Here is a 121,896-nt window from a genome sequence, read left to right on the forward strand (position 1 = left end):
ACACTCACACACACACACACACACATTTTCTCTGACTAGACAACTATATTGTCAAATTAGAGTTGCTCTAGTTTAGAGCAAAAGGAGTTTGTGTACCATTAGGCCTTGTGCACCATTAGGCCATGCCTAAAGAATCTTTGTAGTGGAACATTGCTGAAAGTTTCCAGGTCATTCTTACTCAAGATGCAGTTTAAGCCATCAATGACAAGCCTACTGTTTTATAACCATAAGCCATTTTCATCTCCAATTTACTCCTAACGCACTTCGCTGATGCACTACAATCAAGTCAATCATTAAATCAGCAATTAAGTACACACGGTCATGCTATACTGTAAAAAAATAAATAAATAAATAAAATAGTCACAGCTAAATTACTTTGTTGGCATAATGTGAACAAAACAGTAGAGCCCAGAGTGCTTTTTTACTTTATAAAATGGTTACTACATAAAAATATTAAGAACTAAAATACATAATTTCCAATAGATTTAGACCTAGTCACTGACATGTACATTGCATAGGTGGGTGAGCATGGCAGGGTTGCACTCTCCATAAAGCCTCACATTAATTGGAACATAAGACTTGCACTTGCGGCTTTAAATCTACTACTTAGTTTGCAACTACTTCAAAACATTGGCTGCACTATTTATTCTCAACACAAAAATTGTAGTTGTAAACAAACTGCTAACATAAGATTTCAGTATTTTGTAAAAATGATAACTGAAAACATTTGCCTGCAACATTTATTCTTAACAGACATTTTTTTTAGATTTAGTACTTTATTTAGTGTCTAGAATTTTCACTCAGTATAAGGGGTGTAACGATACGCTCAGGTCACGATACGATACGTATCTCGATACGGAGTTCACGATACGATACATATCACGATATTTTGAACAAAATGAAACTGAAATTCAAACAAGATTTATTAAAAAAATTGTCCTTGTACACACAAGATCACATTTCAATAAAATAAATAAATATAAAATTTTAATAAAAACCTTCTGTATTCAAATTAACAGTTGAATAGGGCTGTCTGTCACTAAATTTTTTTTTTTTAATTTAACATGAACTTAGAATTATGAATAGGGGCCGTTCACATATCGCGTCTAAAAACGCGTGGAAGGCGCGGCCGCACCGCTTCTTCTCCTTTCCAAAGCGCTTGCGCTCCCGTGGCTTCGGTCGTTGCTATGCAACCTTGAACTGGGCTCTCCAAGAGGATCAGGATGTTTCTGCAAAGGATAAATGATTTCTAGCCCTTGCATTAGTTTTACTACGAGATATATTGATGGAGATAAGATATAAAAACCACCATGTACAGCTATGATCAGCTGTTCGGCTGAGCTTTTGATGTTTTGTTACGGAAAGGCCATAACTGATCGGTTGATTCTTGTCACACGACCTGCGGTGCGCTTGCGGCATTCTGAGAAGATGAGAATTGCATGCGCGTCGCGACCGCGTTGATCCCATTATGAGCGCGCCTGCCGCGCGGCTACATTTGAAAATAATAACTGACTTGCATGCGGAAAAGACGCAATATGTGAACGGCGCCACAGAACTTAAAGCAAAGCATCGCAAGCGTCTTTTGCTTTTCTGTGAGCACAGCTGTTGCTGTGCACTGCGGTGAAAGAAAGCCACGACTTTTCTCACGCGACCATGCAAGAGACTGACATGAGAAACGTTTAAACCTGCTTGCAAGATTCAATGTGTGCCCGAAACACTTACTGAACTAGAGATCTGATTGAGACACACCATCTACGATAAATCGTTACACCCCTAATACTTATAGTAATTTAAAAATGTGGTAGCATTGGATCTGGACAGGAAGGATAACTCTGGGAGTTGGAAGGGGTGTGTCGCGATTCTTCCTTCTCACATCGCGATACAGGTTCGTGGACCTGCGTATCGCAATTTCGATTTCATATCGCATATCGTTACAGCCCTAGTATAAATACACAAGAATGGGAAATACTGTAAATAAATGATCATGAAATGTAATAATTTAGATATGTAAACTACCATTTAAGTATCCTTTTTTACTTTGATTCAGCAAGGACACATTAAATTGATCAAAAGTAACAGTAAATACATTAATAATGTACTAAATATTTCTATTTAAAATAGTTGCTGCTATCACACTAAAGGTTTTAACAGTCGTGTAAACGATAAAAATGAACGAACAGTAAGTAAATGAATCTGGGGCAGTAAATAGCCAAAATACAAATAGTATTTGAAATGGAAATTTTATTTTTTTGTGTTGAAACCAGGAACAACCGGTAGTTAATGTAAAGACACAGGGCTTGTGAAACCTCTCATACAATCAACATACAGTGTATTGGTGAATTTCTGTCACTAATTACATTTTGCATGGAGCCAGTGGCAGACCAACGCACACTTGGAGGCCTGGAGAAAGTTCACCGCTTAAATGGGCTTCATGCTGAAGCCATTAACAACTGAAGTTATTCTCATAATGCCCTTTCTCTGAATATGTAAATGAGTATAAATGTCAACATCATCCTCATGTATGTCTAAAGAATTGAAATCTGTCACACAAAACACAAACTCATTGATGTAATTCAACCAGTATGCCATTTTAGTCAAACCATTATTCCTGATCGAAGGCTTCTGTAAATATTTAGCTTATGTGGGAATAAAAATTTGTGGTGCAACATACTTAATATTATTATAATAATGCTTTCATATTATCTTATATTAATTTAGCAAAAATGCAACAAATTCACCAATTAGCAAGAAAAAAGGAACAAACCATTTTATAAAATAGCATTGTAAGGGAGATTATAACAATTTCAGTAAAATTCCTTTAAATATCATGTAACAATTTAATTCAGTAAGAGAAAAAAAATATACACATTGCTAAATTGGTAGAGTTTATGTGATGCAGGTAGCACGGTGAGCATTTTTATTCTCAGAATTGTAGGCAAACTGGCATATTTAACATTATTAATAACATGTATATAACAGTGTTGGAGAAGCAAGTCTGAAACTGTAGTTTGACAAGCTAAAAATTACTCATAGGTTGAAGTTGTTAAGATACACACTGCATCCGAAAACAAATACTACCTTACTATATAGTATGCAAAAAACAGTACGCCAATGTAGTATGTTCTTATACACAGTAGGTGAAAAGTCCCCGGATGACCTACTACTTCTACCGAGATTCTGAAGTGCGCATTCGATGGACATGGGAGGAGATTTATGAATTAAATTAAAGTGATGCAGCTAACACTGTAGGTCATGTGATAGTAACAATATGGCAGATGGAGTACATCCAAATTTCATTCATACTACCTATATTTATACTATAAAACATACTTTAACTGTTGTGTAGTACCTACTCAGACAGTACGCAATTTTGGACACATCGACAGTCAAACTATACCCTTCTGAGAAAGTAGTTATATACACTACAAGTTACTATCAAAAAAATGTAGCCAGCTACATTGAATCTACTTTTCTTTTCCTTTTTTACAATGAAATTGATTATTACAAATAACTGAATAATTGTTAAGGAAGAATGTTTTCAGTAAAAGATTTGGGGTGTAAAACAATGTAATGCAATACAATTGTGATTTGTGAGCATTCATGCAACTTAAATAAGATACACATGAGTAGTCAAAAATGTACGTTAAACTCACAGCACATGCAGTGGTGGAGCTTGCAGTGTTTACTGTGTATGGAGCCGCTCTGAGAAACAAATCATGAGCTGCTTGCGTGAACACAGTGCGCTTCACTCTAAAACCCGCCACAACAAACTAATCTATATTCCTTGTTTAAATAAATCTTAACCTTTGCTGCGTGATAAGTGCAGCTATAAGCTATATCGTAAATTTGCTTTCTGTTCGATTGACAGATGCTTTGCCAAAGCAATGGTGCAAAAAAAATAAACACTATGTTTGTGATCTTTTAGGTTCATTATAAAATTTTGGCGGGACAGATTATTCTATGTAATTAATCATTAATCAAAGTCACAGTGTTTCAAGTTCGATTTTAGTGATAATGATTAATCATTGTAATATAAAGGGAAATAGATATTTGATATAAAAATTACTCCATTTAAAATGGCTTTTACCCACCTGTATGTGTGTCTTTAACTTTATGCTTGAAGTCTTCGACACAAACAGCATTTTGGTTTGCATTGATTACATACAAGTATAACCTTTACTAGTCGATTCATGTGAAATATTAACCCACCCGTCCTTTACATAATCATCAGACGATCTCTTCTCAGTGCACCGTAAAGCTGCAAGAGGCGTTATATAAAAACAGATGGTGGTAATGCACAATTTTAGTTTGCGATATAGTAAGACGAGGACACTCCACTACTTTAATAGATTGCATGTTTGTCAAAACGCAAAACGGAATGTAGCTTTTGGTCACGCTACACCACTACTTGCTGGAAAAATAGTTAGCTACTGAAAAAGCTACACATTTTTAAAAGCAACTAGCTGAGCTACTGTCAAGCTAAAAATCTAGTTAAGTTAGTAGCGTCGCTACTTGTAGCTAGCTACTCCCCAACACTGGTTATTAACATATTTCATTAACCTTTATTCAAAGTGTATAATTTTCCAAAGTAGATCCAAAATGCTCTCAGGATGTTGTACAAAATTGGTCACGAATGAATGGAAGGCGTGAGTGCTATCATGTGTCTTGGCATCTCTTCCAATCATGTTGCCTGGGAAGGCCTTGGGATTACCCTGGGCAATCCAGCACAAATGTTCTTCATGTGCCACTATGAAAGCATGGCTAATCTGCATGTGTGAAGGTCAGGACTGCTCATCCATACAGAGAGGGGCCCGCGGCCAAAAAGCATCAGATCGCATAAGATGCAGAACTAGAGAACTGAAAGCAGGCAGCTTTTGCCGCTTGCTTATGATAAACTATATGAGGAAAAAGAAGAACTTGAGTGTTTGACCACTGTCTTTTGTCTACAAATACAGATAACTCAAAAGAAACAATACACTTCACTTATTGGTTATAAACAGCTAGCCAAAAAAATAAACAGATTAAATTATTACATTTACACAAAACAAAACATTACCAGCATTTCTTGTTTAACAAAGACAAAACCTACAGCATTTAGCAGGGTGAATATTAATATATGCTAAACTATTCCAATGGATTCATCAGCGTTCCCTTTAGACCTCCATTAAACATATTAAGCAGCAAAGTCAATTTATCACTAAAATTGAACTTGAAAAACTGTAACTCGGCCAGCTGGACTGTGAAATCCAAGGCTGTCTCTCAAAACCAAGTTAGTTGCCTACCTAGACAGTATTTTTTAACATTATAGTCTCAAAACTCAGTGAGCTGCCAACCAAGACAGGATTTTCGAACATTACATATTCTCAAAACGTAGTGAGCTTCCTACTTATAAAGCAATTTCGAGTATCACGGCCTCAAAACCTAATTAAGCAGCCTAGATAGACAGCATTTTGGGTATTATAATGCCAAAACCTAGTGAGCCACCAACCTAGACAAATACTTAGACGGTATAGTCTCAAAACCTAAAGAGCTGCCTAGGTTGAGATACAGCTTTAGTCACTATCCTACCGTATAATATCTTTACACTTAAATGGTTTGCGTTTAAGAAAACCAGTACAGATAATATTTGAAAAAAAAAAAATTAACTAGTGAATGTGAGGTGAATATGAAAACATAACTCCTGCATAATGATGTGAAGACAGACGGGCGCAATGGCGCTAACACCAGCTAACAATGCTAATCAGTAGCGCTGTGCACGGAAAACACCGTCTAGCCCTTCGTTTCAGACAGACAGTGCTTAATGGTAACCATACGTTGAAAACGAAAACGAAATTGTATTCGGGGAGAATAATTAAATCGCACAATAGCTTTATTTCACTTGAAGAAAACGCGCTAGCAGCGAATTTTTATTTAGCAGCGGCGCAATGCTAGAATGTTCCATCATTTGAATGGCACCGAACGAGCTCTTTATCGAAACCATGGCCGATAATTTATTCAATACCATGACATTCATTTCTCAGTAATGCTTCTGTAATATTATACGGTGTATACGAATACAAGCAGCCCAGCATATCTGATCGCAGTGTCTACTACAATCTCTTGTAGCACAAATAAAGTCTCAGCGCAGGCTAACTCATGCTAACACCGTTAGCACAGTCACCTTGGACAGAACTTGACATGTTCTGTTGCCTGTCAATCCACATACAAACCCAAACCCCGGAATAATCTTGACTACAATAGAAGAACGCGAACCCTTCATGCTATTTCACCATTCATATAGACCGAGCGCATTCAATAAATAGAAAAGCAGAACACTGTAAGCTAATATTGTGGGTAGCATCAGGCCACGGCTAGACCTGATGCAAAACTTGACACACACATACATAAAAACGCTAAAACGTTCACCTGAGCTCTGCTGTTCCCGTTATTCCCAGGGCTCATGGCTGGGTGGTTTCTTTGTTGTGCTCCCCAGCTGTGGCTGGCAGCGGGGCTGTACGGGGAGCTCATGTCTTTGCCCAGACCCATGCCGGACTGTTGCTGCTGCGGCGGCGGGTTACTGTAATCTTGATAACCGCTGCCATATCCCCGCATCATCGGACTCGGAGATGTCAGAAGCTGGTTTAGCGTGGGTGTAGCTCCAGAAGGGTGCTGTTGGTTTTGTCCGGGAAACCTCTGAAAGCCCCCAACATTGGCACCGGGAGCTGGGGTAGTTGAGGCCATAGCAGCCTTGCCATGACTAGCAGCAGCAGCAGTGGGCGAATTGGTACCTGGGCCCATCATGTTCCCCTGCCGCGATGGGCTCATCATACCGTATCCAGCGCCACCGTACCCCGGCCGGTAGTTGGGATAGTGGTTGTATGGATTATTATGGTACCCTTCGTGGGAGTTTTGCACTTGATCCATGTTGCTCTGTGCCTGATGCATTAAAGCCGTCCTAGGGCTTTGTTGTCCGCCATGTTGATCAAAGCAAGGCCCTCCTCTTCCATTCCCGTAATAATGATTAAACTCAGAAACTGAGCTGTTCCCGCTTTGGGACGCGTTGCCGCCGCCGCTGTTGTTGTTGTTATTGTTGCTCGTTGGTCCAAAGTTGGAGTGCTCGTACCTGCTGCCCATCCGATCCCCCCCGGTTTTGGACGAGCGATCCTCCTCGTCACTTGTATTCAGCAAACGCGGATGGCGATCGACCTGCGTCTCCAGAGCGTTTTCTTTCCCTCCATCCTGTCGATTCCCCAAATCTCCGCGCACGGGAGTCGGTTTGATGCTGCTGCTGTTGTTGTTGTTGTTGTTGTGGACGGCTCGCTGCTGGTGCTGTGGCTGCTGATGGAATGCTTGCGACTGTTGCTGTGGAGGTGTGCGATGATGAGGCGAAGGAGGGGGATCTCCGCTTCCAACATTTTTCACTTGATGATTCGCAACCAGACCCGTTTCCATGCTCAAAGTCGCGGTTAAATGAGCAGAAAATGTTGTAGGTTGATTTCCAGCGTCCGTGTTTTCGTAGAGACTATAGACGCATGGTGATGCCCATCTACATTATTCATTGAGGTAGCGCTGTACCCATCCACTGCCACACATCACACCGATTCCTCCTCATTCACACCGTTAGATTTGGGCTTGCGATTCGTGGATGAAGCTCTTGCCACCCCTGTCCTGTCATGTCAGTGGACGGCTGTGCGCTGGGCAGTTGGCACGAGCTGCGAAAACAATTAGGCTACTGAGGCGTTAAAAAGAAAGGAATATGACGACAGTGTGTTTTTAACTGGTGATGTTTAGTGACCAGAGACAGGAATATACTTTAACTTATTTAAAAGTTTATTTGTTATACCAAAGTTCCAATTCCCACAGAGGCAAATGTGAACGTGCACAAATGTGCATAAGACCCCTGCCGGAGCCCCCTTGCTCCAGCATGGCATTATCAAGCATCTCCTCCAGTTCTCCACTGCTCTGCGCTGAGTCTGCTGGAAAACACGGACTGGATGATTTAGAAATTTTGGTTTAGAAATAGGGTTTTATTCCATCCTTCTTTTATTAGTTAATAGGTTAACTTAATAGATTAAACTGTAGCCAGTAATCCTATGCATCTGCTACAATGCAAAGGTGGCACAGAAGATCTGACATACCTTATATTCCACAAAAGGTGCATGCTATTTTACTGCAGAGGCATCATACAACAACATTATAGAAATAATATTGGGGAATTCATGTTGTAAATATCAAATTATGAATATAGAAACATATTTTTTTTCCTGCAAATATGAAATTAAATAAGTACAATTATGTCATTTTAAAATATATGCTACATTTATGTCATAAAAGTTTAATGCTGCACAGATTCTTAATTTGTAAATGAATAAGTGCTGGATCAAAAAAACAAACAAACAAAAAACAATTAAAAGGCGAAACTACATGAATATAGTTACGTTACGACCAAATATGGGTATGGAAAATGAAAATATGCTGTCTTTGACATTTTAGCAATATTAAGTTATTAACTTATTACTTTATTAGAATAATTCGTCAGGTATGCACTCTCTCCAAACTTTACACTTTACTGCGAGCAAGACAATAATCAGTATCAGTAAGCACCAACCAATAGACCTTATCCCAGCAGAATTGATTATCGAAAGTGCTCATCGAAGCTGTGCATCGATTTTTCCGGTTATGTATATTTCAATGTGATATTAACAACTAGTTAAATAAACGCCTCTTTAAATAAACATCCGGGGGATTATTTCAAAATCCGGACATTTTCAGAGACAGAAGGGATATTTTGATGATTGCTGTGTACAGAAATTATCTGAGAAAGCCGTGGCCCGTAAACATACGTGATTATTTTACCACATGGTGTCAGTGCTCGTCTAAACTAGTAATGGCAACGCTGCAGTGTGTGAGAGACTTGACGAATGAGATCAGAATGAGCATATTTATTTATTTGAAATATCTTAGTTATCATTCTGCGTCATTTTTCATTGAAAATCATTTCACTGTATGTGTACCCCCTCACCCAGGTCCTACTCGCCCCGCTCTGCGCGGGCCTCAAACCTGGGTCTCCTGCGTGGGAATCGGATGCTTTAACAAGGAGGCTGCAACCTATAGCGTCAGTGGCTAGAGCATCTCGTTTTTAGTGAGGTTTACTTGCACATCAACTACTAGCTGACCTCCGTTACATATGCAATTCACAACATTTTTCAAAATTCATAATGTTGTTCATAAAGCAGTCGCACTATCAACACATTTCTGATTAAGATTAGCTACTTAACGCATCACACGCCGTGTATTATTTTAAAAGAATGATCTTCATCCCGCCGTATCAGTCTCACCCATGCTTTTCTCTATTCTTGTTGTGTCGGGAAATCGTGAAAACTGAGGTAAGGGTGTCATTGTTTAGAATTACAGCCGCAGGATCGCTGCAGTAACACCGGTGAGAGAATTCAGTCATTAGTTTTGATTGCATTGCGATGGGACCGGAAATAGCGATACACTGCTTTGCTTACCGGAAATAGGAAGTGTGATAAAGGTCTGAGAGTGATTAACTTAAGGAAGCTGATTGGTCAAAAATGCTGTATGCTGAGGGCCAATAGCAAAACATAACCTCCAAATACATCTGCATAAACCTGTGCTCGCTCTGTCTCTCACACGCACACTGGCTGCATCTGAAAACTGAAAAATGCTGCCTTCGGAGGACACATTCCAAGGTAGGAAGGCATCAAGGCATGTCCAAATCCAAAGTCGGCTTTACTTCCTGTCTCATGAGATGCCTTCATCTGATCAATTTTTGAAGGCAGCATAGATGTATCCTTCGCTTCCTTTGATATCCCACAATCCTGTGCTTTCCATTCTGTGACAGTTGAGCTAAAACATAAAGATGGCATCCGAAAGTCGTGGTTGGTGGTCAGTTTGTGTGTAAATACCTTTTAGATCATTGTTTTCCACTTTCGATTTCATTTAAGGCGAGAAATTGTAATACTTAAATATTCACTTTTTTCAACAAATCTTGCGCTATTTTGCTGTAGATCATTAAACCGTTGCACTGCCTCAGAAGTCAGTTCGAAATGAGTTTCATGAGGTACCTTTGTGCGCAAATGCTGCCTGCAAAGTCTTTGCCTTGCTAACAAGTCAGCTGCCAAAGTTATCGGATGAAGCCACTGTCACCATGCCAGGCACTTGTTAATGTTGGATAGTTTAAAAACAAATGCTGGAATGTATATAATTAAAAATCAGACATTTTCCAGAGCAGAATCCAGCTCAAATTAAGCACTGCATACAAGGATTTGAACTCACTGTTTTGGGGTTGCCAGCGCTGCTGAGCTATAGGAACACATTTGCAGGAACTTCATTCTTGCCTTATGATCTAGAAGAGGGGTGGACAAACATGGTCCTGGAGAGCCAATTTCCTGCAGAGTTTTGGTCGAACCCTAATCAAACATAACTGAACCAGCTAATCAGTGTCTTCAGCATTACTTTGCCCATCCCTGATCTAGGGGTACATTTACATGACAACTATGTACTAAAAAACTTTTTTCATTTTTGAAAAGTTTGACATATAGACGACAAAGCTGTCAAAACAATCCCCGTTCACACAGGTCCATGAAAACGACTAAAAACACTGTATTATGATGCCAAGCCAGTAGTTGGCGATGTCACTTTGTAAAGAACCACTATAATAAGTATGCGCATAACGTCACCGTTTTCAAAAAATTGCATTTCTGTAGTTTACACGCATTTAAAAAAAAAGGTTTTCAAAAGGCCCTCAAAATGCTATTTATGTAAATGAACGACCAAAACACATAAAAATTTCTGTTTTAAGTTGAAAATGGTGTAGTGTAAACACCCCCTAAAACAAATACAAGTAAGTGTTAGAGATAAACACTTGACTGAAATGCTTAATAAAACTATAAAAGAGGCATAAAATAAAAAAAAACTGACATTTATGACTTAATTGTCTTCTTTCAACATTATTATTCTTTCTATACCAACCACTGATCTATATGCAGGAATGAAGGATATTATAGGGTTACAAAGTAAGGGTACACATTGCCATCAAAAAACAAATATTTTACATAGACATTGGATTCTGACATTCATTGCTGCCCTTCTACATCGTATACTGCTTGAAAGATTTCTGACACAGACATCAACATTAATTCAACAATCAGCTATACCCTATTCTAGATAGCAGCAATTCCATGCCAGATTTTGTGAAGCACAGTGGAATTGGTCTCAATCCATTTCTCTGCAGCCCAACACATCACACAGATATGGACTGAATCACAGGATATAGCATTCCGTGCTCTAGACAAGTCACAGAAAAAAATATATATTATATTGTGCTATCACTAATTTATATGGCTGTTAATAACGTTTTATGGTGTTCTATTTAAACTGCACCAGCAGCTAGTTTCTGTTACTTGCATATTTGTATCTCACCATTAACAATACATACTTGAGGTGTCTCCCTCAAGCAACAAATTGTTGGAATATTGCTTAAACTGCTATATCTCTAAAATGACACCTCTTAATGGGGTGATATGTGTATGGTGGAGAGGTAGGCCTACTCTGGGGATGGCTCGGCCTGTTCAGCATGAGCAGGATGTGAAAGGACCTCCCCCAGCAGCAGTGGCAGCAGCTCAAGCACAGAAACTGGGTCAGACAAAAAAAAAAACCCACTCAGGCAGTCAGGCTTAGCTCCAGAGTGATGCTGTGACACTGCAAGCATTTTCTCCACAATAGAAATGCAACACATTCTAATACAAAGTAGTAAACAACAGAAATTCTTATGCTTTCAAGGTCAAGCAAATGATGGACTGAATTATTTTAAATGAACTGGAAATAGCCATGCTATAGCAATTAGTTTTACTATTACTATTTATGATCAAAATTGTGTATTTTTTGATAAAAAATTATGAATGCAAACAGACACTCCAGGTTTCAAAATGAGATCTTGTCATGGCAGTTTAAATTGAAGAAGTCGTATTTAAATGGTTATGACTCCATAAATAGATCTTAAACTCCTATCTTAGGAGCTATTTACACGACACCGTTTTCAACTAAAACTTTTTTGCATTTTGGCCATTCATTTACATGACAACAGTGTTTTGGGGGCCTGAAAAAGTGCAAGTTTTGGAAAATGATACTATAGGTGCATAGTGTTTCTCTACAAAGTGACATCGCCAACTACTGGCCTGGCATGAATAATACAGCATTTTTGTTTGTTTGTTTGTTTGTTTGTTTGATGATTTATTTTTTGGCGTTTTTGCGATAGGACAGTATTCAGACAGGAAGCGAAGTGGAAGAGAGAGGGGGGACGGGATCAGGAAAGGGCCGCGTGCGTTTTTAGTTGTTTTTCACAGATCTGTGTGAATGGGGGTCACTTTGACACTGGTGTCGTCAGTATGCGAAAAATGCAAAGGAAAAATCTTTCCATTTTACTACATCATTGTCATGTAACATACCCTTAAAAATACACTCCATAGGACGTTATTTTACACTAAACCATTAAAGATGAAGTATGCACTGTAGAGGATGAAGGGTATTTAGTCTACCTAAAAAAGTTATTTTTCCTTTTTTTACATGCAATACAAAATGTCAATTTTGAGCAATATCTTGACCACTCTTTTTCCAAATAACAAAAGTGAATTGGGAGCTTTCAAGCTCAAAAATGTTCAGAGTTCAGAGTTCACTTTATTAGCCATTTGCAGTATAAAACCACATTGGAAAAGATGTGCAAGAAGCTCAGAGTACAATGTCAAACACATAAAAGACATAACATAAAAACAGACAAGCAGATGTCTAAAATGTCTAAAAAGCACTATAAAAGCACCATATCGTCCAAGCAAAAGTCCACTCATGTGCTGTTATTCAAGTCTTGAACCCTTTTGATAGCTTTGTGTATGGAACTATCGAAATTCTTCCAAAGTCGTGCCTTCTCTCTCAAATGAAACATGGCAGGGTTGATGTTAATAATGTTTGGTCAGGAGAAACACCAGTGGTGTTTAATGCTAATAAGGATGCTTCAAACTTGACGTGACTACGTTCGCAAAACAATTCTGTGAAATTTGGGTCTGTTTCTCACATAAATTGAGAGACGTTGCAGCGAAATGGGCTGATGTCGCAAGAAGTGGCTCTGTGTTGTTAAAGCTGCAGTCCATAAGTTTTGCCTTTTTGTCGCCATCTCTGTTTGAAGCCTGCATTTGCAGTTATTTGAGAAATTATCATTTTTACGTGGGTTGTGCATCAGCATGGCTCCTCAGCATAGATGTATCTAATGTTTGCTGTCACTTGGAAGGATGACCAAAATAAGAATTTTCACCTGAAAATGTCATCTGAACAAGTAATATGTCTGCCATTTTTGTTCTGACCAACTGATAAAAAAAGTATTACAATAAATCGGGCTGCCAATGGTGATCAAATCTAAGAATTGCTTAAGGCAGGTGCACACTGTGCAATTTTGGCTATGATTTGGTTGTCTGAGACAAATTTTGAGGATCCTGAAAGATTCCTATTATCCTAAGCAAAAATTTGTAGTCTGGTCGCTAGTTTGACATGTTCACCAACAGCCGATCAATGACCGTTGTGATCAAATTTTACTTCAGACGAAATTCTGGCAGTGTCAGAAGATTTGGAGCATAGTCCTGCGGTGTGACTTCTCCTACGACAAACATCAAATTGTCTTTGTTTTTCAAGATAAGCCGTGATCAAAATTAACGCCAGAGATTTCTAACCACCATTTCAGTCCTGCGTGTAATGCAGCTCACTTTGTCACCGAATGTGTGTGGGTTGATGATGTAAAACTCCGGACAAGTTTTCAAGCGCGCATCTGTTTTTAATGCTTCTTGATTGTCGTACAGTCTGACATACGTTGGTGCTCAGAATTATTGGCACCCTTGGTAAATATGATCAAAAATGACTGTAAAAATAAATCTGCATTGTTTATCCTTTTGATCTTTAATTCATAAAATGAGTAAAAATCGAACCTTTCATTGATGGAAAAGAATTGAAAGTGGGGGGGAAATCACATTATGAAATAAATGTTTTTCTCCAAAACATGTTGGCCATAATTATTGGCACCGCTAGAATTTTTTATGAGTAAAATATCTCTGAAGTATATTCCCAGTCATATTTACATTTTTGTAGCATTTTTTTAGCTTCACAACATAGAAAGTAGCTGTAAGAAAATAGCTAAAGCATTGAAAATCCCCATTTCCACTATCAGGGCAAGAAGTTCCAATTAACTAAAGATGTTACAAATCTGCCTGGAAGAGGACATGTGCCTAAATCGTCCTAATGCATGGTGAGGAGGAAAGTTTGAGTGGCCAAAGACTCTCCAAGGATCACAGTTGGAGAATTGCAGAGATTAGTTGAGTCTTGAGTCTCAGAAAGCGATAAAAAAATATCAAACAGCACCTACATCCCCACAAGTTGTTCAGGAGGTTTTCAAGAAAAATCCTCTGCTCTCATCCAGAAACAATCTCCAGTATATTAAGTTGTCAGACATGATTGGAACTTTAAATGGGACCGGCCTCTATTGTCAGATGAAACTAAAAAAAGAGCTTTTTGGCAACAAACCCACCAGATGGGTTTGGTGCACACATGGATAAAAAGTACCCCATGTCCACGATTAAATATACTGCTGGGTCTTTAATGTTGTGGGCCTATTTTTCTGCTGGAGATCCTGGACATCTTGTTCAGATATATGGTATCATGGATTCTACCAAATATCAACAGATAAAAAATCAAAACCTGACGTACTCTTGTCAGTCGTTCTCCAAACTCATCAGGCATTATAGAAGACGAATCAGAACTGTTTTCTTGGCAAAAGGAGGTTGCAAAAACTATTGAATAAAAGGGTGCCAATAATTGTGGCCAACATGTTTTGGATATAAACATTTATTTCATAATGTGACTTCCCCCCATTTTCAATTCTTTTTCTTCAATGAAAGGTTAGATTTTTGCTAAGTTTATGAATTAAAGATCAAAAGGATAAACAATGCAGATTTATTTTTACAGTCATCTTTGATCATATTTACCAAGGGTGCCAATAATACTGAGCACCACTGTATAGGACAGCTGAGATCCCACAGTGTGACACGAGGATCATGTTCATACAGTATGACAAGCAACAATCGTAAAGGACTATTATAAATCGCTCAATGTGCACCCAGCTTTAACTTGGAGTACGTCAAACCCTGCAAATTATTATTATTGTTATATTTTGTTCTCAAATGGTTAATGTTAACAACATCAGCATTGTGTGACTATGTGTATTTAGTGTGTCTAACCTGTAGATTTCAATTTCTGTAGCCACTCCACAGTTTGAAGACTTTTGCTTTTGACTACGGGTGAATCTCCAGTTGTTACTGAGGACTGTCATGTGGATCTTTCTGGAATACAATCCACCATCAAAATGATAAATTTAATTATTCCAGCTGCTGTGAGAAAAGGCTATGAATGATCCGCTTCCTGCAGAATCCTCACATGCAATATAGCCTACTAGCTGTGACTCCTTCTTTATGTAAACAGAAGTGACGTAATGACGCAAAGATGAACGGCTGCATGCTCAAATTTCCTGCGGAAACCCACCAGTACCGATTTTATTATAAAACATTATTACAAGCTTAACGTTGTGAATTGGGCTAAGGTAAGGAGTTAGTTTTGAACACTGGCTGGTTATGTACTTGCTCAAAATTTGATTTTGGATCATTTTTAACCAAAAAAAGTTATGGACTGCAGCTCAGATCAGAGACGCTGGCCAATTGCGTTCACACAACATTTGCTGGCTAATTGTTTCTCTGTGCCATTATTGCTATTATTTCATATTTAGGACAATTTTTATAACTATATATTATCATTATCATTCTAGTTATCGTGCTTGCTGTGAACAGACCTTTAGTTTGAGCAAACTCTTTTATGGGGCGGGGGGAAGATGGAAGATTTTTAGCAGTTAATTTCCATAGTAACTCATGTTACATGGCTAACCTGGTCCAGAGCTGGTTTTAGGTGCTGACTCTCATGAAAACCGATGCTCTCCATGTTTTTGTGTGGTTGTTTGCTGCAGATGTCCCACTTTTCCCACATTTTCTTTCTTTTGTATTTTGTGTTTTATATTTGTGTGAATGACACTGTGTGCACCCTCGTTTTGGCTTTCTTATTACCACCCATGATTTTTGGTGGTTATCAGAGTATTAGGTACAAAACAGATTTTTAGTACTTCAGTATATTTAACTTTATATCAGTTATTGTTGTTTTAATGTAAATTCAATCCGTAAAGCCTAAAAGTTTTTTACCATATTTGCCAGTTTTTTATATCAAGCATTGTGAACCTGCTGAACATGATCTACTGGGTTTTATATACATATATACTGTATATAGGTTTTATAAGACAAATTTTGGGGTAGTAATGTGAGAGGCTGATGTATTTTCTGTAATGCTTTCTGGTGTGGCTTCATTTCGACCAGCAACACAAGATGGCAACCGTCCTTTATGAACGAACATGTCTTGAGCTGAAGCTGGCACAAGCCCAAACTGCATTTAGAACAAGGCACGGTGTCGCTGATTGCATTTTTCCTAATTAAGCCTCCCCTGACCTTGGCAGAGGCAAATCATTAGATTCTCATTTTAATAATCACACCGCAGCGGTTATATTCCACTGGGTCTCTGACGGCACTGGAGCAGTCTTTAAGCTCTTCTTAATTTTCTTGTTTACAAGAGGACCCAACTTTATAGCGAGCGTAAGTAATTGTGTTGGCGGATATGATGACATAAATGACTCTCTAATTTAGGCCCACAGTGTATGTTTGAAGAACAGAAATGTATAAAAGCTACTTATGTTTTTTTAATTTTGTGTTTGATGTAGCTCATGTTTTAATGAACATTATAGAGGTATATTTTGGTTGTTTTTGTTCAATTGCTTCAGAGGACAGCGCTTAATGATAACATAATCACTAAATTACCTGATCATTATTAATTACTTAAGTAAAAACTTGCTTTAGTTGTGCTAATGAATGGTTGCCTAGCAGCCAATGTTACACATTCAAGTCACCATTCAATGTCTATTTTAATCTTAATTGAAATTCAAAGCTTAAATCTTGGACTGTTTTCTGATAGTGTGGAAATTCTTACAAAAGAAAAGTGTTTTCCCCCTTTTGCAAGTATGAACATTAAAATTAAAGAGATTTTTGTGGGACTAAAACATAATTTTTGACCGTTAAAAACAAATAGAAAATGAGAATTGGCCACCCTAATAATAACAAGAACCAATGTTACTCTAAATCTAATCTTGTAACGAATGGAGACTCAGGCAGGGGATCCAAATGCAGCGTTTTATTAGAAGTGAGCGTGGTCGTACAGGCAGGGTCAAACAGGAACAAACAGGAGCAATAAGGAACAGGCAGAGTCGTAGTCAGGGTACAGGCAAGGATCGAGGCAGGCAGCAATGGGTCGTAAAACAGGAATAGGCAGGAACGATAACAGACAGGCAGACAGGAATGGTAATGCTCGGAAATGACACACGGTGTAATCAAGACTTCGCAAACTGGTGGTGAGAGTATGAGTCCTTTATAGTCCTGTTAATGTACTGCAGCTGGGTGTGGTGATTAGTGATAGTGATTGATGGAGTGAGTGCAGGTGATAGGCAGAGAGGATTATGGGAAATGGAGTCCGGGGTGAACAGGAACAGACTGTGATCGTGACAAATCTATTCTGCAACACCATTACCTTACAATTAAAGTTTGATGGTTATTCAGTTCAAAATGCTTGTGTATTTAAGTCGACAATTTTTTTTTTTAAATATATGTGTTTACAAATTTACTTTGTCTTCCAGAAAAACAGACCAAAAAAATATTGAAAATTCATCTGGCATTTACAGGTGTATTTTTGTCAAATAACATTTTCCACAATGAGAATCCATCCATGGTATGAATTTATGCAAAAATTCATTTCCATTCAATTTTTTCATGTAAAAAAAATACTTACTTCCAAGGAAATTGTCTCACAATAGTAATAGTAATAGAAGTTGTATACAGGGGAAGCCACTGGTGCTCTTTTATTAAATGTAATAAAATATATCATTTCACTCAGAGAAGAGTGAGAATAGAATCCAACATAAAATGTTGAATAACAAAAATAAAAGTAAATTCAGACCCCTGCAAGCATAGGCAAAAACATAGTTATGACAATACACACGAAACATAGAAGGACAACACCAGACACCAAACTGAGCAGATGACAAGAAATAAATACACTAGGGAACACAAACAAGGTAATCAGGCACAGGTGAGAGTCATGAGGGTTAATGACAGAGATTAGAAAATCTACAAACTAACTACAAAACAGAACTGCAAAACTAAACAGGAAACAGAAAATGAACCAATATACAATAAAAGTCCAGAAACACAAAGGGGAACCTGTGACACAAAGACTGCATCCGAAATATCATACTTCCATAGCAGGCGAAAAATAGTATGTGACAAAAGAAGTATGTCTGAATTTAAAGTACTCAAAAAAGAGTAGGCAAAAAGTAACCGGGTGACCTACTACTTCCAGCGAGATTCTGAAGTGCGCATTCAATGGACACTTTACTCCATGAGGCCATGAGAGTTGATTTGTGAATAGAATACCTCAGGGATGACGTGTTTTTGTAGGCCAACCCGGAAGTTAGCGGCGCACGGGTTCCCTTGATCGAAAACCTATTCATTTTTCCCATAGACTTTTGGAAAATCACAGAAAATAAGCTCTGTGTTTAACAAAGGGTTATGACACTTACACATTTTGTCTATCAAGACAATCTTTACAAGTTAACACAACATTTATACATTTTGAAGCCTAAATAAAGTTGTCAGATATAAAAGGCTAACAGTAGGCTATAAACGGACTACAGCACACCATGGTCGCGGATCAACGTTGTCACCACCAAGCTTCCTCAAACTGCATTTAAAAACCAACTCTATTTAAAGACATGCTCACTGATTATGATCTGTGCTGTTATGAATACTTATCCACTTTTTCATGAGCAATACTGTCCAAATGTCCTGTCTGTCATGATGACGTCTAAAGTCCCCGCCAAAGAAAGCAGTCCGTTTTAGCACTTTGTTAGCAACCGCCGTTTTTAAGACACAGTAAAGGTTTAAAAAAATCACAAGCAGGTTATAACTGGTGTGTTTTATGTCATAGATCAAAACGTTAAAATATTTAGAGGCTTTGTTAACCGCAGACCTTATTTCAGGCGATTTAGCAAAAACCCATTCAAAAATCTCATTGACTTCGGAGCGATGGAACCAGAACCCCTAAAATGCTTACTCGCTTCCGGGTTTTGCCTACAAAAATGCGTCATCCCTGAGGTACTCTATGGCAGTGAAGCGATGCTGCTGACGCTGGTAGGTCTCATGATAATAACATTGTACTTACACTTCGTTTCATCCGGAAGGCCTCATCCCAATGCCCTAATCCCTCCAAAGGGTTTACCCTCCGGAGTGAGAGCTTTGAAGGGATGAAGGGTGTTGGGGTCAAAAAAACCTCTTCTTTTGGAATGCACTTCTGCGTCATCTTAACGAGACAATCAAGGAAGTGCCTTTGTCGCATTTTGTACACTGGTTAACCCCCCAAAAAACACGCATTTTGTTTAACGTTAGTTACTTGTTTATTTACATTAAATATAATGTATATTGTGTCTATGTATTTGAAACATTTGAATGGACTTATAAAGGTAGCTGTTAGGTTTTTTTGTTGAAGTTTAATGTCGTTTTTGACCATAATAATGTACCAAATCTAACTCGTATAAATATTACAGTAGTATAGAAAAATACATACATATATTTATAGGTAAAATCGAACTCCGAGCCTCCTGTACCCATTCTGTGACATCAAACAACTTTCCTGTGCAAAGGATCATGGGGGCCCGAAGTGTCAGTTGTACCCTTTGAAATCCTTCATTCCGAAGGGCCCTTTGAAGTGGCTAGTTTTGAGCACTTCAGTTTGGAACAACCCTTCAATATGGCAGCCATGATTGTTTTCACTCCGAAGTGCCCTTCAGAGGGCGATATATCCCGTTTGGAACGCACCGTATGTCCAACTTATATTCATAGACACATTCATACTATCTAGAATGTACTTTTTAGCATCCATGAAGTAATTTCTTATTAAAAATAAGTGCCTACTCAAGAGAGTATGCTATTTTGGACACAGCCAATGGGTGCGTCTCAATCAGCTCCTTAGCTTCCTGGTTTGTGAATATATATTGAATTCAGGCACTGGTAAGGACCCTGGCTCAATATACATTGGGACACTTGGACACTATTTCCAGCGACATGACAAAGTCCTCATTGTACAACATCTGGTATTTATGAACAACAGCAGAACTGATATCTTTCCAGCATTAATATTTAATGTTATTTAAAATACATTATATACTTTTACATATACATGCAACATTTCAGCTGTACATAAGCTATTAATGTCAGCTAGATTATGCTCATTGCCTGCCTAGTGATGTATGTATATGCTGAAATAAAATTAAATAATGGCTTGTTGGCCTATTTTTTAAAAAACCTCTATTGTGTGTCATTAGTGAGTGAGTTGGCTCATTCTGATTTATATTTATGTTTTGCAATTTCAGAACAACCATAAAGGGAACATAGTGAGCTTTGATTCTCCATAGTTTCACAGTGTATTGTGGGACTTTTTAGGGAGTGAACGTTTTAGTGTGCTGGAAGGATTTTGCAATAGAAACAGTCCTTAAAATGGCCGACTCTCTGATCAGTGCCCTGAGGAGAGATAGGGAGCTGATTGAGAAGCACCCAAAGCATATGTGTGCTTTATTCTTAGCAAATAAAAATGTATCTATCTAAAGTTAGCATACTCATTTTTAATGTATATTTTTGAGATTTTATTTAGTCCAAACTTCCTATTTCAATAGGAAATGCATCAACACAGGAAAGAAAACTTTGCCTTTATAGTCATTTATGGTCATGTCTTTAATTGTGACAGACAGGCAGTTGATTAGCATTTGCTGAGCACCAACAAAATGACATGTAAAATATTGTTGGATGTGCCATTTCAATAATCAGATATAATCTTCCAATCTCAACAAAACGCTAACATGGTAACTACTTAGAATAAGTTCAGTGTGACTCTGTGAATAAGGTAACTAACCAAAACCTAAATGATTTAACTGAATAAATCTGTCACACTGGCCACACACTTGAGCTTTCAAATGCCCACATTGATGTTATTAATTTCATAAAGACAAACAATGAAAAATGTCTTAGTATTAATCAGTAGGGTCCAGAACAGTTTAAACATTCTTCATGTTATCTTATTTTGTGTTCCACAGAAGAAATAAAGTCAGGTCTGATAATATAAATGATAGATTACTACTGCAATATACAATATTCCAAGTTTTCTGCCTAAGGAAAAACCAAGCCACCAGGCAATTGTAGGAAATAAGAATAGTTGATAAAACATCTGGTAGTGCAATTTTCTAACAACATCTTTTTTTAGGCCTAATAACATCTGGCAAAGAGACTACCACAGATAACCTTTCGTCTAATTTGGGTAGATTTACATTCATGCAAAAAAATATCTTGGAGGTGTGTATTGTGGGGTTCATATTAAACTATTTGTTCTTTCGCTGATCAAAAGTGGTCAGATACGTGATATGAATATCAGTCAGCAGTTGTAAGGGCAGACCATGGCACAATGCGCACTGTTAAACTGTACTGCCCTCTGCTGACAGCTATGAGAGCAGACATGCTGTACAATGTCCTTAAATGGGATTTTGTTGCATGCATTTAAATTAGAGGATCAGTAGCCCATATGACACACAACATTAGTAAAATCTGTAATATTGGTGTAATATTTGTATCTCAGTTGTAGTGTGGAGGTTATAAAACACTACTGTCATATTCTGTCGAACTCTTAAAGGTGCCCTAGAATAAAAAATTTAATTTACCTTGGCATAGTTGAATAACAAGAGTTCAGTACATGGAAAAGACATACATTGAGTTTCAAACTCCATTGCTTCCTCCTTCTTATGTAAATCTCATTTGTTTAAAAGACCTCCGGAAAACAGGTGAATCTCAACATAACACCGACTGTTACGTAACTGTCGGGATCATCAATATGTATGACCCCAATATTTGCATATGCCAGCTCATGTTCAAGGCATTAGACAAGCCAGTATTAACATCTGGAGCTGCACAGCTGAATCATCAGACTAGGTAAGCAAGAAAAAACAATAGCGAAAAATGGCAGATGGAGAGATAATAACTGACATGATCCATGATATCATGATTTTTAGTGATATTTGTAAATTGTCTTTCTAAATGTTTCATTAGCATGTTGCTAATGTACTGTTAAAATGTTTAAAGTTACCATCGTTTCTTACTGTATTCATGGAGACAAGAGCCGTCGCTATTTTCATTTTTAAACACTTGCAGTCTGTATAATGCATAAACACATCTTCATTCTTTATAAATCTCTCCAACAGTGTGTAATGTCGCAGGGAGCGTAAGATTTAAAGGGGCTGCAGCCTGAATCGGTGCATAGTTAATGATGCCTCAAAATAGGCAGTTAAAAAAATTAATAAAAAAAAAAATGTATGGGGTATTTTGAGCTGAAACTTCACAGACACATTCAGGGGACACCTTAGACTTATATTACATCTTGTGAAAGAACGTTCTAGGGCACCTTTAAAGCATCTAATAATCTATTCAAATAATTATATATTAGAATAAAATTCAGGTATGAAATTAATTCAATGCACTTTTTTTGATGAACATGTTCATTTCTCGAACCATAAAATGTTGGTACACCTATCCTGATATTATAATGAAGGAAAAAAAAGCCTTCTATAAAAGGAATGAAATTCTTGGAAAGTAAACCTTATTGAATATAGTTTTGAGTAATCTTTTATTATATTATCTTTTATTTTTTTCAGTGAAAGTGTTCTGATAAAATATTATAAGCATTTGATTTTTTCCCCCAAATCAAAGTCATGTAGTGCAAATAAATGTGCATAAACATGCAGATGAAAAAAAAAAATAATAATAATAATAGCAGCACTGAAGACCCTCATGACTGTGCTGCAGTAAAAAGGTCTCCTAAAATATCAGATAATTTGAATGTTTTATGACATGGTTAGTTCAAATTGTCACATGGCACCACACCCCCAAAAATGTATGAATCAATTTATCAAAAATATTAGGAATTATAAAAAAAAGTCATTATGTCTGTGGAGAGTCTCATAAAAAAATATGACTTTTTGTGACTGAAATTTTCCATGTAGTGCCATTAAAAAACAAAACAAAACAAAAACATTTTTAAAGATTTTTCCTTTTCGTATCTTTGTCACTCTTTTAGGGGGCTTTCACACTGAGCATGTTTGCTACGCTCTGAGCACGATTGTTCCTGGTGTGCTTGGTGTGTTAGTCTGGTTTCACACTCAACTTGATTCTATCGAACCTTGCCTAGTGAATATGCGTTTGTATTATGTCATCACAAATGTGCACGGTGCATGATAGGAAACAGGACACGGGTCAATATATTGTATTTTTTTATTATTAATTTGGTGCTATTTTGTGCAGCAGAGTGAGCGACACTTGGTTTTTTCTATACAGTGTATGTGCGTCACATGAAGGTGGATTTTGTGTCATTCATTTGCCACTCTGATTGCACACTATGTGCAATTACACTGCAGGCTCACTCTCACTCATATCCAAGATCGTATCCAAGACTTGTATCAAAATCATCAACACAATCCCCTACATTTGTTTTATGGAACTAGTGACATCGCCATCAGCTAAAATGCATGCACAGTTTACTTTACTTCCTGAACAAGTGGGCACCTGTCAGCCAGAGTTGCTTTCACATTCAACCGAATCGTGCCACAGTTCCAGTGCAACTAAACTCAGACCACCTCTTACAGGTAGTCTCTGGTTTGGTACTGAGTCAGTATGACAGTTTTCTCATTCAGTTTTTCATGTAACTGTTCCCCATTTCGAGATAAACTGCCAGTGTATAAGCACCCTTACTTATTGACCCCTATGCTCCTACTGCCCAACAATACATTAAAAGCTTTAATAACCAATAGTATTTTCTCAGTGTTGAGCATTATTTGGGCTGCTGTATGCTTCATGTGTTGATATGTCGCCATGGGTCCAACCACAGAACCATCAGAGTGTGATGTAAGGGTTGAGAATAAACTCACATGATGAGGAATACTTTGAAGGAACAAACTTTAATAACATTAAATCAGGAAATAACCAATTGCATATAGATTACACTGATAAAGACAGACAGAGAATGGGAGATAACTCAGTTCTTAAGTAGACTGCGCAAACAAAGGGAGCTAATGTGTTAATGAACACCAGGTGAATACAATGATCAAAAGAACTAACTAGAAACTAGGTCACAGGGAAACACAATGAAACAGAACATACATGTTACAGTATGCCCCCTCCTGAAAAGGCATGTCCTCATGCTGTAACTAGTCCAACTGAGAAGGGAGTGAGGGGGCTCTACAGGATTTCCTTCAAAAAGAGTAGGGGTGTAACCCCGACATCCTGGCCAAATTTGCCCATTGGCCTCTGTCCATCATGGCCTCCTAATCATCCCCATGCACTGATTGGCTTCATCACTCTGTCTCCTCTCCACTAATAAGCTGGTGTGTGGTTGGCATTCTGGCGCAATATGACTGCTGTTGCATCATCCAGGTGGATGCTGCACATTGGTGGTGGCTGAGGAAATTCCCCTTTCTATATGTAAAGTGCTTTGAGTACCCTAGAGGATGGTGAGAAACTGAAGAAAAACAAAAAAAGTCCAGGGCTAACAACTCAGTCCATGGGGGAGTGGAGAGTGGGAGGAGCCAAAGGAAAAGGCAGGAACAGGGGGAGCCTTGATGGAGTCAAGGGAGTGAGGAGCCATGGTGGTGGATTCAACGCCATGGGGACGATGGATGGAGAAGGAGCCCAGAGTGCAGACGGAGAGCCAATGGACAGGCACGAGACTGCAGGCTTCGGAGGCCACAACAGAGTAGTGGCAACAACTGAGCTGGTCCACACAAGAAAAAATACTCATCCTTCCTGCGAGGCTAGAGTACTCTCCTCAGTTCGTTCTTTTGTGTGAAATCCCCAAAACAACTTCAGAGAGAAAAATTCCCACTCCAAGCATTGCCAATTCCAATGGTTGCAATACTTCCAGTGAGGTGTCATGTCAACACATCATTCCAGGGTATGAAATCTCAAAGTCTGTTCCAGTGTGTGAAATCTTTGAGCCCATTCCAGTGTGAGAAATCCCAGACCCAGTTCCAGTTCTTGAGTAGGCTCTTGAGAATGCAGCACTTAACATTGTGGCCGTGACTATATTGTGTGTTTGGGCTGCACAAATATTAGCTCCAGTCCCTGACCAGAGTCCAGTGATGGATCCAGCCCCTGACCAGAGTACAGTGAGAAATCCAGCCCCTGACCAGAGTTAGTGCTGTAGTACTCGAGTCCGGACTCGAGACGTTTTTCTGTTGTCTCAGACTCGGTGATATTTGCACTCGGACTTGTCTCGGACTTGGTCATTGGTCTCGCCACAAGTCCTAATTGGTCTCGACCGAGTCCAGTTTTTCAGTCTCACTTCTTACCGATTTCGAGCCGATCTTTTTTGTTACCAGCGGCACAGGCAGTAACGTCAGCTGCGCATTCTCGCTTTCTTCTCTTATGGTGAAGTGACACACACTCGCGCGGGCGCCTCCTCTCTCTCACTCGTCTCATTCGCTCCGGTTCCTGCAGGTTTCGTGCTCACACCGAAAGCGCGCGCACCACTGATCACGCGAATAAGCCACGCTTAGTCTCAAACAGAGACAGAAGTCAAACAGAGTCACAATTACCAAAATGAGTGGCTTAATGCACTTAAAATATTAAATACATACAAAATTATGTCAAAATGCTCGTCTTGGCAATTATTCAGATAAACAGTCAGTTTTGGATCATTGAATAGCTAAGAGAACGCAACTCTTAAAGGGACAGCAGTCCAATATTCCTGCTGCTGTCTGACATGTTATTTAAAGAACAAAAGACAAAGAAAATCACTTTCTGCTCTTGACTGAATACGTTTTTAACTTTAATGGTAAGAATAAGTCTGTATTTAATATTTACAATAAAAAATACAGAAATTAAGGTAACCAACGTGGATGTGTTATTTTACATTTGATTACTTTAATTTCTGTAGTATTTCTTATCTAAATAAAAACCTACTTAACCTGAAAAACTTAGTTTCATTGCTCTCTATTCTATTGCATTTATTTGCTGTTTGGAATTTTTTTATTTTTTCTTATTTTATTACTGAGTTTTACTTTTTTTATGAAAATAAAACTTTGTGTTGAAAAAAGGTAGATTTTTGTTTGTATATGCTGTCAATTATAGTTCTTAGAAAGAAAATCAGAATCGGCAAAAATAGGTATCGGCAGATCACACTATCCAAAAATCGGAAATCGGAATCAGCCAAGAAAATTGAAATGTCTCTGTCTTGACTGTCTCATTTGGACTCAGACTTGACTTGGACTCGAACCTTTTGGACTTGGACTTGACTTGGACTTGAACCTCTTTGGACTCGGTCTTGACTTGGACTCGAACCTTTTGGACTTGGACTTGACTTGGACTTGACAAAGGTGGACTTGACTACAGCCCTAACCAGAGTATAGTGATGGCTCCAGCCCCTGACCAGAGTCCAGTACCTGCTCTCATCCTCAAGCTCAGTCCAGTGCCAGCTCTTGCCCCAGACCAGAGCTCTGCCAGAAGCCTGCTCTAATGCTAGAAATCCCCAAGAAAATTTTGGATAACATGTCCTTGAGTCTCTGACGCCCCCTGTGCCTCCCTGGCTCTCTGAATCTCCAGTGCAGTGTTCTCTTACCCCCTTTCCACCAGCACGAACCAGGTGCTAGTTCAGAGCTAGTGCTAGTGCCAGTTTGGAGTTGGTTCAACTGACGAGCCTTCTAAGAACCGGTTTGCCTTTCCACGGGCTTGAGAGCCAGCACAGAGCCAGGTCTTACGTCACTGTATACGTCTCATATTTCACAGCAAAGCTAGCGCTGCAGCGCCAAACACAAACACACCAAGCTTGTTCGAGATGCATCGGCTTCTCGCATAGCGATCGCCGCATGACATCAAAGCTTCACGAGAACGATCCAAAAGCACAAGGAGTCGTATGCTCTACAAACACTCCCGCGGATCCGCGGCACCCACCGAATCGGTCCGCGCTGCTCCGATGCATCTCGAACAAGCCTTCTATCAACAATCGCGGATGTTTCACTACTGTTGATGCTCATGGCTTTGCAAATCTACATCAGCATCCAAACATGGCTCGCCATAATTTGTATATAGATGGAGATTACAATTGATCTGCTATTAGCTCGATTAGCTGCTATTTCAAAAATGGTGGTCACAAGTTTCTTGTTGGTCACGGTAACCCCGCCCCTAGCTCCTGACGCAAGCGGTTCTTACTTCTAGCCCAGCAATGTTTTGGTGCTACTTACGAACCACTTTTCCTGGTTCGGAGCTGGTGCTTTGTGTGTCGAAAGACAAAGAACTGATTTGAAACTAGGCTCTGGCTCCGAACTAGCACTCAAACTGCCTTGGTGGAAAAGGGGTATCTGAGTCTCCAGCGCCACCTGTACCGCCATAGTCCCCTGAACTGCCAGTGCTGCCTTGGTCCCCTAAACTGCTGGTGCAACCCTGGTGGCCCCCTGAGCTACCAGCACGTCCCTGGCTACCTGAACTGCCTGCTCCTCCCTGGATCCCGGTACTGTGGATATCGCCCTGGAGGCTTCCCGTCCTGCCTAAGACACTCCTAGCCAGCCTCCAGGGCACCCACCCCACTTGACTGTTTATGGCACAAGGACATGCCTTCCAGGAGCGGAGGGTAGTGTCACGGTCACCAGCTCTGTCACCAGTCACCACATCTCACCTGCACCTGCCAGTGATCACCATCAGCAGCAGCAGCATATGAACACTTACCTTATCTTCTCTCAGGGTCCAGTCTCGTTAAACATTTGTATTATGAGTATTTTCAGCGTCTTCCTCTCCCTTGTGTCTCCTGTGTTCACCTGCCTGTTTTTTTGTGCTGTAAATAAACACCCTGTTACCCATTACTCTATCTCTGAGTCTTTAACACTCAGACACCAATTAGCAATTTTAATCTGTCTTTGGTATGAAAATGGATGGGGGACTCAGGCAGAGTTATACGACCAACATGCCAGAGACATATATAGAGTATATTACTAGAATACTGGATTTTTTTGAGTATACAGAATATTTTACAGTGGTCAAATATCCAGTGCAGTGGTTATTATACAAAAGTACCCTTATCCAGGAATATGGTTTTTTTTTTTACTGGTAAATTGACGTAATTGCTTGTTCTCTCAGCGTTCTATTTTATAAAATACATCTAACTATTGACTTGAAATGTGATTTTCAAGTTCAGCAGTGAAGAGGCTGTTTTCAGTGATACTTACTGAACAGATCTGGATTCTTTAATTACAGGCATCATCCCTCAAGAACTTTCTGTGTTTCATCTTTATTGTTTCCTCTAACATATTTATTAAAATGAAACTCATCCAGCTCTTTCTCTGAAGTCAACACAAAGACTCCAGCTGATCACTGAGACAAAGAGATTTTGACTTTACTTATTGTTTTAGACGTCAAATAACTTTGTATTTCCTGAACTAGTGATCACAGTTCATTCAGACAGTGGAACAGATTGATGGATTTCTCTGGAGAGTAAGTGGTTCTGATTTTCTTCTTGATGTACTCAAGTGTTTTCTCATTGCTGTCAGAGCTGCTACTTGTCTGTGTCATAAGAGAATCTTCTGAGACTCCACTGAGAGGCCCAGAAGGACATACAAGTAAAGGTCCAGATGTCCATTTTTACTCTGGAAAGCCTTATCCACAGCTCTCTGTTGCAGCTCAGATAATGAAATGTATTTTGATGAATTGAATTATTCATCTGAAAAACGTTCTACACTTAGAGACAATATGTCCCAGGTGAAAAAAGTACATTTCTATAATGTACTTAAAGTGCTCTATTTTCGTGCACTAATTTTGTACTTAATATACTAAAAATTAAGATAATCTTAAGAACATCTAAGTGTACTCAACTGTGCTATTTTGAGACACCATGAAATATGAACTAAAATTTGCTTTTAATATATCTCTGCATTTAAAAAAATGTATTTAGATAGTACATTTGAACCCATAGTGTACAAGTGGTAACTAAATATATTTTTTAAATACATTTTTTAAATATTGTTATTTAAATATTGTTATTATTATTTAAATATGTTTGTACAGCAACAGAATACGGTTTTCAGTCCTGTTAGTCTTTAATACAGTTGCGTTCACTTCACACATAGCTATATTCCTAAAACATGACTGACAGGAATTACATGTTTGGATTTCTAAGTTATTTTTTAAATAATCTCAACAAAATGCATAGGCTACATACTCAGTCAGAGGTAAAATGAAGCCACATTTTCAATAAGATCTATTTAGAGTAGCCTATGCCGTTCCCCAGAGAAACTGCATTCTAACAAAAGTAATGTGCGTGTTCCCCTGAAAAAAATCTGCGTTAATTTGCTTGCAAAACCATTTTGTTTCGTCAAGAAACTTTGCCTTTACTCGCACAACTTTTGTAAAAAACAACATTTTTGTTTGTTGGTTGGTTTTTGGTACTTCATGGCATGTCAGTATAAGTAACTGCAACTTATTCCATGAGTTTAGTGTAATAAAGTATAGTCGTGCAGTCAGTGTAGATAATGGTATTATTTATTACATATTTTATTGCTCAAATGCCAGTTTTAAGAATTCCAGGAGCAACGTAATGAGCTTTGGATTATGTTATTTGTTTTGTTGTGTCTGTAGCATATTTGAGCTTTGTCCTCCAGGCCTGCAGGAGGCACAAATTCTGCTCCAGTTGGGTTAATGACGCACTGGTGCCGCTGAGAAGTGTCAGAAGAAGACGCGCTGTAAATGGCCGCCTCCATGTCGTGAATGTGAGATTGGCAAAAATTAAAGTATTTAACGTTACCCAACTGCCCAATCTCATCGAGATCATAATTGTGTTATATATTGCAACGGTAAGATTAATGATTTTTTCTTTGTTATGTATGATTTATAAAATGAAGTATAAGTAATTAATCTGATCTTGCTCAAGCGCTTTTAGAAGCGATGTGCTCCTACTGTCTATTAATGTCATAAGTAATTTAGGGATAAAAGATCAAACAGCTATTTCCACATAAAACTCACATTTACATGGATAATTCGGCTACATTAGGAACATAATATACGTGATCAGCGATATCTGAAAGGTTTGGTATTTAATGGATTTCAATGTGCTCTGTATCTGTGATGTCGCTTGAGCTTACGAAACAAAAGTGTTTTAAACTTTAAATACGTTACAAACGACACAGTTGATCTTATTTACTGTGTATTTCCTTTTAATAATCATGGTCAGTAATGATATCTGATTGTAATACTGTCAAGAGTATGTCCAGGTCATAATTCACACCAAAATTAAAATAAGTAAGAAAGAAATTGTTTTGTTTAGAATAAAGGAGATTTTAGAATGTTAAGAGTTTAAGAAGCACATTTTCTGTTAATTCTTACGATTTTTAACAGAAAAAAATGCAAATTGAATTGTGTATAGTATTATACATGTTAGTAGTGTAATTCCTCATTAATATATTGTTGCTGTACTACTACATTATTACTGTATGAAAAATTAAATTATTACTTTACTGACAATACTGAGTACTGCATTTGTTTAAAAATTTAAAAAGTTAAAAATATTGAATTGAATAATAATATCCTTATTACTGAATATTTAATAATCTAATCAGAATCTTTATAGAGTATAATGGAAATTGGAACAAAATTAGTTTTTAACCTGAAATTTTAACCTGTTACTTTACCCTTATAATACCATGTTATGATAATGATTATTGTGCTTTGTACCTTGGTCTTTACATGATATTATATGAAACATCTTGTCATACAATGTCCAGTGATAACCATGTCCAAAAAATAATGGTAATGCATTTGGTAATACTTTTGTGATCGTTTTGAAATCCAAAATCTTTATTTCCAGTGAAAAGTCACGTCACATGTATTTATTATATAGCACTTTAATGCAATACAGATAGTTTCAAAACAGCTTCACAGTAATAAACAAGACAATTATAACCGTGTTAATGTTGCAAAATTGATAAATTATAAAACAACTTTCAGCTGTCAAGCAGCTCTACAGGAGCCAATAATGTGATCATTGTTAATTTCAGTTCAATGTTGATTCAAAAACTAACTAACTGATATCTTCAGTCTTTTGCAGTACAGATCTGCACGGCTATTGCTGTCCAACAGCGGACTGATAGTCCAGTTTGGCATCAGCCTTCAATTCCTTCCAAATGAAGGACGGAAAGGAGAACTCTAACGCCACTTCTGGAAGTTTTGCCACAAATCTGGACCACACAAAGCCATGCTGGTACTGGGACAAGAAGGATCTGGCTCACACCCCGTCCCAGTCCGATGGCCTGGACCCAGCCACAGAAGCCAGGTACAGACGAGAGGGAGCCAGGTTCATATTCGACGTCGGGACACGTCTGGGACTGTATCCTTTCATTGCTGCCATTTCTACCTATTTAATGCAGTTTAGTGCAAGTACATCTTGTTCTGTTGACATCTGTGTAGGTAGGTCTAAGTTTTAAATACTGAGAGGATTTTGATATTATCCTTAACCAATTTTTAAGACATTATGACACTCTGGCGACTGGAATAACATACTTTCATCGTTTTTACATGTTTCATTCTTTCAAACAGTTCCCCAGATATGTAAGTACAACATGCTCTTGAAAATCTGGTCATTGCTGTTTGTTTATAGTTTACCCTTTTTTTTTTAATTTTATGATTTTGGCAAGTGCTACAGGAATCTAGGATTATCTGTTCTATTTGTAGTGATAAAGCAAAAAGGCACTTGAGATTCCTATTCCTTTGCAATGTAACGTAGCTATAGACTAAAATTATCAAAAGGAGGGTTGGGCGATGTCTGTCAAACTGGCATTTGACGATGTCTACAGTGAAACATCGCAATGGACGATGACATCATTATAATGTAATTAAAAACGCTCTCTCTGTTCTGCTCCAGTGGACACACACATGTTGTGCACATCTGGAGAAAGAGAAGAGCGCGCATGGAGCTGGAAGGGCTTAAATGCATTTGGCTTTAGATAAAACTACTAGAGCAGGGCTTTTCAAGTAGTTAAATTAAAAAATAAAAAGTTTGACTTAAAAAGGTTAACTGTCTTACCAATAAGAATGATTTACGGTGAGGTGATTTGGGGATTTAAAAGTCTTCTGACTTTGTTCATGGCGCATTTCTCCTGTTTTCCACATCAGTCTTATTGGGAATGTTAAGGCTGTTTCATCCAATTTAAAACTAGTTTAATTATCGAGTGATTTGTGGTTTGTAACCAAGAAGTGTGTCGAATTGAAATGCTTCTCACTGGATGTCGCAACTCTGTTTAATAATGGCGACCAGGAATAAATGCAGCTCCTTTAAAGGGATAGTTTACCCAAAAATGAAAGTTTGATGTTTATCTGCTTACGCCCAGGGCATCCAAGATGTAGGTGACTCTCTTCAGTAGAACACAAATGATAATTTTTAACTTCAACCGTTGTGGTCTGTCAGTGGTATAATGCATGTCAATGGGAATTCCATCTATAAGTGTCAAAAAAACATGCACAGATGAAAAACATTTCTCAGGTCAGACGGAGGAGTGGGCATGGTAAACAGTGCGTATAGCCAATAGACGTAGATCTGCAGGCGCCACTTCGGCCATGTATCTAACCAAATTTAGCCACACCACTAGGAGAAGAGGAGGGAGGGAGGTTGGGGTGCCCTTGAGCTGGATGAAGATGATTGGTGGGCCAGATTTGGCCCATTGGCTGCCAGTTGAAGAGCCCTGTTCTACAGGATAAAGCCTGAAATATCATTACCACGAACGATTCTGAGTGCTTGTGGTGTGATCCACACCGCTGTTTTGATGCGCTGCTCACTTCCACTAGAAACAGTTAAATGGTGCTACCGCGGTCTCGCGGTCCAGAGGAAAACATGCTGGGGTCCGGATGTGGACCGCAGTCCGCCATTTCAATATCAGTGGTTTAGTTCAAATCATGTGGAATCGTGATGCTGGCTCAATATTGTGATGTCTGTCAGCATCAGTGATGGATGATGGCATCGTCTATCGGCCCATCCCTATTCAAAAGTACCGACTTCAGTACCAAGTCGGTACTGAAATATTAAAAATGTGACCAACATTTCCCCATAGCATTTTGAGTGGTTTCTTAAACACCTCTGATTGGACAACGTACTCAACAGATATGTCTGTGATTGGCTACAATGATCAAGCTTCAAAAACATGTTGTAAATAGACATCTTTCATGCTCTTCACCAAGCGCTTACACAGATACACACAGAAGAGTTTGAAAGCAGGCCTCTATTAGCGAATATATTAGTGATCCGCTGATAGACACCTGCTTTCAAACACTCCTGTGTTTATCTATGTAAGTGCTGGGTGAACAGCGCTAACAGAGATTCAAATTATGGTTGTTCAATTTATGATTATTTAAAGTTGTTTGGAGTCAGAACTAATATGTTTTAATTTTGATGGCCTTTAAAGTCCCCCTGCTCTATAGTCAATAATTGTACCTCTTAAAATTATCTTATTAATTATCTTTTATAAATTATCAAAACATATTTAAACATTTTCCTGTGAAATTATTTTACTTAAAACGGTTTTAATGTAAGTGTACACCCTTCCTTCATTTAGTATATGCAAATCAATGAATATGCAAATTAGTTACCGCCTCCACTCAATCACACCAGCTTGGACCACCTGATCCATTCGGTCAACTGTAGTAAATGCTACACAGTGGCAGATGGAAATACTGGTTTAATTCAGCCATATATTTTTGAACCAGAATCTGATTCAGGAGAAGAAGAGGAAGAGCGAATTATACAGGCTCGTATACAAGTCGGTGTGTCAGAATGGTGTTTTATGTATTGATCTTGATTTCTGTTGTGCTTGGAGGGAACTAAAAGGATCTTGGTTGAAAAACAGGGATTGAATAAACGGTGTGTATGTTAAAAGGTGATCAGTAGCCTGTAGCACACTCTAAATTGAAACACGTTTATTAATTTATGTTTCCCTCAGGTGACCGGGGCTTGTTGTCTTTTCTTGGCTGGTAAAGTGGAAGAAACCCCCAAGAAATGTAAAGACATCATTAAAACAGCTCGCAGTCTGCTCAACGATGTGCAGTTTGCACAGTTTGGAGATGATCCAAAGGTTTGTAACCCAATCATCACATAAATTCTCTCTTGTGATGTCACTGTATTAAACGTCACTGATTTCCATGGGATGTCTCCACAGGAAGAGGTTATGGTCTTGGAAAGAATTTTACTCCAGACAATCAAGTTTGATTTACAAGTTGAACACCCCTACCAGTTTCTGCTGCGCTATGCTAAACAGCTGAAAGGTATTATTTCAATTTGAATTTAAGAAGTCAATTAAAGTTGTTTTTGTATAGTGCTGCTTTGTTGTGATGTTGCTCATTGGATGGTGTGTTTTCTTTGTTTTGTTTTTTTTCCTGTCAGGTGATAAGAACAAAGTTCAGAAGCTTGTGCAGATGGCATGGACCTTTGTCAATGACAGGTTGGATTGACTTTATTTATTACCAGCAATGAAACTGTGTTTTCATTATTTGTAACATTATACTTTTTATCTCCATAATTCTGTTATCATTCAGCTATTGCCATATATTCAGATCAGGGTTATTATAGTTAACTCAATTTATTGGTAACACTTTATTTTTTAAGTGATGAAGTTACATGTTACTACATGTAGTTACTGTAGTTACTATAGTAACTATTAATTATGCTTAATTACAAGTTATTAACCCTAAACCAAACCGTAACTCTATAGTACATGTACATGTTGTTAATCAATATTACATTGTCCTTTCTCAAATAAGTACTGAGTATCTAAAATAAAGTTTAACCAAAATAAAATGTAACCATATTATCACTAAAACCATAAACATGTTTTACCTGAAATAAAAATATTGTAAAATATTTTAAAGCTTAAACTTATTTTATTTCAGCTAGTTGCCAAAGGAACATTTCTCATTTTTGTTTAGTTTAAATAGATGTACTAAAATAACTAAAATTAAAAATTAAAGGATTAGTTCATTTTGAAATAAAATTTTCCTGATAATTAACTCACCCCCATGTCATCCAAGATGTTCATGTCTTTCTTTCTTCAGTCGAAAAGAAATTAAGGTTTTTAATGAAAACATTCCAGGATTATTCTCCTTATAATGGACTGAAGGTCAAAATTACAGTTTCAATGCGGCTTCAAAGGGCTTTAAACGATACCAGACAAAGAATAATGGTCTTATCTAGTGAAACAATCAGTCATTTTCAGAAAAAATGTAAATGTATATGCTTTATATAAACAAATGATCGCCTTCCAAGTGCTTCCGCCAAAACTGCACTTTTGTATTCTTTAAAAAGCTTGCTCTGTATGTCCTACGCCTTCCCTATTCTACTAACGGAAAAAATGGAACTGCCGCTGCATTCGTTCCGTAAATAGAAATAGGGAAGGCGTAGGAAGTACAGCGTAAGCTTTTTGAAGAATACAAAAATGCGGTTTTGGTGGAACCACTTGGAAGGCGATCATTTGTTTATATAAAGCATATACATTTACATTTTTTCCGAAAATGACTGATCATTTCACTAGAAAAGACGTTTAAAGCCTTTGAAGCTACACTGAAACTGTAATTTTGACCTTCAACCATTTGGAGGCCATTGAAATCCATTATAAGGAGAATAATCCTGGAATGTTTTCATCAAAAACCTTCATTTCTTTTCGACTGAAGAAAGAAGGACATGGACATCTTGGATGACATGGGGGTGAGTAAATTACCAGGAAAATTTTATTTGAAAGTGAACTAATCCTTTAATAAAAATGCTGTGATTTGTGACATCGCGGCTTTCTTTTTATGACTTGATCACCTTCAATGTTGTATGTCTTGATCACCTCTATGATCACCTCAGTTGCTTCATTTACAACAGTGAGGCAATTATTATCAATGACATTTAAACCTAATTATTTTTGAACATTGTTCTTTTGCACCAAAAAGCAACCAAAGAATGTGAAAGGCCTCTTTTTACAAGCAAAATGTTTAATGTATCATCTTTGACTCTTTCTTTAGCAGTGTTAACAATGTTTTTGTGTGTATTTCCAGTCTCTGCACAATGTTGTCCCTCCAGTGGGAGCCAGAGATCATAGCAGTGGCAGTCATGTACCTTGCCGGCCGGCTGTGTAAGTTTGACATTCAGGAGTGGACGTCAAAGCAGTCATCTCGCCGCTGGTGGGAGCAGTTTGTACAGGATGTGCCGGTGGAGCTCCTGGAGGGTAAGAGACTGCAGTAGAGCACATGAATGTGTTTGACATTATGCATTTCAAACTCTATGTCCCTCTGTCATAATGATTAATTAGATATAGGAACATTAACCCTAGTAGTCTAGTTTGTCATCATAATGTACTGCTCGCTTCCAGCTTTTATTGATCTCCATACCCATTTCTTGTGTTCTACAGACATCTGCCACCAGATTTTGGATTTGTACTCGCAGGGTAAGCAGCCGATACCCCAGCAGCCTCAGATGCAGGACAAAGAGAAACCGCCGCCCCCTCCTGCTGCCCAGCCTGGTCAGTCAGGAGGGCAGAACCCACCTGCTCAACCTCCCTCCAAGAAAAACTCGCCCCAGGCCAGCCCACCCGCTAAGATTAAACGGCAACATGTAAGTAAAGCATTTTTAGTCAGGTGATTTATTTTGGAGAACACAAATTTGTGTCCCAGATTCTTTCCAGTCACTTCCATGGCACATAGCCATTCGATCCTGACTCTAGGTATTGCCTCCTTCAGGATTATGGGTAGTATAGTTCTTGAAAGGGATAGTTGCCCCAAAAATGGAAAATTATTCCATGATTTACTCACCCTAAAACCATCCTAGGTGTATATGATTGCTCTATTAGACGAACAAAATCGGAGATATATTTAAAAATATCCTTAAACCTCCAAGGTTTATATTGGTTGTGAATGGCTGCCCAAATTCTGAAGACAAAAATAATGCATCCAAAAATGAATCTGTATAACGCCAAGGGGTTAATAAAGGCCATCTGAAACGAAATCGATGTGTAAGACAAGTATCCTTATTTAAAACTTTATAAAGTAAAATAACGAGGTCCCGGCACGACAGCCATACGCATTCGGCGTACGTCCAAAAAGCGTTAACTTCACAATGCTGTGACGTTTTATACTACGCCATGACATCAATCAATCAGTGTTTCAACCACGGAAAGATGTCAATAAAACAGCTTGTAAACAATGTTATATAACGTCACATTTACCACAGAAAAGCCGTTCAATGTCCAAAAACTTTAGTCAGCTAGAAAAATGAACTTCGAAAGCAGCATTTAGCTAAATATATGCACTATATTTCATATTCATTCTATTTTTACTTAACCTTTTCTTCTATATTTTATGTTTTAATAAATCCGTTTTATGACAGCGACCATTTAAATGTTTAGTTAAAAAAAATTTAGTATAAACATACTTAAAGGTATTATGGAGGATGTTTTGTTTTATACATTTTTGCAATATTACTTGAAACTGTCTTTTACTAACTGATAAAAGTAGGGATGCACCGATCCGATATTCAGATCGGTATCGGATACTGCCATTTTTGCCGGATCGGGTATCGGCCGAAGTGGACTGATCCAAATCCGATACTGTGCGTGTACTATTCTGTTATTGTTAAGCTCCACAAAAGGCACAAAAACATTTAAAAAAGCACCATAAAGTTTCTGTGCACTATATTCCAAGTGTTCTGAAGCCATTCCATAGTTTAATTTGCGGTACAGATAAATATTTAAGTCGTTAAATGAAAGTTCACGTAAATGCCTCCCTCCGCTGCGGCAGTCAGTCATTCTCCATTCAGCATTCAGACTGCGTGTCGCGTTCGGTTATGACAGTCAACACAATGAAACACTCTCCAAGATGAATCAATGTTTCTATTATTATACTTCATCAAGATACCGGTAATACAATACCCATCAATATATCTTCTCTTTGTGCTTTGAACTTTTGAATGCGGAGCGCTGTGACTCCATGATGCTTCAAGCGCATCATTCTGCACTCGGGATGCGCATAAGCGCTTTGTGCCGCTCTGAGAGCCGTTCATATTATAATACTTTTGCACAATGAATGATTGTTAATATAATTTTTTTGTTGTTCTGTCCTATCTATCATATGTTGCTGCATCATTTTAATTTTTATATTTTAATGTTAAGACATTTAATGGCTTCGCATTTTCATATTTATTCACAAACTTATAGGATAAACAAATAGGCGTAAGCTATGCATTTATTTATATTATGAAAAGAAGATAAAGACTGCGTCACTTCTCAGTTTTCATCTTGAACACTTTTTGAGGATCGTGAGTGAACGCGATGATCTCTTCCTCTTTACTACTTTACAGAAGGAAATAAATATGAATGAAAATCAAAGAATATGTTGAAAATTGCAGTAGCTTACCGAAATCTGTATCACGTCAGTTCAATCAGTGTTGTAAACAATGTCATGTATACCTCAGAAAAGCCATTCGTTGACCATAAACTTATAGTCAGCAACAAAAAAAAATAGAATAAAAAAAATAAAATAAAAAAAAATTATTTAAAACAAAAAGGATTAGAAACTTAATTATGCAAGCATAAGTATTATAATACATAATAAAATGGACAAACTGGGTGCGTGTAATCAAACGCATCGTTCTCATGTTTCTGGAGACTGAACTCACGCTGCCACACTGGAGCGCACTCACCACCAACTGGACAGAGGTGGGAATTACAATTACAAGCAACATCAGCCCCAGTAATCAGTCAAAATGACGGACAGGGTGTAGATTTTTTTCCGTCACTGCTAAAAAAAAATTATCAATGATGGAAAATTTTCGGTTAACGCGACCTTTGAGATTATATATTATATACACGCCACACTACCGCCGGTGACACTCCACGACCGCTGTGGCGCGGTTGTCATGCCGACCGTCACAGCTCTATGTGAGGCATACAGTTTATTAGGTAATTTGGCACTTTTCTTATTACTTGAAGATCGGATCGTTATCGGCCAATACTGAATCCCAGGTATCGGAATCGGTATCGGAAGCGAAAAAGGCGGATCTGTGCATCATATCGGTGCATAATATCAATATACATCATCTGTGCACGAGGTAGGGCCTTAAAAACATCAGCCAATCGTTTACGTGTCATCGCGTAAACGATTGGCCCTCTGGCTTGTCAATCACTGCCATGACGTTCCTTGTGAGAGACGTGCGCGCTCCAGTAACTTTTTTTGTCAGGAGTAACAACTGCAGATTATGAGTTACCTGCGGTGAGTCCGACATAATGAATCCACTAACAAGACACAGCGAATGCCGGTGGTAAACACTTGTGTTCCAATACAAGTATTTATGAGTTTTGGAAGGTGTTCCCTCGAAATGAGCTGTGAAGGAGGGGGGTTGTTCTTACGCATGCGCTCATTTCAAAAACTCACTAACAGTCTTTGGTTTCTCGGTCATCGAAAACATCCTCTATAACACCTTTAAATCATTACAAATTTATTTGAACATTATTGATTAATTTTTTAATCTTTTAATATTATACTTGTGTTTATTATACTTATGTAACTGGGGTTAAATATATTTTACAGCATTAGTTGAGTGAGATTTGTTTTTTTCTTTAAGGAAATTTGCTGTGTACTGTAGCCTACTTGATAGGCCCCAAATTAATTAGTATTAAATTGAAGTTAATCTAGTCAAAATCAATAAGCAAGGTTGTTAATCGAAATCTAATCCAATTGTGTCAATGCCCAACACTTGTCAATAAATCTTTTTTTTTTTTTTTTTTTTAATATATAAGTAATATAGTACCAGCTGAATCCCATGTATAGGTTACATTAGTTCAGAGATAGTTTTTTCCTTGAGAAAATTTGTCATATACTGTATCTGATAAATATCTAAAATATCGAATTGTGAAATTTGTGTCAATACCCAGGCCTAAATTTTGGAACTCATGGTAGATCTGTCAAAAAAAAAAAAATGGCTGAAAATGAAATGTAGTGCTTTGCGATTTGTTACTTTTTAATATGAAACAAAGTCTCATAATTGTAATGCAATGTAAATGTTCTCTTATACCTATAATAACTTTTTTTTTTTCTTTTATACAACTCTTAGTTTTTACAACTAAGTTTTTATTTGAGTGTTGATTTAATTAATACATTTGATTAATTGGTTATTAAATAATATTTATTTTAGTTTTGGTTTAGAGCTGAATGAAAACTTTAATTTTGATGTTTCGGTTAAAAAAAATGCACTTTTCATTAAGGAGAAAATTAATGGAATTGTTACATTCCTATGGTAATTGTTAGAGTTTTTAAGACTGTAATATAAAATGTTTTATTTTATTTTGTAGGTCTCTCCTAAAGATGAACCTAAAGCCCCAGCAGGTAAATAACTGCATTCAGTGGACATTTTATAGTGTCATGATAATGAATGTCTATTGTGAGATGATGAATTACCTGTTGTATTAAGTGTTCATTTCTCTTTGTCTTTGTTTCAGAGCAAGTTGGGTCTAAGATACCACGGCTGGAGAGTCCTATGCCCCCTCTTCCTGTGTCCCAACCCCCAGGTAATGTATGACCTTTACATGCAGTCTGCAAGCAATCTCATGCTCACAGCAGCTTGTCTGTATATCTATTAGCAGTAAATATATGTGCTGCGTGTTTCACAGTGAAGCGCAGCGCTGTGATCTTACATGTGAACAGCTCATGATCTGCTGCTGTTTGTGGCATCTCAGACTGGCTCAATTTGCAGTAAATGCTGTTCCAAACGAACTACATCTCTTCATCTGCTCTGAGTTTGGGTTGCTTGTTTGTGTTTGGGAATGCAGCATGCACCAACTATCTTCCCATACTTGTAATTAGAAGCACCTATCAACAAAAGAGAATCTTTAAGGGCTCCCCTGTGCTTTCTGTCAAAATTAGAATTCATGGTTTAACATTTAAAAATGAAGCGCTTAAGACAGCCATAAATATTAGTATACTAATATTTATGGCTGTCTTGTCAAGTAAAACAATAATAATAATAATAATAATAATAATTTTTAATACTGTTTTAAAAAAATCACAATTGTAATTTTTATTAAAATTTGGTATTTGATGTTTTTTTTTTTTAAATTAGTGACTATTTATTAGATAGTGTATCAATGATACTAAAAACTGTTGACATCTGCCCACACATAGATCGCAAGGCTCCATCTGCCATCCCAGCGCCTCCTGCTGAAGCGGAACCAGCCACATCAGCTGAAATGGACCCAGCACAAGGGCCGGCTCCTCCTCTGCCACATGGGGCCCCGCCGCCTCTACCTCACCGCCCTCCACCCCCTCCTCCCTCAAGCTATATCATGGGAATGTCCACGTCCAGTTCGTACATGTCTGGGGAGGGATTTCAGAGTCTGCAGTCCATGATGAAGACCGAAGGGCCCTCTTACGCACCCATGCCCCCTTCGTATGGACTACCTTACCACCCGCACGTCTACCCAAATCCCCCACCTCCAGGTCCTCCTCCCCCAGCCACTTACCCTCCTCCCAATCTGCCGCCACCCACCCCATCTTATCCCCCTCCAGGCTACAACCCCAGCTACCCCCCTCCACCTCCACGCATGCCACCAGGGCACAATGTGCCCCCTCCGGTCATGGGTTTACCTCCCACTGGGTACCCACCTCCTCCCGGCCCGCCCGGCCAACCTCAGGTGCCGATGCCGCCCCACGCCATGCCGCCTGTGGCAGGAATGAACAGAGGGGCATGGATGAGATGAGAGGTGATGAAATCTGTTCTACACACCTTGGTTTAGGCCCATGATACATGTGCCTGTAAACAATATACACTGTCTATACCAGGTTAATATGTATTCTGATGCAGGATTCACAGAAAGGTACAGATTCAGCTGCCAAGTTGAACACTGGTGGAATTTGAGTGTCAGGGAGGCCATGAATTACCACAGACTTCCGCTTGGGTTCAGGGTTTCACCATTCAGGAGACTTCCTCTTCACTTATTCGAATTAAAGGGATAGTTCACCTCAAAATCACCCTCATGTTGTTCTAAAATGTCTGAAAGATAATTTTGTAAAATCTTCATGAATCTATTTTTCATACAGTGGTTTACAGTGACCATGGGTGGCCATTCTCCAAAAAGGACAAAAAAAAAAAAAAAATTATAAAAGTCAATATGACATTAAGTCTTCTGAAGTCCTTTAAGACAGAATTTAAATCTGATTTTAGAGCTGATTTCAGCTTTAAAGCTCCTCACACTAAGCAATTGTTTGGTTTCAGAAGACATGAAATATAGTGCACTTGTAGTATGATTTATCTTTTTTTTTTTATTCTCATATCTTCTGGTCAACATAAATGGTTTTTGTATGAAAAGATCTGACAAGAGGTGAAGATTCATCAAAATCTCGGTGTGTTCTTTGGAAACAAAAATCATACAGGTTTTGGATGACATGAGAGTGAATGAGAGAATTTTCAGTTTGGAGGAACCATCCCTTTAAATTCATTCACATCACCACTTACATTCCAAACATCTTTCTGAATTATGAATTCTTGAGTGTACATATGATTTATTCTGTAATATCTTTAGGGAACTTTTTTTTCTTCAGTGTTATGTCTTCACTTCCCTCTGGCTTTGCTTTTTAGTTGGTGTATTGCAGAATTCATATTATTTTCTTATCAACATGCGGAAAATATCCCAAAAATCATCCTTAGCAGTCCTTTTATTCAGATGCGTTTCTGGCATCTTTGACTGACTTGAGGTCAAGTGCATTGATTGATGGACATTGGTAGTTTCATAGTTTCCCGTATGTGCCTTAGTTTGGTTAATAGTTGATCGGCAAAGGACTTGCTGTGCTCAACCACCTTGTGTTTGCTTTGTTTTTTTTAGGCAGATAATAAAAGTCTTTTTTCCCCTTGTGTATTTATTGAATTGTCTTGTGTTAAACTGCACCACTGCCATGCTGTCAATTACCAGAAAATCTAATTTTGTATTGGGATAAACATTAAAATACACACAAACTTTGCCTGTGCCGTTTCCTGGCGGAATGAACTAGTCATGCTTAGAATGACAGAAGAAAAAGCAACCCAAGATGTGTGACAGTATACACTGATCAGTCACAACATTAAAACCACTGACAGGTGAAGTGAGTAACATCAATTATATTGTTACAAGGGGATATATTAGCAAGTGAACAGTCAGAATTTCATGGGTTTTAGAAGCAGGGAAAAAAAGACAAGCAAAGAGATCTGAGTGACTTTTACAAGGCCCAAATAGTGGATCAGAGCATTTCCAAAGGGGCAGTTGTGGCCAAATGGTTAGAGCAGGGGTAGGCAAGTTCAGTCCTAGAGAGCTGCTGTCCAGCAGAGTTTAGCTCCAACCCTGAAAAAAAAAAACCCTTCAGCTGCCTATAGCCTTAGTAATCCTGAAGAGCTTGATTAGCTTGTTCAGGTGTGTTTGATTAAGATTGGAGCTAAACTCAATAGGACAGCAGCTCTCTAGGACCGAACTTGCCTACCCCTGGGTTAGAGAGTAAGACTGGTAACCCAAAGGTTGTTGGGTTCGATTCTCAATACCAGCAGTAAGTGACTGAGTTGCCCTTGAGCATGGCACCTAACCCACAATCGTTCCCCGAGCGCTGTAGCAAAATGGCTCTGTCCAAACTCTGTCAGGTGACAGAATGGAGAAAAAAAACCTTGGGAGAAACCAGGCTCAGCTGGGGGCCTTGTCTTGTAGTCAAGTTCCCAGTATGCAGTGGTTAGTACTTACCAAATGTTGTGCAAGGAAGGCGCCATAGATGCCCAAGGCTCAGTGTCAAGTTTATATAGCGCTTTTTACAATGCAGATTGTGTCAAAGCTGCTTTACGGTGATTACTGGTATATAATTTTGGCTACACAGCAACTCTTAAAGAAAATGGTGCCAATGCAGGTAGATAAAAGCACTGTTGAATATCAAAAATCAAGTCAAATGTTAAGTGTCCCCAACTAAACAAGCCAAAGGCGACAGCTGCAAGGAACCCAAACTCCAACAGGTGACATCAGGTGGCAAACAGGTGTTAAAATGGAGAAAAAAACCTTGGGAGAAACCAGGCTTAGTCAGGGGAGCCAGTTCTCCTCTGGTGAACAGTGCTTTGTTACAATGCAGGTAGCTATTATAAGTCCGATGGGATCGCAAAATTCAAAGTATTTATTCCAGTTCCATCCAGTTGAGGATCGTATTCATCACGCCAATATGGACAGTTTGTTGAAGAACTGTGGCACTGGCTCTCGTGTTGATGAGGCCTTCACAATGGATGATCTAGTTAACTCGATCTCTGCTGACACTTCAGGGCTGCGTTGTGGTCATGTCAAGGCGCAGGTCCTTGATCTCACCTTGATACGGCCCAGATCCAGTTGATTACGGTAAACCTCGGGATAAACAGAGACTAATAGTAATATTAGGTGCCATTCTTCTTCTGATGTAACGAGTACATCTAGTGTTATAGGAAGTGTTCCTAGTTCCAGCTGACCTAATTTATGCAGCCTAACAATCCTTTAATGGATTTGAAAATATAAATTGATAATGTGTTATGTGTATGCCAGGTTAAAGAGATGCGTCTTTAGCCTATATTTAAACTGACAGTGTGTCTGCTTCCCGAACAATGCTAGGAAGATTGTTCCAGAGTTTAGGTGCCAAATAGGAGAAGGATCTACTGCCTGCGGTTGTTTTTGTTATTCTAGGTATTATCAGCTGGCCTGAATTCTGAGATCGCAATAGACGTGAAGGACTATAATGGTTTAAGAGCTCACTCAGGTACTGGGGAGCTAAACCATTTAGTGTTTTGTAAGTAATTAGCAAGATTTTAAAATCTATATGATGTTTATCAGGAAGACAATGCAGTGTTGACAGAACTGGGCTAATATGGTCATACTTCCTAGTTCTAGTAAGAACTCTAGCTGCTGCATTTTGTACGAGCTGTAGTTTATTTACCAGACGAGCAGAACAACCACCCAGTAGAGCGTTACAGTAATCTAGCCTTGAGGTCATGAACGCAGGAACTAACTGTTCTACATCTGCATTGAGAGCATATGTCGTAGTTTAGATATATTTTTAAGATGGAAGAATGCGGTTTTACAGATGCTAGAAACATGGCCTTCAAATGAAAGACTGTCATCAGTTAGGAACCTGGGTGTGCTCTTTGAAACCAAAGACTTAACAGAGCAGCCATCAAGCGTTAGACAGTATTCTAGGTTATTACTTGAATAAGTTTTTGGTCCAAAAATTAGAATCTCTGTTTTTTCTGAATTTAGTAGTAGGAAATTACTGGTCATACAATTTTTTATATCAGCTATGCATTCCATTAATTTTGTGAATTGGTAAGTTTTGTCAGGGCCCGAAGAAATGTAGAGCTGAGCATCATCAGTGTAACTGTGAAAACAGTGATGCATGTGGGGAGTGAAGGCCTGGTCTAATCAGTCAGAGTGCCCAATGCCCAAGATGACCCCTGTCCACTGCTGAAAGTGCCCAAAATGGATGCTGCCATTCATGTGGATGTTACTTAGAGTATTCATCACTGAAGGGCTGATGAGCTGATGTTTGATTGGGGAGACATCTAAAATGTAGGTAGGTAGGTGATATGTGTCTAAGACCTCAGATGGCCACGTCAGATAAGAGACATCAAAATTGTGCAGGGTTGGGGGAACCTCTGGGATAATGCACCCTGCATTAAAAAATGTTCAAGAATGGCTTGAAGAACAAGACAAAGAGGTTTTACCTTGGCCTCTAAATCTCAATTCGATTGAACATCTGTGGGATGTGCTGGACCAACAGAGTCCATGCCTCAATGCATATCAGAGCTGTTTTGGTGTCATGAGGGGGACCTACATGATATTAGGCAGGTGGTTTTAATATTGTGGGCGATCAGTGTATATTTCTAAAGTGAACAACTCCTTTATTATAACTGAGTACATTAGAATAGCATTACACAAATATAATAGTGTCATTAGTTAAAATACATTAACCAAGAAAGTTTATTATTAATACATTTCCATTTATATTTGAATGCTTGTGAACTGCTGATCTATTCATGACTAATGAAGTTAATTGTTCAGTCAGACTTACTATTTGGTTAACTGAAAACTTGAAAAATGTATTAGAAATGATTGTCCTGTCACATATATATCCATTTTTGTTTTATTTTGCAAAGGCAACTACCAAACTTTTAAGCTCTTTGGATACTTTATATCATGGTGCACTCAGGTTTATATTAAATTGTAATTACAGCACTCACCATTGTCAGCTGTACAATTGAGTCAGTTGGTCGTCATTATCAACTCGCAGACGTAAACACGGGTACCTGTTTATCTATAAATCCATCTTGGGTCAGTTGCCTCCATATCTTTCCTCCCTTACCCAACACAAACCTTTTGGAGCTTATTCTTTGCACTCACAGGATTTGTACATCCTCTCAGTTCCACATACAGGAACTGAATTTGGAAAACAAGCCTTTCGGTACGCGGCACCCGATGACTGGAACTTTTTACAAAATTACCTGAAATTGCAGATCCCAGTGTTGATGAATACTTTTAAATTTTTTATTAGTGAACTGTTAAAGGAAGGAATAATTTGTAATTTTTTTTTTTTTTTGTTTCTTAAATGCTGTGCTGCCCATCATGGCCAGGTCACTTCTGTAAAAGAGATTTTGGTAACACTTTCTATGAAGACCATGCTTATATAATAAATTATAGCCACATTTATACATTTTATTAATACTCACATTATAAGTGAGTATTACTATTCTATAAATATATAATTATAAAGACTCATTAAGATCTATACTGCATTATAAGAACAGTTATAGATACATTTATAAGCCACACATTTGCTTTTTCAATGTGAATGTTCATAAGCCATTATACACCGATTTATAAATGATCAAATATAAAATAGTTAAAGAGGCACTTGTTTGCTGTATCAACTAGTTATTATGTCTTGAATGGATAAAGTTTCCATTAGAGGTAATGAATGGTAATTTTGATTTGTTAAAATCTATATCTCCTCAGCCATTTGCATGGTATTGCTTATAGCAGTTTGGAATTACTTTAAAAATATTGTTGCAGTGTTTTGCTAGTATGTAACATTTAAAAAAGATACTTTTTTTTTTAACTGTTTGTATTAATGATTTCTGTTTATTATTATTATTACAGGAATTGTTGTTCATTAGTTACATTTACAAGTAAGCAACTTAAAGTGTAAAATGAGCACATATTCGTGATTTCTTAACATTTGATTTAGGAAAATTGCATCCTATGTTTTCACTTTACTTAATGCCAACAATGATACATTTATAAAGATTAGTAACTATTATTTCTCACAATAGGTATTTATAAGAACACAACACAGCTATTTATAGCAATATATTGACTAATTTGACAGAAATAAATCTGAATAAAAGGTCATTGTAACCATAATATAATAACATTATAGCAATGCAAGCTGCATTTTTATAAATACATTCATGAAACCATACGACGGAGTAATTAATACTGAACGTGCATTGAAAAGGAAAATGCATGACTTATAAGTAATTATAAAATAATATAAATGTAATAATTATAATAATATAAATATAACTGTTCTCATAATGTGGTATAGGTCTTAATAAGTCTTTATAAATATGTTTATAAAATAGTAATATTTGCTTATAAATAAGTATAAATGGAGCAGTAATTCATTTTATATGAAGATCATGCGTATAGTGTTACCGAGATTTTTAATCTCAGAGTTTTATCTGGTTAAATAGTGGGAAATCACTAGCAAAAAAAAAAAAGTGTTTACTGAGCATTTTGCAAAGCATTCATATGATTAAAAATTTGTGGTCTTAATACAGCGATGACCACAAGCTACCAACATTCAAATGTTTGGTTTGAATTTTGAGAGGTTGTCTATGAGATTAAATGATTGTGAAAATGGGTAATTTACCCTTTTTACCATTAGGGGGCACAATACTAAAAGATTTATTTTATTATTTTGCATTGGCATGTGAACTGGAACCAGGTTTCACATTGGACATCAAGCAGCGACCCACAGTACCAAAATACTTCTACAGCCAAATTCACCACAGATATGTGGTAAACACAAACCATGTCACAAACCAATGTTTAATGTGTTTATTCTAATCCTAATTTAGCAAGTGACATTTGCATTTAAATCACTTTTGACATCAACAAAACATAAAAGTTGATAACTTTGCACAATTACTTGCTGCATTTGGCAGCCCTATCAGATCAGCCTTGTGACCCATTTTCAGGGTCACAATCCACCATTTTAGAACCACTGAACTAAATATGCTTCATAAAGTATGTTTAGTAGTAGCCTATAGTTGATTATCAATTTATTGCATCAAGTTCTTGACACTTGTTACTAAACAAAGTGTAATGCAAGGTATTTTCACATTAGTGAAGTTAACAGCTACATTAGTTCATGATATACCATGTTTTAATCATGTTTGAAAACAGATGCACACTTGAAATTCTGTTTTACAACGACATTGCGATTGAATTGAATCAACACAACAACACTGCTTTACAGCTGCAATTGAAGTTGTTTTAATTCACAATTGATATTTTTTTTCCAGCATTTTATTACTGTGAAGCTGCTTTGAAACAATCTGTATGGTAAAGCGCTATATAAATAAATGTGACGACTCAAAGCAATAGTTTGCTTTTTATTGACAAAATCGGCTTGGTTCACTTTGTACAACTTTTTTCTTTACATCTCCGTCATAAAACACCCCGACGTCTCCAGCAGTCATGCTTGCACTGAAGACAGGATAAACCTCAGAGGTTGTACACAATAAAACAACACAGGGTATAGGTGCATAGGTTTCAAACAAAACCTCATGCACAAAAGAGGCAGCACAAAAATAAAATCATCAAAAAAAGAAAAAAAAAAAAAAGAAAAAAAGAAAAGAAAATCATGGCTTTGTGTTCAGACCATTTCCCAAGAGAATCTGTATAGGATCTGTTTGCAACTCCTTTCATTAACAACAGCAACTTCTCATGTTTGTGACAGGTGGGTCAAACCCCAGCCAATCAAACACACTCTTCCATAAAGAGAAAACACCTCCGATTAATTCGTTAAAACTCTTCAAACTCTTTCTTTAGCCATTTCTGGCAATGTTCAGAATAGCTTACTAACATATTACTCATAGTTTTTTGCGATATATTTTACCAAAATCCGGTATACAACAAAGAACACTTTTAACAACATTGTATCCCACAATGCTGTTTATTCAACCTTCCATTTCCAGAGTGAAGATCGAACTGGAATTAGCTGATATTTATTTGAATATGAAATAATTTACTTTTCCATATGACAGTACTACTGTTTATGGTTGTATAATGTGTATTGTTTTACATACTATTTGTTTTTTATGTTAGTATTCAGCATATATTGCACAATAATCAGTATGTTAAAACTGCATTCTGAACACAGCCTTAGTATTTCATTTATAAGCATGCCTGTTTTAGAACTTGGCCAAGAAGTTTATCTGACATTGAAAGAAAATAGCAGAAAAAAGAGACTCACATACATTAAACAGTTGCTGACATGCATTTAAATTAGCTAAATATCACTTGCTATATCCTTGATCACTACTTAAGGGATTGATGCTTGTTCTGTCGAATAGCAGGCCCTGCAGGCTTTTGAGGGAAAATGTGTGGAATTTAAACATAAAATTCGTTATATAGTGATGAAAGTACTACACTACACAATGAGAACTGAAAACATTATCAAATTAGCCAAAATACTGAATAAGCCAACAAGCAATGGGTGGGAAACATGAATAACTTTGTGAATGGTGGTCGTTCTACATGTAACTCCATATTCTAAATTGGAAATTGGAGGGCGTTCATTTGCAATTTTTACCTACGAAACTTGTATTTACGATAATTCCAAGAGCACATGAAGGCAGCAACTTCTGATTTCTCTCAACATGGGGACAGGAGAGTTGTCGGTCAATAAAAGATAAAACAAAGTAATTTGCGTTACTTATTTGAAAAAGTAGCTAACTGATATTTTGTAGTAAATTTAAATGCAATGTTACTTTAGTTACTTGAAAAAAGTAATGCATTACCGCCAACTCTGGTGGTGTGTTATGCCTTGACCTGCATGACATGAAAGGGCCTTAGAGAAGTCTTAGATTTGAAGGTCACCCCTACTTAGGGTTGAACTGGACAGCTTAGATCTTTAAACATTAGGTTACCACAATGATTTCTGTCAATATATTAGTCTTGACTGTTAAAGGGTCAGTTCAAATGGATTCAGTGCCATTCTCAACGAACTGTAATCATGGATATAAACAAAAAGGCTGGAAAAAGGACAAATCTATTGTTTCAGCCACATGATTTTGATGTACACTTGTAATTTCCCCAGACCTGAGAGACGTGATTGTCAAGCATGCACAGCACACTGTTTTGAAATTTGACATCTTAAACATACAAAAACAATGGATTTCAGTTGTGACCACCAGCTGTTTTTTATACAAGAACAGGGAAAATCATATTTAGCATGTATTGTGCTGTTATTGTGTCTCAGCTGCATTGTTTAAAAAGTGTTGCGCTGTTAGGAAAACCCCATACGCTGTTGAGTTAAAAACAGCCACTAGAAAAAGTAAAAAGACTTAAAAAGACAACATAATAATAAAGTGATTTAAAGCTTTTGTACATATCTTACATTGTCTTTCAGAGTCATTTCTGTACGTTACTGATGCACAGAAAGGGTACCAGAACACAGTGGAGTGGAGGGAGCCTTATCTGGTATCGCCCATTTTGCTCTGGAAGTTTGATGGACCCAACATTGTATAGAAGATTGTAAAGAATCAATAATGAGTTTTCTGACATCACTGTTAAGTAAAAAAGAAAAAAAAGAAGCAAAAAAAAAAAGAGAAAAAATACAAATGAGGCAAACTGACTGAACATGACTAGCTGCCAGTTGTAAACACTTCATGGGCCTTGTCCCAAATGGCACCGTCCTTTATGGATCTTTGTGGAGTCTACATTTGACCACATTGACTGTTGGGTAACTGTCAATGACTGCTGGTTCATAGAAGATGTGCCATTTGGGCCAAGGCCATGAATTCAAACAAGATCCATAGTAAAACAAATATAATTAATAGTCAAACAATGTTATTTCCATGCAGATTATTGCTTATAATGTTCACCTATTGACAATATAAAACATGGCTACTATCTGAAAACTGGTGTGGAGTGATCCAACGTCAATGGCAAGTTCGACTCCAAATGACTTGACATGGAAGATGGTTGTGGACAGGAGTGTTCATGTTGCCTGTTGTTGCTGTGAGTGGTTTCTCAGTTTGGCCCTGTTGGAGTTTCAAGGTGGATGAACAGAAGGAGGAATGTTCCTCATATGCTATAGAGGACCTTTGAACTGATTCCCAGAGAGCTGCTGTCGGATGGACGGCTTTGATCCTGCTGCATCACCCAGCTTTCGCCACACCACCTGAACACAAATCAGTTGTTGTATGTCAGTCCAAAACCTGCATCTTAAAAGCTGTAGTCATTCTTCACTACTTTCTATGTAAATTAGGCTCATATATAATTTACAGCCTATAATTAGGGATTCACCAATTACTATTTTTGCTATGGGCAATAACTAAAAAAACAGCAGATATTCTATAATATTTTGCCTAAAAAAACACTAAAAACTAAAATCAATCATTTTAAATGCTACAAGTGAATTTAGGCATCACAATGTTATAATGTACAGTATCTCACAGAAGTGAGTACACCCCTCACATTTTTGTAAATTTTTTATTATATCTTTTCATGTGACAACACTGAAGAAATTACACTTTACTACAATGTAAAGTAGTGTGTACAGCTTGTATAACAGTGAAAATTTGCTGTCCACTCAAAATAACTCAACACACAGCCATTAATGTCTAAACCGCTGGCCACAAAAGTGAATATGACTCGTTAGTGTTACAAGGTCTCAGGTGTGAATGGGGAGCAGGTGTGTTAAATTTGGTGTTATCGCTCATACTGGTCACTGGAAGTTCAACATGACACCTCATGGCAAAGAACTCTCTAAGGATCTGAAAAAAAAAATTGTTGCTCTACATAAAGATGGCGTAGGCTATAAGAAGATTGCCAAGACCCTGAAACTGAGCTGCAGCACGGTGGTCAAGACCATACAATGGTTTAACAGGACAGGTTCCACTCAGAACAGGCCTCGCCATGGTCGACCAAAGAAGTTGAGTGCACATGCTCAGCGTCATATCCAGAGGTTGTGTTTGGGAAATAGACGTATGAGTGCTGCCAGCATTGTTGAAGGTTGAAGGGGTGGGGGGTCAGACTATACGTCTTACACTGCATCAAATTAGTTTGTGTGGCTGTCATCCTAGAAGAAAGCCCCTTCTAAAGATGTTGCACAAGAAAGCCCACAAACAGTTTGCTGAAGACAAGCAGACTAAGGACATGGATTACTGGAACCATGTCCAGTGGTCTGAGGAGACCAAGATAAACTTATTTGGTTCAGATGGTGTCGAGCGTGTGTGGCGGCAACCAGGTGAGGAGTACAAAGACAAGTGTGTCTTGCCTACAGTCAATCATGGTGATGGGAGTATCATGGTCTGGGGCTGCATGATTGCTGCCGGCACTGGGGAGCTAGAGTTCACTGAGGGAACCATGAATGAGCAGAGCATGATCCCCTCCCTTTAGAGACTGGGCCGCAGGGAAGTATTCCAACCTGATAACGACCCCAAACACACCTCCAAGACGACCACTGCCTTGCTTAAGAAGCTGAGGGTAAAGGTGATGGACTGGCCAATCTGTGGGGCATCCTCAAACGGAAGGTGGAGATTGCAAGGTCTCTAACATCCACCAGCTCTGTGATGTCATCATACAGGAGTGGAAAAGGACTCCTGTGGCAACCTGTGAAGCTCTGGTAAACTCCATGCCCAAGAGGGTTAAGGCAGTGCCGGAAAGAAATGGTGGCCACACAAAAAATATTGACACTTTGGGCCCAATTTGGACATTTTCACTTAGGGGTGTACTCACTTTTGTGGCCAGCGGTTTAGACATTAATGGCTGTGTGTTATTTTGAGGGGACAGCAAATTTTCACTGTTATACAAGCTGTACACTTACTACTTTACATTGTAGCAAAGTGTAATTTCTTCAGTGTTGTCACATGAAAAGATATAATAAAATATTTACAAAAATGTGAGGGGTGTACTCACTTCTGTGAGATATGATATATAATGTATTTTCATTCTGAGATTTGAATTGAAACATTACATTGAACAATGTTATTAAAGTGAGCATTCGATGGTAAAAAAGAATATCTAAAGGGGCATTTTCAACAAAAAACAGAAAAGTTTTTATGCATTTTTTTATGCCATTTATTTAAATCACAATGGCATTTTGGGGGGCTGAAAACGCAAACTTTTGAAAACGATATTGTCTCCGTGTAAACTACAAAAATGTGAATTTGTGAAAATGGTGACATCATGCACATGTGTATAGAGTGCCCCAGGGATGACGCGTTTTTGTAGGCAAAACCCGGAAGCGAGTTAGCATTTTAGGACTTTCGGTTCCAACGTCGTAAAGTCTATGGGTTTTTTGAATGGGTTTTTGTTAAATCGCCTGAAATAAGGTCTGTGGTTAACAAAGCCTCTAAATATTTTCACGTTTTGATCTATGACATAAAACACGCCAGTTATAACCCACTTGTGATTTTTTAAACTTTTACTGTGTCTTAAAATCGGCGGTTGCTAACAAATTGCTAAAAGGGACTACTTCCTTTGGCAGGGACTTTAGACGTCATCATGACAAACAGGACATTTGGACAGCATTTCTCATGAAAAAGTGGATAAGTATTCATACACAGTGCAGATCATAACCAGTGAGCATGTTTTTAAATAGAGTTGTTTTCTAAATAAAGTTTGAGGACGCTTGGTGGTGACGACGTTGATCCGCGACCATGGTGTGCTGTAGTCCGTTTATAGCCTACTGTTAGCCTTTTATATCTGACGACTTTATTTAGGCTTCAAAATCTATAAATGTTGTGTTAAATTGTAAAGATTATCTTGATAGACAAAACGTGTAAGTGTCATAACCCTCTGTTAAACACAGAGCTTATTTTCTGCGATTTTCCAAAAGTCTATGGGAAAAATTAATAGGCTTTCAGCCGAAGGAACCCGTGCGCCGCTAACTTCCGGGTGGCCTACAAAAACGCGTCATCCCTGGGGCACTCTTTTACATGTTCAGTCTATAGGCGCATAGTGTTTGTTTACAAAGTGACAACGCCAACTACTGGCCTGGTATGAATAATACAAAGTTTTTAATAATTTTTGCAGATCTGTGTAAACGGGGATCGTTTTGACAACATTGTCATCTGTACGCAAAAAAAAAAAACGTTTGTAAAGGGTATGTTATTTTACACTACAACATGTAATAAAAAAAGGGGAAATGAGCAAGCACAATTAAACATCTAAGATCGACCATTTAAAAAAAAAGTTAAAATTAATATCGGCCAAGTCACTGCTACTTGTCTAGCATATTTAATATAACACTATTACCACCCACAGAAAGCAAGAAAAAACAAGCCCAAACATCCATCCATCCAGATCTCTTATGAACAGCATTCACAATGGTGTTAAATAGGCCAGGCGTCTCCAGGTGAGAAGCACAGAGGTGTTATTGTGAGTTAGATTTCCAAACTGGATTCCTTCATTCCAACATTCCACTGCCCAACAAACAGATCAAACTATTGGCTCATGCTATGATGAGCACAGAGCTCTGTGTACCAACCTATCCATTAACTGACCCTTCCAAGAGCTCCACCCACTTGGTAACACTTCCTTGTGAAGGGAAGCTTTTAATAGACATGAACTGGACATTTCTGTGGGCAGTGAGATTTCAAGTAAAATGTGCTTACAAAGTAAAAAAAAAATAAAAAATGATGGGCTTGGTTGGTGTGATTTTTTAAAATAATTTTTCTCTTCCATTTTTCTTTTAACATTTAAATTATGCAGTAATCATGCAGATTTAACAACGGGTCAAGTGAATGAAGTCATTGAAGCATTTGGATTGTTTATGTTTTTGAGTGCCTGATAGATCTATAGGCTCGTTCACACCAAGAACGATAACTATAACCATAACCATAACTATATTTGCGTCAACACCAGTGGATGATATTGGTCTGTTAAATTCTAAGCACGCGCTGCAGTTTTATCATCTGCTGCTTTAAATGCGCGAGCTCTTTAAAGCAGGACAGATTCTGATTGCCCAATGTTTTTATTGTTCATCAGCAGGAAAAAATTGTTCTGAAAGTAATTCCAACTAAATTGCTCCTCTATGCCTTTAACCTTATAGTTGTGGTGTGGACTCTGCTATTCTTTTATATTTAGAATGATTTTAGAACTATATCTTTATCATTATCATTATAGTTATCATCCTTAGTGTGAACAGGCCTCATCACTGTCAAAAATCAAGATAAACACTCACGTTGCACATCTCTCGCACTATGGCTTTCTCTTTCTCACTCAGGTCTTCCTCACTTTCTTCTGGAAGCTGCTTGTCCAGATTATCATGGACCTCCAGAACCTGTTAATACATTTAGAACATTTTTTTTTTTTAAACCTAAAGTCATTAAGTCACTCATACTGTACAACTATTGATGTCATTTCCTGCAAAAGAAGTACAAATACTAAAGCAAAAAGTTTATTTTAAGATTTATCTCAAACTATTATGCTGGGGCAGTTGTGGTCTAATGGTTAGGGAGTCGGATTTAACCCAAAGGTAGCAGGTTTGAGTCTCAGTAACTAGTAAATGAACAGCACTCTCTTTCACTCTCATTACCCACAACTGAGGTACCCTGAGAGAGGCACCTAACCCCCAATCGCTCCCTGGGCACTGCAGCAAAAATGGCTGCCTACTGCTCTGGGTGCATATTCAATACTGCTGTGTGTGTGCATTTGGATGGGTGAAATGAGAGCAAAAATTGGTTCTCATGCATTTGAGCTTCTGTTTATCATATTTGATTTGTGCTGATTAATTTTTAAATTGCCTTCAGAACTGCTTTTATTCTTTGTGGCATAGATTCAACAAATTGCTGGAAATATTCCTCAGAGATTTTGGTCCATATTAACATGATAGCATCACGCAGTTGCTGAAGATTTGTCGGCTGCCCATACATGATGAGAATCTCCCATTCGACCAGATCCCATAAGTGCTGTATTGAATTGAGATATGGTGACTGTGGAGGCCATTTGAGTATAGTGAACTCATTGTCAAGTTCAAGAAACCAGTGTGATATGATTTGAGCTTTGTGACATGCGTGTTATCCTGCTGGAAGTAGCCATCAGAAGATGGGTACACTGTGGTCATAAAGGGATGGATGGATATTCTATTGTCCAATTTTGGTGAGCCCGTGACAATTGTAGCCTCAGTTTTCTGTTTTTAGCTGACAGGAGTAGCAGCCGGTGTTGTCTTCTAATACTGTAGCCCATCTGCTTCAAGGTTGAACATGTGCATTCAGAGATGCATTCTTCTGCAGACCTTGGTTGAAACGAGTGATTATTTGAGTTACTGTTGCCTTTCTATCAGCTCGAACCAGTCTGGCCATTCTCCTCTGACATCAACAAGGCATTTTCACCAACAGAACTGCTGCTGACTGGATATTTTCTGTTTTTTGGACCATTCTCTGTAAACCCTAAAGATGGATGTCTGTGAAAATCCCAGTAGATCAGCAGTTTCTGAAATACTCAGACCAGCCCGTCTTACACCAACAATCATGACACGTTCAAAGTCACTTAAATCACTTTCTTCCCCATTCTGATGTGCAGTTTTAACTTCAGCAGATTGCCTTGATCATGTATATGTATATATATGTATATGTATATATATATATATATATATATATATGTATATGTATATATATGTGTATATATATGTATATATATGTGTATATATATATATATATATATATATATACACATGATCAAGTCAATCTGCTGAAGTTAAAAATGCACATCAGAATGGGGAAGAAAGTGATTTAAGTGACTATATATATATACACACTATTTGATAATGTGTGTGATTGTGGAATGTGTGTACCTTCATTGCATGAACCACAGCTTCAGGTTTCTGTACAGATGAGATAAACCCAGTGGAGGGAGAAGATTCACTGGTCTGTAGTCTTCCAGTTCCCTATAGAAGAGAAAGCATGGGGTGGTCAGTTTGCTTCTGGCCAACATTCTGGGTATGGGGCAAATAACATTGCTCAAAATTGACAGTAAACACTTTTACATTGTTACAAAAAATTATTATTATATTTCTTGAGAACAGCATTGCTATGCTGGTCCACCAGCTAAACAAGCACAATTTTATTTTCACTATATTTCCTTTGTTCCTTCTACCATTTTCTTAACACCAATATTTTGAATATGATTCAAGTCGTGTGACTCATTGCTTTAATTGATGGTTTGTTTTAAAATATATATAATTTCAGGGTTGACTTCTGCCTTTTTGTAACCACCTTTTAAACCAAGCCTTGTTGTAAAAGATAAAAGGACACAATGTTAAAAATTTAAAAACATCCTGCTGGAAAAATCATCTTAAACCATTGAAACATGGTACGAGGTTTATAGCTAGTCATTAATGGGTCCGGTTTGGTTTAAGTGGTTGACCAACGGAACTACAGAGAGGTAAGTATAACCAACAGTTTTGTAGAATCTGATGATTCGCCATTCAAGTACATAAAAGCGAAGATGACTGCCGAGTAGAAATACTCTCTTTTTTGTCAGACTTACAGCTGTTGGATACTTGGCTAAAGAGGTAGATGATAAAAACAAACCAGCTACCATGCACATATGCATCATAGTCCTGTTCTTATTGGTGATATATTGACTAATGCATCATTGTTAATTATCTGTCTCAACTCAGAGATATGAATATCATTCATAATGAAAACTACATTCCATCTAAAACATTCATCTTAGCTCAACATTGCACACAGCAGCCCAGACAGCTGGGGAGGACAAAAAGCCCCTGGTTGTGTTTAATCATTCATACCACATGAAGAGAGCCGGACATGATCTGCATACATTCTGACTATGACCACAAAACACCTATTTAAAAACGTTCTTAAAGGGAGAATGATGGGGGACAAGCGTTTATGTGTTGTGCTGTGTGCCGTGTTAATGATGATCTAATGAGTATCTAATACACTTTTCTATGTTTCATGAGAGAGCTTATCAATCAAAAGCTTCCAGATGGAACTCTCCATATTATGAGATGGTTCCCATGGAAACACCAGAAAACTATTTTTAAATATTTGAATAGTCATTCTCAATCTATTTAGACTTATAAAAATCACTAAAGATGAAAAACTCTGGCATTGTTCCTTAGACAGCAAAACTGTGGTTGAATTCAAATTGCATGCATCTACTACATACGGAAATGACATGTATGCGCATTGTAGGATATCGCATTAAAAAAACACTGGATCGAAAGAAACACCAAGATGCGCATTCATTTTAAAATTGCGCATTATAAGCGGACACTTTTTTTTTTTTTTAGCTGCTAAAAAGACGTGCATAAACTACGATGGAAACACATTTACAGAATAAATCCCCCAATGAGCAAAACAAGAAACAAACAAAAAAAAGTGGTTCAGAGCCTGCATCAAACTGTCATGCCCCCCAGTGGAGAACCGTTCAAATTTCATGCTCCGAACCACTGATTCGAAACAAAAGATTTGTAAAGCTTCGAAGCTTCATGAAGAAGTGTTTTGAAATCGCCCATCACTAGATATTGTTGAAAAAAGTCGTTATTTTGTTTTTTTGTTTGATGTGTGATGAAACTGGTCTGCTCATTAGTCCAGTTATCAGATCACATCCTTTGTTGAGGCAAAGTCACATGATTTTTTTTTTTTTTTTTTTTTTTTTTTTGCTCATTGAGGGATTTATTCTGTAAATATGTTTAGTTTATGCACTTGTCTTTTTATTTCGTTTTTTTTTTTGGCGCACAGAAAAGTATTTACGTCGCTTCATAACATTAAGGTTGAACCACTGTAGTCACATGAGCTGTTTTAAATATGTCTTTATATTTAATATAATATAGCTTCTTAGGCATCTGAAAGTGTTAATTCTCTTGCTGGCAATGGAGGCCTCACTGCTATCGGATTTTATCAAAAATATATTTGTGTTACGAAGATCTTACGGGTGTGGAACGACATGAGGGTGAGTACTTAATGACAGAATTTTCATTTTTGGGTGAACTAACCCTTTAATAAATCTCTGTTAAAAATCTTGTAAAAGTTTGGCCTGTTGTATTGTTGAAATAGTCATAATTTTCACATTACACAGTCAATAAAAATGCTAATTTAATCAAATAAAATGTTAACACAATCATTAATTTTGTGATGCAAACTAATTAAACCATTAGTGAACTAAATCAGCTGAAATTAGCTGCCTTTAATTATCTAATGTACCTGATTAACAATCAGATAATTTAGCGTTACACACAAAACAATGCTGTGCGATGGTAATGTGTGATGCTTTTGTTCAAACCACACATTGATTGGAAGTGGCACCAAAAATCTATAAAACATGAAAGGTCAAATGGAATAAAATGGGAGCTTGACCTGTTTTCTCAGAGGGGATGCTGAGTCAAAACAATTTAAAGAAATTCAATTCAAGCTCTGCATGAACGTTATAAAGAATTTCAGCTGACAATGGCAAGATTTTCAAGCAAGCATACAACATAAAACACAGTGGCGAGACTTCCTGTGCACTGGCTAAAGGCACATTTGCTTTTCTTTTTATTCATCAGATTTTACAGCATATGGTTCTACTAATTTTCCAGGCGAAAATTAAAGAAAAAAAAAAAAGTTTTCAAAGATATGAAAAGAGCCTCCGGTTCCATACAGGAAAAGCCTAAAGCAAAGTACAACAGATGAAAGTTTTGACGTACCAAGGATCTCCTTATTTTTTTTCCCCACACACTCATGCTAAACTGATTAAGCTGAACTTTCATTTTGGAATAATCTCCCTGTGTGTTCTATGATTTCTGGTTTGAGCTATTATTTTGTGGCTGTCAGTGCCAACTGATTACAAATTTAAATCTAATTAATTATACAATTAAATAAATGAAAAATAGAAGTATAAAATATACATAAATTATAGTGCCATTCATTATGAACAACACTTATTACAAAAGCCAAGCCTAAATTAATTTATTTAAAGCGAAACAAAAACTACAGGCATATGGGAATTGAGCTATGAATAAACTTAGATTTACATATCTCTCATTTGGCACTAATCCAAATGTGTGTTTTTCTTGGTTGATATTAATTACATTATATAAACTGCTTTGGAATATAAGTTGTCGCACATTGGTTTAGATTTAGAGATTTTGATTAAAAAAAAACGTGGCTTATATTCCGGAAAATACGGTAACAGCAGGTACCGTAGTTACTTATACTTGGATTGATATCTCTGTACAGTGGCTTGGAGAGGATCACTCACATTCAGCAGGGCCTCCTGCCTCTGGGGGAGGGAGGACAGCTGTGATTCTGAGTGGTAGAGGGTCATGCCCTTCCGCAGGGCTCGCAGGTCTCCTGGATTACACTGTTGAATTACACAAGAGGGAAACAGAGACATTGTAATTCAGAGCATATTAAACATTCAATCAAACAAACACTCTTCACTGTTCTCAATGGAAATAATAGAGGCAAGATAAAAAGTGGGAGAAAGATAGTTTTGTAAGTTATTGGAGATCACAGCCAGTATGAGGAAAGAGGAGACAGCAGGCCACTTGTAGAAAAATGAGTGAGAGGAATTGGGAATCTCTGCTTCAATTAAAGGTGGGGTAAGCATATTTCAAAAACACTGTCTGGAAGTTAGTCGGGCCGACACCAACAACAAACGTGTAACCAATCAGCATTAGGGGGCATATGACAGTCGAAGAGACAGAATGAGCAAGAGGGAGATTTGAAGAAATACTGCAGAAAGAGAGATGAGACACAATACAAAAGAGCTCAAAAGAATATCACTGGAATGATGGTTTATGACTGGGCAAGGACTTTAGGACCCATGTTAATATTAGAAAAGCTTTCCAGTGCTGGAGATAGCTAAGCGGGGAGGCCTGAAAACAGATGCGGAGGCTGCTTTGATTTCACTTCACACGTGAGTAACACTGGGTTTGAGTGTCATTGATTGTCTGGAGCTGCTGTGTTGTTGGCGACTAACAACGAACCAACAAACTCTGGTTTGTATTTACTCTTGTGTACTGTACATTAATTTTTGTGCTTCCTTGTCATTCATCTGCGCTTTATTTTTCGCGAAGCATTATTTTGTTGCACGTCATCTGTGATAAACAGACATCCACTCTCGCACTGCGTGTGTAGCAGTGGCCAGCTATTGAGAGTTGTGCAGGTAAACACCTGCGCACTGACGACCGCTAGAGAATGCAATCTTTAGCGTCATTGTTAGAGCATTTGGCAAGCGGGGTTTGAGAACGATTCAGAGAAGGGTGTTTAGGATTGGAGGGTGAGCTTTAGAGGTGGAGCAATGAAGAGAGGGGTGGATTTGTTTGGGTTGATTTCAAATATCAACAAAGTCCAACAGTGGCTATATTTACATGCACCCAAATAATCCATTTGTAATCGGATTGACGGCTCAATTGGATTGAAAAACGTTAATGTAAACACCTTAATCGATCCGATAGAGCTCGATCCGAATGAAATTTCAATGGACTGGAAGGGCTGGTTTATTCCTTTTCTAATCTGATCCAACAGCAAAAAAACCCCCCATGTAAACGCTCGAATCCGACTACTTTCTCAATCGTATTCAGAAGTCTCTGGGGCACATGCGCAGTACAATGTTGACGCGCATTACGCAGTGTGCAAGTTCACGTTCACGTCTTTAGTTTAGTAAAGATGTATTCCAACAGGCAGTGGTGGGGAGATACGTCATAATATTGGAAATCTTTACGTTTTAAAACAAGAAGGGAAGCTAATGGATATCACACAAGAAGCAACGTGCAAACTTTGCACAAGAGTTATGCCGGTGAAAAAGTCTCAACCTTGGTCAGTATTCACTACCCTACAGAAAGTGAATGTAAAAAGTGACAGAGCTGTCGGACACTGCATTAACGGAGCATTTTCTCTCAGAGACGAATTTCAGCATAATATGCTGATAACGGTATATAACTGTCTTAATTTATTCCATTATTTCTCTTATGGCCGTACATATAGGCTAGTGAAACAAATGAGAATAATAGTATTTCATGTTAAACAAGTTGTTTTTTTTTTAGTCGGTGCTTGAAGTAATATGTGCTAATTTTCATTGATGACTGCAGTGTTAGGAAATATTATACACTCCTAATAATTTTAATTATAGGCCTATAAATCATTGTATAATAGACCTAAAAATGTAGACCTAAAACATTTTCAAAAAATACCTAATAGCCTAATCTTTTATTATCCTCACAGCACGTCAGTTATGCGGTGATGCGCTATGAAATTATTGTGGGGCAAATTTATTATAACATTAATTTAATAATAAAAGAAGCCTAACCTAATAGTAATTATAATAGACTAGAAGAATGTAACAGGCCTACATTAATTGGAAACACCAAATCCCCTTAATATTGCCAATATTTGATGCTTTTGACAATATCTCTGACTATTGTCGATACATGATCATTGTCTGTTGACGCAACCTGGGTTGCAACCCGCAACCCTGCGTGCCTGTCCGCTACGCCACTGCAAACAGGGCAAAAATAACGATGAGCTCTGTTGGTGTCACGTCCATGGTTGTCTCGGCAAGTGTGACTGATATAACGTCACACGCAGAGCGCGTGTGCAAAAGTTTTAATCGGAATGTATATAAAACACATATAAACAGATATTTGAATCAGATTACAATGTTTAGAGTATGTGTAAACAGATCTGCAATTGGACTCAATTCATTCCGATTGACGAAAATTGGTGCATGTAAACGTAGTTTTTGAAATATGGCTTACCCCACCTTTAAAAGAGAGTTTAAAATCAGTTTTATTATCTTATATCTTAGCTCTTGGTAGCTGGGCTGGCTTGTAAATGTTATTAAAACATATTCTTGAAAAACAGATTTAGAGATTTTGGTCCTCTCCCGTTCAAGCAAAGAGCTGTACGTCTATTACATACAAAGAAAATAGCTACCCAGGGGGTTTCCAAGATGGCCGCTGAATGAACTGACTTAAAAGTGACTTAAAAGGTCTGGTTTGGCTGAACCCACTTGTTATGCTACATTCTATTCAAAGTCAAATGTGTTATATTCCTATAGGATATCTTCAACAAAGCCATCTATTAGCAATAAATAAATAAGTAAATAAAAACAACTTTAGTAAGCTCTTAGTTTTTGTTGTGTACAATTATCAACAGAGAAGATCATTTGATGTGTTTTATTTTATGATATAATGTAGGAACTGTTCACTTATGCATTTTATTTGCTTAAAAGTGAATGTTTATTATTATTGTGCATTATTGTATGTATAAAGCCGCTCAGAGTAAAATTTTAGTCAGAATTCTAATGACGTAATTTTACTCTTATTCCTAGACTTAAGAATAAGTTCCTAAGTGTCAAGACTAGGTCTTAGCTCCTACATTATTTAGGAGAGCTGCAAAGGTCTCCTAACCTAGTTAGGAGTAACAAGATGGCAACAAGATGTCTCATTCTCTAGCAGTCATCAGTTTGCAGTTGTTTAACTGCAAAAATCTCACTCAATCTCAGTCTGGCCACTGTTACACACGCAATGCGAGTGGATGTCTGTTTATCACCGCTGACACGAAACAAAATGTCAGAAATGTCAAAATGTCTTCACGAAAAATAAAGCGCAGATGATGAATGAACAACAAGGAAGCACAAAAAATGAACGTACAGTACACAAGAGTAAATACAAACAAGAGATTCTTGTTAATCTCCAACAGAACAGCTGCTCTAGACAATCAAAACCCAGTGTTACTTACATGAGAAGGAATCAAAGCAGACTCTGTGTCTGTTTCCAGGCCTTCCCACTTAGCTCTCTCCAGTGCTGGAAAGCTTTTCTAATATATTTTTTGGTGACTGTAAGAATGCAGCAGTGCACCGGTGATGACTTGAACCCATCAGTCCACAGTAAGCAGGCTCTTAAGTAGTACTATTGCTAAACTTACCACACCAAACATAATGGCCAAAATTGATGTGCAAAGTTTTTTTTTTTTAATGACCCTACAGTTTTGCTTAAACCATCAAAATATTTTTATTTTTAAGTTTGTATTATTTAAATATTTTAAAATATGACATTGACTACAACATAATCAGTTTTTAATATTTCATTGGTTCTCTCTTGTTTTTGCATTTGTTCATAATTTATTTGCATGATAGCCTGGCCAAAAATAATTTGAAATAATTTGAAATTTCATTTTATTATCACACCTGAAACAATTGACTCCAAGCACAGCTACACAATATGCTTACATCTTTTAATACATTTAAAAAAAAATAACTTGTGGAACTTGTGTTCACATCATTACTCTAACTGTAAATGAGTAGTCATATATCAATAGAAAAAGATTCCACACCATCAATACTAATTTGTGATAATTTTGCACAATACAAAGCTATTTTTAAAAATAAATAAAAATATTAAAACATTTCAGTGTCTTTTTAAATTTTTTATTTTTTTATATAATAACATTAAATTATAGGTGTTGTGCTGCTGGTACTTCACCCTTGCAGGCTTGCTACTGGCTGATTCAGAGATTAAGGATGGCCATTTTGAGTTTACATCATTGTAGTCCTTATTTCACAACACTTAAGTCAGCACTTAAGAATCAGTCTTATACTTTACTAAAAGTTGCTTTTAGCTTTTTTATAAAAGTCTCCTACTCTTAGAAAAGTCCTACTCTTTGTTTTTGACACTTAAGTCTAAACTTAAGACTATTCTTAAGAGCATTTCTGAGAAGTTTTACACATACGGTGTTTTGAAATATAAAGACTGACTTCAAAGTTGCGTTCTTTTGCACTTTCCTAAGTATGAAGTTTGAAATTTTGAGTTTCTGAGCTGAACGGAACTTAGCGTTGCTACCCTCAACCACAACAAACTCCCACAAAGCTTCCTGTAGGTATTCTTGTCCATAGAAAGTAAGCTCATATCTCTTCATGCTGCTATAATAGAGACACCCACAGGCTCCAGCTGGCATAATCTCTAATCACCAGTGATCCTTATGACATTTTCAATGTCCTGCTTTCATGCTCTCTGAATGCATGTGATCACTGTAAGAAAGACCTATAAATAACTCTGTCACTCTCTTTTAGAAGAGAAACTGTGTTTTTGGTGGCTGCAAGGAAGATGTGAACTTCACATTCGCCTGCAACCTAAACATACTGTATCGCCTACTAACCATTCATGGTATTTAGGACAACTTGATGCAGCACTGATGTACTTGTATAGATAAGAACATTTTTGTTTGTATGCTGTAGGATTTGATGAAGAATGCTGATCAAAGTTGGCATCAAATACTGATCAAATTTTGTTTTTGTTTCTTTTATTACCTGCATTTAGTAACGCATTACAGAAATCTATGGATTCTTTGCTGTGATGCTTATATTACATATCCATTCCCTACAAAGTGTAACATGCATCCTCATTTCTGAAGTCCTAAAATCTCCATATTAGCCTTGGAGAGTTTTCTATCCTTATTATGACTGAGTTATGACTGTTTGTTGAGAAATGACCCAGTTTGTAATGCAGTTTCTTCCAACATTGCTGACAGAGATGTATTTTTCCTCAGAAAGGCAAGGAAAACTATTCAGGACATAAAGCCAGGGTGTGTTTGGGCTTAGTTACCTACTGAAGTAGGTAAGAATGGGTCCAATTTTACAGTTTGTTGTACAACTGTATGGTTAAATTTGATTTATATAATGGAATTATATACATCTTGTTTATTTTTTAAATGAGTGCACTGAATGCACTGAGGGAGTGTCAGAATTCCTACAGACTGACGTTATTTCTTGTCACCGTACCAAAAGAAATAGGTTCACCCTCTGAAATACTTGCACTGCCGGAATGTAACCTGTTCGAAGGGCCAAAATTCATCACCTGACTGTATTGTTGCTTTGACAACATCCAAAAAATAAAATAAATAAATAAAGTAATTAGTGAAAAATTTCAGTACAAAAGAGTAACAAATCAAAATGGTAAGGCAGTTACTCCTGAATAGCCAGATACATTTAGCAAAAAGTCTTGTCAAATAAGAAAGAATGCACAGTTATCATCATACTAGAGATGGGTAGGATCATCCTGTCACTAAACAACAGACTAGACAATCTCTAGTCTGTCCACTCTAGATTATTTTTATTTATTTTTTTAATTTAGCTTTAATATTTTAGCAGTAGTGCTTCAGGGACAAAAGTTCATTCCCTTCAAAACACTGCTTTGTGTAACAAATTCACCACATTTAACAATAAATTATAGGCAATTAATGTAAATTTTGTTTTAAAAAATGAGCTACGTTCTCTTCTATTCTATTTTGAACACAAGAAACATGCCGGATCAAGGTCTGATAGACTTTTTATAGGGTTTCTTCATTCAGTCAGACAACCCAAAAACAAATCAGCTTTGAACATAAGCACATCCTTACATTACTGGACAATCAAATATGATTTAATGCAATTAAACTTGACAGACAGTGATAAAACATAGAGAGGTGCATTTTCTTAGAGAAGATAAGAGACGATGGCCAAGACAGATAAGGGGGAATTTATTAAAAATTCAAATATGTTCATATTCATCTTTACATCCATCAGTTTGTCAGACATGAAAAATTTATGCTGCACTACCTGTGTTGCTTGAATAAATTATAAGATTGGAAAGAGCGACAAGCATATGAGCTCAGGCGCCAAAAGCCCCCGAGCACAGCCCAGCATGTTAGCACAAGCACTTAGCATGCCATTGTACACACCAGCTTTTTAAGTTAGAGAATGTGAATACAGATATAAAAATAAGCAAGAAGAGAGCTAGGAGGAAATAGAGCTCCACCACCACTAAGCAAATGTGTAGTTACCTTCATGGACAGCTTTGATAAGCTATAACGGCTACAGGGCTGGAGAACACAAAGAGACATTTCAGAAACCAATTAAACAAATACAAGTACATTTTCATACAGTTTCTTCACCAGGGCCATCATAATCATCAGATTGCCTATTCAAATAGTTAGACTTTGGACTTCACGTTTTTTTTTGTTAACCCTCTGTTGCTGCCTGTGTGGTGGTCAAAAATGACCGATCCGACAAAACCTTTACCAAGTTTTTATACCATTCCAATTAAGTAAAAATTCTAAAAAAAGAATTTTTTTCGGTCAAAAATGACTGAACGGCACTTAAAGGGTTAGTTCACCCAAAAATGAAAATTATGTCATTAATGACTCACCCTCATGTTATTCCAAACCCGTAAGACCTCCGTTCATCTTCGGAACACAGTTTAAGATATTTTAGATTTAGTCCGAGAGCTTTCGGTCCCTCCATTGAAAATGTATGTGCAGTATATTGTCCATATATATGTCCATAAAGGTAATAAAAACATCATCAAAGTAGTCCATGTGACATCAGTGGGTTAGTTAGAAGTTTTTGAAGCATCTTATATAGATTTTGGTCCAAAAATAATAAAAAATGCGACTTTATTCAGCATTGTATTCTCTTCCGGAATCCTTTCCATTGAATTGATTCCATTGAATTGATTCCATTGAATTGATTCCACTGAATTGATTCCATTGAATCCTTTCATCTGTCGGCGTTGGTAATGAACTTTTACGTCGTTGTTTTTGGCGATTAGGACATCCGCGACATGCACCATTTTAAAAAATAGCTTGAATACAGCGTGCGTCTCCCTCAGACTGTAAACGAAACTGTAAACTGAACAAGAGTCGTGAACCAGGATGAACAACAGACCCAAAAGTGAATACAATGCTGAATAAAGTCGTAGTTTTAGTTATTTTTGGACCAAAATATATTTTAGATGCTTCAAAAACTTCTAACTAACCCACTGATGTCACATGGTCTACTTTGATGATGTTTTAATTACCTTTCTGGACATGGACAGTATACCGTACATACGTTTTCAATGGAGGGACAGAAAGCTCTCGGACTAAATCTAAAATATCTTAAACTGTGTTCCGAAGATGAAAAAATGTCTTACGGGTTTGGAACGACATGAGGGTGAGTCATTAATGACATAATTTTTGGGTGAACTAACCCTTTAAAGGTGCGATGTGTAAATTTTCAGACCACCTTTAAAGCAATTCACAATGGTTGGACCTCTATGTGGTTATGCAGGACATTCAAAATTTACACACCAAATTTAACCCCCTAACCATAAATGAAATGCAGTATCCATTTGGAAAAAGTGTCAAGTGATGAAAGTGTCATAGATTCATCATAGGTTTGTAATATTTTTTTTTTGTTGTGTGTGTGTAGAACTGAAGATCAATTTAAAGACTGAATATCAGCCCTAATTATTAGTCACTTGTTGAAATTTCTGAATGAAAATAAAGCTAGTGTTTTTTTACTAGAAGCAAAAATAATTGTAACTGAACACAGCAGAAACAAAACAAAACCAAATTCATTGATGTTCTGGCTTTAAAGACCTTGATTCTGCTTTGTACTTGTTTAAAATTTGACCACAGCATCCATTTCTTAAAATAAAATAAAATATGTAAGGAAGGGACATGGTTTTTATTATATATCTTTAGATGGTAAATTTTAAATGCATACTCAAAGATTGCTTGGACAATTTTTTAGGAGTACACTAGCATATGCAGTGGGCCTCAAAAAGCATTTCAACACTTTTGTCACACATAAAATTAGATGAAAATATATCAAACTGACACTCCACACAAATGATGCTAAAGATTTACTAAAGCTGAACTAACTTCACACTTCTATTTTCTTAATGAATTTGTTAATGAATAACTAATTGGTGGTGGTGTTCATACAGGTGTCAGAGTTACCACAGTTGTTCACCACAATAACTATGAATATTTGATGTTGAACACTATATCTATTGTTTTATAATTTGATTTTTAACTCAAATTAACTTCTCCGCTTGTTTGTGTTTTATTACTTTAATGCCATTCGGTTTTATATTTATTCACACGACATTCATATTGATTTTGTTGATTTTATGGGGTCTTTCACCAAATTTAGCTTCTATTCCAAAACATTAGCCCATTGTTAGGCTCTGAGTTAAAACTAATTGTCCACATGTAACTATCTTAGACCAGTAAAAGCTGTGCATGTAAACCTCACTCCCCTGATCTCAAGAGGTGGTCTAGCGACTGATGATAGAGACTGCGGTCTTTAGCCTCCTTGTTAGAGTGCCCGACTCCCATGCCGGTGGACCTGGGTTTGAGTCCCGCTTTGAGTTGGCGGTTCGAACAAGAGGGGTTACATTGGTGCGGTGACCCGTATGGGAGTGAAATTTACGGGGGTGAGTGTAACTATCATAGGCCAGTAAAAGCTGTGCATGCAAATCTCACTCCCCTGAACTCAAGCGGTGGTCTAGAGACTGCGGTCTTTAGCCTCCTTGTTAGAACGCCTGACTCCCATGCCGGTGGACCCGGGTTCAAGTCCCGCTTAGAGTGGGCAGTTCAAACAGGAGGGGTTACACAGACAATTACAAATGTTCTGTGTGTTCTGTTTTGCAGCTCGCATTAATTTAATGTTGTAAATTTCATTGACTGCTAAAAATGACAGGAAATGCTGAATAAATGCAAATATTACAAGTGCACATTGTAATAGTTGAAGCATTTCCAAAAACTAAACTGCTATCAGGTATAATTTATATGATGAGGTGTGTGACCACTGACCAGTTTCTGCCAGGACACAAATGTGTCATTTGTCAGCAAAATAAAGATATATCGGGCCTTTCCATGACAACAGACCTTTCAATCTCAGGGTCACACATAAGTTACAAACCAAAGTGTCATCTATCACAACAGATGAAATGGCATCCTGGGAAATCAAGAGTTCAGCTCAGTTCATGTGCGCTCTGGACAGTGTTCTCTGAAGGATTGAGCTCTCCTCTGAATTAATCATGCTTCAAGTGAATTCACTCATTCTCAGAGGACTGCAGCGATGAGACGCAAACCGTTTTCTCTCATTTGACCAGAGGGAGAAAGTTACTCTCTTGCATTTTAATCATAGTCTTACAAAGTGCTTTCCATCCTGAGGATAAAATGCTTTCAGACATTCAAAGCACTATGCTCCACATGTTCAGAGAGACTCAAATAGCTTTGCCTCGAAAAGGCGCAACAATTTAAGCGTACTGCTGTCTGATACACCCACATCCACTGCCAGACAGAGGGGGGCTGGCAATGAAAACGTAATGAGGATATATGATTAAAAGAGAGAATTATTGCAGATCCAAGGACTCTTTCAAGCCCTTGGCCATGGTAACACTCTCGGCTTTGTTTCTATGAATACTGTGATGAATGCTACCTACAAAGGCCTTCATAAGAACTGCTTTGTAGTCAGTATTTTCAGTGCCCACACAGTGTTTTCATTCTCACTGGAGACTGAAGGAATAATTCACCCAGAAATGAAAATTCTGTCATCACTTTTGCACCACCATGTCATTGCGAATATATGACTTTCTTTCATCCATGGAACACAAAAGGAGAAATGCTAAAGAAAGGTCTGGCTGTACATATGAAAATGAAAGGGCAGACCTGGGAAGTCAAAAGTAGTCGATATGACTTGTGCACCATATTCCAAGCTTTCGTGAGACATTTTGATGTTCTGATATCATTGATGTCAAAGTTGATATCTAAAAGTAACATAGGCCTATTTGAGTGGATGTGGTTGAGTGGAGTGCATCAGAGAATTTGCAAATAAAATATTCATTCTTTGGACAAAAAAAAAACAAACAAAAAAAAAATCATTGGAATTCCACAATGATACAATTATTGCAATGGCATTATAATAGAATCCCTTATTTTCAAACCAAAAATAAACTACAGTATACAGAGTATGTACACTACCATTCTTAATCTTGGAATGATTAAGATTTTTTAATGTTTCTGATATAAGTCTCTTATCCTCACCAAGGCTGCACTTATCTGATCAAAAACACAGTAAAATAGTAATACTGTAAAATACTATTACAATTTAAAATAACCATTTTCTATTTATGTAATTTATTCCTGTGATGCAAAGCTGAATTTTCAGCATCATTACTCCAGTCTTCAGTGTCACATGATCCTTCAGAAATCATTCTAATATGCTCAATTATTAATAATGGTTCTTATTATTATCAATGCTGAAAATAATTTTTGCTGCTTAATATTAGTTTTTGCTGTGACACATTTTTTCAGAAGACTTAGAAGATGAACAGAAAGTTCAATAAAACAGCATATATTTGAAATAGAAATCTTTTTAACATTATAAATGTATTTAGTGTCACTAAAGACATTTACAAGCTGATGCTGTATAAAAGTATTAATTTCTTTTTTTAAATTGTACATACTCCAAACTTTTGAATGGTAGTGTATCATGGTTACACAAAAAAATGAAGCGCCACAACTGTTTTCAACACAAGAAATGTTTCTTGAGCAGCAAATCAGCATATTAGAATGATTTCTGAAGTATCATGTGACACTGAAGACTGGAGTAATGATACTGAAAATTCAGCTTTGCATCATAGTAATGATTTACTTTAAATGGTAATAATAATAATAATAATAATAATAATATTATATGTGCACACACACACACACACACACACACACCAAACAGCTGATTTTCGATTTATAATGTAATGTTTATATTTTAAAGCTTTTTTTTTTTTTGGTAGACATAATATATTCCATACCCTAAATTTTGCTCATTTCTTAAGAGGAGAACATTAGGCAGGATTTACAACAATAAAATACAGCAATCCTTTTATCTGATTAATTGAAGAAATAATCAACAGGTTAACTCATAATCAAAACAATTGTTACAGTAGTAGCAGCCCTATCCTGTACAGTCATCAAAGTACAATTCATCTTTTGATTTTTTGGGTGAACTATCCCATTATCTGCAAGAACAGTGAGCTTATAAATAGGAACATGGTGGCTTCTTTTCAACAGTACCTCTGTGAAGCTGAAAATGTAATTGCCCCTCACTTCTCTAAATATGCACATCTTATTCCTACCTACACAAGCTTGAGGTGAAAGAACTAGCGAAATCCTATTCAAGTGCAGAGGAGAGTGGGATGTAATGCTCTCCTGATGGATGGGTTCACGGAAAGTGTTTTGTTTTACATGTCTGTATTATAGTGGAGGAATACATTTGTGACATTTGGTGATAAGCAGGTTGATTGCGGTACCCTCAGGATAAATAGGTGAACTTTAAATGCTCTTTCGGTTGGTAAAACCCACTCATTCTCCACAAGAGAGGTTAAATTGAGGCCACAGACGCTCAGAGATGCCCACACAATCCCAGCGTGACGGTAAGCCGCTCCTTCTTCCTGCCAGAGGGGATGCTGTGTGCCAATTTAACAGTTTGACCCACCATGAATTAAAGATTGTCTGCCTCTTTCGTAACCCCAAACTGCCACCACTAAGGTTGGCAACCCAATGGCAAATCTAGGTCTAGACACTCATATATTCAAGTGCTATTGAAAGAAAGCATGTTGTTAACTCAGTCCTTACTTGTGACAGCAGTTTGTTGTTATTGTCCTCTAGAATCCGGACCTTGGTTTCCAGCTGGCGAATGTAGTTTGAGGATGCATCTGTAAGACAAAATAAAAAAAAGGGGAGGATAAATTAAAATCCTAATTTAAAAAAAAAAAAAAAAACACTACAGTATTAGTGTAACTAGTGTTTTTTCTGTTGTGAAAAAATCATTTATGTGAATCATTTTTTGCTGTGAACTTACTGTAAAGGAACATTTCATTGGTTTGACCTCCTGAACACACTCTACAAGAATCTGCTGACCAAAAATTGTTCATTTCTTGAGTTCGGTGTGTCAATCGCACCAAACTCAAGAAATCGAAAGAAATGGTCGCTAAACGAATCAATGAAAAAAATCTTATCAAGCCTTTTTGGGTACTGTAATCAAAAGATTCACTGAATCAAAGTCACAAACACTAATTAGCACATCAGGTGAAGCATTTTGAAGTCACTTCTGCCCAAAAATCACATACCTTTGATAGTTTTCAAACTGCTTAAACACTAACTAGAAAGGTGAACTTTTAGTTTAATTAAAGACTTGAGAATACACCCTTTGATCTATTTTGGGGGTTTGTTTTGAATTGATTCAGCCTACTTAATTTCTCATGCATATGTGTTTTTAATTTAATCCCACAGTGCTTTAAGCCTAAAATTAGCCTCCCTTCTGGCAATACAGCTGAGATTATTTTCTCTGTACACTGTGTCAAAGAATTCAAATGACCAAAAGCATTATGACACTGGAAGCAAGCAATAAATGAGTAATACCAATCTTTCAATTTCTGGGCTGGCATCATAGGTTTATAATATTTTTTTATAATTTTATACACTTTTTTAAATATTTTTTATAAAGTTTATAATATTATACACTTCATCACAGACCTTGTAACATGCAAGACTTTATAAAAGTTACTAAAAAACAACAACAAAAAAATAATAATGCAATGTAAAACTGAATTATAAGATCGCAGGTTTACATTAAGTGAATGATAAATACAAAGTTCTGTCATGAAACTCTTGGCGGCACAGGCTGATATGTCCCTAACTCAATCTGCTTGCAATCACATCATTCTCTGTAAGGCCCTGCTGATTGGATCCTGCTGTATCAGTAGTCAGTGAGCTCGTTGCTCAACCTTCAAATACTTGGCCAGTATTTCCTGTAGCAGTGCAGCATGCTTTTAGAAACCCTCCACCTTCCCCAGCTCCACCTGTATAGATCTACAATGGGTAATTCATGTATTCTATTTTGTACAGCAGAAGCATGTCTTACATGCTCACAGCAGCATGTTGTATATGGACTGGCAGTACCAAGTCCTGCAGCAGCAATTACAGCAGCAGTTAATGTCCTAATGCCTATAAATTATGTCATATGTCAAGCCATTGTTTACATATGGTATGAAGATGTGTTTTGGTCAATCAGATCACAAATGGATGATGCTAAATACTAGGGATGTCAATTTACACAAATTCCCATGATCGATCGTCGTTTAAATTAACAATCAATTGAATGATTAATCGTTAGCCTAAATACTGCAATATGCGTCTACTGCAGTGGCATATAGTCAGCAGTATGACAGGGTGTGCAAATGCTGCTCAAAAAAGCATGTTCCTCACCAAATGAATGAGGAGGGCTTTAACCCCCATGCAGTGTTCGGGTCATTTTGACCCAAAGAACATTTTCTTTATCCTTAAAATACTAGTTAATGTTATCGCATTGGACTGAAACTTTGTGACTTTGTTCACACAGGGTATAACTACTTTCTTCTTCTTCTTCTTTTTTTTTTTTTTTTTGATAATTTTCGTAATTTTCAAAAAATTGTTTATAAATCTCTCATTATGCTACCTTATCACCAAATATTGGATTCAATCTTTTTGTCAGCTTGTTTTCTTTCATTTAGGACTGGTTTTGTATTTCTTTTTGCATATGATTAATCGTAGGCCTCATTTATCTGAGAGAAAGCACCTCAGGTTTTGAATGAAAAAAAGTGTTTTTTTTGTGGATAGTTTTGTCAATTTTACAGAAAATATTTTTAAAAAATTGCATTATCACACTAGTGTGCTTTAATGTTTAAGCAGGAAATGTGTTTTGAAATGTTTTTATTTTGTTTTTTATTTATTACAAAAAAGCATAAAATCACACTTGTGGTGTTCCCGGTCAAAAATGACTGGCCTACAAAAATAGCTTATAAATCACTTGTTATGCTATTTTATCAGCAAATATTGGATTCAGTCTTTTTGTCAACTTGTTTTCTTTAAATTAGGTTTTGTATTTATTTTTTAAACTGACTGATCATTGGCCTCATTGATCTGAGCTTATATTGGTCAAAAATGACCGCCCATTGAAAATGAATGGGGGAGACGAAAATCAGAGAAACAATTAGTGTTCAGGAGCATGTTCATCATGTTTAGATTAATTTTATCCTCAAATCAGTGAGGCTCAGATCAATGAGGCCTATAAAAGACAAAAAGATTGAATCCAATATTTGGTGATAAGGTAGCATAACGAAAGATTTATAAGCAATTTTTTGCAGTCATTTTTGACCAGGAACACCATGAGTGTGATAGGGTTTTCAACACAGCACAAGGGTTAATCTAAATAAATGGCTAGTAGGATTGTAAAATGAGTTGATGTGATTGATCATTTATTAAATTACTTATTTGAATATCAAATATAACGACTAATACAAAGTGGCATCTTATATGAGATTAATCAGATATATATACGAAATAAACATAATATAGCATCTTGAAGCTGCAGCTCATTTGCATTTAAATGGTGCATTTTTGCTCACCCCCCAAAAAGTGACAATTTTAACATGCTATAAAAAATGATCTGTGGGGTATTTTGAGCTAAAACTTCACACACACACACTGGGGACATCAGAGACTTATTTTACATCTTGTAAGAAGGGGATTAAGAGTTCCCCTTTAATATTTTTATTTATATGACCTCATATAAAACACAGTGATAAACATCAATATTTACCTAAATATATTTTAAAAACATTTAAGTGAAAAACACAGCGACTTCGGGAAACATTTTTGAGTTATGAAGCAAACAAATCGTTAAATTATAGTTTTGAATAGATTCATTGAAAATGACCATTTGAACTAATTCATGGAAACAACTAGGCGCATTGCCCCACCCCTCAGATGAGGGGGCCCACTAACTAAATGAAACTAGACTTTACACTCCGATAACATATTTCCTGTTTGTAAAATATATTACTCTGCAATTTAACATTTGGTCTTATTGACCAACTGGTCAAAGACCTTACTTTAAGACCTTCTTGAGTTTACCAATTACTATGGTGAGCAGGAATAAACCACATACTTTCATTAACTTTTTAAAAACTTTTTAAGGCATGCAGTTTGTTTCATTTGGCTATCCAAGAAGTAAAATACTTGTGCTGACTGGGAAATTGTCACAGCCAAAAGTTACTTATTCAGGAAGAAAAGACAAAAAGTGTTTATGTGCACTGAAATACAATTTTTAATAATTTAATTCATGCACTTATGTTCAGTTTTTGTGAAAATGTCAAAAATAAGTGCCACACAATAATATTGGTCATGTTTGCTCTGTAATAAAACAGTCGTTTTATATGCTTAAATAAGACATGACTGTGTTAGCAGGGTGGAGAAGATGGGTGGGCATTAGTTATTAGCCTAGAAGCTAAACCCACAGCCATGTCTGAGTGAAAACCTCAGCAGTGGAGAGTGAGGCAGTGCTGGGCGGCTGCAAATCCCTAGTGACACTCTAATCTAAATTCATCTGGCTGACTGAACTATGGGCATGGGCCAAGCCGATTAAGAATCAACTCTGATCCACGAAACCCCTGTCCTAGTGAAAAGATCCACCCACAACCAAAAACCATTCCAACCAGAACCAGTTATCAGAAATATGACTCCACTACCCAAAAGCAGTTCTAAACATTCTGTTTTTATCATTAAAGGGGGCTAAACACTCTTGTCAGCATACACAGCCTCAAATATTGTCATCACAGCTGTTGGTGTGAGGACATCATAACTGAACTTTTGCTATAAAACTCAAAGGACAACGAATATTAAAATAACTCTCAATGTTATGTCTTCTCAAATTCTACTGGACCTGATTCAAGGTAACATCCAGTGCTTGTATTATTCAGTATTCCATATTCAAAACTATTATACTCACAGTGCAGTTTTGTACATTATATTATATAATGCAATCTATAATAGGGCTGCAACAACTAATTGCTATAATCTATAAAAATCACATGTGTGACCAAGTTGTCGTGTCAGGTGTTAAGTCAGACTTTAAGTGATGTTTAATGCGACTCAAGGGTGTTCCTCTGTGGCCACTATTTTTCCACTTTATTTTTCTTTACAATAACATGACATCTCTCTCCATGCTACAGCACACAAAAGAATTGATCAAAACTGATAATGAAGATAATTTTCATTATTTTCATAAATGTTTGAATTTAAAACCATTTTAAATAGTATATATGCCAGTGCATAACTTAAATTTTACTGTTATATCCACCTTATTTTTAACATAAGAGGAGCACGGAAATTTGTAGTTTGAATGTGCAACGCTTTAAGTGTCATTTGCTTCCAGTTATGTACAAAAACAGACCACCATGCTTGATATTGCAAACTGGTATTTGTGATCATATTATTTTAATGGTAACTAATGTCAACTAATGAACCTTATTGTAAAGTGATACCATTTTAATTTACATCCCGAATTCTGGAAATGTTGAGACGTTTTTTAAATTTAAATAAAATTAAAACTAAGGGCCTGTTTACACCTGGTCACTTCATGCGTTTTCTCTGATCGGATAGCTATCTGATTTATAAAAATGATTGCATTTACACTTGGCAACATAAATGTGTCTCCGCAAAACGGATATAAATCCGATCTTCAATTCCTGCGCTATATGCAGATTTCATGGAGTTAACGTCACCAAAAAACCCCAAATATGAGCTGCATTTTATTGATCATCAGCTAATTTAAAAATCAAAGACCGCAATAGGAGAGTGCGCTGTCAGGGTTCTGTCACTTCAGTCTTGCTTATTTCTTGGTTTTGTGACAGAGCTCTGACACTTCCGTTCTTGTCGTGTTTTTGTGTGAGCGTACGGTCTCGAGGGTTCTCGGGGCTGTGCGCTCTCTTGTCTGCGTGCCTTGTTTTCATGTTGGGAGCGTGGCGTTCGGATCCCGGCACTCGTGTCTAGTTTGGTGTCGGTTTCGTGTCGGGATTCGGAGACTCACGCTCCCAGTCCTGTCTTTGTTGTGAGCGCACGGTCGAGTGTTCTTTCACTTGCCGTGCGTTCTTGTCTCCTGTTTTGTCTCTTGTATTGTCATGTTGTGTAGCACGCGGTTATTTCCACCTGCCACGTGCTTTCATGTTGTTTTTGTCTTGTGTTGTGTAGCATGCAGTCTGTGTTTCACGGGCTGCGTGCTCTCATGTTGTCTTGTTTTGTGTGAACACGTGGCTTATGAGTTTTCATAGTCACGTGTTCATGTCTCGTCTTGTGTAAACACATGGCTTGTGATTTGTCTTCATTGGCCATGTGCTTGTGTCTTTGTTTTGTTTGGTGTGAGCACATGGCTTGTCATGTGTGTCTTTGTGCCATGTGCTCTCATGTCTATTGTCTTGACCCCGCCCACCTTGTTACCTCATTATTGGTTGATTTGCCCCACCTGTCCTCCCTCGTTACCTGCCTTGTTTGCTCTCCTATTTATTCTCCTTGTGTTTGCAGTCCTGTGCTGGTTCATTGTCGTTTATTCCCTCATGTTTTTCCTCAAAGTCAAGTCAGTCAAGTCCAAGTCAAGTGTTTTGTCTGTTTTCCCCCTCTGGGTAGTTTTTGTTGTTTTGTTTCATTTTATTATTAATAAAAGCCCTCTTCCCTGCATATTGAGTCCTCACTCCTCTTTCAAAACCTGACATGCGCGGCAGCAAGATAATTTAGTGTCATTACTTTTAATGAAGATGATTGTGTTTTGAGCGCCTGCGACTTACTTTCATTTTAATTTGCGGCAGTTTGCATGTTGTCTTGCTGAATAGATACTCAGCTACTCTAATGCAGCGATGCAGTAGCGCTGTCATATCTGACTATAACATGTTATTTAGCCTATAACACGCTCTCAAACATTTATTTTTTAGTATTTTTGGGAGGAGTTAAATTTACATATGTGGTTTGGTTTCAACAACCAGATGCATTTAGACCTGTTCAGTTTTGACTGGAATGCGTCCCAGACCACCTCCTAAAGTGGTTTGAGCGATCAGATTTAAATCTGTCTCGAATGCGTTATATGCGAATAGCTATCCGATCAGAGAAAATGCATGAAGTGAAAAAAGCCCTAAAAGACTTTCTAATCACACGAGCCAATATTTTATCCACAATAGAACATAGATAACATAACAAAATGTTTAAACTAAGAAATTTTACAATTGTATGCACAAAATGAGATTTTGATGCCTGCCACAGGTCTCAAAATAGTTGGGACGAGGGTTTGTTCACCATGGTGTAGAATCTCCTCTTCTTTTCAAAACAGTTTGAAGACATCTGGGTATCAAGATTATGAGTTTCTGGAGTTTTGGTGTTGAAATTTGGTCCCATTCTTGCCTGATATAGGTTTCCAGCTGCTGAAGAGTTTGTGGTCGTCTTTGACGTATTTTTCGTTTAATGATGCGGCAAATGTTCCCTATAGGTGAAAGATCTGGACTGCAGGCAGGCCAATTCAGCACCCGGACTCTTCTACAATGAAGCCACAAGAAATAGACGTCATCAGGAGGGGAGCATATGTTGCTCTAAATCCTTTATATACCTTTCAGCCTTCATAGTGCCTTCCAAAACAAGCAAGCTGCCAATACCGTATGCACTTATTCACCCCCATACCATCAGAGATGCTGGCTCTTGAACTGAATGCTGATAACATGCTGGAACGTCTCCTTCCTCTTTAGCCCGGAGGACACAGTGTCCATGATTTCCAGCAAAAATATCAAATTTGGACTCGTCTGACCATAGAACACTTTTCCATTTTGAAACCATTTTAATAACATTTTAAATGAGCCTTGGCCCACAGGACACGATGGTGCTTCTGGACCATGCTCACATATGACTTCCTTTTTGCATGATAGAGCTTTAGTTGGCATCTGTAGATGGCACGGCGGATTGTGTTTACCGACAGTGGTTTCTGGAAGTATTCCTGGGCCCATTTAGTAATGTCATTGACACAATCATGCCGATGAGTGATGCACTGTGGTCTGAGGGCCCAAAGACCACGGGCATCAAATAAAGGTCTTCGGCCTTGCCCTTACGCACAGACATTTCTCCAGTTTCTCTGAATCTTTTGATGATGAGATTTGCAAAGCCTTTGCAATTTGACGTTGAGGAACATTGTTTTAAAGTATTCCACAACCTTTTTACACACCCTTTCACAGATTGGAGAACCTCTGCCCATCTTTAATTCTGAGAGACTCACTCTGCCTCTCTAAGACATCCCTTTTATAGCAAATCATACAGACCTGATATCAATTAACTTAATTAGTTGCTAGATGTTCTCCCAGCTGAATCTTTTCAAAATTTATTGCTTTTTCAGCCATTTATTGCCCCCGTGCCAACTTTTTTGAGACCTGTAGCAGGCATCAAATTTGAAATGAGCTCATTTAGTGGATAAGTATAAGTATAAAATTTCTCCCTTTAAACATTTGTTATGTTATCTGTGTTATGATGTGAATAAAATATTGCTCATGTGATATGAAAGTCTTTTAGTTTTAATTTTATTCGAATTTAAAAAACGTCCCAACATTTACGGAATTCGGGTTGTACTATCATAATTACACACTGGTTTGTAGAGCAAAATATTTACTGCACTGTTATTATTTTAGTTATTTACCTATGGAGGCAAATGAACTGGAAGTCTCGCACATTCACATCAAATAGTTTACCTCTATGTTGCAAATTAAGGTGGATACTTATCTGTAAATGTAACAAATTCAAAGTTATGGGAGTATTTTTCATATTTATATTTCATATATACAATCTGTCATAAATTCAACAATTCTGACTAAAATTATTCTGCTGCTTCCAAATCTTCACAATAGTTGTTTTTTTTTAAAGTCATTTTTGTGTTTGTACTGTTTTGGTGTTAATTGTTGCAATTTATATGGTAAAAAATTGCACACAATGTAGGCCTTATATTGTAGTTTGGTTTACAAACTCAGGGACTCCAGATATTCAACTACAAATGTAATAAGGGCTAACACTGCACATCATAGTCAAATAAATCTAACATGCTGATCAGCAATTTGTCCATGTTAGCTCAGTGAACTGACTGGATGTGTTTATATGTGGCGGCACGACGTGGATGAGCATGTGGGGGTGGGGTAGCAAGTCTGTCCCTCTCGCTTTGTCGCTTCCAATCGCATCAGCAATGCCATGACCCACTTCCATTGCCGCCACTGCAGTACAAGGCTCACGGGGGAATCTTCAGGATAGGCCGCATGGGCAGCAAATGTTAAGCTGTCTTCATGACATCACAAGCAGTCCCTTCCAACTGCAGTCACACCCGAATCCCACAAATGTAGCAGGGTTTGTTCAGAGAGAACTGCGATTAATTCCGACTTCTTGGAAACATTCTTATGAGTTTACAAGAACGCTTCAGTTTCCTTTGAACATCTGTTGCAACACACTGTGGGCGCTGCCTACTGCGTGCGAGCATGTGTTTTAAATACAAATCAAAAAGTGTGTGTTTTTGAATGACTCTGTGAGTCTTGAAGGAGAGAGACAGAAAGAGAAATCTATAAGGAAAAAACTCCAAGTGAAAGCTTCACATGGGTGTGTGCAAGAGGTTGCTGGATCAATTGCTGCAAGATGTGGCAGTCCAAGCAGAAACAACAGTCTCTAAAATAATTCATTCCATACTGTCTGACCTCATTCTGTTAGAAAACTACAGCACAGCAGACAATGAAACTTGAATTAAAGAGAGGGAAAAAAAAGCTATAGACCAAAACATAAACTTAAATTCACTCTGAGTTTAGAATTCAAACTTGGCTAAGAAGAAAGTGGGAACAAATCTTGTTTATAAGCCAGCACAAGCTTTCTTGTCTCACTGCAGGATAGGGGAAATAAGAACAGAGGATAAGAGAAAACAAATAATGTTGTTTGGATAGTGAGTTCATGTTCAGGTTCTAGACTGGGATCCATTAGACTTATTAAAGGTGTTTGCTAAGGCATGCTTTACTGTTAGTATTGCTCTGTTGGGGATTTGAAAAAAACGAGTTTAAACTGGAACATTTGCGATACTTCAAATTGTGTGACCTGTTGAGGAGAGGTGTGCTATCTCTTTTCACATTTCACAATTTTCACCTAACTGTTGATAAAATGGAGGAAAAATCTCATAAGGGCCAGAAACCTCAAACAAACATTAAAGAACTTTTGTGGTGACGACATTAGACTGTGGTGTTGCCTCATGTCGCCTGCATCTGGGCCTAAAAGCTGCACTTGAATGCAATGCAAAGCCAATGGTCTACACGCTACAGCCAACGGCCAAATGGCATGTATGGTCCTCTGTCTGCTTGAGAGGGAATAACTCTCCATACCAGCAGGTGGCAGTACTCTGTATTTGTTATTTGAAAACAACAACAACAACAACAACAACAACAACAACAAAAAACAAAAACAAAACAAAACAAAAAAAAAAAACCCAGAAGAGCTAGGTCTACAGAATACAATGTAAATTATGTAGCGACAAAGTATTGGCTACAAAGTTTCACTGGTGGAGAGTGGTAATGAGGAGAGCTAGTCACATAAATGTGAGAAACAGCTGGACTACCATCAAAGTGATACAATGAAAGTCTTTCGGGTCTAAATGATGACATGGTTTTATTTTTGGGTGAACTATCCATTTGAACCAAAGTAAAGTGACTGAATAACAAATTACAATGATACAGTACACCTTCAATCATTACCTCAGCTAGTAGGAGTGTTGTCTTTAGTTTAATTATTGACTGCAACAGTGACCTTGATCCTCACTTCAGCACACAGCTACAAATGAAGCCATTTGCTCGGAGCTGAGTCGCCTCCTCAGGGAGACAAATGTGCTGTTTATTTACTCTGTTAGGAAACTAGGGAGTGTTTTTAAAATTTATGATGTCTTGTATTTAGGTGAATTCTGTAAAATTTTGGACGTTGAAAAACTTTTTTCTTGTCCAAGTCTAATATTCAGAGGCAACTATCTAAGTCATTTGTAGGTTGATTTTCAAATCAATTCATCATTTATTTGTAAAGTGCTTTATACAAAACATTTTGTTTCAAAGCACATCGCAGAAATTAACAGGAAATTAACTGTTGCAAAATTCATTAATTGAGAAATTACTTACATTTCTGCTGTAAAACGGCTCTACAGAAGAATATTTTTGAGTGTTTATTGTCTTTTAAAAAACTGTTAATTGTTCAGACCAGCATCTGTTTGTAAGGCCAATGATGACAGATGGGTGGAGTATGAAAAGTCGTTATTTTAGTCATTCCATTTAATGCCAGAAATGATGCAGAAATAATACACTTACCACTTCACCTTTAAGATATGTGAGGCCAAGTCTTCAAACTCTTACACTAATTTGATTTATAAGCTTGAGTTCCCAGACCTTTTAAATTATACAGCGCTTTCATAACCCCTTGTTCTCATTTCCATGTGTTGAATGAACTGCCTGTTATTCGGAGAGCCAAAGCTGGAGAAGGTACGATTGGTAAAGTTTTGATCTGTCCTAGGAGCAATACGAAGTCAACTGTGAAAAACATGGTGCAACCAGGAAGAAACTACCAACATCAGGCAAGCCCACCAAACTGCAGCTGGACAAGAAAGGCAACTGTTAGACAAGTGAGCTTTTTTTTCCCAATTGAAAAGCAACAATGCTTCCTAACTCTGTTCCTGAAGGCCCCCAAACAGTATGGATTTAAGATGTCTCCACATCAAAATTATCCAATGCAGTTCACTGGAGCCTCAACTAATGAGCTGATGAGTTAAAGGGATAGTTCACCCAAAAATGAAAATTTGATGTTTATCTGCTTACCCCCAGTGCATCCAAGATGTAGGTGACTTTTTTTTTCTTCAGTCGAACGCAAATTATGATTTTTAACTGCAACCGCTGCCGTCTGTCAGTCAAATAATAGCAGTAGATGGGAACTTCAACTATAACAGTAAATAAAACTTGCTTAGACAAATCAAAATTAAAACCTGCGGCTCGTGACGACACATTAATGCCCTAAGACACGAAACGATTGGTTTGTGCGAGAAACCGAACATTATTTATATAATTTTTACCTCTAATACACCACTATGTAAACGCGTTGTGATGACGGAAGTGATGTCTCGCCGATATACTTCAATGAGCGCGAGACATCACTTCCGTTGTCAGAGCGCGATCAGACATCACTAGCCGGAAGCTGAACGAAGTTGGACATGGTGTATCAGAGGTAAAAAAATTATATAAATACTGTTCGGTTTCTCGCACAAACCAATCGTTTCGTGTCTTAGGACATCAATGTGCCGTCACGAGCCGCAGAGTTTAATTTGGATTTGTCTGTGGAAGTTTTTTCGACTCTTATTGTTCAAGTTCCCAATCACTGCTATTATTTGACTGACAGACAGCAGCGGTTGCAGTTAAAAATCATAATTTGCGTTCGACTGAAGAAAAAAAGTCATCTACATCTTGGATGCCCTGGGGGTAAGCAGATAAACATCAAATTTTCATTTTTGGGTGAACTATCCCTTTAAGGCCTTTGCACACTGAGTCCGAAATTTTCGCATGCGTTTTTTCGTATTCGTAATCCTAAAAATTTGTCACGCACATAGACCTTGCACATTGAGTCCGATATGTATGCATCTCATCAAGGAGCTGTGTGATTATCACAAGCCTTTCAGAGTTTACTTCAGGATGTCATTGGCTCAGTTTGATGCTTTGCTAGCGATACTGGCACAATCTGTCTTTATATTCTGTCTCTTTGTATTCCGCACTTTGTTTGTCATACAGTACTACTGCTTTGTGCTGTAGACGACGTGGATCAACTTGTCAGATGGCATTCGGTGGCTCTGAATTGTCAAAACGTCTCTCAAAATGCGTGCCACAGATGCGAAAAACGCAGAAAATCGAACCTGATCCGAATATTTTTTGACGGACGAAAGTTTCGAAGGCAGTGTGCAAACGTGATTGACATAACGTGAGGTCGAATTTATTTTTTAACGTGCGAAAATTTTACATGCAAATTTCGGACTGAGTGTGCAAAGGCCTTTACTGTATAGCAGGTATGTTTGATTTTGTTTACTGTTGTGGAGCACATTCCAGATACTTTCAATATGCTTCTCCAGACAACATCCTTTTAATGCTTTTTATTAAATTTTTTCATTTATCATGAGATGTTTCTCAACTTCAACAATCTTCAACAAAATTGTTTTCCAACAACATAGTTGTTAGAAACATAAAAAAAGACCCTTATCACATAATCCCGCAGGCCTACTAGCTCCATGACCATGTAAGTGCTGGTCACATGAGACCATAGCAGGATCAACAAAATTTCCTTGGGGGACAGAAGACATCATATCATCAGATGGCCTTCATAGGCACAGCTGAGCACATCACAGCTATGTCCAATAAATATTTTATTTACTACCAGATGCCAAGATCAACAAGGGCAAACAAAGAGATTCCTCTCCATTCAGTTTACATGAAACAAGTGTATGACTATGACATCAGTAGCCGAACAGATTTCATACATTAGTAAAAGCTCCCTTAGATACCCACAGGATTTAGTGAGACAGTGGTGGGTGGACCTCAATCCCTAGGGGTGTCCTGGGGCATATGCAATGAAAAGAGCGACCGACTGCAGCATAAACAATGAAAGCTCTGCTGGACTCAAGATCGGTGTGTATCGAGTGTGTATCTGCTTGAGTCCATTGGTTTCTTCTCCATCAACTTTGGAGGTGCAGACAACAATTCCAATGATTCCATGCTTATTCACAACGTCATCAAGCTATGCCTTTATTTTGAATAAGTGACCTCTATTGGTGAAAATTAAATATCGTACCTTTAATTAAATCATAGTCTTATGCGATTTGGTAAAGGCACAAAGCAATATCGCACTTTTGATTTTAGTTTTTTTGACAGATACTTTGCCAAAAGAAAGGCACAAAATAACATTAGAGAACTTTTATATGATTATGAGAACTTTTAAAATATTTTCAGTTCATTATTAAACTGTGGAGGCACAGATTAGACTATGGTGGGCTGCCACAGTCTACATAATTAATGGAAAACACTGCATACAACCCTAACTGATATGGTTTCACATAGTCAATCAGTCATTTGGTTTAATTCCTTTTTTGATGACAGTGGTGACCATGATCATTTTGGCATTTTGTTTTTGAGTAAAAATGCTTGTATAGTGCAGTTTTCCAATTTAACAACATTTTTATTACAAACTTTATCATCATCATCATAATCAGTTTAATCTGACATTTAATTGAAAATTTCACATGAAATTCAGAATGTGTTGTAATTGATAATCTCAAAATAGCCAAACAACTCTTGATAAATTAACCAGGATGAATTATCGGTCTGTCACTAGTTCTAACACAACACATAAGGTGTTGACCAACCAGACATCGTCTTTCGTTGAACATAGTAATTATGTAAACTATGCATTCAAAAAAATTACCTGCTTATCCACTACGTTCACGTGTAAATTGCATGTAAACTTGCCTTCCACTTTTAATTCTCTTAAGAACAGACAAACAAACACAGGGCAGACTGGAGTATTTAAGCTGTTTGTTTGCTGGTGGGTGCCAGAAGAGCGCCTGTGGTACAATTCTAGCGGATTCCACAGTTTTAACAAATGCTGACACCACAAGCCTCAGAATTTCAATGCATCCTCTAAAGCTGGGTAAAGGGTGTGATCTCACCACTGGCAAGTGGAACCCTTATGTAACCCAAGACGCCAATGTGTTTATCTAGGAAGACATGAGCTTCAATTATCTGTGTTTCTGGGCAAGTACAAATTTCTTCTCCTCCATCATGGACCACTAACATTGCAGAGGTCGCTCGAGAAAAAACTAAGTATTTTACAATGTGGATTTGATGTAGCAAGTCAAAAAGACCCACAGACTCCATATGAACTGTGAACCATGACCAAGACTTGAGTTCAGGGAGACAGTGGTTATAAGATATTTACTGGAAGTTGTGTGATTTTATTTGGTAGTACACAACTTTTGTTTCGGAATTCATTCAAGTTTCTAACTGATTATTTGGTTGCATGTAAACGTAACCACTGTGGGTTTAAATCTGTGATACTAGCTGAGTTTACATGGACCATAATAATCTGTTGTAATCGGACTAGTTGCGCAGTCGGAATAAAAAAAGTCACATTTCTCCTTTTCTCTGCCTAAACAGACATCTATAATCTCAGGGAAATGAGAAACAGGAGACAAAAAATGAGACAAAATGACTGAATTGACTTCTCAACGGCTCCCAGGAATTTGACTTAAAGGTGTAAGAATAACATGTGTGAGCATGTCCAAATATGTCCCTTAAATTCTTGTTTTTAAATACATTTCAGAACATTTTGGTGTCTACTGTAGATTTATATAAGTTATAAGTGCTGATTTTCTCTGCAACAATCTCAATATATGATGCTTGCAGTGGACAGCTTCACAAAAAATTTAACAAGGCAACTGGGGAATATTCAAGTTCTACTGCTGTTCTCAGACCACTTGGCTGTGAAGTGAGAGAAAGTATATATATAAAAAAAACCTTCCACAAATTGAAAAGTGGATAATTCACATTCTGTAGAGGAACACTACTACTGAGTAGAACTTGCCACTCTTTCTGAATGCATTTAATTGAGACAATCTGAATTGTTTTTTGTTTGTTTGTTTGTTTGTTTGTAGAAGACTAGCAGCTCATTAGAAGATTATAAAGCAGGAAGGTGTACAATATACAAGTGTGTACAAGTCACACTTCTAGATAACTAATTATCACAGCAAACATATGATGTAAGACTTTTTCAGAACAATCTTAATGTCTGAGCCACTTCTGCAAAGACTTTCAACTCTGGTGTCAAAATGACTTTTAGTTGATATATGAATTCAGTTCCCTTCAAGTTCACACAGGTGTTCTAGTAAAGTAACAACAGGTGTTGTTCATCACATTAAATATGGACATGTTCCACTGAGAACCGATGTTCAACCAGAACGTGTTACAATAATTTAATTATTAAAAATTACACACTACCATTTAAATGTTTAGCATTTGTAATCTTTATAACAAAAAAAAAAAAAAAATGCTAAGCATATCACAAAAATTGTTAAAAACCACACATTGTTTTATGTTGAATGCGGAAATTACGAAAACTCTACATACAAGAAATTACCAGTCTATCCATTACATTTATGTTTTAATCATGTGTAGACTAGCCTTCCACTGAAAATAAACAACAGGTCCATTTTCTGCAAGTGTTGATTCTTGCCTATAACAATTCAGTTTAATTTAGAGGACCTATCTGAATTGTACACAATCACTATCCGCAATCTTCTCAAAGAGCTAGAAGTCATAAACTCTTGTCAACAATGTTGGATTGAAGTCTATACTCCAAAACAATCATAAGTCTATGACCTTAGCTTGGACATTTTTAATGGCGCCTATGTTTATTTTTATGGTCAGGTTTCCTTGTTATTATCTTCCCACATATTATGCAACTGACCCTGGAAAAACATTACTTCAACATGTTAATAAACCACAGCCACGTCTTTCCATGAAGGCCATCGGAACATAAAAGTGCATGTAGTATGACTTCTGTTTCTGCAGTCTCCATCCCTCTGGGGACTTGTGAGATACTGGAGGTGTGAATTTTAAAAGCATGCCTTATCCCTACAGCAGATCCAGGACCTACAGTTTCTGGCAGGTCCTGCAAAAAGGTCATATTATGTTGCATTCCAACACATCCTGCCGTCTTGGTACCAACCCCTGAGCCGACATCCTTTTTAATCTTTGACCACCAAGCGTTCACTGGTCCCACTGGGCAGCTATGAGACACACTGGTGGAGCCAGAGATGAAACCGCAATGCGGAGACCTCAGGCAAGCTCTGACTTCATCTGATGGAAACGGCTTCAGTGCAGTTTTTGCAGAGCCCTGACTGACACATCTGTGGTGAAGAAAAAACTAAGCTCAACCAGTGGTGATATCTTCCACCAAATTCATGAGTTTCCCAATTAGTGTGGGTTATGTAACACCCTCATTCCATGTATTTAGAACAGCAGGGACAGTGTCCCTGGTGTAAGGACATTTTCTATGAACAGACAAATCTGTTGTGTGATGCAGTGTTGTTATATATCCATTTCAGGCTTGTTTCTAGCAAGATGTGTACTTTCGTTTTAAAGGCAGCTGTTCTACTCATTGCTCAAGCTTGTTCGTAAATGAGGGTCTGATGGTGATTTTAAAACAAGCCTTGACCTCCTTTGAAGTTAAAAAATAGCAAAGTGACAATACCGTGGGAGAGGATAGTGCACGCTCCAAAAACACAAAAAAAATGGTATCCTAGCAACAAGAGACTTAACAGTCTTGCTTGCACTGCAAAATTGACGGATTCTGAGACTTAATCTTGAGCTTGCCACAAAAAGCACCCCAACCCCCTTGAAGAGCCACTTTCATCTTTTACCCCCTTGTGAATCCCTCTACTCATAAGGAACATTCCCTTCACTCTTACTTGAATTTTGAGTAGAAAACAGTTTGTGACGGAGGAGAGGTTAGATTGCTGATATAAAACTATGAGCTGAATGACCTTAAGTGATGTAGGAGTGTTTCGCTTGCATATAGAGCTTTATTGCAGATTTTTAAAGTTTAAAGGCCACTGTTAATGGCATAGTGAATAAGGGAACAAAGGGCGAAAGGACTGGAATTGAGAACCACTGCTATAAGTAACTTTGTAATTATACAGTCCTAGTCAAAATTATTGGCACACTTGGTAAATATGAACAAAGTAGCCTGTGAAAATCAATCTGAATTGTTAATCCTATTGACCTTTTATTAAAAAAAAAACACAAAAATCAAATATTTCATTTCAGTAAAACAAAAATAAATGTTTTTCTTGAATACACATTGGCCAAAATTAATAGCATCCTTTTATTAAATACTTTTTGCAGCCTCCTTTTGCCAAGATAACAGCTCTGAGTCTTCTTCTATAATGCCTGATGAGTTTGGAGAACACCTGAGAAAAGATCAGAGACCATTCCTCCATACAGAATCTCTCCAGATCCTTCAAATTCCCAGGTCCATGTTGATACACTCTCCTCTTCAATTTCCAATAAAGTTCATCATGTCAGGGGACTGGGTTGGCCATACCAGCTTCATTTTGTGCTCAGTGACCCATTTTTGTGTTGATTTTGATGTTTGTTTTGGAGCATAGTCCTGATGGATGATCCAACCATGGCCCATTATAAGATTTCTAGCAGAGGCTGTTAAGGTTTGATTTAAGGTTTGATCTGTTGGAAAATCAACTAATTTCTCAAATTCTCCAGCTGTGATCCTTGGAGAGTCTTTGGCCTCTCAAACTATCCTCCTTGCCGCACATTAAGACAATATATAGACTTGTGTCCTCTTAATTATTGCCCTGATGGTGGAAATGGAGATTTTCAATGCTTTAACTATTTACTTACAGCCACTTTCTATTTTGTGAAGCTCAACAATCTTTTACTGCACATCAGAACTATATTCTTTGGTTTTACTCATTGTGATAGATGATTAAGAGAATTATGGCCTTTGTGTTACCTCATATTTATACTCCTGTGAAACAGCAAGTCACAGCTGGACAATTTCATGTTCCTAATTACCCTGGTGTGCTAAAAAATGTAAATATAAAGGGGAATATACTTCAGAGATATTTTGCTCAAAAAAATTCTAGTGGTGCCAATAATTGTGGCCAACATGTTTTGGAGAAAACATTTATTTCATAATGTACCTTTTATGATCATATTTACCAAGGCTGCCAATAATTCTGACTACGACTGTATGTCAACTTATTCTACTAACCCGAACCCTAACCTAATAGTTGTAGTATGTCTAAAGTGGACTATCGAAATAAAGTGTTACCTAAAATTAAAATAATTTTCAATTGAGAGGGTCGTTTGCTGACAGAAACTAAAGAGTTTGACCTCTATCAACAAAACGGAATAAACAAACAAACTTGGGGATGAGTCTGGTATAGGGCTGGACGATTATGGCCTAAAATCAAAACCTTAATTAATTGAACATTTGACCTCGATTACGGTTAATGAATGATTATTTTGTTTCTGTTTTTTTTTTTTGCGTTGAAAATCAGATAAAGATAAATTAGTACAGAACCAGTAGGAGTGACTGCGTGTGTGAATTAGTCCGTCTCTATTAATTGTGAAGCTGTGGGTTGTAAATAGTTCCTTCAAAAGTAGAAAAATATATGCTATAATAACTTTCTAAGCTATTTTAGTTATAAATCACTGGACAGGGCTGACAACTAGTTTCTGCGTTCCTCTCTGAGCGCGTAATCTTCACGTTTTGTACAGCTGCTGTTTGTATGAGTGTTTTTGCCACAATGCACGGTAGCTCGATATAATAATATACAGTGGTCAAGAAAATTTGATGACAAGCTATTTAGAGATTTTCCAAACTACTAACAGTGGCTTGGGCTGTTTTCAAGCAGGATGCTTAATCAATGAGGTAAGAAAATATTTTAGGGATGAAAATCTAAAAAACACTTTTCATCATGGCCAGATTGCCAACTCAAGGCATTAATTATCAATAATTCAGTGGATGCACAATTCTGCACACTTCTCCAATCCAAACGCCAACAAGGCAGTAGCCCCTCACTGCAGAACATGAGATCCATGGGGTGGAGGTAGCCTAAACCTACCCGTCTCCACCCCATGGATCTAAACCTACCCATCTCCACCCCCTGGATCTGGATCCAACTCCTCCCATTTTAAATATCCCATATGTAAAGTGGGAGGAGTTGGATCCAGATCCAGGGGGTGGAGACAGGTAGGTTTATGCCAAGTTTACACTACAGGATTTAAAGCCGATTTGCAAGTTAATGAGCTCGCTGACAATGATCAGGGCAAAATCAGCAAGTGATTGGCGCTCACCAATCTTTATGTGTGAACTACTCCACGACGCATCGAAGAGGCTCGCTGATGCATTGCCGAAACCTTGCAGACGCCAGACAAATATCTAGTATGCTAAATATCTGGAACAGTCGGCCGACTCGATATCCTGTGGTGTCATGTGTCGCAACGAGCTTCAGCCAATGAAATATACACTAAAGTCTATGGAAGCAGCAATAACAATCCATTCAAATATAATTTGCCAACGTTTATTCATATACACATTGTGTAAGTAACTATAAAGCTCACTCATTGTTCTCCCAGTTCACTGGCCACATGTATTTTGGGACAAATGGATGAATTCACGTTATATATTAAGATCAAGGTCATTATATCAGTTTTTAAATGACAAAACTCTCACTTCCACATATTTGAGAATTGGAATATCATATAGTTGATGACATGGTGAGAAAAGCAATACATCTGTCATACAGTGTGGCTGGCTGGCCACGGTGTGTCACGTGACAAGCATGACGTGTCGTCATGGAAACAATAAAGGGAAACGTTCTAAAATAATGCCTTAACTCTGGGAGGTCAGCCAGAATGTTTTGAACGTATGTGTGAAAGGGTTATTTTAATTTAAATTTAATTTAATTCAAAATTCCTGTAGTGTAAACTTGGCTTTAGGGATATGTAAAGTGGGAGGAGTTGGATCTGGATCCAGCCTTGTCCCCTGGATCTTGTGTTCTGCAGTGAGGACCATCTCCAACAAGGTTAAACAGTCCTGCTCATATGGTGTGATAGAAAAGGTGTAACACCCTTTCCAGGACTAAAGATTTACAGGACGGGCATTTTTCTCCAGCTCAGCAGGTTTCCCTTTTGCCTGCAGACATGTTTAGTGCATTCATTCTTCCAGAGGACAATTCAACAGTCTTTGGAGGCTTTTTGTAGGACAAAACTGATTCTGAATTTCTCTGCCGATACCAATAACTGATTATTCAGAATGATATCTATCTACTGATACTGATAGTTTGATTTTCTTAAGCATAAATCTCTCCCAACTAATGCTGTAATGTAAACTATACAGGGAACCCTCTCATTTGGTAAAATACTATAATATTAGAGGTTAAAATTGTATCAACAGAGCCCAAACTATTAACCTCTCAAGTGTTTTTTATTGCTAAGTAATGAACTGTGAACATTGGATAACTTTCTTGAGGTAAATGCAACATTAAGTGACATTGTTCACACAAGCTGTTTTATTGACGTGTTTCTGTGGTTGAAACAGATTGAGCTATTACATGACATGATACATTTCAGTAAGCTGTCCTGTATCTTTCAACATACCATTTAATGTTCATGTTTTTTTTGTTTTTTTTTGTGCTATAACTTGTATCAAAGAGGAAGAAAAGACTCTGAGACGCTACAGCAATCTTTCACTGCACATTTAAGAGTGTCAAAACGCCTTTTACTGTTTGAATTTCGTGACAAAATGAACAGAATTAGAAAACGAGACTTTGTTCAGAAGTAACAAAGCACAATAATGTTTTCGATTATTGGTTGGGAGGCACACTACAAATAATGTTTGATGTAGAGAAAAATGTGGACCTGGAAACCCTGGCTTGAACTACGGGTGATTCATTGCCTGTTTTAGCATCACTATTCTGTTTTAATTGTTAATGCGTTATTATTCAACACAAGAGACATTTTCTTCACACACAGTATGGGTTGCAGTCTGAACACATTTTTTTGCCCCCTTTTGATTGATATGATATAATCAGCCCTGATCATCAGCCATTTTTAAACAATCAGCTGATGGCCGATAATTTTCACTATTGCATTTATCAGCCAATACCGTTTATTGAGAGTTGCATCCCTAATTCGTTCAATCACAAAAGTTTTGCGAGGGAATGCAAAAGCATTGAAATATAATTGTCAAATCAGATGTCAAAGGTGAAGAGAATACCCTATTCTCCTGGCAGACTGCAGAAATGGCTGACTCTCACAGGAAGAGCTCCATCCAAATTGGCCTCTGCTGACATTGGAGACACTTTGGTTAACTTTTGCTTGACATGAAATGAAGGTCACTGTTTGCGTCAACAGAATTGGATTGCTGAATGTGTGCTTTGGAGCAGCTAGTGCCCTGCCAATGTGCCACCTGGTCACTTCATTAACAACCTCATTACGCTGCATTTCATTAGGCAGCAATAAATAAACAGACAATCAATGCATTCCCACCAGGACAAAGTCTAGATTAATGCTACAAGCCAATGAAATGGCTCGACAAGCTCTAGTTATAAACACTGCCTATGGAGGTGGTAAAAAATACAGATGTGCAAAACTTTTAATTGCCTACTCTGTGAGTAGCCCGAATGGCAGTTGATTTACTGGTCTTCAGGAATAGGTATTTGTAGGTATCCACGATCAGACACATTTATTTAGGCACAGTAGCTTAGGACATACTCTTGTGTTCAAAAACAACAAGCAATGAAATGGAACAGAACACCGAGGTCTTGAGATGCGAGTTGAACTTTCCACACATCTTCAAAGGATACTGCACACAAACAAAAAATTGTTTAATCATTTATTTACCTTATGCCATCCCAGATGTACTGTATATGACTTTCTTTCTTCAGATAACACAAAGACTTTTAGAAAAACAATCCATCTTAGTCCATATTAATGCAAGTGTATGGGTCCCCCAAAGTTGACGCTTCAAAAACCACACAAAATAAATATGACGGAATCCATACAACCCCAGTTGATAAATCAAGGAGTATCCCTTGCCAAAGTTAATGGCACAAAATGCTCCAAATACAGTGCAAGTTGTGTCGAAACATCTGTATGTTTATGGCTGTACAATAGCTATGGTTCATTAAAGGGGATTCATTTAAAGACACTTCTCAGAGACACTTTTACCATATCCATTGTCTACCAACTAAAGAACAGTCATAAAAATGCCGTTTAAAAGCACCAGTGCCAAAAAAAACACAGAACACAGAACGTATACAGATATTTTACTTAACCATTTACTAAGAAAGCAGACCAAAGGTTATTTAAACTATACACTGTAGAAGTAGAAATTCTCCATCTCAATTCTTGTTGTCTCATGTGGCTCACAGTATAAGTCTTACTTATGTCTCTTTATTCAGGCTGTTGAGAAAGGACTCACTATTGTTTAATAAAGAATGTGGGAATTCAGGACAGTCGGCCAAGCCAGCTGAAAGAGCCTGCTTGCGCCATCTCATGTCTGCACAATCTCTTGTTGCATTGATTTTCCCTTTAATTCTGCCAAATGTCCTACATGCTTTGACAGCACAGATAGGAAGTTGTTGTGATTCATCGGTCTTGTACATACTGGAAAAGCAAGTTTTAAAAGAGCAACACATTTGACGCTGGTCAGCTGAGTGGCACACCCTTTAAACTTAGTAGAATATATTAAGGAAAAGAAACAAGTCTGGATAAAGCACTCTGCCAAGTTATAGGCAAATGTAATATTTTTTAATTTTTAACATACTTTAGAATGTCCAGTCCTGCTCCAGTGGCTTGTTGCATGAAGCTACAGTAGTTGAACGATCGCTGAGTTTCAGAGTAGGTTTGGAGTTAACAAATCCAGATAAATCCAACCTGCTTTAGATCAGGACCAACTGTTGCACAATGCTTTGTATAAACCTTCTCCGTCAACTCAGGTTTAATCCAGAGTTTGCAAATCACATGCACCTGAAAGTATGACACGTGCGGCAAACAGCCAATCACACGGAACAAGGACAACATCAGTTTGATTAACTTCTCGCGAAAGAGCCGTGCAATTCACGTCCCTTCCGAAGATTAAACACATTTACAAAGCAGAAATAAACACTGATGCAGTGAAAGTTTGAATAGGCAGCTGAAAGAAAATATCTGACTTTATCAATGCATGTGAATCAAACAAATAGGCCAAATAATTAATATAGTTTCACAAAGAGCTCAAAAGAATACATGTAAGCTTAACCTGTTTAAGAGCTTTATATATTATGCATGTATTATACTTATTTTAATTTAAAAGTAAAGTTTAATATTGTCAATTAATATAATAGGCCTAATTATATGAATATGTCATATGAATTATTCATAGTAATTTAATTTATTTAATATAAATATAATGAATAATTAGCAGCAAAAGATAAGCAATTTTGTCTCTAAAATGTTTTCACTATAAACTGATTTAATTTGAAGCGAGAGACACAGGGGGAGTGGCTTTATTGCATCAGATACATGTCACTTTACTCACAGCTGATTGGTCCAGTTTCGGTTTGCGATTTCTAACTCAGAATAAAACCTGCTCCGGAGCAGGTTAGCCGTGTAGCGTAAATTACCATAGCAATAAAACCTGATGAAAACCAATCCACCTTCATTAGCCCGAAAAACCAGAGTTTGCTCAAACTAATCTTGAACTTACCTGGGTAGAAACTGAAACCGGCTTTGTGCAACAGGCCACTGGAGGTCCACCTTCCTGCAGAGCTTAGCTCAAAGATGGAAGGAAGATGGATGAAAGTTTCTAGTAATCGAAGACTCTGATTAGCTGGTTCAAGTGTGTTTAATTAGGGTTAAAGCTAAATTCTGTAGGAATGTGGCCCTCCAGAAACAGGACATTGGATACCTCTGCTTTAAAATAATAAAAATATCACCTTTAAATAATAGAAAAAAATACCTGTTTACCATTTGATTGAAGTTTAAAGACTGAAATTCCATAAATGTCATCACCACACTAAGATGCAATCTGTGGGCTTGGCAAATGAGTGAGTTGCAAAGAACTGGCTGAGCTCGTTTCACAGGTTAACTTTAACCCTTATTGGGTCACTGCCCTCATTCTTAAACTGGGTTCAGTGATTTTAGTGCCCGTTACACAAGGCGAAACATCCCTCATGAGCTATCTCAAGGCAACAGCAACATAAGTGAAAAAAATTGTACGAGCTGCCAAGAGATTCTTTTTTTCTCTAATAAACCATATAATCTACATCCTTAACAAGCTCAGCCATTAATATCATATGCCACATCAAACATGTTAAAAACTGGCAAACTTAACCTGTTAGGATTAAATCTAATCTATCACGATAAACCAAAACCCAAGTATCAGTCACAACACTCAGATAATTGTCATACTGCTGCTAGGGCTGCATTAAAAATGTGGCAATATGATAAACATTTGGATAAATAATCATGTTGCTGCTTAGATATGATTTTGTGGTTTACTAACTGCAACAGCATATATTTTGCTTATTTGTACAGCCCTAATTGTGTTTCTAAAGCTTGAGGATTGCATTAGGTGTTTAAGAGATGCAGACATTGACTGTGGTAATTATTTGTTGCAAGTTCAGTTTTGCTGAATTTTTTTCTGGAATTTGAGACCAAAATTACTACATGTTAGTTTGGGGATTCTGAGCAAGATACTTGGTGACACTTTTGTGACAAGTTAAGTTTCTGCAGCAAGGTCATTTCACATTTCATGTAGCACAACCTCTCCATGAGGCCAATGATATCCAGATTCTCACATCCATTCAGAAGTTACTCAGTAACTCATAACATTTACTTCCCTGGATAGATCACAACAGATGGACCCTCACTGGTCTGATAACCTTTTATCTGGGTGTGTGTTCATGGTGTGTGTGTGTTCAATACTCACTGCTGTCTGTGTGCTTTCTTCCACCCTCAAGGCACCTAACCCCCAATCGCTCCCCGGACGCCACAGTGAATGGCTGCCCACTGCTCTGGGTGTGTGTGTGCACGGTTTGCAGTGTGTGTGTATTCATGACTCACTGCTCTTAATGTGTGTGCACTAATTTGGATGGGTTAAATGCAGAGGACAAATTCCAAGTATGGGTTACCATAATTGTCCTTTATGTCATGTCACTATAATTTTTTTTTAACAGAGCTCGTCAGACATGACGTCAAATTTCAGATCAACCCTGAAGGCTAATTTATCATGAGTTCCAGTGGGGCTTTTTAATAGCATTGTTCAATTTATAAAATACAGATACATGCAGTAAAATAAGGTCTGGTTAATATTACTTTAAGTGATTTTCCTGTTTTGCTTTGACATTTTGTTTTTGTATGTCTGATTGTTTGGTACCTGAAATGAACTTTGATCTGTCTGATTTGTCAAGTACATAAACTTCTTTTGGTATTTCAACACGGTTCATGGTAATTCTTAACCATTTTACATGTTGGCCAACTGGTGGCCAAAATCATCCAAATCTCATGTGTAAATTTTCATACGAATGTGATGAAATCGCCACCTCGCAAAGTAGTTATGTTTTACCATGAGATTGGGTCTTTACCATGGGTTGGGTATATATAATTTTGAAGTATGACTGTTTGTAATTTATCTGGCAAAACAAAAAGTTAACCATAGGCTTATTTTAATTTGAATTTGAAAACTGCCATTAAAAAAAAAAAAGTTTTGAATTTCCATGACTTAAAATCTCATGATTTTAGAATTAAAACCTGAGCACTCTATTAATAATAATAAAAAAAATAATAAAATAAAATGAAATATCTCAACTGACAAAAGTCAGTTTTCTGTAGGTGATCTGAATGCAAACTTGATGATGATCAAATCCCTTTACATGCATTAAAATCATGAAGGCACTTGTTGGACAATGATTCACAGGATCTTGATTAACTTTCGAAATCTGAATTGCAATCAAAATGTAGATCATTTCAAAAATGCTGCCCAAAGAATCCAGTGTTAGAATATGCTAGCAATGTAGCACTACTTATTATGTGTGTGAAGGCTTCAACTCTTGAAACCATAGAGTTGTGAGCAGTTGTGCAACACAGCTTGGGATCGAACATTGAGATGAAATATGAACCTGTCTCTGAAGATTACCGCAGCACCATCTGTGCATTGGGACGGCCAACGGCTCAACTGATTGATGACACCCCTTAAGGTGGAAAGAGAGCAGGGGACCTCATATACACACACTCTCCAAACCATCCACTCTCTATTTGCCATATTCCAGCCAATATCTCCTGCAAATACCTAAGCAGGTCCCACTTCGCTCATGTATCACCTTCCTACGGCTGTTAGCGTGTCTGACTAATCTCTGTGGAATCAAGATTCACACTCCAAACATATATGCACTCAACCTGACCATCATATTAAATGACACTGCACCACACACTGAATCCAGGCCACACACACTGACCCCAGGGGATTAACCATGATCAAATTTATTTCATTGATCGGACAAATGGGATAGTGACAGGCCTCTTTAAGATCAAAGTAGACCACCATGTTGTGCACAAGCCATGGAGAGTTTATCAGGGTGGAAATTAGTGAATATGATGAAACATGTCATGAATGTCTTTGCACTGTGACATTTTAATGACAAAAAAGCCATTTTTCATCTCTAACTTATTTGAAAGCATATGGGGTCACCGGTTGCGACAGCTGTACGTAAGTTACAACAACCTAGTTACGACATAAATGAGAAAAGTTACAACTTACAAACTAAATATGTTTGCCTTGCACCATTAAATGTAGTTAAAATGTAACTGCATATAAACTAAATATTTACAGAAGCCTCCGACCAACAGTAATGGTTGGAATAAAACAGATACTTAACTGAATTGCATTAAAAAGCTCATGTTTTACAAATTTCAATCCTTTAAGACCATATGATGATGCTGACATTTACACTTATAATTTAAAAGAGAAAACATTGTGAACATTGTGTAGTTTCCTAATGTTATTTACATATAAAAAATTGTTAATCAATTAAGGGCTAATTTAATGATTAATATTGTATTTCAATGGAAACTTATTTTTACCTTCACTTACATGAGGCAAAACCTTAGAATCAACCTTAACAAATAAACAAATTCACAGCAATTCAACAATTTCTGCTCAAGACTTGCTGGAGTGTTGAAAGTAAATGTCATATTATTCTCTATAGTACAGTAGTCAGGGCACTGATCATGGAGTCAGCCATTTTAAGGGTTGTCTCAATCACAAAATCCTTCCTGCAGGAAAAAAACAGGGAGCATCGATGCTCACTCGATGCTAATTGGGAATTAAGTCACATTTCTGAATAAATATAATGACACATGATAAAAGATTTAAAAAGATTTTTTGTATTATCTGTCAGCATAAACACACATCGCCAGACAGGTATTGAACAGATAGTTAACATTTATAATTGTTAATTGTTAAAGGTTGAAAAAAGCTGTTGGACTTTGTTGATATTTGAAATCAACCCAAACAACCCTACCCCTCTCTTCATTGCTCCGAATCCAAAACTCACACTCCAATCCTATCCACCCTGCTCCGAGTCGGTCTCGAACCCCAGCCCGTCCCCTGCAGGTAGGCGAGGCAAGTGCACCAATAATGACGCTAAACACTGCATTCTCTAGCAGTCGTCAGTGTGCAGTAGTTTAACTGCAAAACTCTCACTACCTGGCCACTGTTACACACGCAATGCGAGTGGATGTCTGTTTATCACAGCTGACGTGCAACAAAATGCTTCACTAAAAATTAAGTGCAGTTGATGAATGAACGACAAGGAAGCACAAAAATGAACATACAGTACACAAGAGTACAGAGTGTCCATTGCCAACTGCACAGCAGCTCATGACACACAAACCCAGTGTTACTCACATTTGAAGCGGTTTTAAAGCAGCCTCCACATCTGTTTTCAGGCCTTCCCACTAAGCTCTCTCCAGCACTGGAAAGCTTTTCTAATATAAACGCGGTCCTAAAGAGCTTGCCCAGTCATAAACCTTCATTCCAGTGATATTCTTTTGAGCTTTTGTGACCCATCTCTCGTTCTACAGGTTTTTTTCTTATTATTTTCAAATCTCCCTCTTGCTCATTCTCTCTCCTCGACCATCATACGCCCCCTAATGCTGAATGGTTAACCGTTGTTGTTGGTGTCGGCCCGACTAACTTCCAAACAGTGCTTTTGAAATTCTACTGGGTCCACCTTTAATGACCCTGGCCCAATGTGTGAGCCAGGGTCTTTACCAGTGCCCAAATTCGTGTACACAATATACTGATTCATGAGCTTGGGAGCTAGAGAGTTCATTGAGATGCACCCTAAGAAAGCCTGTGGACTGATTTTTATGTGAAGGACCCGTTTTTGCTGGGAAAATCAAAAGGATGTGATGTTTACACGTGCTCCTGAGAGCCTTTCTTCCGTTCAGTTAGCTATGATGCCAGTGAATTGCAGAGGTGGTGCAAACATATCCACATCGCTATGATCAGATGCTTTAACTGCTGTTTTCTCATTGCTATCATTTTTGTTGTGCGTTTATTTTGATATTGAGAGGAAAGCACACAGCACATATTTACTGTCGCTCTCAGCAGTGTGGATGGCGTCGGGACGTTCGTTAACAGTATATCGCTGCAAAGGTATTTGCAACTTCTTTTTACTTCTAAACGAAGAACAAAAAACTACATTTGCCTTAAATATATCAGGGACTTGAATCATGTTCAGTCACCTGTACATTACGTGTGCACGAGTGCGAGAACGAACAATAAGTTGCTGGTTGCAGTTCACTTAATGGCCACCGATGTCGCTAATAACAAGGGTTTCTGAATTCTACCTGTAGCATTTCAGTAATGAGAATACGATTTTTTTATTATGGTTATGAAAATTGGGTGAAATGCACTTAACTGTCACAGTAAAAAAATCTCAATGGTCCTAAAAATAGGCTTAATTTTGTTTATTTTGTAGGGTAGGCCATTTTTTTTATAAACACTTTTTGTCATACTGGTAACATCCTGATAGCAATCAATAATAGAAGTCTCAGGACTGCCAACATATGTATTTCCATACCTCCTCCATACACTGCATCATCAGCGTGTTCCATGAGGCTATGTAGAGTTGTAGACACAGTCACTGAGTGCCACAAACAAACAGCAGCCACCTTTTACGGTTCCTCCTGAACCAAAACAACCAGCTTATGCTGTGTGTTCACGGCACGTTACGCCATGTCATAACCGTTACTATGAGATGGCAACCCATTCTGCCTGGAGCTGCTCACTTTCTCAGACTTGGATTTATATTTCTATATCAACACTATGAATGCCAAAATGAATCTGCAGCAGTCAGGTGGTACAAGTAAGAGCTCTGTAGTTTACGTTCAATATTATTGTAATGTTGTGCTTTGAGACATGAGGTAATTTAACGCTGTCTCTCTTATCGCATGCTTTGCAGACTCTGCTGTGCATGTTCATGTCTTTTGGAGGAGGCGTGGCTTTGGAGAGCGCTCTGAAGGGAAAGTGGGATTCAAAACTAGCTTGCTATTGATAGCCTTTCTGAAATTGCCTACCCTTCCTTTAAGCAAACTATAATTTATTAATTTTGATTTTGGGATGAAATATGAATTGAGAGGCTTAGTAAGCATAAGACAGCAGAAGCAAGACCTAAAAATGATACATTGTCCAACATTGATCTTTTAAATGTATCAGAGGCCAACATCATATTTGACAGTAGGTCATTCTATGCTTACATGTAAGTTTCTAAACAATTGGCATTTATGTTCAAAGCAGACTCAAAGTCAAAAGCTAGCCAACACAACAGGAAGCATTTTCAGATGTCACTTCAAGCACAATACTGCCTTTTCCTCTGAAATCATGGCATTGTTGGAGTGCAGCTAAAGCCAGGCTTAACACACCATTTCATTAGAGCTATCAAACAGTCAGCTCGTGTGGGAGTTTAGGGGTTGAATAGGGTGATCACATTGATTTCTTTTTGTAAGCCCTTCCACACTATGAGAAAACAAAGACCATCAGCAAATCCAAAATCCATACACCCAATCTACTGTAAAAACAATTAACACTAAACCTTCACTCAAGGCCACACTCACATGCGATACGGTTGTTTTATTGATCTGAGGTGATTTAAGTAATTACCACAGGTGTAATTAGATACATCTTCAGTATTGTAAGATCTAAACACTTACATTTACGGTTAAGTACATACTATTAATAGAAACATTTACATTAGTTCACCTGAGCTATTTTGCAATTTTGCTCCTCTAGTTTCATATTACTTAAAGAACTTAAAACTAAAGCATCCGGAGTTATCATTAGTTATATAGCACTTTGAAATCAAGCCTTCCATTCCACTGTTCCACTGTTAACTTCGGTTTTAAATGAGCATCTTAAAAGGATACTCCACCGTTTTTTCATATTAAACTATGTTATTCCCTTAACTAAGACGAGTTGATACATACCTCTCTCGTCTCAGTGCGTAGTGTAACTCGACCTAGGACGGTGACACAAAACAAAATGTTGCACTTTTCTAAGCGTGTAAAATGGATAACTATATTGTATGGCGGAATAGCATAGCAAGTGCTCGGGAGCACTTTGACTTGGCGCAGTAATATCTTCACTCGTGAAAAGTCCTCTCACTGGCCCCCGCTCCCTCTCATTTCCAACGTGACTTTTACAGGAGAGGGAGCGGGGGCCGGTGAGAGGACTTTTCACGAGTGAAGATATTACTGCGCCAAGTCAAAGTGCTCCCGAGCACTTGCTATGGTATTCCGCCATACAATATAGTTATCCATTTTACACGCTTAGAAAAGCACAACGCTTTGTTTTGTGTCACCGTCCTAGGTCGAGATACACTACTCGGGTAACTGTATTTAAAAAGGGAAAACGTGGAGGTGTTTGGTAGCTTCTCTGCTTGGCCCCTATTGAATGAACTGGGCTAAGCTAAGTGCTAACAAAGTTTCGCCGCAAGACAAAGCGATTTAGTGCACGCACTGAGACGAGAGAGGTATGTATCAACTCGTCTTAGTTAAGGGAATAACATAGTTTAATATGAAAAAACGGTGGAGTATCCCTTTAAAGGTTTAGCTCACCCAAAAATGAAAATTCTGTCATTAATTACTCACCCTCATGTCTTTCCAAAACCGTAAAACATTTGTTCATCAGAACACAAATTAAGACCTTTTTAATGAAATCTGAAAGCTTTCTGTCCATCCATTGACAGCCTAAGCAACTACCAATTTCAAGCCCCAGAAAGATAGTAAAGACATCATAAATGTAATGTATGTGACTCCAGTGGTTTAACCTCAATTTTATGAAGTGACGTGAGTGCTTTGTTTGCACAAAAAAAACATAATTTACCACTTTATTTACAAAACATTAATCTCTAACGCATATTCAAGCAACAACATCTGCTCTCGAGTAAACAACACACGTGTTGTGATGCTCTTGTGAACATTGAAGATCAATATTTTGTAAATAAAATGGTAAATTATGTTTTTTTGAGCAAACAAAGGTTTGAGGTTAAACCACTGGAATCACATGGATTACTTTTATGATGCCTTTACTACCTTTATGGGGCTTGAAAGTGGTAATTGTGTAGACTGTCAATAGAGGGACAGAAAGCTCTCAGATTTCAATATATGAAATATCTTCATTTGTGTCCCAAGGATGAAAAGAAGTCTTGCGGGTTTGGAACGACATAAGGGTGAGTAATTAATGACAGAATTTTTGGCTGAACTAACCCTTTAAAACTTCATAAACCTCCAACCTCAGATTTGTGAGCAATACTGTTAAAATCCCGATGAAATGGCTTGACAAGTGCAGTTTTCTCTCCTGCGTTTACATATTTTCAATTGACATGAAATATTTTTTTAATAGCTAATACACTTTATTTTATGCCGCAGTCATGAACCATGATTTATTGCTTGCGATTGATAATCAGAGGCATGTGGCGTTTATAATTTAGGGGGAGGGGCACTCCACTGAAATTTCATATATAAAACACTGACTGGTTGGGTAATGTTCACACATTTAAATCAGATGACCTCTAATTAAGATGTGTGGAAATGTGTGGCATGTGTGGAAATCCCAATTCAGTGGCGCAGTGACGTCATGAGCACTCCAGCTCTTTAGTAAGTAAATGGAACATTCTCATTCTAGACAGAATTTTATTGGAGAAAAAAACTGGACACACCCACTAGTGCAAGATGAATCATCAGTATTTTGATTTGTTTTTCTGGAATTCAAGGACTTAATGTGTACTTTTTAAGAGAGTACTAATATATGAATGGCATTAAAACTAAAAGACGTACTAAAAGCCACAAAACTCCAATTTTGATTTTTAAACAATGATGCAAAAACGGTCATCTGTACTCACCATTGAGTCCATTGGGGATGCTCCTGTGATGATGTGGGGCGGAGAGATCATCCATCGATCGTCTGATGGTGCCAATCTTGGGTTCTACGGTCTTGTGCATATGATTATGATGATGGTCTGGGCTGCCAGCACTTCCAGCACTGGAGGTACTGCTCCCATCACCTACATCTCTGACAGTGCCCGAACCTCCATTTAGGTTGCTCAGACTGGACTGGCTGTCAATAGAACTCCTAGATCCAGCTCCATTCCTATCTTCATCCAACATGAGAATGATTTCCTTTAGTTCTGCGTTCTCCCGAAGAATGTTTTCCTGGTTAACCTCTAGGTCCTTGAGTTTCTGCTGATACGTGCTCACCTCTTTCCACACGGTGCTTGCCGTATACCTCCCAAACCTCTGCCATTCCCGAGACAGCTTCTTACCTTTCTGCCGATCATCATCGAGAAAGCAGCAGAGTTCCCTGAGCTCCTGGTTATCGTCTTGCAGTTTCTGATTGATATCCTTTAGATTACGGATCTCATGGAGGTGCACCTGCAGTCTGCGGTTGATGTCCTTCATCATGTTCCCATGCTCCAGCATCAGGTTCATCTTCTCACTGTCAACCTTTCTCAGTATCTTGATCAAGTCCTCTTTGCTCCATCTGATCAGTTCATCATCAGAGATCTTACTCAGGTCATCATTAGGACAATGTTTTGCCATCATGACTCTTAAAGAGGAACAGTCTCAGGGTGAAATATTCAACAGAGATCTAACATAATCCCTCCAAAAAAGCCCAATATAAAAACGCATTAAAAACTAAAGGAATCATGTAGTAAATGATTTAAATATTGACAGGACTGTACATAAACTGATTTGTATTCCGGAAAATTTATTTTCAAACTATCACCTTTATTAACGCCTCACTTACCACTAACTTTGCAATCGTACATGTTTTTAAATATCCTAAAATGTGCGCGATATATAAATCCACGAGCATCGTTGTAAATGAAACGCGGTTTTTCTCATGAAAAAATTCCTTTAGACACGAATGAGCTGAGAGGTTTCAAGCGCAATATTAAAAAAATAATAAACATAAACACCGCCTTCTTAAAAAAACATGTCTGGATTTACATTAAAATTCATCGGAAGCTTCAAAGATCAGATCAGAAGGGGTTTGCAGTTTAACTCCTCACGTGTGTCAATGTTCAGGGTCTCGGGTTCAGTTCTTCCCCTGGACTGGTGTGAAATGCTCCGAGCGGATCTGAGCAGGTTCAGAGATGAGAGGCAAAAAGCAGGATCTGCCCTCTTAAAGAGACAGAGCCCACATTCCCAAGATACACAAACAGGCTGGTTTTTATTCGATTTTCAATTATAATTTAACTTTTAACCATATCATTATTTAAATTATATTACTTTTCACAAGTTTTTTAGGTTGTTTGTTAGAATTTGTAAATTCTTTTCCACCCAAACCACCCACTGTTATTTGTTTGTTTGTTTGAATGTTTGTTTATAAGTGAAGGAAACAAGTAAATCATGGAACGTCTACTGTGCCATTATTATCAATTTTTAAAGACCCATTTGTCCTCATGTAAAGGAGCAGATGCCTGACAGAGATATTGTGCATTCGAGGAAAGTCAAATATACCTAACTTTTTAAAACCTAAAAATGAATATTAACTGCAGAATCAAATGAATGAAAAATCTGTATCAAGGATATATTTTGAATTTGTTCAGAGGTATTATTCACCTTTGTTTGGGTCCAGTCTCAAGCTTTCATTTTCTCACAAAATAGTGTCTGCAAATCTAGCATTCACTTCGATAAACGACTAATTTGAGAATATGGTTTCACATTGATAGTTCCATATGTCTTAGATTCAGTGAGACCTCAGCATGGCATTTTGTTTGTTTAAAGTAGCTAAATGTTCAAATGTGCTGAAAACCATAAAGAACCGCTCTTTGGTTCAACCTTAAAGGGATAGTTCACCCAAAAATGCAAATGCTGTTATCATTTACTCACCTCAAGTTGTTCCAAACCTGGGGCCCATCAAACAGGGCCCCATTGACTTCCATTGTATTTTCTCCATAATATGGAAGTCAATCGGGCCCCATCATCTGTTTGGTTACTGACATTCTTAAAATAAAAGTAATTCATACAGGTTTGGAACACCCTAAGGTTGAGTAAATGATTGCGGAAATTTTCATTTTTGAGTGAACTATCCCTTTAACAGTTTAGACAACAAAAACTATTTTGAGTTTTGTTAGTGAACATTGCCCTCCAGTGGCCAAAAATTATATTTCCATCCGGGTACTACTTACAGGCTATTGGAGGTAAAGAAAACAACGACGAACAATCCGTAAAAATATTTTTGGTTGGTTTGATAGGCCTACATAAAATCTTCTTTATCCTTCGTCTTTTTTTATTTTTTTTTATTAAACTTGAATACCTTGATAATTAATCTCAATTAATTCGTATATTTTCTATAAAAATGTGGTAAATCACCGAATGTGGTAAAGTTATATTTTTGGCACGTCATTCAGATTAAAAAAGAAAGTGCTTGACAGTTTCACTTACGCTACCAAATAAAACATATCACGTTATGATTAAATACAATACTTTTCGGGACGTCTGCCACAGCTGGCTCCATAGCTCAGTGGTTAGAGCACTGGTCTTGTAAACCAGGGGTCGCGAGTTCGATCCTCGCTGGGGCCTGTGAGGCAAAGGTTTTTTCTTTGGATATTTTCATATTAGCTAATCGTTGTACTACAAGAACAAATGATACAGTTTCACATATAACAAAAAAAGAAAAAGAACACCACGTAAAACAGTTTTTATGATTTTAATTTACTCTGTTTAATCTGTTTGGTTAAGTGGTATATAATTTGTAATATGAGACCAATTTAAAAGCTAATAAACAAAATGTTTTAGGATTTGGCTGATAATATAACCTATAAAGAAAAAGAGAATTAAACTAGCAGCATAGAAACATATTCAGTTCATCAGTTTCACTGGTTTTCATTGTTGTCAAGCCTGTTGTGTTTCTAAAATGTTCATACTGTATTTATATAATAAGTGCTGGGTAGATTACAAATTGTAGGCTAGTCTGTTACTGATTAGAAATCATGTACGGTATACCACATTGATATAAAAATACAAAGGGAAAGAAAGTATATTCAATTCTCTGTTAACCATCAAAACATATTATGTCAGGTTTTCTCAAACTGGGGTTTGTGAAAGAATTTCAAGGGGGGTTGTGAGGTGATCAAAAGCTAATAATAGTAATATTTCAATCATAAAAATGTAAAATTAAAACAAATGAATAATTTAAAAATAAAAACATTAAAAACAAAACACTTACTAAAAAGCATGTATTACTTTATTTACCTTCAAGTCACATGACCATTAACATAGAACCGTGAACATACAAATGTGTGGTTAATCTAGATCTAGAAGACTTTCCAAACATATATATACTTTGTGTGAATAATATGTAATCATGTAATGAAACTGTACTGTTTATGAGTATTTTTAATCGAAACACAAGAACTTAATTTTGGAATCTGTTTATGTAATCCAGATTAAATATAATCACTTACTACCCAGCACCGTATATATTCTACATAATGTATTAAACCAAAGATTTAACATGACCATAATGAAGGATTATGAAGTAATATAAAACTGAATTAATTAAAAGTGCAGATGGAGTACACTGTAAAAAATTACCGTGATTTTAACAGTAAAAGACTGTAAAAATGCTGCGGTGAAAAACTGTTAATTGTTTTCAGAAAGTTTCCGTACTATATACGGTGAATAACTGTAATAGATCTAACGGTACATTTAATGTAATTTTACGGTAAAATACCGTTAAATTCAGTTTTTGAAAGTGAAAAATAACAATTCATTGTAAAATTTAGTGAAAAAACGTAAATTGACATTCCCACAATTCCCTGTGTGACACTTCACATTTGATATATTTTTGTTGAAATAACTCTGTTTCTTATTAGTTTTTCTCATTTTTTCTAATAAGTTATGTACATTAGGGTTTTATCTTACATCTAATGTTGTTAAATTAATGTTTATTGCATTTTTAAAATTTCATGCATGTTACCATGATGGTGTTTAGTGTGTGTGTGAATGACTGTGTGCACCTTCTATATGTTAGTGTTGTCCTCCTCAGCTTGTGGAAAAGCTGCTTGTGATGAACTTTGATTCATCATGTGACTCTTATCAGCACTGTGTTTGGTGACTGTCAGTGTATTATAAAGATACAAAACAGATATTAGTACTTCATTAGGTTGGTAAATTAACATTATATCAGTTAATGAAATATGTTATTTTACCGTAAATTTTACTGGGATTTTTTTTTTTTTACATATTTAAAATGTAAAATTCACATGTAACTCCGTAAGTATGTTTATGGTTTGATGTCATTTTTACAGTATTTTTCTGGTAACCACAGCTGCCGGTATTTTTCCGTAGAAACAACGGGATTTTTTTTACAGTGTATCATAGCCTGTTACAACTTTTGTGCTCAGGTTAGTGATTGAATAATACAAGATCATGTATAAAGACACAAGTACACAAGAGCTGTCACAAAACAAGTGGCTTAAACATGTCCTATGAGCATGGTTTAATGTTGCAGATCACTCCACTCTTGGGCCGTAGAGTTCCAGTGTCTTTAATGTCGAAAGACTGTCCAGGAACCAGACTGAACTCAAATCTCTGAAGCAGTTTGGCAAGCACAACTTTTGCCTCCATCTGAATGTTGAAACACAACAGAGTTGTCATGATCACAGCAAATGTGCCACTTGGAAAGTCTACAAATTCTGAAGGAGAAAAGGAGGTGCAAACGTGTGTTTGTGTGTGTGCTTCATCACCTGTGAGAAGACCTGCCCTAGACAGGTTCGTGGGCCAAGTGCAAATGGGTAATAGCAGTAATAAGGCCTTTCAGATAAGAACATAATTTGAATCAGCAGATTTCCTGCTGTAATTTCACAATATTAAGGTGCGATCATGTCATAAATACTGTAACTACAAAATAATGACTTGTAAATAGAGTTAACATCCACATTGAACTCATAATTGCAGCTTGTAAAATCTGTATTTTTTGGTAAGTCAGACTTGTACCACCTGGCTGCTGTAATGCCATGCGGAAACAAATGGTAAAAATGCTAGTGTCTTCAGCAGTAAAAGGTAGTTTTTTTTTTAATAATTCCTAAAATGAATTGACTATTTTTAATATCTTAATGCATGAATAATCTATAAATAAATGAAAGACATACAATACAATTGAATGTAGCTAGGACAGAGTAAAAAAAATCCTGCTAAATAAATGTAATGACTTATTTGTTGTATTGTGGTTTTGCCTAATGATTCACTGCATTAATGGTGCTGTTTAATAATCCTGAAACTCCAAGTAGAACACTACAGGTTGTTAATTATGACATGGCGTGAATGCAGAATAACTACTAAAACTAAAATGAGACTGTGAATAGGTGATAATGACTTACTTTGGGGCATTCACATCAAATCTCTCAGGATCAAACCTCAACGGATCTTCAAAAAAAATTTCCAGTCTTTGAGAGACATAAGAACTGAACTGTATGGAAAAAGGTGAAAAAAAATGGTTCAAAATATTTATGTATTCAAATACAATTAAATAAGTAAAATTGATGACGCCATTGTTGTCTGAATTTATTGCCAATTTGAAATTTCATTCGATAGTTAAAGGGATAGTTCACTCTAAAATGAAATGAAGTCATAATTTACTCACCCAGTTGTTGTTCTAATACAGTCTGCCACTCTTTCTTTTTCAGACAAAAAAAAGGAGAAATTTACAAAAATGTTCGCTCTGCATCATCCATATAATTGCAGTGAATAGCAATTTTTTTTTTTTTAAAGCAAAAGTAACACTGAAAGGTCCCATGTAACGTGTCGTATATCCTATGTGTTCTGGGGGTTTATGATAGGTTTGTTAAAAATCTAACTGAAATTTAATGTATTGTTTAATGAAAATCCTGACCTCTGTGCACAACTGCACAGACTCTATTAACGCCGCAGTTCATTCCGACTCACCCAGAAAAAGCACCCGCATTTATGAGAAATCAAGATTAATAAAAATGCATCATTAAATGCAACGCCTAGAAATCCCCCCAAAAAAGTATCTTTGTATTTTCTTCACTGAGTTGAACATCTCAGGACTGCTGTGCACAGAATACCAATGGCCAAGGTCAGGATTTTCGTTGAATGATACATAAAATTTTGGTTTGTTTTTTACGAAACTCTATCATATATGCCTAGAACACCCATAATTTATGACACGTGCTGCAAGGGATCATTCTGTGATCCCTTTTTTCATAAACTTGCTGGTGTTTATCCACTTCCATTATATGGACAAGCGTGAGCTGGACATTTAAAAAAAAAAAATCTCCTTTTGTGGTCTGAAAAAGAAAGAAGGTCATATGGCATTAGAACAACACCAGGGTGAGTAAATGTTGGTGAACTAACCCTTTAACTAAAATATAATATATCCGAACAATGTTGAAGGTTTCTTTCTTTTTCCAATTAAGTAGACAGGAGCTGTATTTGTGTGACAAGAAATAGCTGCCCCAGGCAGGTACTATGATGGCCACAAGCATTACTGGGAATTTGGCAATACTCACAGCAATAGAACAGTGCCCTGGGACTTTCACCCCATTTATAACCATGTCCTCATGCAACCAGCGATTGGTTCCTGGAGCAGTGGGGTACAGACGCAGTGTTTCCTTCAATACCTAATGCATTGAGTCAATAATACACCATTCAAAGAAATGGATACAGAACAATTTGTGTTTGTAGCATGTAAAACAACATCTCTGTAGACCAGGGGGGCCAAATCCTTCTCCTGGAGATCTACCTACAAAGTAGATTTCATATACAACCCTGATCCAGAACACCTCTCTGTAATTATCAAGTGCTCTTGAAGATCTTAAATAGCTGGTTCAATTGCGTTTGATCAGGGCTGGAGCTGAACTTTGCTGGAAGGTAGATCTCCAGGAACAGCATTGGGCACCCCTGCTGTAAACCAACCTGAGACAAGTAAGTGAATTTTCCAAGGTCTTCATATGAAATGTCTCTCTTTGTACCAAGAACTTCATCCACTTCTGCTTTAGCCCTGGGAATGAAAATAAATTCAAACTAGAGCATTGTAATACAATACAATGTGAAATAGGTACACATTTCCAAGACATTTTTTACCGTTTATATATCTCAGGATATCTCCCTAATTCCATGATTGCAAATGAGAGCTGATTGGCTGTTGTCTCTTGCCCTGCAAAAGAATCAAGCGCTGTTTATAATGGCAGGAGTTTATGAGCAGAAATCAAACAAAGCCGTAACTCACCAGCAATGAAGAAAGTCACGAAATTGTCCAACATCAGCTCATCATCTTTTGCATTATTAACTTTTTCATCCTCTGCAGCAAAAATGGTTAAAGTGTTAAATATTTAAAAATGGTTAAAGTGTTAAATAGTTATGTAACTCTACCTAGTTTTGAATGTTATTATTGGGGCTATTAACTGATTAAAATTTTGAATCCAATTAATTACATAATATGCTGATTAACCACTTTAAGGCCCTGATATACTTCAAGCAAAATCAAAGAACTGGTGTGACGTCATTTAGAAAAATAAGCTTTTCTTAAAAGATGTTTTCTCACCACTGTCATTTTTGTTGTGTTTATTTTGTTACTGAATGGAAAGTGTGCAGCACATATTTACATATTCATTTAAATGTCACTCTCAGCAGTGTGGGCGGATCAGGATGTTTGCTAACAGTATAACGTTAGTCAGAACAGAAACATGTTAGTGCTTTTTTATAATTGCTGATGATCTATGTTAACATGTTAGATGGACATGGATGTCTTTAGTTGTCAAGTTGCATCTTGCACCATGAGAGCTACGTTTTTAAGACAATGTCAAGTTACATAAAGTGTAACTTTTTCAAATGTGTCTGATTCCTGTAATCTGTCTTTGGACAACTTGTATTTGAACTTGAACTGCTCCAATGGTAAGTTATTTACCAATTTTTCCACAGTCATTAGGTTTAAAAGTAACAAACACAGTTTAACTTTTTAAAATGTGTCTGACTTCTGTAATCTGTTCCTCTGGGTTGTGCTCTGGGCAACTTGTATTTGAACTTTTTTATTGCTCTAATGGTAAATTACTTATCAAATTTTTGCACTTGTTAGGTTTAAATGTGGTATAGAGTATGATTTAATGGTTAATTTTTAAATAATTTTTAAAAATTATTAATTACATTTTTTTTTTAATTTGCAGCCCAGTTACCTGTATAACAAATGGAAGAATGAAAATACACTTAACTATTTAATATCACAGCCACTGGAGACCCACATACCTGCTGTTCTGAGGATTTGTGTGAGAATGTCTTTGGGGACGTCTTCTCCATTTTCCACAGCTCTCTTCCTGTTCTGTATCCATTTTTCTCCCGTTTTACGCAGGAGTTCAGTTGCATCTTTAACTTGCTGTATAATCTTCCAATTCTCAGGAAAAAGCTGTGGTGCCCCATATAAAACATTATACAGCATTATACTACTTTAGGGTGACATAAGCATCTTTAGATAAATTCTTACCCTAAAAAATGGGTCTCTGAGATCCAACACCATGCCTTTTAAACACAGCTCTACTGCATTCTGGAAGGGGCTGTCAGTTTGCGCCAAGAAATTCAAATCAACACCGAAAGCCACCTGTGGATGAAAACATGACTACTAAGTATTGATCAACAGCTGATTTTACTTCCCTTCTATTAGACTTTTCATTGGATTAGCGGAAAGGAGAGTGAAACCTTGCAAATGACGTCGAGTGTGACACAGTTGACCAGGTCGTGCATGACGGCAGGTGTTTTGTTCACTGCTATTTCCTCCAGCTTGTCCATTAGGCGCTCCGACATCTCATTAAATGTGTCCATCAAGCCTCGTAAGTATCTGTATGAGACAGCATCAGCTGAGGTGCATCTGTATCACATTTCAGTATATCAGAGATTTTTTGATTTTCACTCACGAGCTGCTAAAGGCAGGATCCATGATGCGACGCTGCCTGTACCAAGTGTCATGGTCCGCTGCCGTAATTAGCCCATTTCCCAAGAACCTGAGAAGATTGAGTCATGTGACTTATTCAACTATATAGTCACCACTGTCAAAGCAAATCCCATAAAACATTCAAATTCAAATATGAATTAAGCTGCAGTCACATTAGACTTTGAGCATGAAAAAAGTCTTCAACACATGTTTTTAAAACATAAATTCAACATAAAATAAATAGTAATAAATACAAAAAAATAGTGTAAAAATAGTCTACAGTCTATAGTCCTTTAAACTTTCTCTGGTTTTCCTGCATTTGTATTCATATGAATGGAAGTCAATGGAATGAGAAGTGTAGTGTAAAAGTGTAGAGCTGTCAATTTAGTGTTCTTTTAATCACGCCCATAACAAGGGTTTGCAAACCTAATTGCTGTAATTTATTTTAATTTGATGAACTAATCAGTATATTATGTAATTAATATGATTTTGATTTTTTTAATGATTGACAGCACTACTATATAAATAGTACAGTTACATCCAAAAATGCATATTACTAGTAGGTGAAAAACAGTATGTGAAAAGAGCAGTTTGTCTGAATTCACAACAGTAAGTGAAAAGTAACCAGATGATTTATTATGTCTGGCAAGATTTTGTGTGCATTTGATGGACACTTTACTGTCTTATAGAGCCACGGGAGAGGATTTGTGAATGGCAGTGAAGCGATGCATTTGATGTGAGTAGGTCACATGACAATTACAACATGGCAAATGTAGTATGTCAAGATTACAAATCAAAAAGAAGTTTTTTTTTATAAATAGAAGTTATTAAGTAATTACTTGTATAAAAATAGAGTCTTGTTTGTTGTGGACAGGCAACAAATCTGAAATTGTTGAATCTACTTTGAATCTACAAAAATTTGCTAGCTGTATCTAGTTAATTGCTGCAAACAGGAGGGGAAAAAAAACACTTCATCCTGAAAATTTTAACATTGCTTTTGTAAATGTGCAGGAGCCCATCAATTGCAAAATGGCATTGTTTGCTTCACTTCACAATAAGCAGACACTAGTCTAAAAAACAATTAAACATTCAGTCATTTGTAATGGGGTAATCAATAGACTAAACGTAGGCAAAGCTTTCCAATGAGTGAAAAGTGACTACAGTATTTCCTCAAATGTATCAAACTCTGAGACAAATGTTCACAATTTTTAATACTCTTTTAATACTTTACTTTTATATTAATTTCTTTTTTTCTTTTTTTTTTTACATTTATTTTGATCACAATTATCACATGAAATGGTTAGATGAGATTTCTTTCAAATGTTCCTATATCACAGCAGTAATGACTTTATGAATTTCTTTACTTATAAGATTGATACAATCAAAAGAGAAAATTGCAACCGTCTATTACAGTATTGCTACAGTGCACTTAGCTCTGCATTTGACATTATCACAAGTTCAGTATGGAGTACCGCAAGGCTCAGTACTAGGACTGTTGCTTTTCTCCCTATACATGCTACCCTTGGGAGATATCAATAGGAAGCATGGCGTTAGTTTCCACTGTTATGCTGACGATACTCTATATTTCTTCACGGCCAGACAAAACATACAAATTCACAAAATTAACAGAATGCATAGTTGATATAAATAAATTGGATGACTAGTAATTTCCTACAACTAAATTCTGAAAAAAACCTCCACACATAAACTAGAATACTCTCTAACACTTGATGGCTGCTCTGTCAAGTCTACATCGTCAGTTGGGAACCTGGGTGTGCTAGCAATCTTTCATTTGAAAACAAATGGCTTTGATGCCATCGCTACAGATCAACGAAGACCATGAGACAGCCAACTTCAACTCCCTTCACACCAAATGCTGGTGTAATGTATGGAACTGGATGAAATATATTGAATAATATAAATCCATAATCTGACTTGTAATGCAGCCTGGAATTAAACCACACCATGTTCCTTCATCTAACCAGGAGAACTGGTCCCTTGACTGATCCTGATTTCTCCTTTTATCTCCATTTTGTCTCTGATGAAGTTTGGGTTCATTGCCGCTGTTGCCTCTGGCTTGCTTAGTTTGGGACACTTAAAGCCAAAATATGTAAATTTTTGCCACTAGAGGTCACTTATTCAAAACAAAGGCGCCTTGATTTCATGGAATCATGGAATGAGTTGTCTTCACGTCTACAGCCGGTGGAAAAGAATCGGTGTTCATGGATGAGATTATTAATGTTACTGTAGTATGAAGCAGAGTAGGGCCGAATGTATGTATCTGAGACTAGACTGCACCATATCCAGAACAAATTAAACATACCTTTTTCCAGACAATTGTGAAGAAATTGATTCAGAAAAATGGTCCAGCATTTTGGTGGGGTGTGGTAAATATATAAAAGAAGTAAGGGGGAAGTACACTCAATACAAGATTCTTCATAGATACCACTACACTCCAGGAAGACTTTACAGGATAAAATTGATTTAGGACAATTTGTGCTGCAAGTGCCAGTTAGAAACTGGTACCTTTTTACATTGTATTTGGGAGTGTAGCTTAGTTAAACCATTCTGGAAACAAGTTATAGATCTTCAGCTGTATTTATTAGGTAACAAGTCTCAATTACCAAATGTTTCTAAGCGTGTACTTTCTGTTATGATGGTATGTATTGCAATGGCTAGCAGGACTATGCTGAGACACTGGAAGACAGTGAAAGCCCCAGAACTGAAAGATTGGGCCAGTGCAATGATGGAAATTGCTTCTTACGAATCTATTCTTAATAGAGTAAATGGTGTCAAATAGGATGGGTTGTCTCCTTGGGAAGAGTTCTGGACATATATTACAGTAACGACTCAGAATGAATAGATCGACACTTAGTGATACGTCTTGTATTGTACTTTCTTTAATGTTCCAGCTGTGCCTGTAGAAATCTGTAACCCTGTATTATTATTATTATTATTATTGCGATGTACTTTTGATTCCCATTCACCTTCCAATAAACAATAAATAATAATACAAAAACATACCTTTTTCCAAACAAGTTAAAGAGCCGTTTGTAGACAAAAGGATCTTTGAGATACTTAGGTGACATCAGGATTGTCTACAATAAAAGGGCAGAGATTTTTTTTATTAGATTTTGTGTCCAATACTTTTTTTTTCTTTTCATAAAAACATAAAAGATGAAATATTTACCTTTGTAGCCTCAGGACAATGAACCATGATGACGACATAATGAAAACTGTTCATCCTGTAAACAGGGCCATATTTTTCTCCCCTTAAAAATAAGAACATGGTCACATTGGTGAGAACGCTTTACCAGAATTCCCCTGCCTAGAGCATCAAAAAACAGTATAGCCCTGCCTATATCTATATATTTCTTTAGCAGGCATTTCCTCACTTCAGCTATTCAGTGAAACTGACTGTGTTTTTTATTATAGTTTAGTAAATGTATAGATTGATGAAGTGCACAAAAATGACAGAATTGTAAAGCATAAAACTGTTATTTTCCAGCAGTTTCTCAGAAGCTTACATGGCTTGGGAGGGTTACTTTAAAAATGTATTCCATTACAGTTACAAATTACTTCATAAAAAAGTATTCAGGAATGTAATCCAAGTACCACAATATAAAAGTAATGTAATCTGATTACTTTTGGATTACTTCAAGGTCACATATAAAGAAAGAAAGAACTAGATAAATTGCATTTTTAAATTTAATTTTAATTATTTCTTATATATATATATATATATATATATATATATATATATATTAAATCTGATAAATTATCTATTGCAGTATTATTATTGTTGTTGTTGTTTATAGCTTAAAAATATAAAAGTGACATCAGATTATAACCAAACTGAACAAGTTCGGATCAGACATTTCTGTTTATGTTTATTCTGCTTTAATTTTAATGTTTAGCATTTTGGTTACTTTTAAAACCTATTAAAACTAAGCAATCATGTCTCATTTCCACAACTTTGGAATACACAGCCCTGAATATCCTATATATGTAAAGGGCTATACAGACATCTAGTGGCTACAGTATGGTATTACAGATTATTTTTTAGTCCTTTGATAATGAAAGTGTTTTCGTAGGTGGAAGGCAGAGTTTGCACTGTACAACTATGTTGTTTATATTTTCTTCTTTGAAAATATAATTAAAAAATTGTTTTTCCCTGCATGCAGCATCGTTTCAACTTGAAACGATGCTGCATGCGGGAAAAACGCTTTCGATTCATGAAACTTTCGCTGTTATTTTGTTTTCAAAGAAGAAAATATAGTAGCAGTGATTCAAACTGCATCTGAGGAGATTGTAGAAGGGTGTTATTTGCGCATGCACCAGCGGGTGGCTCGCGTGAGTCATAACTGGCAACAGAACCAGGAACTAGTGTATAATCAAGCAGCGCTTATGATGTTATTATAGCAAAATAATGATTCATTTAGTTATTTAGTTTTAAATAAAACCATTGTAATCCTGATAATATTCCCCCTTTTTTAAAAATGTAACTGTAATCTGATTAACGTTTGACGTAACTGTAACGAATTACAGTTACTGGATTTTTGTATCCTGATTACGTAACGCCGTTACATGTATTCCGTTACTCCCCAACCATATATTGCAATAACATTCAGAATTTCTTAAGCGTTAAGAGTTCAAATAATTTTAGGTAGCCTACTACCTTTAAAATATTTAAATTACATGGAATCATTTGACGTTTCAGAGTAAAAATGTTAAACAGTACAAATCACACACACACACACACATTCACAGAGAGAGAGAGAGAGAGAGCGAGAGAGAGAGAGAGCGAGAGAGAGCAATATCACTAGCCAACCTGTGGGATAGGCTATGATAACACGGTATTACATAACACTTGACACATGTTTTGTAGGTGCAAGGTCAAATCAACAAGTTTTGCAAATAATCTGATGCGTTGAAAAAAAAAAAAAAAAAAAAAGAAAAAAAAAGAACTGTTCTTACCATTGAAGAAATAAGTCGTGCAGAAGGATTCCCGATTTCATCACTCTATTGAAAGTTGGTATATGCCCCAGCAGAAAACTGTCAGAATATCAGTTTTCATGTTAATTTTTCTGAGCTTTGATCATAAAAACAAAGACGGACTTATTGCAATACCGTTCATTTAGTTGTATCAAACACAATCATAACATAATAATAAATCCTTAAAGTTTCTTACTTGTCTCTTGGAGGTCCAGGTATATGATCATATTTCTGATGAACATGTCTAACATACAGACAATATGCAAGAAATGCACTGAAAACAGCAGCGAGCAGGTAAAACATTATATATGAGACCCATTCTGAGATCATGATGGTGCTGTGCAATAGCGCAGTTTAATGTGCGTCCTGCTATCAAATATCAAACGATTTAATTTCCGGGTCTCTGGACTTTGTTCTGAATGGTTGTGGACATAAGAGGGCAGTACTAGCATTCTTCCAATCCTACTTTCCAAAGGAAAACCAATGTACTGTGAAGAACTGCAAGTTATCTAAATAAGTGTAAACTTTTATGCTGTGACTGCTAACTATTTCTTTTATTTTATTATTTGACCATTTGCAAACACTTATGTCTATAGTCTACTCTAGATCATATTAAATGTTGTTTTAAAAGTTTTGTCATAGTGACACGTAATCCTTCTCTGGTTAAAATGGTAGAAATCAAGTCGACACTGGGCTCGCCCCAAAATCATTCTGACACAAAAAATGTTGTCTGAGATTAAGGTATTCATGTTTTATTTTTATTTTTTATTTTTGTAAATTAATGACATAGCTAAACTGTAAAATTTAAAAGTAAAATAGAAAATGTGTGTTTGTATGTGTTTATATTACATTTAGTCCCCACAAGGATAGTAAAACCTGAGATCACCTACATTGTGGGGACCAGCCTGCGAGGGAAAAGGGTTAATAAACATGCTAGCCTAAATTTTTTTTTTTTTTTTTTTTTTTTTTATGTGATGGGTAGGTTTAGGGGTAGGGTTAGGGGATTGAGTTCAGGAATTTACTTCAAATCTGCTTTACTCTTTCCCCGCCACTGACTGAATTTCCTGGCCATCCATGTTTTCACTGTTATACATTAGGGGGCGCTATTACACTTCTTCTGAAAGAGGAAAGAATCACCTGATCAAAACATAGGCTAAGAATAAACAGAAACAAGCATTGGAAGATTGCTCATGCAAATGTAAAATAACACGATCATCAACATTATTCAGAAATGAAAACTGCCTAACGTTACCAAATGAAATGTTGAAGCTATGAAGAGGAAACGACTGTGAGGCTTTGGAGGTGTTGATGGACTTAATCAATCTGTGTTTTGATCATTGTTCTGAATCCCATCCGGATGTAGTCTTTGATAAAAATGTGATTTTCTCAGCTTTTTGTTTAAAATGTTGATTTTGTCATTTTTTATGAAACACCCACATTCAAGTGTTGATTGATGAAAAAAAAAAAAAAAAAGGATGCATGATGATACAATAAAATGTTTTTAAAATGGAAAGAGTTGAAGTATAATTATAGGTGTATTTCAAGTAGAAAAAAACTAAAAAAAAAAAAAAAACTAAATAGGAACAAAGTAGTATACTTAAAGTGCAAAAATAATATATAAATAGTAAACTGTATGTTAACTTAAAGACAACTTACAAGTATACTTGCAGTGTAAAACTACTGAACTAGTAGTTTACTTAGAGTATATTAAAGTGCACTTTCATATAGAAAAAAAAAGTGCTACAAGTAAAAAAATAGTAACTACCAGTATACTTGTAAGTTCACTTGTAGATTCAGTACAAATGAGTACTAGTTGTGAACTAGTTGTGCACTCAAAGTTTACTACTGTACACTTAAATGTATACTTTTTATATAGTAAAAGTGGGCCAATTTAGTCCCAAGCATTGAAATAGTACACTTACAAGTATAATACTACATTGACATCAGTATACTTACCACATAAAGTATTCTTAAAATGTACTTGAACATTACTTAAGTATACTTGATAAAATGAATTTCAGAACCAAGGCCACTTGTAAAAAATTGGTATACTTGTTTTGTATACTTGTTGACTTGTTTACCCAAGAACTATAGCTAAGAATTACTAGAATTTTATAACAAATTTAACCCTAACAAAAAAAAAAATTTAACCCTAACAAAAAAAAAGAAAAAAAGCCTAACATATGAAATAGTATTCTGATTTTTTTTTTTTGACAAAAAATGTGTTTTTTGTTGAGTATTACATTTCATACATCAGGATTTTATGGCTCATATAGTATGATATAATATGAAGCTCACACTTGAGGATAGAAACACCTCAGATTTTATTCAAAGATATATAATTTGGTGTACTTGCTGATATTTATAAGGCCAAGGAGATGAAATTCTGATAACTGGCAATGCAACTTGATAAGATCTTTATAACCGCACAACAGAACGCTAACATAAAATGCATATAAATATCACTCTGTATATCCCGATAATATGTCTGAATGAGATGATATTTAAATGCATAGTTTTATGATCAGAGCTCTATCTGTTTTTTTCCCCAACAATAAAAACTACAATGTAAAAATAAATGTTCCTCAAAAGCCTGATGTGATTTGTCATAATTGA

The 121,896-nt window shown here is 37.0% G+C and overlaps 4 protein-coding genes and 1 non-coding gene across 11 annotated transcripts in view; 2 read left to right on the forward strand and 3 right to left on the reverse strand.

Moving 5' to 3' along the window:
- Positions 1–7,437, reverse strand: part of arid1b (AT-rich interactive domain 1B) — a 101,586-nt gene extending 94,149 nt beyond the window's left edge. For 2 of the 3 annotated variants that reach the window (XM_067384632.1, XM_067384633.1), the window contains exon 1: positions 6,406–7,431. In XM_067384632.1, coding sequence (XP_067240733.1) covers positions 6,406–7,431 — 1,026 coding nt within the window. Of the gene's footprint in view, positions 1–6,405 lie in introns of all 3 variants that reach the window. The other variant, XM_067384634.1, reaches the window with a different exon arrangement.
- Positions 7,438–29,965: 22,528 nt separating this feature from the next.
- Positions 29,966–43,184, forward strand: ccnk (cyclin K). Its single transcript, XM_067383390.1, has 11 exons — positions 29,966–30,103; positions 31,344–31,632; positions 31,772–31,853; positions 34,235–34,366; positions 34,451–34,556; positions 34,675–34,732; positions 36,327–36,496; positions 36,680–36,882; positions 40,613–40,646; positions 40,760–40,828; positions 41,442–43,184. Exons 2-11 carry the CDS (start codon positions 31,430–31,432, stop codon positions 42,014–42,016), a joined length of 1,632 nt encoding a protein of 543 aa, XP_067239491.1. The 5' UTR covers positions 29,966–30,103; positions 31,344–31,429; the 3' UTR covers positions 42,017–43,184.
- A 5,787-nt stretch (positions 43,185–48,971) lies between these two features.
- Positions 48,972–106,412, reverse strand: ccdc85cb (coiled-coil domain containing 85C, b). 3 transcript variants are annotated; one of them, XM_067384641.1, is made up of 8 exons: positions 105,236–106,412; positions 73,196–73,246; positions 72,970–73,049; positions 67,345–67,383; positions 60,782–60,883; positions 57,369–57,461; positions 55,758–55,856; positions 48,972–51,749 (listed from the first exon to the last, which is right to left on the reverse strand). In XM_067384641.1, the coding sequence occupies exons 1-8, from the start codon at positions 105,933–105,935 to the stop codon at positions 51,660–51,662; spliced, it is 1,254 nt and encodes a 417-aa protein (XP_067240742.1). In that variant the 5' UTR covers positions 105,936–106,412; the 3' UTR covers positions 48,972–51,659. The 3 variants fall into 3 exon arrangements, with proteins under 3 accessions (XP_067240742.1, XP_067240743.1, XP_067240744.1); XM_067384642.1 differs by lacking the exon at positions 73,196–73,246; XM_067384643.1 differs by lacking the exons at positions 67,345–67,383; positions 73,196–73,246.
- A 1,436-nt stretch (positions 106,413–107,848) lies between these two features.
- Positions 107,849–107,921, forward strand: trnat-ugu (transfer RNA threonine (anticodon UGU)). Its single transcript has one exon. It is a non-coding gene; the product is annotated as a tRNA-Thr (tRNA).
- A 141-nt stretch (positions 107,922–108,062) lies between these two features.
- LOC137019317 (cholesterol 24-hydroxylase-like) lies at positions 108,063–119,672 on the reverse strand. 3 transcript variants are annotated; one of them, XM_067384639.1, is made up of 15 exons: positions 119,477–119,672; positions 119,263–119,340; positions 117,476–117,557; positions 117,310–117,383; positions 114,269–114,355; positions 114,054–114,192; positions 113,842–113,955; positions 113,607–113,763; positions 112,594–112,665; positions 112,449–112,521; positions 112,281–112,365; positions 111,875–111,985; positions 110,723–110,811; positions 110,090–110,156; positions 108,063–109,970 (listed from the first exon to the last, which is right to left on the reverse strand). In XM_067384639.1, the coding sequence occupies exons 1-15, from the start codon at positions 119,608–119,610 to the stop codon at positions 109,830–109,832; spliced, it is 1,503 nt and encodes a 500-aa protein (XP_067240740.1). In that variant the 5' UTR covers positions 119,611–119,672; the 3' UTR covers positions 108,063–109,829. The 3 variants fall into 3 exon arrangements, 2 of the variants coding, with proteins under 2 accessions (XP_067240740.1, XP_067240741.1); XM_067384640.1 differs by having other exon boundaries at positions 119,263–119,377; positions 119,477–119,599; XR_010894988.1 differs by lacking the exon at positions 108,063–109,970 and adding an exon at positions 110,986–111,652 and having other exon boundaries at positions 110,120–110,156.
- Positions 119,673–121,896: the final 2,224 nt, after the last annotated feature.

This window comes from Chanodichthys erythropterus, chromosome 4 (genome assembly GCF_024489055.1).
Source record: "Chanodichthys erythropterus isolate Z2021 chromosome 4, ASM2448905v1, whole genome shotgun sequence".
Lineage (NCBI taxonomy): Eukaryota > Metazoa > Chordata > Actinopteri > Cypriniformes > Xenocyprididae > Chanodichthys > Chanodichthys erythropterus.

Bases quoted from the DNA above. Each gene is read 5' to 3' on its own strand.
- ccnk (XM_067383390.1), top strand. From the start codon at position 31,430: ATGAAGGACGGAAAGGAGAACTCTAACGCCACTTCTGGAAGTTTTGCC. The intron at 40,647-40,759 runs GTAAATAACTGC...TCTTTGTTTCAG, and splicing joins TGAACCTAAAGCCCCAGCAG to AGCAAGTTGGGTCTAAGATA. The intron at 40,829-41,441 runs GTAATGTATGAC...GCCCACACATAG, and splicing joins TCCTGTGTCCCAACCCCCAG to ATCGCAAGGCTCCATCTGCC.
- ccdc85cb (XM_067384641.1), bottom strand. From the start codon at position 105,935: ATGATGGCAAAACATTGTCCTAATGATGACCTGAGTAAGATCTCTGAT. The intron at 73,050-73,195 runs GTAAGTTCACAG...TTTGTCTTACAG, and splicing joins CAATGAAATGTTCCTTTACA to ATGCATCCTCAAACTACATT. The intron at 57,462-60,781 runs GTGAGTGATCCT...TCTCTTCTATAG, and splicing joins GGCAGGAGGCCCTGCTGAAT to GGAACTGGAAGACTACAGAC.
- LOC137019317 (XM_067384639.1), bottom strand. From the start codon at position 119,610: ATGATCTCAGAATGGGTCTCATATATAATGTTTTACCTGCTCGCTGCT. The intron at 117,384-117,475 runs GTAAATATTTCA...CTTTTATTGTAG, and splicing joins ATTGTCCTGAGGCTACAAAG to ACAATCCTGATGTCACCTAA. The intron at 111,986-112,280 runs GTTGGTTTACAG...TCAATGCATTAG, and splicing joins AATTCACTTACTTGTCTCAG to GTATTGAAGGAAACACTGCG.